This window comes from Lissotriton helveticus, chromosome 6 (assembly GCF_964261635.1).
Source record: "Lissotriton helveticus chromosome 6, aLisHel1.1, whole genome shotgun sequence".
Classification (NCBI taxonomy): domain Eukaryota; kingdom Metazoa; phylum Chordata; class Amphibia; order Caudata; family Salamandridae; genus Lissotriton; species Lissotriton helveticus.
In genome coordinates, this window is record NC_136067.1 from 711,987,365 (window position 1) to 712,131,543 (window position 144,179).

The window sequence follows — 144,179 nt, forward strand, 5'->3', positions numbered from 1 at the left end:
GCTCATAAGACCCATGGCTCCCAGTTGCCCTATTTGCTGGGTCTATTTTTCACGTGAGAAAAACCTGCACTACTTGCCATTCGTTCATGTGAGAAAAGCTTACACTGCTTCTCTCACCACTGATCCTGGTCTGTGTTTGAAAGAATGCTTGCACTAATCCTGTTCATTCTGCAGCTTTGCTTTGCATGTAAGGGAAAACATTTAATGTTGCTGCCTGTGCTGTATACAATATTGAGCATACATGACACTTAGGATCCGATTCCAATCTCAATCAGAAGGGCTCCTGACAGTATCAGTCAGGAGCATATCCGAGTCGCGCATGCGATTTCTAACCAACTCATCCCACCGTACGAGCGAGCTAGTACGGTGTGAATATCGCCTTGCGCTCCGAGCATCTCGTACCCGTAAGCGAAGCCCTTTGGACGACTACAACATGACTGACTCATGCAGCGCAAGGAGTCTGATTTCCGATCGAGCAAGTACGAGGTAAGATTCTGGCAGCCGATTCGCCTCGGTCTCAGCGAGACGAAGCGACTGTCAGAAGCGTATTTCGGGAGGCCATAGCAGGCCCCCATTCACCCAGGGCCCTCCAAATCTGTCATGGGGGTGTCCCCATGGGTCCCCCTGATCCAGTCATGCACAGTGTGGGGGGTACCATGGGGTGCCCCTCACAGGGTGTACACTTTTCCCCACCCACCCCTTTTCTGCTATGGAAGCCTGTGTACGCATCTGTACACGGGCCCCCATTGAGTTCAATGATAGTCCGAGCGAACCGAGGCTGTACGCACATGGCAGCATCGTACTCACTTGTTTGGAGGGCTTTCCTAACGAGATCGGAATCGGGCCCTTAATGTTTGGAGGGCAAGATGCAGGTGTGCACCATTGTATGTTATGTTTACCCTGCTATCTTTGAGAATGATGCCAAATATACCTCTTTATATATTTGGTGGGGTCCAGGCAGGTTTTAGTTAGTGAAGGGTATTTGGCATTAAATTGTTTGAATAATTATTTATTTATTCGTTTTATATAGTGCTAACTAGACCCGAAGGTATCAGAGGGCTTTACATTAAATGAGAAATATAATAACATAGCTTTACATAGAATGCATAAAATGAGAAATAGAGTAGCATAGCTCTGCATATGATGCCAGACACTTAGGGGCAGATGCACAACCTTTATTGGCAGCTGTAAACGAGAAATTGGCCTGTTTACGACCACAAAATAGGTCTGTACAATGTACACACCCTATTTTGCGAGTCGGTAACCTATAACAGACTCGCAAAATAGGGTTTGCAACTCACTATTAGGAAAGGACCTGCCAAGGGCATCCCATCCTAATAGCGAGTCGCACTTCAATGTACGATTGTTTTGCAACCGTAAATGCAGACGCAAAACACTCGCATTTACCAACTATTTCAAAAAAGTGATAAGCCACTCGCAAACGGGAAGGGGTCCACAGGGGACCCCTTCCCTTTTTAGGTTTTGCCTAGCAATGCGTACGAAGTACGCATGCGCTAGCAAAACCTCTTGAGTTCTATGTCGGGTGATGACCCGCCTCTGTCTATCATTGGCTAGCTCCATAAATGGAGGCTAGCCATTGGGAGACAGAGGCTGTCAATCGCGCTTTCTCTTGAAAACGCGATTCGGGGGCGTTTCTGGTGCTTTTTTTAAGCCCCGCCCCTTTGTCCCGGGCCGCGCTGCGATTGGCTGCCGGCCCGGGACACCCCCGTGACGTCATTCCCGGGCCGCGCTGTGATTGGCTGCCGGCCCGGGACACCCCCGTGACGTCAGCCAATCACAGCACGGCCCGGGACCTGACTGCTGTCGTGCTCTGTTAACACCCGAACAATTGGCCGCCCTAAACAGAAGGGAGTTAAAAACCCATACCGTTAAAATACACTTTCCAAACGAAATCTGTAGGGGTGTGTGCTGTGGTGCGCAACGAGGGCAGCCCTGTACGTCACACCCAGAGGCTTAACGCATACCTGAAAACTAGGTGGCATAAAAGACTGGGTACACAAGTCAGACTTTTGCATTGGTGGAATAAGGAGGCGGGACCACGATCAGCTGCGCTTGGGAGGCAGTGACTCAGGGTGCAGGTGACACACTTGTGACGCATTGCTCCTGCGTGGCTGTCAGCGTCTCATACCGTCAAGTAACTTACTACGGGGCGAAAACTATGCGGTTAGTCCTAGATTTCGTTCATCTGGTTCCAGGAACTACAGCAGCCAATGGTGCAAGTTCATCCAGAGGCTTAAAAACCTGGATACGATTAAAAGACAAATGCTCTGCTGGTGGAAAGACCGGTGCACGTGTAGCGTCCGGAGAACCATAGCCAATGAACAACCGGCAAGCATTTTTCCACCCAACCCATAAGTTCCTTACAAGTTCTGATACATAACAGCCAATGAGTGGAAATAACGTCCCTAGCCTATGCTATGAAGCGTCTCTTTAACCAATTCTACGTCATCGGGTTTACTCGCTGTGCATAGAATATGTGTCCGTCTTCGTGATTGGTTTTGAGCACCTGCGAGGGTGCCCTCATCTCTGGCCCTGCTAGCCGTAATTACGGGACAGAATACGTCAGTCACTTAAAGGAGTGAAAACGCACAGCAGATTTCAGTTTCATATAACGCACAAGGAAATTCTGGACAGGTGGGCCACCCTACCTGCAGTGGACATGGTGCCCGGCGAGGAGCAGCAGCTGGTGCCCAGAGAGGTAAGAAGGGGGAGGGGCTGGTACGGAGCAAGCACAACTATGGAGCTGTCTCCAGGCATTTTTTCTGATAGTGAGATTCGGCATAGGTCGAAACCACTTTGTCAGAGTACTGAACAACCAAAACCTCGATCTGTGAGTTCAAGAACAGCAAGACTCAGCTGTGAATGTGATACTTCCAGAACAGGCAAAGCAAGGGTCCCACGCTGACTTTAAGAATAGGGTCAGCAATAGTCAATTCTTTGACTGTCCTGACCGACACAGACAGGTATTGTAATAACTGTTAGGCAGCGTGGGCAGCTGCTCCAGTACAGGGTTTTTTAATTGCATTTCGGGCTTTTTTAGTTCTACTTATCCCCTTATAATAACGATGACTTCAATTCCTTCCTGATTGCAAAGAAAAACCTGGACTGGATGGCCTACTCTGGTTGGGAGGTCGGACGTTCTGTGGCGCGAGTTTATGAAATTGGCACTAGGGCGGTTTAATGGCTCTGTAATGGCCCAGCGAGATGATGTGTGGTTCTTTAACTTGGTATATGGCGCATGAAGAGCCTCGACTTCAAAGTAAGCTACTGATGGGCTGGTTGTACTACAGAGGGAACAAGTGGCGCTGCACTGAGTGCGACCAATTGCTCCCGCCGAAGGTGAGTGCCGGCAGGGAGGATGTTGCTCCATGAGGCCACAGGACGTGGATGATAAAAACCTGGTGCTGGCCATGCCCGGCTGTGCTCTCTCTCCGCTTTATCTGATACGCGCTGGCTTGGCTCGCTTAGTCGCTGAGACTCCGACTCATGTGTTTGCTTCTTCCTCTGCTCTCACAGTTGTACCGTTAAGGAATGCCCCTCTCCTGTGTCTCCCTTCCACCGTCTTCAACCAGCGGACATGGCCGCTCCGGGATGCCTGTTTGAAACTTTCGAGTTCGTATATTCCTCCAGTCATGTACCTTTTGCTACCTCGTGTATTTTGTAACGTCTGCTTTTGTAATTTGTTCACTCGTAATCTTCTCATGTATCATTTCTGTTTCTATTGTGAAGCGCTGGATTTAGCAGTGTCACTGTTGTGTTATAGAACTCGTCTGCAAGTAATTGCTGTCTGCTGAGCTCGTCCAGTAGGGTACAATAGGTCTCACATTTGCGAGAGATTAAGCTATTGGCAATGTAAATGACAATGCCATTTATTTATCTGTTTTCAAAACCAACACATAAATAAAACAAATTCATTTACAATGCCAATAGCTCTAACTTTTGCAAAGGCGAAACCGTTGTATTGTAAATGCTTGTTTGACTGGCAGCGAAAATATTTTTGAAGAGCAGGCAGTGGTCCCACGGACCACTGTTTGCGCTTAAAAAAATTAAACAGAAACGTTTCATTTTTCTTTTTTAAATGCATCCCGTTTCCCTTTAAGGAAAAGGGGCTGCAAAAAAAATTAGAATAATCTGCTTTATTTAAAAAGCTGTCACAGACATGGTGGTCTGCCGACCTCAGCAGGCCACCATCCCTGTGCGTGCTGGCCATTCCCAATGGGGTAGCAAATTACGACCTGCCTCATGAATATTAATGAGGCAGGTAGTTTGCGACCCCATTGGGAATCGCAAACAGTGACTGAGACACTGTTGTACATTCCATTTTGCGAATCGCAAATTGCGAGTCGCAAAACAATGCAAAGGGTCGTACATCTGGCTCTTACGTTCAAGAGGAAGCAAAGATTGAGACAACGGGAATCTGTATGAAAAAAGGTCTGTCTACAGCATGCAGAATAATTAAAACAGCATAAATTAAAGGAGTAAATGACAAATTATACAGCTGAAACAATAAAACAAAACAACTATCACAAATCGTCAAGTCATGGAGAGAGTGAGCTTTTGGAGCCTAGTTCGGTTGGCATGTGTGGTGAGGTATTTGTTGAGGAGAAGGATTTTCAGTTTCCCTTTGAAGTAGGAGAAGGAGGGGTTGCATTAGAGATCTGGAGGGAGTGTGTTTCATATCCTGGGTGCAGTTCCAAAAAAAGAACAAGTCTCTGTGGTTTCCCTTTTCAGTTTGGGAGGTATGAAAAGAAGTGAGTTGGAGCTTCTCAGAGTTTTTGTTCCTGTTTTTGTAAGTTTAAGGTCCAGATAGTTGGGGGTTTGTGTTTAAAGGGCTTTGCGGGTGATGCAGGCAGTCTTGTAAATACATCTTCCTTCAATGGGAATCCAGTTGAGGATCTTGAGGGCTAGTTTGATGTGTTCAACCTGTTTAACACATGTTATGAGCCAGGCTGCCATGTTTAGAACTGACTTTAGGGGGGGCGAGGTGAATTTATAGCGTCCCGCCGAAGATGGTGTTCCCATAGTCCAGCTCAGAGAGAACTAGAGATTATACTACTGTCTTGAAATCATCGGGAGAATGAATGGTTTAATTTTTTTGAGGTGTTTCAGTGTGTAAAGTGCTCCTTTGGCTGAGTTTTTGATGTGTTCCTTCATTAACAATTATTGTCCAGGGTGATGTCTAGGAACTTTACGGAGTTGGACAAGGTGAGGGAGTAATTTAGAGTATACAGGTTCTTGAGCCAGTCTTGAATTATTAGGTGGTTATTTTTAGGGGAGAGCAGTATTAATTCAGTTTTGTTCGGATTCAACTTTAAGTAGTTAAATTAAACCAAGTTTGTATCTTGGTTAGTGTGGCAGTGTGTAGTAAGATGTCATAGATGATTTGATTTTGTAGTAGAGTTGCGTGTCATCAGCACATAGGAGATATTTGACCCTGCTTGCTTCAGGATGATTGTAAGGATTTCCATGAAGAGATTGAAGAGGGAAGGGGAGATAATTGAGCTGCCTTGGGTACAAATAGAGTAACTCGTGTGGGTTTGGAGAGACAGGAGTTGATTTTAATTTGTTGAAATCGGTTGTTGAAGATAAGATGTGAAGCATTTTAGTACAGTGCTATTAAAACTAGAGCGGATTTTAAGTGTCTCAAGTAATGCTGAGTGATTTACGGTGTCGTAAGCCATGGATAGGTCTTGAAGGAGGAGCAAACATTCTTCACCTTCATCTAAGGCTCTGTTGATGTCATCTGAGGTATTGAGCATGGCAGTTTCTGTTCTACAGCCTTGCCTGAAACCTGATTGTAAGATGTCATGGAGTTTGAAATCACCTATATGTTGGTTAAGCGGTTGAAGAACGCATTTCTCCATAGTTTTGGTTAGGAATGGGAGGTTGGAGATAGATCTTAGGTTGTTGAGATAGTTTGAGTCTTCCACTAGTTGGGTGTGATTTATCCTATTTGAAGGGAGTCAGGTAGACAGCCTGAGGTGAGAAATGTGTTGATATTTTTTGTCCAGAACAGGGCAATAATGTGGTTGAGATTTTGTACTATTGTGGATGGGAGGAGATCTGTAGGGTGGGAAGTAGGCTTTAATTTCGCAATTATATTGATGACTTCTTTTTCTCGGTACACTGATATAATATCGACACTCAAAAATATCGATGTAAAAAATATCTACATCCTATACTTATGATGGTAAGTGCAAAAATATTGAAAAAAATATCGAAGTCAAAAATATAGTTGTACAAAATATCGTTTATATATATATATATATATATATATATATATATATTCTCTGGAAAAAACACTGGTTTCAGGCATGTTATAGTTAGAAATTAGCGTATGAAAAACCTTAGAAATTAACTGAAAAAAACATAGGTTTCAGGGGCGTTATAGTTAGTTGGACATTTCACTCGTACAAAACCATAGAAATTCCCCCGTTATAGTAAGTTCAGCTAACTATAACTCGCGCGCCCGCAATGCACTGCTGATGACTTCACATATTATATAACTCATGACATGGTCAGTGACATCACTCATGACATCACTGATGACATCTCAAATGACATCACTGATGACACCATCCTTGTGATAGAGTGGCAGACCTCCTCTCACCCTAATATAACCTTTGATACACACACTCAAAAATACAAAGTAACATCTTCAGAACAATGGACATACCAATACCAGTTACAACACACCTATTCAGTAATTCCAAGATCTACACACACATCCACTCATTCACCAACAGTCCGTATACAGTCACTCATACATGTACTCACTCATCATATGTACTCATACACCTATGCATCCTGTTACACACCGCCACTCATCCATATAGTTACTCACACACATAGTCACACATGCAAAGTATCAAACATCCATTTACTTGCATATACAGTTATACACACACTACCACACTTACTTCTACAGAAACTTACACATACTTTCTCTCTTAAACAATCACTTCTGGAAACAACTACTTATTTGTACATGAACTCTTCCAATCTCTCACTCTCACATATACTCACTTATATACACCAATACTCACATATACTAGTTTAAAACATATGTAGTTACTCAAAAGACACTATTGAGACAGTCTTTCACTCACTAACACACCCATACACACACTCATCCACCTATACAGTCCTGCACACATGCTGGCTTCAACACATACAAACAGTGAGTCACTCATTCATGCATCTATGCACTAAGTAATATCCCCACTGAACCATACACACACTCATATTGATACTCAAAAAAACAACTAATAACTCATATAGACACTCATGTAGCTACTCACCAACCCATACAGCCACTTATACACAAAGAGAGAGACTGATACAGATATTTTCATATTTAAACATTACTCACTAACCTATGTATTCACTAAGATACACTTAATCAGTCAGTTATACAATCAATTTTACAAAACAAACCCCCATTTATTCTTCCATCGACCTTGAGATATACATAAATAAAACATATTTAATTTTCAGAAAACACACACATTCACTGGATGATGTCATCAGTTATGTCATTTGAGATGTGATCAGTGATGTCATGAGTGATGTCACTGACCATGTCATGAGTGATGTAATATGTGACGTCATCAGCAGTGCATTGCGGGACCGCGAGCTATAGTTAGCTGTACTAACTATAATGGGGGAATTTCTATGGTTTTGTGCGAGCAAAATGTCCTAATAACTATAACGCCCCTGAAACCTATGGTTTTTTCAGTGAATTTCTGAGGTATTTTAAATGCTCATTTCTAACTATAACATGCCTGGAACCTATGTTTTTTTCAGTGAATTTCTAAGGTTTTTTAAATGCTAATTTCTAACTATAACGTGCCTGAAACCTATGGTTTTTCTAAGTGAATATATATATATTTATTATACTATGTATACATGTGAAAATGTTTCGGTCTGCCTGTTTGCCTCGGTGACACAGAAAAAATGGGTGGAACTGAAGTCAGCACACCGGCGAGGTCCTCTTATTAGGCTCTGATGACGTCATACGGTGTCGCGAGTGGAGCCGTGCTATTATGACATCCTCTTCGATGTGGGAGAGCTAGTTAAGAATTTCTGTGGAATGCTGGTGCAGGGGATATTCACCGAAGTGTTCAGGCTAGTCCTGTGGGAGCAACTGTTTATGTTGCCACTCCAGAAACCGAAAACAGTGATCCGAGGGCAGAGGCCCTGCAGATGGCACACAAGGTTTAGTGACCAGTCGTGTGCACCGGCGGGGCAGCGACGTGACAAGCACCACAACCCACAAAAAAGGTAATGAGGGCACTGAATAACACAGGATCTTCTCTTTGTATCTGGCAGGAACAACGAAGTTAAAATGCCCTAGTACCAAAATGTAGAATTAGTGCTACAACGGTCTTCAAGAGGACCTGCGATGCCGCTTCTGCCTCCCGTACCTGGAGGCGGCACATGGGTCACGCGGTACGGTCATACTGCGGTGGGACGCACACTCGTTGACCTCTCATGGCCCTGCTCCACACTTCAGGGAGGATGCTTTCTGTGGACGTGTCGCACCGCCCCCATCCAACAACAGAACTCCTTTAGATACAAACAGACTCTTCCACTCTCTCACCGGAAGTGAAACCAGGCCACGCGGACATTTTCACAATACAACAGCCGGGAATGCACTTTTCGGTAAAAAAAACACATTCCTTCCTCCTAATTAATCAAATAAACATCTCACTGAAGAAGAGGGGCCAGCTTCGATCGGTAAACAGACGTTACAACGACTTTTTTACTTTGCGATACCATTACAACGCATGAATTACCATGCATGCATTGTACATCGCGAAGTCATTACTACGCATATTTTTAGAACGCATGGTCATTTACCACGCATGCCTTTACAACAAATTTTGCTGTAAAGGTATGTATGGTAAATGACCATGCGTTCTAAAAAACATGTAGATGATCCACGTCGTTGTAAGGAAACAGAGGCTGTTCCGTTTCCTCACAATGACGTGTACCACCCCTCAGAGACGACTTGAAGCAGGAACCACGAGGAGAGAGGAACCACGAGGAGTGAGAGGTAAGGGGATTGAACATGGGGTGGGGGTTTCTTTTCTAGGGTTTAGGGTAGTGCTGTGGTGTATTGGTAGTGGAGGGGGTCATGCTGGGGGTAGTGTTTAGGGTTTAGGGTAGTGCAGTGGTGTTTGGGTAGTGTAGAGGGTCGTGCAGGGGGTAGTGCTTTAGGGTTTGGGGTAGTGTAGGGGGTCGTGCTGGGGGTAGTGTTTTAGGGTTTAGGGTAGTGCAGTGGTGTATGGGTAGTGTGGGGTCGTGCTGGGGTAGTGTTTTAGGGTTTAGGGTAGTGCAGTGGTGTTTGAGTAGTGTAGGGGGTCATGTTGGTGGTAGTGTTTTAGGGTTTAGGGTAGTGTGGTGGTGTTTGTGTAGTGCAGGGGGTCGTGGTGGGGGTAGTTTTTTATGGTTTAGGGTAGTGCAGTGGTGTTTGGGTAGTGTAGGGTGTCGTGCTGGGGGTAGTGTTTTAGGGTTTAGGGTAGTGCAGTTGTGTTTGTGTAGTGTAGGGGGTTGTGCTGGGGTAGTGTTTTAGGGTTTATAGTAGTGCAGTGGTGTTTGGGTACTGTAGGGAGTCATGCTGGGGGTAGTGTTTTAGGGTTTGGGGTAGTGCAGTAGTGTAGGGGGTTGTGCTGGGGTAGTGTTTTAGGGTTTATGTTAGTGCAGTGGTGTTTGTGTAGTGTAGGGGTTATGCTGGGGGTAGTGTTTTAGGGTTTGGGGTAGTGCAGTAGTGTAGGGGGTCGTGCTGGGGTAGTGTTTTAGGGTTTAGGGTAGTGCAGTGGTGTATGGGTAGTGTAGGGGGTTGTGCTGAGGGTAGTGTTTTAGGGTTTAGGGTAGTGCAGTGGTGTTTGGGTAGTGTAGGGGGTCGTGCTGGGGATAGTGTTTTAGGGTTTGGGGTAGTGCAGTAGTGTACGGGGTCGTGCTGGGGTAGTGCTTTAGGGTTTAGGTTAGTGCAGTGGTGTATGGGTAGTGTAGGGGGTCGTGCTGGGGTAGTGTTTAAGGGTTTAGTGTAGTGCAGTGGTGTTTGAGTAGTGTAGGGGGTCATGCTGGTGGTAGTGTTTTAGGGTTTAGGGTAGTGCAGTGGTGTTTGTGTAGTGTAGGGGGTCGTGCTGGGGGTAGTTTTTTATGGTTTAGGGTAGTGCAGTGGTGTTTGGGTAGTGTAGGGGGTCGTGCTGGGGGTAGATTTAGTGTTTAGGGTAGTGCAGTGGTGTTTGGGTAGTGTAGGGAGTCATGCTGGGGGTAGTGTTGTAGGGTTTAGGGTAGTGCAGTGGCATTTGTGTAGGGTAGGGGGTAGTGTAGGGGTAGTGTTTTAGCGTTTAGGGTAGTGCAGTGGTGTTTGTGTAGTGTAGGGGGTCGTGCTGGGGGTAGATTTAGAGTTTAGGGTAGTGTAGTGGTGTTTGTGTTGTGAGGGGTAGTGCTGGAGGCAGTGTTTTAGGGTTTAGAGTAGTGCAGTGGTATTTGTACAGTGTAGGGGGTTTCGGGTAGTGCAGTGGTGTTTGTGTAGTGCAGGGGGTCATGCTGAGGGTAGTGTTTTAGGGTTTAGGGTAGTGCAGTCATATTTGTGTAGTGTAGGGGGTTGTGTTTTAGGGTATAGGGTAGTGCAGTGGTGTTTGGGTAGAGTAGGGGGTCATGCTGGGGTTAGTGTTTTAGGGTTTAGGGTAATTTAGTGGTGTTTGGGTAGTGTAGGGGGTCGTGCTGGGGGTAGTGTTTTAAGGTTTAGGGTAGTGCAGTGGTGTTTGTGTAGTGTGGGAGGTCATGCTGGGGGTAGATTTAGGGTTTAGTGTAGTGCAGTGGTGTTTGGGTAGTGTAGGGAGTCGTGCTGGGGGTAGTGTTTTAGGGTTTAGGGTAGTCCAGTGGTGTTTGTGTAGTGTGGGGAGCTGTGCTAGGGGTAGTGTTTTAGGGTTTATGATAGTGCAGTGGTGTTTGGGTAGTGTAGGGGGTTGTGCTGGGGGTAGTGTTTTAGGGTTTAGGGTAGTGCAGTGATGTTTGTGTAGTGTTGGGGGTAGTGTTTTAGAGTTTAGGGTAGTGCAGTAGTGTTTGTGTACTGTAGGGGTAGTGCTGGGGTAGTGTTTTGGGTTTACGGTAGTGCAGTGGTGTTTGTGCAGGGGGTCGTGCTGGGGGTAGTGTTTTAGGGTTTAGGGTAGTGCAGTGGTGTTTGTTTAGTGTAGGTGGTGGTGTTTTAGAGTTTAGGGTAGTGCAATGGTGTTTGTGTACTGTAGGGGGTCATGCTGGGTTCTAGTGTTTTAGGGTTTAGGGTAGTGCATTGGTGTTTGTGTAGTGTAGGGGTGTGTGTTTTAGGGTTTAGGGTAGTGCAGTGGTGTTTGTGTACTGTAGGGGGTCGTGCTGGGTGTAGTGCTTTAGGGTTTAGGGTAGTGCAGTGGAGGTTGTGTAGTATAGGAGGTCATGCTGAGGGTAGATTTAGGGTTTAGGGTAGTGCAGTGGTGTGTGGGTAGTGTAGGGAGTCGTGCTGGGGGTAGTATTTTTGGGTTTAGGGTAGTGCAGTTGTGTTTGGGTAGTGAAGGGGGTCGTGCTGGGGTAGTGTTTTAGGGTTTAGGGTAGTGCAGTTGTGTTTAGGTAGTGAAGGGGGTCGTGCTGGGGGTAGTGCTTTAGGGTTTAGGGTAGTGCAGTTGTGTTTAGGTAGTGAAGGGGGTCGTGCTGGGGGTAGTGCTTTAGGGTTGTGCAGTGGTGTTTGTGTAGTGTTTGCGGGTTCGTGCTGGGGAAGTGTTTTAGCGTTTAGGGTTGTACTGTGGTGTTTGTGTAGTGTAGGGGTTGTGCTGGAGGTAGATTTAGGATGTAGGGTAGTGCAGTCGTGTTTGGGTAGTGTAGGGAGTCGTGCTGGTGATAGTGTTTTAGGGTTTAGGGTCGTGCAGTTATGTTTGGGTAGTGTAGGGTGTGATGCTGGGGTAGTGTTTTAGGGTTTAGGGTAGTGCAGTTGTGTTTGGGTAGTCGAGGGGGTAGTGCTTGGGTAGTGCACCCAACCAGCCACAATATCTGTGGACAAAGGGGATCCTGACTCTTTTGAATACTCCGCCAATTGAATAATTTGGGTCAAGGGTCCTACCACGTCCAAGACCTATCAATTCCTTTCTTGGGATCCCTCATATACTTGGAGAAAAAGGTACACAGTTTCTCATCAATTTCAGGCGTGTGTCCCACCTTCCCCTTCAGTGAGGGCCTGGGGCATTCTCCCCTCATCCTATTCCTGACCTCCCTTTCAAGGGGTTGATGGACTTTCCTCACCACATACTCTGCCACTTTGGTGTCAGGGGTCCATTCCGCCGACCTAGGATGGTAAGTTGGGTAGGCTCGAACATGTCCAAGTGGACACCATGCCCAACCGGGGAGTGAGAGGTGTGGGACTCTGGACCCCAGGGATGCCCCGAGTCCTTATCCTCATCGGAGGAGAAATCGTCCTCCGATACACCCTCTCCCTCTAAGGGAAATCCGCCGTCGGGGTCTACAATAGTGGTGACAGCGTTGCAATTTCCTCTGGGCTCCTCCTCCTCCCGGCAGGGTGCATGTTTTAGCGTTCGTGCACTCTTGAGGAAGGTCTCTGTAAGTTTACCAAATCCTTCCAAGTTCCCCCTCGTTATGCTTAACGGCCTTTTTATTCCCCATCTGGGAGCTACTAGGACCCGCCACCACCAGATCTGGGTCACTCAACACCCCAGGGATGCTTTTCGCCAGCTTATCAACCTGATCCCTAAGAGGAGTCAGCGCCCTAGAAATAGCCGGAGAGAGGGCTTGGTCTACTGCTGGAGGGAGAAATTGGGGAGTCATTCCTCCTCCACTTCCTGGTAGGAGGAGTAAAAATGGTCTCCTGGAGAAGACCTGATAGCAGAGGGTGTGAGCACAGAACAAAGAAGTGTGGCTCAATGGTTGGAGCGGCAGACCCTGATGCAGAGGTCTAGCACGGGACAAGGGTTCAATTCCCCGCCTCGGCGGCTCTTGGGCTCAAAAATTCCACGGACCTGATAATTCTCGCCTCAGTGCCTATTCCAATCATGGAGTCCCACTCTGCAACTCTGGGCAATAGCTTGCTTAATCTCCACAACGGCCCCCACAACGCTAAGGATGCCTGGCCTCCACCTTGGGGGTGCCCAGGAGTGGACACCTCACAGGGAAAGCCAGGATGGGTTCCACAGCGGTATTCGTACAAGCGCCTTGAGACCCTTGCGGGTGAGTAGTGCGCTATACAAGTATCAATTTACATTTAAATCATTAAAAGAAGAAAAAACGAGGGTTTGGCTTAAGCGCAGCAAGGCCACGCCACAATCTGAATAAACAAAACAAGTTGCCAATAAGACAATGAATGAAACAATTGCCCTTGCAAAACCAATCTTTCAGTTTGAGTTTAATCAATTTTTTTTTTATTTATATCTGTCAAAAGTCGTTTTTCATTTTTCAAAGTTTTCTCTAAATTCTCAAACAGTATACTCAATTTTTTCTTTTTCTTATTTTGGAGCCCCTTTTAGAATTGCAATTCACACTCATTCTCTAAAAACTAACTTTATAGACAACATATACACCGTGTCAGAATCATACACCTATTGCACTATTTCACACATCCATTCATACATTCTCAAATCATATATACACAGAATGCCCGCCCTGGGAATGCTTCACCACACCCTATTTATGGTGCGGCACTAGAAATTGAATATTTTGTATACAAAACTAAGATGTTTGAAAAAACAACAACAAGGTCATCTAACAATATGACAAAGTTCAGATTTTGACAAACAACTGAAACAATACAGATTGGCCTAAGAAATGAAATGGTCTACGCGTTTCGAATCACCCTCACTGCGGGGATTCTCCTCAGGACCAAAGATTTTTTCTGAAAGACAAAAACAACACAGCTTTCTTACTCCCTATACTCTAGAGCAACCCCCAACTGTCCACTCACTCAATCTATCGGGACAAGGAATCGATGTACCTTATTCAATGAATTGACATCAATCCAAGTCGTGTAATCTTTTAGATAGTTATAGTTAGGACCTAGTTACCATGGGAAAATCGCAACATTCTATTCCGATTAACTTTGGCTCCGGATGACGAACCTTCGCAAAATTGTCAAAACTCGTGGGGCGCTCCCGTCGGCTCCTATCTTGAAAGTTTCAGGGTGATTCGGCAAGCGGGTGCCGAGAAAAAAGGGGGCCCCAAAATTTGTTTTCCCCATGCAATTTCCCATAGGAAACTTTAGACACGGCTACAGCCCGAACTGCTGAACGGAATTACACAAAATTTGGCCAAAAGGTAGCCCTTAGTTCAGATAGAACCCTTTTTGTTAAATGGTATAAATCCATTCAGTAGTTGCTGAGAAAATCAAAATTAAAAAAGTTTTGATATCTATGGCCGCGGAGGATCCGCGCACCCTCCGCGCACCCTTCCGATCACGAGCTGCATGCTAATTGGCTGTCAACACTCCAAACCAGGAAGTGTTGGCAGCCATCTTGTGCCTCGGTAGAACCGAGGCACAAGAAATCAGTCAAACAAGTGCCCAAAATACAGAAAGGGGGCAGGGTAGAAATACACTGACCCCAAGGGCCCCCCAAAAAACCGGAAAAAAACAGAAAAAAAAACAAAGCCCGGGCACCCGCGCTTCGTTGCTATTTAGTCCCGGGGGCAATATTTAAATTGTATTGGGGGCCCAGAGGGGCCCCCCAGCCCCGGGGACCGCAACTCCCCGGGGTGTTTTAAAAAAAATTAAATGCGGGGTGCTTACAGCCCCCCAGCCCTGGGGACTGCCACCCCCTGGGGCTTCAAAAAAACATTTGCGGGGGCTCACAGCCCCCAAGCCCCGGGGACCGCCACCCCCTGAGGCTTGTGTTTAATTAAAAAAAAACCTGTGTGGGGGCTCAAGTCCCCCACACTTCCGGGGACTGCCACCTTCCCGGGGCTCGAAATAATAAAATAGGGGGTCCGTGACGGAACCCCTAGCCCCGGGGACCACCAACTCCCCGGGGCTTTAGGAATGTTGGGAGGGGGGCCCCTCCTGGAGCCCTGTCATGGCCCTGGGGACCGCCACCCCCCAGTGCCAGTTCCTGCAGTGTCCCGGGGTGCCCACCCCCGGGACACTGCTGTTTGCTATGGCAGGGTGGGAGCCTCGCAGCTCCCGTCCTGCCATAGCAAACTGCTTTGGTTTTTGAAAGAGAGAGCAGGAAACCTGCTCTCTCTTCCAAAAACCAAAGACAATTGCTTTTCCACATGGGGAGCTGCATCTTAGCAGTTCCCCATGTGGAAAAGCAATGCCGGCTCCCAAAGGACGTGGGGAGCGAGCAGGACCGTGGGGGATTGGGTACCCCCCAGGGTCCCCAACAGAGAGGGCCAGCCCCGGGGGATGGGGTCCCCGGGGCTAAAAGCGGCCTGGGAGGGGGGCCACACACCCCCCTCCTCAAAATTAAACAAAAACAAAGGCTGGCCCCGGGGGATGGGGTCCCCGGGGCCATAAGTGGCCTGAAGAGGGGTGCAAAGCAGCCCCCCTCCAAAACAATAAAAAAGGCCATGCCCCGGGGGAAGGGGTCCCCGGGGCAGATAATGCCTCGGGAGGGGGGCCATGCGGCCCCCTTCCAAATGTTTCAAAAAAAATAAAAATAGGGGCAGACCCTGGGGGATGAGGTCCCCAGGTCCCAAAAATTAGGAAAATAAGGGAGGCCACACAGCCCCCTTCTTAAAAATAAAAATTTAAAAAAGACTGGCATCTCGACAGAGGCCCCGCCCCCTCCGTGCAGCACTCTGCAAATGCGCCCCCCTTGGTGCATTTGCAGATGGGGAACTAATTCCCCTTGAATACTGGAGCTCCCTGGGGGCCAATAAGCCCACCAGTAACCTCCAGTATGCGCCAGGGAGCTGTGTTGCATGGAGGTGTTATGAGGCCACGTCCCTTTTTACGCCTCTCTGCAAAGGAGGTACCTGGTGGGCTAGTTGCACCCCAGGGACCCTCAGGATTCAAGGGGAGTTAATCCCCCAACTTAAAACGTGCCACGGGGCGCGTTTGCACAGTGGTGAAGGAAGGGGTTGGGGCCTGAGTTGATATGTGTAAAACACACCCTGTGGCGTGGTTTAAGTTAGGAAATTAATTCCTCTTCACTGTCAGTGTTGCTGCCTCAGTGTTCGAATTAAACACGGTCCAAGATTGTCAGAGATTCCCACCACGCGTGACGATTAACCGCGTAGACAGCAAAGCAGCATTACTATCAGGCCACGGCCTCACTAAGTCAACACCAAGACGGTACTAGAGCGCATCCCTGCTCGCTACACCGTGACTAAGAGTTCCCTGCAAAACTATCAGACTACAACTACCTTTTAAGGCTAAGTGGTCAGCACTGAGCTGGGAATCTCCATGTGGGACACCACACACAAATGTTGTTCAATTCTTTTTCATTGTATCAATCTCTTTCCCTTGTTTGAAATATAAAATTACAACTGTGATATACTGAATCATCGGTGTACGTGGTTTCTTCCCCCTCTGACTTTAGTCAAGCCCTTCACATTGCGATTGCGCATACCATTATCAATATAAATTGTATTACTCCATAGGAACCACTGTTTTCTTTTATAATTACTTGCCCTGGTTCCTTAGTGAGTAAAGTTCCCCTGTTCTGTCTCTCGTCGATATTTCTGTGTCATGATATTTAAAACTCGATATTAGTGTAAGTCGATATTTCCAACTTGATATTTTGACTGAAAACCCTTTTTCTGTCATGAGTTTGAAGTCAGACCAATTGGCATAATTTTTCAGACGGGTGAGATCATGGTTGCCATTAGTACTATTTAGGTCCAGTTGGTCATTAGTAAGCATAGCGGAGCAGGTTAGGAGGGATGACGGATTTGTGACTTGGATGAAAGATTGACCAATTTTTACAACTTTATCAGTGAAGAAGCTGGCAATTTCTTTGCAACGTTCCTTGGCAGCTGTTATTTTGTGTGGGGATGTGAGGGTAGTTTGTCTTTTAACATAGTTGAAGAGCTCCCTGGGTCTATTCTTAGCATGTTCAAGTTGGTTGCGATAAAAAGTGGCCTTTTTGCAAAAAATGTGTTTCTTATTTTAAAGCGGTGCAATTCTAAGTAGAGCTAGATGCATTGCCGAGGGATTCTGTCTCTATGTCCTTTCATCATGTCTGAGTTGTCTCCTCTTGTTGTTAAGATCTGTGTTGAACCAAGATTTTGTTTGGATAGATCTCGATTGTTTTAGCTTGAGTGGAGCCACTTGGTCTAGAACCTTCATCATCGCTTATTTAAGTATGCAGTGAGGTCACCAAGACGGTACTGGAGCACATCCCTGCTCGCTACACCGTGACTAAGAGTTCCCTGCAAAACTATCAGACTACAACTACCTTTTAAGGCTAAGTGGTCAGCACTGAGCTGGGAATCTCCACGCGGGACACCACACACTAATGTTGTTCAATTCTTTTTCATTGTATCTATCTCATTCCCTTGTTTGAAATATAAAATTACAACTGTGATATACTGAATCATCGGTGTACGTGGTTTCTTCCCCCTCTGACTTTAGTCAAGCCCTTCACATTGCGATTGCGCATACCATTAGCAATATAAATTGTATTACTCCATAGAACCACTGTTTTCTTTTATAATTACTTGCCCTGGTTTCTTAGTGAGTAGAGTTCCCCTGTTCTGTCTCTCGTCCATATTTCTGTGTCATGATATTTAAAACTCGACATTAGTGTATGTCGATATTTCCAACTTGATATTTTGCCTGAAAACCCTTTTTCTGTCATGAGTTTGAAGTCAGACCAATTGGCATAATTTTTCAGACGGGTGAGATCATGGTTGCCATTAGTACTATTTAGGTCCAGTTGGTCTTTAGTAAGCATAGCGGAGCAGGTTAGGAGGGATGACGGATTTGTGACTTGGATGAAAGTTTGACCAATTTTTACAACTTTATCAGTGAAGAAGCTGGCAATTTCTTTGCAACGTTCCTTGGCAGCTGTTATTTTGTGTGGGGATGTGAGGGTAGTTTGTCTGTTAACATAGTTGAAGAGCTCCCTGGGTCTATTCTTAGCATGTTGGTTGCGATAAAAAGTGGCCTTTTTGCAAAAAATGTGTTTCTTATTTTAAAGCGGTGCATTTCTAAGTAGAGCTAGGTGCATTGCTGAGGGATTCTGTCTCTATGTCCTTTCGTCATGTCTGAGTTGTCTCCTCTTGTTGTTAAGATCTGTGTTGAACCAAGATTTTGTTTGAATTGATCTCGATTGTTTTAGCTTGAGTGGAGCCACTTGGTCTAGAACCTTCATCATCTGTATTTAAGTATGCACTGAGGTCATCATTGGTATGAGTGAGAGGGTGACGCTATAGTTGGGCATGAGTCCTTGATTCCAGTTCATTTATTGAGACTTTTTTGTTGCTTCTTGTCCAGTGCTTAGGCTTATCAGTTGAGGGTGGGTAGGATCTGAGGTGGGTATCGACATTAAACAATATCAGATGGTGGTCAAACCAGTCAAAGGGGGAGATCGATCTAAGTGAGACCAGCTAATTTTTGTTGATAATCACATCTAGAGTGGATTCTTTAATGTGTGTTTGTTCATTGCAGAGTTGTTTAAGGTCGTTTATTTCAAGAAGGTTGGTGACGTTTTGGACTGTGGTGTCTTCTGGGTTATTCCAGTGCATATTGAAGCCGCCCAAGAACACGTCCTCCTTGTCAGTTAGGGAGAACCATTGTAGAAAGTCGGTTAACTCTTCTTCAAAGAGGACGTGATCACCAGGAGGGGGGTAGAAGGTGTGTAGTTTGATAAGAGAGGAGCCTTTGACTGTAATTTCAACTCTGAGGTATTCAAAAGTCAAATATACTGTGATTTTTTATATGGAAAGCTGTATTCCTTCTTTGTGAATGATAGCTAGTTCACACCTGTACTTTTAGGTCTGTCATGTCTAATGATGATCTATCCTGGTGGGGTAAGCAGGTCTAGAATGGGGATAGAGTGGGCATTAAGTCGGATTCAGTGAGGAAATCGATATCTATTTATTCACTGAGTATAGCTTCAGCGATATCTGTAGCTTGTTGAACTGATGATCTACAGTTGAGGAGCATGCATGATGGAGGGCAGGGATTATCATTGCTAGAATATAATGTTTGAATGGTAGTGTATTGAGTAGGTGATCTGGGAGATAATTCTAGAGATTCTATTTGTGCCCGCTATTACTGGGATTGGGGAGGGAGGCTTATAAACCATATTCTGGTTCTTTGTGAGGTAAGAATCGCTAATAGTATCAGCTTCCAGAGTTGATATGCGGCAGAGAGCTTGGTAGGGTTTGTGGGACTGACCACACAAGGGAGTAGAGGGCCGGAGGATCCATTGTAAGACGGTGGGAAAATGTGTGTGGGGAGACGATTTATAACTACCTGGAGTGTGCGAGCGGGGTAGCTTGGCCTGGCTTAAGAGGTCTTGTGTTAGATGCATGATGTTGGTAGCTATAGAGTCAAGTTTATGCTCCATTCAGGTCAGGAGCTGGGTAAGTGAGTCAATTATGCTTCCAGCCTTGAGAGAAGGAGGCAAAGCTGCAGGTCCTAAGTATGAAGAAGGAGAGTATGCTATGCTACGGGGTTGTCAGTGTCATTGAGACTGAGTGTGAAGATGGTTTGATCAAGCAGAGTAGGTTCTGCATTGGTAGAGAGGGGTGCGCCTTTAGAGAGTTCAGTAGCAGACGGTCTGTATTTTGGGCCTGCGCTGTCTAGCTCGGGGTCGGCCTCAAAGAGTTTTTTAACAGTGTGTTGGCTGATCGGGGTGGAAGCAATTGAAGTCATTCTAGTGGGTATTTGTCAGCAGAGTGTGGTAATGGGGGCAGTGCGATTGCCCAGAGTGTTAGAGGAAGTCACAGAGTTGCAAAGCAAGGAAAGGAGCTCGCGACGGTTTCGAGTTGGTGGTGGTCCAGGGTATGAGAGATAGAGTTGTTTGGGGCACATGGCCCTGTTGAATTAATGAGGTGAAAAGTGCCGAGAAGTGCCGATCAAAGATGGTGAAGTGAGGGCCAGTAACTAGTATGAGAATCTTTCCTGCCCTGAAGATATAAATAGCGATTTTCCCTCTAAAGGTTGGGGAGAGGGACATGGAGAGTTTTAATCCATAAGGTATTTTGATTGACTTAGTAACTTGAAGGTGGAGAAGGAAGATGTTTTTTCACTTTGTAGAGTGTTTGGTATAGAAGACGAAGTCGGTTTTCTTATTGCCGTTGGTCAGGTGTCGGCTATTTGTGTGTCTGGGTGCTGTTTCAAGAGTCTGTATCTGAATTCTTTTTTTTTGCATTATTGGAGAAATTTTTTGGATCCTTGATGCTCCATGATTTGTGTCCATATCGCTCAAGTGCAGTGTCGAGGTGTTTGTGTGGGAACATTGTTTAGACTTTAAAGTCAGGTTACAGTTGAATCGCGAGAGTGATGAATTACCGCAAGTTAAAGTCTTAGAAGGCTAGACAGGGCACTGTGGAGGGTGTGACGCTGTATAGTGAGCAATATGTTTGGAAATGGTTAGGATGATTGGAAGGCTAGACAAGGGTGCTGTGGAGGAGTAACGTTATACAGAAAGCAATACGTTTGGCAAATTTGATGCGCAAGGGGGTATCAATTGAGGAAAGAAGCATTGTTTAGTTCTGGAGATATACAATATGCACATCTAAATAAAACTCACGAACATCAAATAAGTCAGGAAAAAAATACACAATGCATTGGATAAATAAGGATAAAAATAACAAGTGAATAAGATGCACAATAGTGAAAAGCGAGACATTGTTCATTGTTAAGGCCATTAGGTAGTGCTCCATGCTTGGTAAGGGTCGCCACGAGCTCCAGGCTAGGTAAGGATCGAAGACCACATGGAGAGTTCTAGGTCCCTTAGAAGGTTCAGTCTCTTAGGCTCTCCACAGTCCCTGGGCCCTGTCATTTAAGTTGCCCTAAAAAACACCACTGGTAGTGCCCTCTTTACGTTGGTATCAGCGCTCTCCTCTCCTTTGTGGGGTTAGGTGAGAGTTTGCTTGTATCTGATGCCGCTGCCTCAATTTTGGCCACCGAGGTCTGCAACAACCCCATCCATCAACTTTCTCTCAAGCAAAATATCAGGGCTGTCACTGGGGCTCACCGTTCCCTTATTGAATCCAGGTCAAATGCTGATATGCATGGCGCTTATTAGCTTGTGGCTCCAGCTGCACCATCCCGTGCCTTCACTGCTGCCACCTACCCTCGTTAATGCTCATCGCCACCAAGTGGAGCTGTGGCATCACAGGGCTCAGCTCACCGGGCCTGCCTCTTTTTCTGGGGCTCACTAAGGCAGTCTTCGTGGGCAGTTGGTGCGCGGAAGGATATACAGGGTCTCCTCATCCTGCCTGAGATCAAAGTCACCCACAGTCATAAAGTTCTAAGGCCGATAAGGACTCTTGAGAGGTGGGAGGAGGAAAGGGTAGATTCTGTCACTTAATTTTTAGGTTATGGGCCACACTATTCCAAGATGTCCGCTGCATTAGATGTGGAAGAGGAGCTTGAGTTACAATAGTACACTGTTAGTTTCTATTGTCAGGTTTATTAGGGTTGATATGTTGAGATGTGGAAGATGAGGCAGAGTCTAAAATGCTGGCCCTCGATCGTATAAATGAGCTGGGACGTTGGGAACAGTCACAGTACTCAGTCACATGACACAGCACCTCCCCTAGACACAAGGGAGCAGCCACACCAGGTGGAGAGTGCACGCCTGGAGCAGCAGATAAATGCTGCTCCCACCCCTGAGACCAAAAGACAATGATCTAGCGAATCCCCCAGAGCACCAAGATGGCCGCCGTCCACTACAGGTCACCCACCATGGGAGACATTCCACTCTGTTCCTGACGCCAACAGGCCAGCGTGGGCAAGACAACGCTTGCAGACTCGAAATGCCCCCAAAGAGCACACACACCTGGCCAATCCGAGAGTGTTCATAAACCCATTTGGCACAGTTAGGCAACTGAGCCACGCCTCAGAGAAGAAAACTGATTAATGGGCTTAAAGCACCCCCTGATCAACCCAGTAGGCCTCAAGATAAATAACTGGTAGGTTTTCTCAGGCACAAAATTAATTTGCAGAAGAGGAGTGTGTATAATATGTTGGTCCTAGGGTTAATGAGCCTTCCCCTGGCCACTATGTGTAACCAGCAGTCCACAACTTCATATCCTAGTAAAGTTTATCAGTTGGTTAGTGCATATCTTGCGGAGATCCTTCTGTTGATGTCTGGTTGTGATAAAATAGCTCTGGGAGTTCTGACATAAACATATGTATGTAATCTGAAAGGTAAACAATTTGAATAGGGGTTTTAACTTGATTTTCTTTCATCTAAGGTAGAAGAAATGCAATAAGGTTGGGCAATAATTAACAACTAAACATAAGTTGCAACAAAAAACAATACATGTTATGTTATGGGCTATATCAATTCTCATACAGTACATTGCATATACATGCAACACATTCAATATAATGTACACCGAATAGATAGGGTGTTTTCCTTACATATCTTCAGCAAAGGAGACAGTCAAATCTTGCTGCCCCTCCTTGTTCAATTACTATCATCTCCTACTACATTTTGTTATGTTTTCATTTGATAGATTTTGTTTTTTTTCAGAGCTTTAGAAAGAGAAGCAATTTTTATTTATTGGACTCTTAGCCAGTGTTCAAAGCGGTACAAGAAATGCTGCTCATGAGTTGGGGAGTCCGTGCTTCGAATTAATCTCACGTGTCTGCTATGGGAAAAATAACTGTCACTAGTGTGCAGGTGGATATTTATTTGGGCCGTAGGTACCCATGAAAAAACAAAATGCTTTAAAAGCCCGATCAGAGGGCAATATTGTGGTATATTGACCACGCAAGGAATTATGAACAACCACGGTTAGACGGTGGCAAGTATTGATGGGACAAATAATTGCTCAGACCTGGATTTCCAAGGAATGTTTCTGTAGGACGAGTTCTCATGTTCAAAGTGATGGTACCCATGAAAAAACAAAATGCTTTAAAAGCCCGATCAGGGGGCAATATTGTGGTATATTGACCACGCAAGGAATTATGAACAACCAACGGTTAGACGGTGGCAAGTATTGATGGGACAAATAATTGCTCAGACCTGGATTTCCAAGGAATGTTTCTGTAGGATGAGTTCTCATGTTCAAAGTGAATGAGTCCTGTGCTCTGGTTGTTCATAATTTTCTTGCATGGCCAATATATCTCATTAATTCCTCAGGGATCTTCCTCCAGCCCCTTATCAACGTTCTGCAACTCTGGCACTATGATTTTCTCATTGCTTGTGCACAACAGAGGCTTTCAAGGTATATGCCTCAGGCATTTATTTCCTTGTCCTGAAGATGATCCCTGCATTCCTTAAGGGATCGAAACGTCGTCGACTCTTCTCACCTTGACATAACTGAATAAATGTATCATTATGTGCTATAATGTGCCAATGTATTCCCTAGTGGCTTAAATGTTTAAATTGGTTGGCCACAACTTTCCGATGCCTTAAATATTTGTTATGAATCTGCTCCCACTTGTATATGCTTTTTTCTGTTCAGCCTTACATTAAAAAACCATGTCCATTTGGACATAAAATAGCCCTAATTTTATTACTATTTATATACACAGTATACTAATATTTTTGTTTGTTAGGGATCATTGTTTCTTTAAACAGCATATTCATGGGGCAGGATCTACTGAAAAATTGATGGTGTGCAGTGATAGGCCATACCACCAGCTTAGTCAAGTATTCATTGACCAATTTACCTGTCATACCCACTGCCATTATCTGTACTACCGAAAGGGGTGCATTCGTCATCAGTGATGCCTTCAGCATTGATCTAGTAGCCCTGATGTCAACTAAGAAGGGAACCGTTTTGTCTAGTATAGTCCCTTCAACATAGGACCTGCTTGGTCTGCCTCTATTGGCGGTGCTATCAGGCGGTCTTCCACTTTCGGCATCCCTAGAATAATTTGTAAAGTGAAGGGTAAGGTGTAGCGATCCGCTGTCTCTCCTTCTGATGCCCACTGTGCGGTGTTGCCTGTAGGTGGGACTGGCGCAGGAGGGGCGTGTGTGGTTGTATACTGGTGCTGAACTGTCCTGGGGTAAGTAGGCAATGGTGATGGAGAAGTTGCAAGGTAAACAAAAAGAGAGGTAGCTCAACAGATCCCAGGGAACTGAGCACTTTTAACTGTAAGCAGAAAGAATGTCCCCTGGACTTAAGTTCACATATACTAAAAAAAACCTTTATCATACACTCAGAAGACTGTCATACCTATACATCATCCAAACCTTACTTGTTAAACATTTAGTTACTCCATATACTGTGGCATAAAAGTAAATCCAAACTGGAAAGTGCTAACATATGTTTATTTATAAAAGCGCCACAAGAATGTACTTGCATCCCTATAAAAATTAAAAATTCTTCAACTGATTTCTCAAAGGATACAAATCTAGTTAAACAGACAATATAAACCCACTCATCTTATACATTGAACAGTACACTGGTTAAACCACAAGACCCCGAGACCCCAACATTACAGTTGTAATATTCTATTTGGCCATAATAGAATATTACAACTGTGATGTTGGGGTCTCGAGGTCTTGTGTTATATAAATGAACATATTTTAGCACTACTTTCCAGTTTGGATTTACTTTTATGCCACAGTATATGGAGTCACTAAATGTTTAACAAGTAAGGTTTGGATGAGGTACAGGTATGACAGTGTTCTGAGTGTATGACAAAGTTTTTTTTTTAGTATATGTGAACTTAAGTCCAGGGGACATTCTTTTTGCTTACAGATGGAGAAGTTGCATCAAAAATATTGTGCTGTCAGGGCCTGCTGCTGTGATGGCCCTCCAACTGTAGACCCGGTATTATTCAGCAGGGGCAGCTTGCTCAACAGTGTCCCGGTTGGTTGCAGTTGAAACATGTAGTCCATGGTGGGGGCTGGGATGCTGCTGTGTCTCCCTGATCTCCCCCTCCCTCTTTCTGGTCCCTTGTCTTTGCCTCGTCCTTGTTGACTGTTATTGTGATAGAATTGTTCTTGCACAACCATCAGCCGTACCTTAGCTTTCCTTGCCTTGGCCTTCTCTGCTGCCTTTAAATGCACCTGGTAATCTGTACAGTATTTAGTAGCAGCAGGCACTTTTTCTATTGGCTCCTGCTGCCAGCAGACAAAGGAAGTCTGCAGAGTGTGTGTAGAACTGGGAACAGTTCCTGTACAAAAGTTGTAACGAAGGCTGGCAGCCCCTCCTCCAGGGGGTTGCACATGCCACAGTTTTGTCGATATATCTGCAGGAGGCGATCAAAGTAGGTAGTCACTGTCTCATCCTGATCATATGTTGTATTCACTATCTTAGACCAGTCTACCTTATCCTCCGGCACTTTAGTCTTCAAGTATTTTACAACAGTTTTCAACTTTTCTTCCACCTAATCACCTGGTTCCCTATCCTCTTTTCGCTCTGGTTGTGATACTGGCCAGCCAGCAGTACGCTTTCTGTCCTCTCATGAATCTTTTGGTACAATGATTGTGAACAGGATAAAAAAATGACTTAACAAAGGAGCCCTCCCACTGCTACCATCCTTTTCGATTCTGCGCACCACATTATGGGGTACCTCATGCAACTTGGAAAAATCCTTGGTAAAGGACATGAGGTCCACCTTAGACCATGGAACGTGTATGTAAGTTGGCGTCCAAGTTTTTATCCCGTCGGTGGGGCCACTCTCAAAGTGGCATAAACATCCTAGACCTGTAAACACTAGGAATGTGGAGGCAGTTGCCAGCTGATGCACTACGTCAACGGTGGTTAGAGATCTAGTCAATTCTCTCCATTGGCGATTGCAAGGTGTCAACAACTTGAGTAGCAGTCCAGGAGGACAGTTTGGCATCCTGGAAACTAAGGGGCAGATTTACAAGCCCCTTGCGCCTCTTTTACGCCATGGTGTGGGGTATTGACAACGTGACGCATCTGTGAGATGCGTCACATTGTAAAGCCCTGCGCCATAAGGAGGCATTCCTGCGCAGGGGGTGGGGGGAAGAGTGGGGGGGGGGTGTTCCGGTGCAGGAACGCCTCCTAAAAGTGGCTGAGTGAAATCTACAAGATTTCACTCAGTAACTTTTAGGCCAATGCTGCGTCAAAACCCTGCGCCTGCTTGAAGCAGGCGTAAGGCTTGAGGCAGCACTGAAAGAATAGGCCCCCCCAGAGCATTGCTGGAGCTGCGTCGCGCTTGCATCTGTGTAGTTTTGGACCATGGTGCGCCGCATTGTAAATGCGGCGCATCATAGGTGACGGAGCTGCGGCGCACAATTACTGGCGCATCCCTGCTAATTTGCAGGGATGAGCCAGTAATTGTAAATCTGCCCCTTAATCTAGACATGTCCCATTCATACAGCGGTGGCAGGGATGCGGAATCACAGTCAGTACTATTCATCCTCATGTGCTGTACGTATGAGGAGTGAAGTCTGGGACTGTTATCGGGCAAGCTAACCTTTGCCAGCATCAGCACTGGTACTAGTTATTATATTCAGCCAGTAGTTGAAGGACCTGTAACCTGCACCTTCACTAGACTGTAGAACAGGGAGCTGCACGTTGATCCGATTTAAAAATGATCTTAGAGGCGGATGAGGTGTGGGGGTGTCTGGCTGCGATACACTGTTCCTCTGGGGCCCAGGATGGCTTCTGCTGGTGCCTCCCTATCTTCAGGCAGCTTTTTGTGGTGGATCTGTCATATGCTTCCTCTAGAGATGTATTGTTGTGTACTATGTATTTTGCATATGTGCATATGTCCCACACCACTCCCTGAAAGCCATTTATGTTCAGGACATGGTCAAGGGACCCATCTTGACATTTCTGCGGCCAGCTAGTGTTAATTAGTTTCAGCAGTGCTGTTCCTTTTTCTTCACACTGTTTTGTCCGTTGTCATGTTCTCTGCTCAGCTTGGTAGCAGTGTAGGCAGCTTCTTCTTTCATAATTAAGAGACATGGGATGCTTAAAATCTTGCCAAGATCTACCCTGGTAAGTTCCTCATTTAGGAGCGGCTATGCCTGTGTGGGGCTTCTAGCCTCTATAGCTGAAGTTAGCACTAGAGGCTCAGCAACTGGGGAGTTTTTCCCAGTTGTGGTACCTTTCACCGCTGATGTATATGAAGGGGGGCTCCATATGTATCCAACAATGTATCTGTGTCTCCCCTCTCTTCCTCTGGCAGCGCGCGTTCCAGAGAAAGGCAAGGATCCACCCCATTTACAGCACTCTGTGTTTTTCTCCACTGCTTCCTAGCACCCTGATCCCTTGCTTGTTCTCTATTGCTCTTTGTCAATGCCAACAACTCCTTATGCAGCTTGGCCATCATGTCACTAGTTGCTCTTAAATCTCATAGGCTCAAATCCCAAATCCACAACAAATCCCACTCTGCTGGGTGACTTTTCTTACCTTTCAGTATCAACGTCTCTCTCCTGTGCGCCAACCTCAACCTATCATACGGTTCATGCAATGGAAATTGCAATTTTTTTTCCTAGCTGTCATTTTATGCCATTTCTCCAAAATAAGCCACTGCCTTAGTACATAAGGCAGTGGCGTATAGCGACCTGGTAGGCGAGACACACTCACTGCTGTCCAAGTCCCCCTCACTCATCTGGTGTCCCATGGTAGGTTCTAATATAGCAACTGTCCCTGGGGTGTGACAACCCGTTCACTCAGGCTAAACATCACAACACAGAAGGATGGCTCTGAAACAAATTTTCAAAGCTCATACCCGTGGATGAGACTGGATGAGATGAGAGTGAGAAAGGGGAACGAACACCTTCAAATACATTCACCATTTGCATTCAGCCCTGCACAATATTTCAGTAAGAAGCAAGATGTGCATTCAGTCACACTGGCATTCCGAGGACAGGTCTTATGCTATTAGTTCATCATGAGGCATGCACAGGTAGGAGGGTGTCATAGAGAAAAGGAGGCGAAAGGTGCAGGGTTTTGCCCCCGGCATCCTCCCCCCCAGAGGGAAGCAGGTGCAGCTAAGTTTAAAGACAAAAACCAGTGGAATCCACTGTTGGCATTGCATGCAGTGACTGCAGAAAGTGATGAGCCCTGCTCTCTCACTCACTCATGCATGTTCAAGTAAGTGGGGGAGTTTCCCCTTTAGCAGCCTAAGTGTGTCCTACTCTCACACCGTAACCCAGGACACTGTTGAAGGTGAAGAAGAAATGGTAGTGATATAAATGCGAAAGGGGCCCACATCCATACCAGAAGTGCAATACAACCAAAGGAAGAACCCAACATAACAATAAAAAGAAAAAGTTCCCAATATTATCCCAAAGTGGCATTATCTCAGCATGATAACAGAGTGATGCAGAACATCGATGTACAAGATACGTAATGCCTAGATCTGAAGTAACAATACAATCATGAACGGTAATGAAAAATATATAAATACTAGGAATACCCAACCCTCTGTACGCAATAAACCACTCAACCATCAGGGCAAATACATGATACCTGTAAGACACTCAATCGTCAAGCGATATACTCAACAGGCCAACCGTACCCTTGGCATGCCACCTGCCTGAATCATTCAGCACACAGAGATGTTTGTCACCCTCCTCTTGTAATCAGGCGAACCCCTGGTTACATGTAGAGACCCCACCTTGGTGTAGACCCCTGTGATCTAGACCCCAGTGACTGGTATGTAGCTGCCAGTCAGGAGGAAGAGGGGACACCACCTGCCCGCACTACATCAGCGGAGCACACTATAACTAGTAAAAATAGAAGAGGGGATAATGGGCAACCCTGGTTCATTCCTTGAGTTAACTGAAAGAACGTAGATAAAAGACCATTGGGCCTAACGTTTGCCACCGGATTAGCATATAGTGCCATTATCATGAAATCAAATTCATCGCCTAGTTGGTAGTGCTGTAAAATCAAATCCACAGCATTTGTAAAGTGGAACACTTTCACCCTTAAGGGTATCTGGGTGGTTTGTCTCCATCAAAGAGCCAGGTCTTGAGTCTCTTTCTGAAGTCTGCCAGCGAGGGGGATCTACGTAGCTGGAGGAGAAAGTCGATTCAGGACATGCAGCAATGTAGGATGCGGGGGGGTGTGAGAGGAGCGAGTGAAGAGGAGCGCAGGTATCTGGAGGGTTGGTGGAAGTTCAGTCGGTGGTTGATGTAGGCAAGTTCTAGGTTATAGAATGCTTTGTAGGTGGGCAGAATGGAGGAAGACCCAGGAAATCTTTTTAAAGGCCTGTTCCGCATCACCCGCTAATGCAATAGCTGGGGAATTAACACATTCGGACTTATCAAGTGCATGGCAGAATAATCTAAGTTGTCCACAGTCAGCCTACCCCTTCAGGAAGCCTGCTTAAGAGGGTGCAATGATGTTTCGTATGACCTTTTCCAACCGTAATGGCAGAATCTTTGCATTTATTTTACAATCTGTGTTGATTAAGGAAATAGACCGTAGTTTCTAAAGTCCAAATGAGAGAGAGAGTGTGTGTGTGTGTGTGTGTTCTGAGCGCATGTGTGTAAAATGTCACCTCTGTATCACCAGATGTATCCACCTGCACTTTTAATGCACTGACTTGTGGTAGCCTTACTGCCAATGTCACCCTGAGTTGAGATTATTTGTGTATGTACTGGAAAGATTGTGGATCCATTAAGTGATATTTTGACTAGGAAAATGACTTTGTTGATGTTATAACTTATCTCTGACGTACAAGACGCGATAAAGACTTGTATATAAAAGTTTTCACCAAAGCTGCAATAGTTGGAAAAATCCACTGCCAACCACAGCATCAAGATGAAGCTCTTCCTCCTGCTGTTTCTGGGAGTCTGGCAGGCAGGTAAACCCATGAAGAGAGAGAGTCCATGGGCTGTTGTACTTCTCAGAATTGTTGGGAGCCTAGCTCTGTCACGACATCCTTAGTCTTCAGGGTTGTTAGCTGTTGCAATCCTGGATTTGCATGCACATGTATAGACCTTTGCAGCTTTTTTAAATGCTCCTTCATCATGTCTACCTTTGGATCATTGCTTGGTGTCCTTGTGTCTTCTGGTTAGGAGTGTGTGACAGGATGAGGTCTGTGCGGGGTATATAGTGCTGTATTGACGAGAGGGGACTTTAAAGATATTTTACAAATTAGCTGGTCTTCGCTTACACAATCTAAACAGCGAAAGCATTACTGACGTGAATGGCTAGGAGGGTGAATAGGCTTTGACACATTTCAAACCAAGCCTTGTGCACAGGTTCCTTCTGTGCCAATCACTATGTGGGTTATATATAGATATTTAAGCTTTATTGTCGTTTTCAAAGCCAATCAGATTTAGCGAAGACATTTAAATCTGGCGGAAGGAGGGTACTATATGCTGGAAGGCACCATTCATTGGGAACCAAGCCTTAGATTTCAAATGGCCCCCAGTACATGTTTTTCATGAAAATGTGTTGTGTGGTTGCCTGCTCAAGTGGGAATAAAGTTGAAAAACAGCATTCTGGAGCCACTGGAGAGGTTGATTTGGACAGCAGTGGCCTTGATACCTGCTGACTGGATCATTTTAAGACATAAAGGATCAACATTTGTGATAAGTGCAATGCGACTGGCCAGGAATGTGACAAGTTTTTTTACACAGGTTTAAAATTAAAATAAATTAGCTTTTCCATGCTGCAATAACGTGGTGTTTTGAAACAAGATCTTCATTCAAGATTAAATGACGGTCACATAACAGGGATTTGTTGCAGCCATCAGGCTACACCCTACAGATTCAGGTCCTTGGGCCCTTGTGCAAGCTTGGAAAATTACCCCTTTTACTGTGGCTCGGGTAGTAAAATATAGGAATGATCCGATTTTAGTTGGTCCTTCAGGGCTCAGGGTCACAGTGGACCTTCTGCATCATTGGTAACTAGGCCCTGGTGTCCTCACTGACATGAACTGCCTTCTATATTTGTTCGAAAAATACTTACTGTTGCGCTCAGATAATGCAGCTCAATTTCACAGTGGTCACGTATTGTTCTTCAATGAGAAGTGTTACTTTCATTCGTCAATATCACAATCTTTAATAGTCTTTTCAGTTGTAAGGTCAGTTTCACATTCCTTGTATTCATTCCCCTCTCTTACTCTTCATGGCCATTGCTGAACCATGGAGCCAGATCTAGAACCCTTTTTTGCAGTTGCAAACTGGAGATCGGCCCGTTTGCAACCGCTAAAAAAGGGTCATGGCATGTACAAATGCTATTTTGTGAGTCCCTGACTCGCAAAATAGCGTTTGTGACTCTCGCTATTGGGAAGGGACGTCCCTTCCTAATAGCGAGTCTCAATGCCATGTACTATTGTTTTGCAACCGCATTTGCGGTCACAAAACACTCACAGTTTACCACCTACTTCAAGTAGGTGGCACACCACTCGCTTACGGGAAGGGGTCCCCATGGGACCCCTTCCCCTTTGTGACTGGCAGTTAAAAATATTCTTTAAGAGCCGGGAGAGGGACCACTGCCTACCCTTCAAAAATGAAACTGAAAGGTTCAATTGTTTATTTTTTAATGCATCATTCCGTTTTTCTTTAAGGAAAACTGGCTGCATTTTAAAAAAAACTGCTTTATTTAAAAAGCAGTCACAGACATGGTGGTGTGCTGATCACTGTGAGTGCTAGCCATTCCCAATCGGGTCGCAAATTGCACTTGCCTCATGGATATTGATGAGGCATGCAATTTGCGACCCCATTGGGAATCACAAATAGTATCTGAGACACTGTTGCACATTCTTTTTAGCTAGTCGCCAATTTGCGAAATTTACGACTCGCTGAAGTGAATGATCATACATCTGGCCCATGTGCTTTAAAATAAATATTTCAACGCTGTATCATGACAAAGGGAGAAATACGTTTAATAGATTGTGAGGTAAAGCATTCCATTGTCATAAAGTTGCTTTGTTTTAGGGATTCATAAAAAATACCTTCCTTCCGCACCAAAATTTACAAAAGTTATTGATTTTTAAGTGAATACCTAACATGTAATTGGTGGATTGGTCACAGGCAGGCTGATTAAGAATGAAGTTTGAAGCCAAAATTCACACTAAAATTTATATCGCTTTTCTCCTCCTTGAAAATATATTTCCAGGTGGAGAAATGTCTTTTCTTATTCGCCCCTCTAATATCCAGTTAAGATGGGTATTTGAGTGTTTACAGACTACGGCCCAGATGCATCAAGCTAAAATCTGCTCGCAAAGGGGCAGATTTTCAGAATCTGCCCCTTTGCAACCGGTATTTCTGCATTTGGGATGCATCATCCCAAATGCAAAAATCGCAATTTAAGAAATCGCAAAATTGCGATTACTTAAATTGCTCTTGCATTTAAGGAATCTCAAATTGAGATTCCTTAAATGCAATGCATTAAAGTTAAAAAAAATAGCGATTTTGCTAATAGGGGGCGCAAATTACCATGAAGTTGAACTTCATGGTAATTTGCAAAAACTTTGAAAAATGCACTAAAGTGCATTTTTCAAAATTCCATTTTACACACAGACATGCCCTTAGGGCATGTGTGTGTGCAAGATGTACCCATATGCAGATTTCAGGGGTGCAACAGAGTGTCCTTTTGACACCCTGGCACCCTTGAAATTGCAATCTCAATTTGCGATTCTCTAATTCTCTAGACCCATATGAATGAATGGGGAGGTATTCTTTAATTGCGACTCGCTATTAAGGAATTTTAAGAAATCGCTATTTTTGAAGCGAGTTCTTCATGCATGGCATTTGGCTATTCCTTATTAGCGAATCCTTATTTTTCGCTAATAAGGAATCGCAAAATGGATGCTTGATGCATCTGGGGGTACATTTGTATACTTACTACAGCCTTTTAGGCACTAAGATTAAATACTCAAATTGAGTGTGAAAAAGCACGAGAAAGACGTGCTACTTATAGAATTTAGACTATGAATCACACTTGCAAATACTCCACAACATTATTTTCCATATGTGGGTGTTCAGCTTTGCAAACTTTGATATATTAGTGGTTTCTCTGTAGTGTGTGGGGCTGGTGCCTCATCTAAAAGTGTCCTGGCTCCCCCTTGTGGCCTAGCACGCGATGACAGCTGAAGCCAGGAAGAACAGACACTGGCTTCGTCGCCTGGGAACAGCGATGTGTTGTGCCTGTTTAAATGTCACGTTTTACTTACTTTTGAATTCCCAAGGAGTGTGTGATTGTTTTCAGGAAGTTGTGTTTCTGTAGTTTTTTTCATGCAATATCCTACTCATGCACAGTGCGTACTGTGAAAAGAGCTGCCTCTCTGAGTTTAGTTTGTTTGTGGCTGTTTAAAACGGGCAACGATTGAAGGCTGTGGTGCTCAGGATGAAGGCAGAGAGAATCTCCCGCAGTGCCCATCACTAGGCCATAAACGAGTTCATAATTAACGCTCATCCAATCCTTAGCCTTTCTGCAGAGTACGTACAGTAAGGTGTGCCATTTATAAATGTGATCCTTTGGAAAAGTGTGTGAAAGAGGTACACAGCTGCGGAAACATTGCCAGAGCGAAAGATAAAGAAAAGACAATGCTTGCAGACGAGTGTTTATTGTGTGTGAGGAGGGGAGGGGAAGGAGATGAAGGAAGTATGTGCAGGAGAGAGTGAAAAGAGGGTGCTGATGAGGAAAGAGAGGTGTGAAATTTGCAGCTGGAGGATTTCAGAAAGGCATTAGGAGAAAAGTGTATACATGTCTAACTCAGACACTGCAGAAGAAAGTGGTGTGAAGAGAACTAGAGTGGTTGAGACACGTCGAAGACCACTACCCTTAAATTCTAATCTGTTGAAAATGTTTACATTTTTTCATGTGTGTGTGTGCGTGTGCGCGTGTGTATGTGTGTATGTATGTATGTATATATTTATATATATGCTGATTCTTCCGTTCTCGTGACTTCATTCCCTCCGGACAAACGGACGCAGACCCAAAATTCGGTGCAATACTTATTTAATTATAATAACGCCCTGCACCACCGCCATGACACGTTTCGGGAAACACAGAGCCCTTGCTCACATATATATATATATATATATATGTATATATAGACATGTACACAATCTTTATGGTTGGCCATTGTAGATGTCCCCACTACATTTATCTCTGTCCGCTTCTGTGCCCCCATAAAAATCACTTCTAGAGACACCACTGGCTTATATGAATTGGGATCTGCCATTTGCTCCCCCTAATGGCACCGTTTTACTGACCTAAGCTGAACTTAGGTACACATATAGGGGCAGATTTACAAGCCCCCTGCACCACTCCTACGTCACTTTTCGTGATGTACTGGTGGCGCAGGGGGCTCCTCCATTTTACAAGGAGAGGAAAAGCCTCCCAGCGTGACTTTTTCTCTCCTCGTAAATATGGCCCCTTCACAGCAGCACTGTGCATGGAAGGGGCGTTCCATGGGTTTTGCTGTGGGTGTTCCCACGCAACACCCATGGAACAAGACACATCTCCAGATTTACAAGAAATCGTAAATCTGGAGATGCGTGTGAGTGCTACGCCACCCTAGAGGTGGCGTAGCGAGGCGCAACGAGGAGAAATGTTTAATTCTCCTCGTTTTTTCCTCTTTCAATGCGTGCTGCATTCTACAGCACGCATTGAAGGAGGAAAAAGCCTCTTGTGATTGTTTTTGTGCAGGAAGGTATCCCTTCCTGCACAAATACAATCTCCCCACGACGCAGGCACCCTTGCACCATAGTGCAAGGGTGCCTGAGCCGGCGCATGGCTGCAGTTCGTGCGCCAGCGCAGGGGAAGCACAGAGATGCAACATATTCTTGTAAATATGCCGTATTTCGGTGCTTCCAAACTAACGCAGCACGGCGCAGCAAAAGGACTTGCTGCACCGTGCTGTATTACTTTGTTGTAAATCTGTCTCTTAGTTTTATAAATCAGGTGCACAAAGAACCACTGTCTCATGTCTTTTCACATTTCTCTTGATTCGTGTTTTGCAGATGCCTACCCAGCAAAGGCCAAAGACATTAGTGACATTATCAATGGCTTCAGCTGTGCCCGGGGCAGCATCCCCTGGCAGGCCTACCTGACATACAAGACAAACAAGGGAGACCACTTCTGCGGGGGATCCCTGATCAATCAGTGGTGGGTCCTATCGGCTGCACATTGCATGGGGCTGTGAGTATCCTCTTTTGTTCAAAGGATTATTTGTTGAAATATACGGTCAGCGAATGCATCCCATAGAAGACATGAGCTCAATTTATCTCCAACATACAAGTCCCTGACACATGTCCTTGTGTCCTCCTGGGGTGCTCTATGTATGTAGCATTTAGGAAAGCTAGTTGTGAGGAAGGTAAAGGAAGCCAGTTCATTGCATTATTCATGTATCACTATGATTATTTAATGATTTAAAGATGAGAAATGTTTACCTCACAGTATCTCGAGTGGCATTTGCAAGTTGTGCAGCAAAAGCCTATCCACGAAAAGCATGAGGGAATCTTATGTCCAACCACTGTAGCCACTGGAAAAATGGAAAAGTTCACTTGCTGTTTCTTAAAATGTATCTTTTGTTACAGACAGTGTTGAACATCTCAGTTGTTTCTATACATTTTGTGGTGATTGTCATGCTAATGTAAAATCTTGATGACAGCCTCAGTGCATAGAGTTCTTAGCATGGAACTGACTTTGGAGCTGATTCGGTAGCAGGCGCGTCAGGAGTTCTGGTCCCATAGCACAAAACTGCAACCCAAGGGAGAAGTGAACAAACAGAAACAAAATACCTTTAGGATAATGATGATCAAGCATGTAAAATATCAGAAATGTAATTTGAGCATTTAAGAACACCTCCCATACCATGACCCCACAAAAAAAGAAATCTCCAGTGATGGCTGAGCATTAGCAAAATGGAAACCTGGGCTCTGTGAAAATTCAGGAGACAGAGCACCTGCCTTCCCAGGATGGTTGCCCACTAAGATCTGCTCTGCAACCACAAGGCTGATCTCCTCTTTGAACCACCAGAAGAAGGGGCAATAGTTGGGTCATCCGGGAGTTCAGAATCATCCAGTCCTCACTATGGCTTCCCGATGGAGCTGATTGTAGGGCATGGCGGGATTTCACCACCAGTAGCTACATTTAATACCAACCAGCAACTCCTGCTCTGGTAGAAACACAGTACGGAGGCCACCGTGTTTATGCAAAGCTTCACCCATTGGAAACCCCAAGTAAACATTTGCTGCTAAGATCTCAAAGACAACAGACTGAGGCACTGAGAAGATGTTGACCCAGGACCTGCTGACCTTCAGAAGACTTCTCAAGCCCTGGCTGTTTAAGAAGTAGCAGCCCCCCCCCCCCCCCCCCCCCCCCTTTTAGTGCCTTGAGAGACCCTCGCGGGTGAGTAGTGCTCTCTATACATGTCTGATTGATTGATTGATTTATACCATTCAATAATAACTGTGATTATTGTTGAAAAAAGAACAAAGCCAGCACATGTATCATTAATATAGGTCCGATTTAATATTAAGATAGAAGCCTCTCAGGTCAGTGCGGGATTGGCCCCCAGGTCCCTGGTGGAGGTCCTCTCGTCATTATTAGAGACTCCTGCAGGCCTGGAGAGGAGGCCTGCACCTTCAGTGCTTCTTCGGGTGCAGCAAATAAACGTCGACACAGTGGCACGTTTGTTTGACTTGCTTCGAACCTGTTTTTGTTTTTCTGAAACAAACTCCCAATGCATGAGTTCTAGAGAAAATAAACAAAAAACAACGATGGCACCGAGAAACTATGAGCTTTTCGCTGCATTTGCAGGCCATTGTTTTCCCTTTTCTGAGCCTGTTGTGCTCTGAATAGCAGATGCAGACAGGAAAAAAAAACAGTGTCAGTAGTGTCGCTCTAAATCAACACTGTGAACTGGCAAGCCAGTGGCAAAGGTCGGCAGGTCAAAGGTTTTGACAGAGACAGCTGTTGTTCCGCCATCAATAAGCCTGCAGTTCCCCCATTTGTGACTGAGGTGGGGAGTGACAAGCTTGGGAGCTCAACAGAGACACCAATTTATGACATCAGTCCAGCTATGCCAAATTCTAAATGAAACCCAATGTCACTTCCTCAGTGCTATGCCAATAGGAAAATTGATCAAAGTCTCAGTCAATAAAGTAACTAGACAAAAACAATTCTAAAAACATCATTATTATAAAAATTCATTCTCATGACTATATACCACATATTAGCGCCTTTCTAGCTGTGTTTTATATATGCTTAATCAAATAGTCAGTTTATTTATATACTGCAGTCACATTAAAAGAAGAAAATTGTAATATTTAATTTGTCACTGCTTACATTATTTACGCTTTTAAATAAACTAATCAAAGTACGGGATATGTGACAGAATTAATTTCATGATGAAGCTTCATGTCTCAGAAGCCAACCAAACCTATGATGAGCGGCATAGAGTTGTTACATCTGTCATGGTTTAAGAAGCTAATACAGAGGTGAAGAGTTCCGAGGAGAGAGGAAGACTTACCCCACTCAAAAAATCATATGGTCTATAGACAATGTTTACTAATATATGATTATAAGCAACACGTAGAGCAGAACACACCCTCACTCACCAAGTGGTGGCAGGCTTTAACATCGAGCTGTATGAATAAGATTTACAGATTTTTTTATATATATATATAATGGAGTTTTATATAGGGCGAACTTGACCCAAAGGTATCGGTATCAGAGCGATTTACACGAGCACCAGTTGCGTCACATGAGGGCACGGGTAGATTAAGTCATTTGCCCAGAATCAGAGGATGTTGAGCGTCCTTGTTGAGGCTGTAACCCAGTTCCCCAGACTTGAGGTCGATGGCCCTAGCCGTTAGGTCTACCCCTCTCCCAGTCCAGCCCGAACTGCCAAGCCATGCCTTCCCTGGACCGGAAACAAGCTTCCGAGGACCGGTTTCTGGCATTCCAGCCGTCTTCAGCCCGGCTTGCTTGAATCCAGTGGCAAAGTGAGCAAGGGACTCACGTCTGAGCATACCCTGCCACACTTATGTCGGCCAAAGCGGTACAAAAGGAGGTGGTGATGGACGGAGCATCAGAACCAATCAAACACTCACACCCAGTCAAAAGATCTGGGTTTGATCCATCACCGTTCTTTAGACCACTCTGCCACCCCGTCCATCACCACCCCCTTTTGTACCACTTTTGGCCGCCATAAGTGTGGCAGGGTATGCTCAGACGTGAGTCCCTTGATCACTTTGCCACTGGATTCAAGCAAGCCGGGCTGAAGACGGCTGGAATGCCAGAAACCGGTCCTCGGAAGCTTTTTTCCGGTCCAGGGAAGGCATGGCTTGGCAGTTCGGGCTGGACTGTTCCCATGAGGCACAGGGTCAGACTGATTTGCATATAGCCATGTCTGAACTGGGGTGGCAGAGTGGGCTAAAGAACGGTGATGGATAAAACCCAGATCTTTTGACTGGGTGTGAGTGTTTGATTGGTTCTGATGCTCCGTCCATCACCACCCCCTTTTGTACCGCTTTTGGCCGCCATAAGTGTGGCAGGGTATGCTCAGACGTGAGTCCCTTGCTTAGTTTGCCACTGGATTCAAGCAAACCGGGCTGAAGACGGCTAGAATGCCAGAAACCGGTCCTCGGAAGCTTGTTTCCGGTCCAGGGAAGGCATGGCTTGGCAGTTCGGGCTGGACTGTTCCCATGAGGCACAGGGTCAGACTAATTTGCATATAGCCATGTCTGAACTGGGGTGGCAGAGTGGGCTAAAGAACGGTGATGGATCAAACCCAGATCTTTTGACTGGGTGTGAGTGTTTGATTGGTTCTGATGCTCCGTCCATCACCACCCCCTTTTGTAAAATCTACTGAGCTTGGGCAGTAAAAATTGGTGGACATAATGTATAGAATAAATGCGGGTTTGGTGGCTGACCTAGCAGGCATATTAAATCCAATAGTGACGAATCATAAACTGAAACAGAAATCCCAAACATGGTTTGACTCCAATTGTAAGAAGGCAAAGTCTGCATTAATCGAGGCAATCAAAGCACACGCCAGCACCCTAACAAAAACTAAGAGGCAGGAGTTTAAGCAAGCCACAACAGAGGCCAGGCAAAGATGGGAAAACTGCAAATGGGATAGTATAAAAACTGCTCTGGGGAATAGGCATATGCCGGAATTTTGGGCAATAGTGAGAACTGGATGTGGACATGGTCAGGTGGCGGATGTGCGTAGTATCGCACCCGAGATGTGGATTGACGCTCTACTCGGCTGAATCTGCTCTACTCGACTGAATCTGCTACTGCCATGGTACCGACTAATCGCTGTGTAGAACACACCGGTCTCCTAAATCCCCCTGCGTATGCTCCGGCACCGCTCAGAAAGGAAACTGAGCTAGGGAGAACGATAACCCTATTAGAGGTGGAGGGTGAGATTAGGAGACTCCCGGTGGGCAAGGCACCGGGCCTTGATAAAATCCCCTTGGATCTTTTTAGGGACCAACCAGTAATATGGATTCCATACTTCTGTATGATGTTTAATGCTATACTACAGGGTTCACCGATACCAAAAACCTGGTTGGGGGCTGAGATTGTGCCAGTGGTTAAAAAAGGCTCTCCATTAATCCCCGCAAATTACCGTCCGATTAGCTTGATTGACTTTAGTCAAAATCTTTTCGCACAGGTTATCCTTGACCGACTCCAGGCATTGATGGGGGTGCATGAGATATTGAGCCCATGTCAAGCCGGGTTCAGGGAAAAAACATCTACCGTAGACCAATTGCTTAGACTGCAACTTCTGTATTGGAAAATGGTTAAAGTAGAGGGTGGCAGCCTTTACTTGATTTTCATTGACCTGAAGACGGCATTCGATCTGGTCCCCCGGGAACTCCTATGGATAGTACAGGAGGATATGGGGATCCCTACGTACCTCCTTGATATTATCAAAAGGATGCATTTTAATAACTTTGCACAAGTCAGGAGTGGCAAAAGTGGCACCTTAATATCCAGGTTCTCGGTAAACCGAAGAGTCAGGCAGGGGTGCGTTCTTGCCCCCACCCTTTTTTGTCTTTTTATCAATGCCCTAATTGCCCATCTTAGGGTAGTCAAAGATATCGACGCCCCGAAATTAGGAGTTGAACAGGTAGTGGCATTGATGTTTGCCGATGACACCCTTTTATTATCAAAATCCCCAATGGGATTTCAGCGTGCCTTACACAGCTTTGCTAGTTTCTGTAAGAACAGGGGGCTTGAAATTAACACACAAAAGACAAAGTACATGGTCTGCAATCCACCTAAGACCACTCGCCCCAACCCCTCCTTAAATGGCACTATTTTGGAGAGGGTTACGATATTTGAGTATTTGGGTGTCACGCCTACAGATAGCATGGACTGGGGCCCCCAGATTGCTAAGGCCAAACTTAGATTGGCACAGATATCTGGGGGAGTCCTAAAATTACATAGGGAGTCGAACTCCAAACCACTTGCCTCCAATCTTGAAATTTACAAAGCTCAAGCCAGAGGAGCCATAACCTATGGGGCTGAGCTGTGGGGCCATTCATCATCAGAATACATTCTCAAGGCAGAAAATTGTTTTGTAAGATCATTACTGGCTTTACCAGCCAGTACTCCCTTGATCCCCTTGAGAATGGACCTAGGAATCAGACCAATAGATGAAGTAATCGGTCTACGCCCATTAACATACTGGCGCAGACTGTGGGTCACCCCAGAATTGCACCATTTCAGAATGGAAGTAAAAGAACTCAGGGGTTTGCCTGGGACAGAAAGACTGCAGTGGTTTGCCTATTAAAAGAACCAGAGCAAGAGGTTGGGCAAATTGGAACATTAAACAGCGCAGGCTTGTCCAGCTATGTGGAAACCTGGGGTTCAAACATTATCAGTAGGCATTCAGGATTTTGAAATATGAGACTTCTCCACCTATTGTATTTTCAGTTTACCGTTTCTTGCTCGCCATGTGGCGCAGGCGCTGGTTATTTATTAATAATATTCCCTGATGAAATTGCTATCCTCAGCCCATTTCTGGTCTGTTACACCTGTAATGCTCATTTTGCACAGTCTATCTTGTTCCTCTTTTTTTAACATTTTAAATACTTTTAACCTTTTGTATAATGTTTTTAACCATTGTCCAGGTTTTTATGATCTCCAGTCGGATGTTTTTGTATATGGATGCAGAAATGTGATAAATGTTGTTTTTTAATGACTTAGGGCCAGATGTAGGTAATTCCGATTTACCTACTCTTAAATACCGAATCATACCGAATCGGTATTAAGAGTAGGTAAATAGGAAGCTGGCAGATGTAGGTAATCTTTATTTTGCAATTACCGAATCGGTAAGATTCGGTATTTACCGATTCGGTAAATACCGAATCAGTATTTTCCATTGATTCCTATGGGCCTTGAAGACCATAGGAATCAATGGGAAATACCGATTCGGTATTTACCGAATCGGTAAATACCGAATCCTGGCAGGGGGAACGGGGTGTCACTTTGACACCCTGTAGCACCCCAATTGCAGGCTTGTGTGTCATGTGGCACACATACATGCCCTAAGGGCATGTCTGTGTGTCACATGGCATAGGTGTACATGCACAGATGTGCATGTACACTGGAATTCGGTATTTTACCACCCTAAGGGCCTGTGGCACTGCAAACTGTGCATAAGTGGGAATCCTGAATATTGGATCCCAGGACCTAGCTCACGTGTAGGTGACTGACCCTATTCGTTCAGTGTGACCATAAAAAGGGTCCCCTCACTCACCGGTACAGTATATTCACCCCACTTTTAGTTTACCTGCCTAGGAGCAAAATAAATTTGTTGAGGCCCACTAAGCACGGTATTTTTAATTCACTTATATTCACTCCACCACTTCATTGCACTACACATAGTCTTTCACGTTTAAGTGCTCCTGCGTAGTTCGTTTAGTCGTAGCACGCCCCTTTTCGTAGAGAACTGGGATGGCCCCAATGATGAAGCATGTCACCGTGGGGCAACCCCGGTGAGTGAGGGGACACTAGAAAGAAATTTTTCTTTCTTTTATGGTCACACTGAACGAATAGGGTTAGTCACCTACACATGAGCTAGGTCCCGGGATCCAATATACAGGATTCCCACATATGCATTAACCTTTTTGGAGGACGACCTAGTCTCTAAACTCCTCCTTCTCCCCCCTTTTTTCATACCTTGCACTGCAAACTGTGCCACCTACATATGGATTTACAGATTCGGTATATTTACCGATTCGGAAAAATACCAAAGTGGTAAATCTACAGAATCGGTAAATATACCGATTCTGTAAATTCCGAGCCACCTACATGTCAAAAGCCAAATACCGGTCGGTAACGGCCGAAATCGGCCGTTACCGACCGGTATTTGGCTACATACATCTGGCCCCTAATGTCTGTATCTTTTATGGTCTATGACCGAAATAAAGATTATTTGAACTTATGTGCTTTCCCTTCATGTCTTGTTGGGAACGGTCATCAGATTCAGATTAGATTTCAATCATTTTTATAAAACAATGTATTGGTCTCAGCAGCAGACAATTACTGTTGTTTCAACGAAGATAGTTGTACACGAGACTGTGAAGCCGAACCCTGGATGTGAGTAATCACTCTGCATTCGTTCTCTCTGGCATTACAAGACGCAGATGCAGACAGGCCAATGTTTCTTAATAATGACAATAAGGATCAGAGGAAAACTCTCAGGTTGAGAACCCTCCCAAAGACTAGGCCCTCTTCATAACTTCATTAATTCAAGAAACTCAAGAAATTCAAGCAATACAGATTTGGAAAATGAAATATCTTCCTTCTAGAACATACCTTTGTCCCAGCCTGGTACCAAATGGAGTTCTCCATCCCTAGGGAATTCAGTTGTATCTTAATGATCTGTAAGTCCTCCCTCCTTATCACGGTAGCACGACTCAGGTCCGGGGAAACAAAAAATCTTAAAGCCATTTATAGTGCTATTATTTTTTCTCAGTGGTCTTGAAAAACACCACATATTGCTTGGGGTCCCTCAGTTCACCAATTTGAAAACTTATCTCCGCATCTGTGCTAAAGTGGCCATTTGTGTAGCCTTTTGTGTTGCTGACGAGGACCCTAATCACATGCACAAGCTATTCCATTGCACCATTTGGCACATCATTTAGTAAAAACACTTTTAGAATAATATCATGAAAACTAGGCATCTCTAAAGTCTACATTTAGGAAACTTTGAACCAGATGTACTTAAGTGTTTTAGGCTCAAACGGGCCGATTATGTGAATCGGGCTGTTTGCGATCGCAAAAAAGACTTTTGAATGTACAAAACCCTACTACCGAATCGCAAAATGGGTTTGTGATTCGGTATTAGGAATGGCATTTTAAGGGCGTCCCTTCCTAATAGTGACTCATAGTGGTATGTGTGAATGTGTTGCAACTGAAATGCGGTCGAAATTGAGGTGGTGCTTGAAGAGCTTAGACCGGCTGGACAGTCCTCGGAACAACAGTTGACCAACCTTACTGAATGCAGGATACGCTGCGGAGCAGGGCAGAGGATGCCAAAGGCTGTAACCAGTGCAACAATGTGAGGAAAATGGGCCTACCAGAGGGAGCGGAGGGTGGTCACATGATTGCATCCCTGGAAACCTGGATGACAACTCAGGTAGTGCCTGCAGAACTCACGCCATTCTTCACCTTTGACAGGGAGCACTGAATGCCTGTCAGATCCGTGGCACGGGGACGTCCGCCGAGGCCGGAAGTGGCTAGCCTGCTGCATTACTGGGACCCTGACATCTTACTCCAGAAAGCCCGGACCAAAGGCCCATTTCGAGTAGAAACTCTGCGACGACCATGTTCCCTGACTTCACTGTGGCAGTACAAGCCAAGAGACCTTCATTCCTGGAAGTCAAGTGGATACTGAGAGAACTCGGAATCTGGTACTCCCTTCTGCTCCCTGCCAAGCTGCAGATCATAGTGAATAACACCACACACATCTTTGATAGATAAATATCGGGCAGAAGGCACTACCCACACCATGCAAGAATGTTGACCACTACCGTGTCGGCGCCTGCGGAGGTGAGGCCAGCACCAGTTTGCACCGAGCCGGATGTGGGGTTCGACGAAGGCCAAAGTAGACAGGGACAGGGCAACAGCCCTGCTGACAGCGACGGACTTCACCCTTGAACACAGCTTGGACTCGGATGCAGAGAACCTTTTAGATAAACACTCGGTGGAACTTATATTGGATGATGCCGTGGTGGATAGACCACCACTGCCACTTGTGACTGCGCAGACTGCAGATGAACTACTTTGATTCCTCATTGGAAAGTTGGTATGGTGTTCAGCTGGAGGGCAGTGTAGTACCTGTTTGACTGTGAGGTGCCTCCTTAAGGTAAACTCCTCAGACACATGCAGGTAGACATGCTATGACTCTCTCGATTGAGACCCAGGGTCTCCCCGCTGCGCCTGCAATGTCATTGTTATTATTTGCTCTTCTTATTGGTTTGAACTCACCCACCACTGAGGAGAAACTGACCTCTTAACACTGCATGCAATGCCTGTGGTGGGAGGGGTTTTGGGGGGCTCTTACAGCGCTCCTCGTTGAGTTGCCAATGAGTGAATGTTACAGTTCAATTAATATGAGAGTGTCAAACTGCGGTGGCTGCTGTCACACACAGATCATGTATGCTACCCCCCACAGGCACCCATACCCCCTAATTAGCGGGTAATGGTTTCACATTGTATGTATCTTTCGTCATACCTATATTTGCCAAGGGGAGTTGGTCTACTGTTTGACAGTTTTATGAGTTTTGGAACTTTCATGGACACTTTTTGGGGGATATACGGGGGTATTGGATAGAAGGGGCCCCAACTGACATAACACTTCATGCACCCGAATTTAACACCCACTCATTTGACCTTAATGACCTGGATAATTAGGGGCATGGAAACAGCAGCCTGTAGGCATAAGGTGTTTACATTCCTTAGACTTAGAGAAGTTTATATAGCCTGATTGCAAGAAAAACATCTCACTGCTGGGGAAGCACAGAGCCTCCGGGGGACGGTGGAGGGGCCAATTGCATGCCGCAGAGGTTTCTGTATTCTCCAGAAGCACCTTGATCTGGATATGTACAGGATTTCCCTTTGTGGCAACTCAGGTCTGCATAGACACAGGGGCAGATATGTGTTTGTGAAAGCAAGACTAGACGGCAGGTCCCTGGCACTTGCTTTTGTATATGCTCTCAACCAGGATCAGCCACTGTTCTTAAACCGACTGTCTACACTGGTAGACTCTCTACCTGGGAGGGACATGATTGTAGGAGGGGACTTCAATTGTGTGGAGGACATTGATCTTGACTGTTCCACACTGGTGCCCCTGGGGGACCTGCCCCCAGACTCGCGAAGGGGTTTTTGGACTGGTCGCACAGGTGGGGGCTTGTAGATGTTTGGAGGACACATGTCAGGATAGAACAGGACTACTCCTATTACTCTAGTTTATATGCAGTCCACATCCGCCTAGGCAAAGTCCTGTGCTGGGCATTCCTTTGTCAATTTGTCCACTACACTGAGCACCTGGGTCGTACTATCTTGTGTCATAATCTGCTACTTCTGGGCTCCAACTGAGCACAGCTAGATCGGCGATCCCAATGTGGCGCCTCTGTCCCAGCACCCTGGAGGGTGACACTTATCGAGAAGGCCTCGAGAAGCCATCTCAAACTATTTTGCACACAACCAAGGCACAGCCTCTGGCTTCCAGGTGGAATTGTAGGCATTCCAGGTGGTCATTCATGGCCACTGTATGGGTGCAACAGTGGGCTTCCAGAGGGAAGTTGACCGGAAACTGGGATCTCTAGATAGGGCCATTCCTGATCTGGGCAATTAGGTTGATATTGACCCTGATGCGAGGACTAAGCTGGAGGAAGTCAAGGAATGCTGCAATGTCATTTTAGAGAAATAACGCTGCGATAACTATAGGGAAGACATCGCCAGGGCACACGAAGCAGAGGGTAAGATGGACAGATTGCTGGCCTGGTTAATGTGTCCTAAGATAAGTGGAGCCCCAATCACATGCATGACCCGACCAGTACATACCCAGGTGGAGATTAAAGACACCTTCCCGGAATATTAAACCGGACTCTATGGAAAGGAACTCGTAGTTCTAGGAGAACATGTGGAAGCCTTTTTGGCTCCCCTGGCACTACCAATATGAACACTGATCGCTGCAGCGGAACTGGGAGGTTCTCATTACGCCTCAGGAGATCACAGGGGCCATCTGGGACATGGCAAGAGGAAGACACCAGGTCCTGATGGACTGCAAGTAGAATTCTACACCACGTTCTCTGGATCACTTGCCCCCATGCTTAGCTGACATGTACAATAAAGCACTCAAGCAGAGGGAATTACCAGCCACCTCCAGGGATGCGGTAGCTGTCCCACTCCCAAAGATAAATACAGCTGGGGCACGGCATATCTCCCGTTGTCATTTTTAAACATCAATCAATCAATTAAGAATTTGTTTAGCGTGGCTACTCACCCGTGAGGGTCAGAAGGCACTAAAGGGGGGAGCTGCTGAACCATCTGGGTCTAGAGGTTCAGTCGAAGAGCCAGGTCTTGAGGTCCTTTCTGAATTGGGTCAACGATGTGGATTGCCTGACGCAGAGGGGCAGGGTGTTCCAGGTCTTGGTGGCAAGGTAGGAAATAGACATTTCTCCAGTTCTGGTCTTGTGGATCCATGGGACAGAGGTCAGGGCAAGTTAGGCAGAGCGGAGTTGTCTGACGGGTGTGTGGAATGCGAGGCAGTGGTGCAGATATTGTGGTCCTGTGTCATGGAGAGCTTTGTAGGCATGTATGATGAGCTTGAAGGTGATTCTCTTGTTGATTGGGAGCCAGTGGAGTTGTCAGAGGTGTTGTGTTATGTGACTGCGGCTTGGGATGTCGAGGCTGTGGCATTTTGGATGTTCTGTAGTTTCCTGAGCTGTTTCTGGGTGATGCCGGCATAAAGTGCATTGCCGTAGTCAAGTCTGCTGGTGATGAGTACATGGGTGACAATCTTTTTGGATTCTGTGAGAATCCATCTGAATGTCTTGCGGAGAAGGTGGAGTTTGTGGAAGCAGGATGAGGATACTGCATTGATTTGGCGGTTCATTGTGAGCGAGGAGTCCAGTATGATGCTGAGGGTGCGTGTGGGGTCCATAGGGGTCGGAGGGGTTCCTAGTGTAGCGGGCCACCAGGAGTCATCCCAGGCTGTGGGTTGGGTCCCAGGATGAGTACTTCAGTCTTGTCTGAGTTGAGCTTAAGGCAAGCATATTTCATCCAGGCAGCAACGTCCTTCATTCCGCTGTGAAAGTTGATTCTGGTGGCTGTGGGTTTCTTGGTGACGGAGAGGATCAGCTGGGTGTTGTTGGCGTAGGAGACAATATTGAATCTGTGGCTTCTGATGATGGCGGTGAGGAGGGCCAGGTAGACATTGAAGAGGGTGGGACTCAGGGAGGAGCCCTGGGGCACTCCACAGCTGATCTCTGTAGTTTCTCAGAGGTACGGGGGTAGTCTGACTCACTTTCTCCATGGACTTCAAGATCTTAAGTAAGATACTGGCTATGCGTTTCCACCTGCACATGCATAAACCGGTACACCCTGACCAGTGTGGGCTTATCATACGATGCAATACCTCCCTCAACTTATGCTGCTTGTAATCTGTGCTGTTTGCCCCCTGGCAAGTATGTGAAGCTGGGCAGGGTTTCATAGCTGTGGACGCAGAGAAGGCATTCTCCACTGTAAGTTAGGCCTACCTAGATGCAATCATTACCTGGATGCAGCTGGGGGACCTATGGGTGACATGGATACCCTAGTTAGATCCCAACCCCAATGCCTGAGTCAAGATGGTTACAATGGTGTCAGACTAGTATAAGGTCTTCTGAGATACCAGGCAGGGGTTTCTCTTATCCCCACTTCTGATCGCCCTTGCTGTTGAGCCCCTAGCTGAACTGTGCAGAATGCTAGGAAGGGGTTGTGTTTTATCCAAGTAGGCGACAGTGAACATCTGATCTCGCTACACACAGATGACCTACTATTATACATGACCAACATTGTTAACAGTGCCCCGGCATTGTTGTAACATTTGAGTACGTTTGGGGACCTATCAGGGCTAGGGGTGAACCTGACAAAGACCTATGCCTTCCTATTTACTTCCAAAGTAAATGGACCAAGGACTTTATTGCCAGAGATTGGTTGGGCTCTCGCGACTTTCCGATACCCGGGTATCCAAGTCTACCATTCCCTAGAGGACCTGCAGGAAGGCAACCTTGTGGTGGTAGTGCATGTTCTGAAGAGAAGTGTAGCTTTTTTAGTGCTCTCTCTGGCTCCCCACCATGGCACGGATAACGTTGACCAAAATGATCATGTTACTGAGGCTACTCTACTTCTTTACTAATCTTCCGATCTGGTTGTCAGCCCAGTGGTTTAAGCATCTGGACTCACTACTGAGATAACTCATTTGGGTTGACGAGAGACACAGGGTGTCCCTAGACATACTCAGGTGACAAATCTTGGAAAAGAGCCTGAGTGAACTGGACCTATATTATCCGACTGCCCAGCTTCAGTGGATTACGCTCTGGCTTGACGGCATGAATTTGTCTGAACTGAGATGTCTGGAGTTGGTCTCCAACCAGAGAGCACTCCTGGCCCACCAGCTGCAGCAGGTACTTGGCGGGGAGGAACAAGGGTACTTTTGACAACTGCACTACTGTGCTGACAGCGCTGTGTATGGAGGACGAAGAGGTGCCACCGTATGCTCCATAGCTCCTGCTCGCGGGCCTCCCACAGGGAGAACCCCAGCCTACTTCAGGGCAGCGCAACAAAAAACATGGATGAAGGCGAGATTAGTGACAGTAGGGAACTGCTATGAGGCCTCCACCCTGATGCCCCTGGGAACACTGGTAGATTCATGTGATTTCCCAGCTGGGCAATCCCTCACTTATGAGCCACTGATCCAGTCTTTTATGGCCCTTTGGGATCCTACATCAATTGCTATCCCTAGGTGTAAGTAGACATCTAGTCAAACAGCTATATGGCACCCTAAATGGGATGGTGCGGACGAATTTGAGCATCATCCAACTTAGATAGGAGGATCGTCTGGGCAGGATATTTATAGACAGGGGCTGGGCAAAAATACTGACCTACCCACAAAAGGTGTCCCAGAACACCCAGCTTAAGGTGACCCAGTCCGATTATCTACATCAAACATATCTCAACCAGAAGAAGATGACTGCTATATATGGTGGGGAACCCAAACTCTGCCCCTGGTGTGCCGTAGTGAAGGCCAACTTCTGCCACATGACCTGTCCTGTGCGTATATGCAGGAATTTTGGATTGAAAAGTTGCGTAGGTCGAATGCCACACTAAACCTCACCATACCCTGAACCCTGGAAGTGTGTTTACTGGGCCTGTTCCCCCATCTAGCACCCAAGAAAGTAGGTAGCGATTTCAATGACATGGCCCTTATATTGGTCAAAAGGAAGATATCCATGCCATGGAGGAAGCAAGTAGCCCAGTGTTGACAAGATGGGAAACTACTGTTAGAGAGTGGGGCAGGGAGGAAAATCAGGTGCTTCGCAGAGAAAAAGTCAGAGGCATACGAAGGCAGCCAATAGTTCTGCTATGGATGGGGGTGATAGACACGTATGACAAGCCTGGTGTAATGATTTCCCCCATGCAGAGGGCCCAGGATCTGGAGAGGAGACGGGGGAATGTGATTTAGAATGTACATGGGGAACTGACTGGACATTTTCGGAACAAGTGCTTGCCTGTAGTCCAGAGAGGATTGGTTTTATGATGTGAAATGGGTGCCATTTGGGCCACAGCTGCAACAGACTAGTTTGGGTGACTTTTTCTTACTGGAAGGGGGTTCACCGACCTCACCTCCCTCTGCACACTCCTCACTGAGACATTAGAAGCTACCTCTCCTGGAACCCACTGTTTAACCTGTTCAGAAGTTCAATGTTTCTGTATCTTTCTTTTTTACCTGCACATTCAGTCATTATTCCTTGTAACCCTACAAGTCTACAATATCTCGAACCTGTTTAGCTGAAAGGGAAACCTACTTATTAAGATGTACGATGGTGTTCAAGTTCAAGTTAAAATTTGTATAGCGCACTACTCACCCAGAGGGTCTCAAGGCGCTTGAGGGAGGGGGGGTTCGTTACTTATCAAATATCCAAGTTTTGAGTTGTTTTCTGAAGGAGAGATGGTTCTGTGTAAGGCGGAGGTGGGTGGGGAGAGAATTCCAGGTTTTGGCCGCTAAGTAGGAGAAAGATCTTCCTCCCATGGTGGATCTTCGGATGCGTGGAATCGCGGCGAGGGCTTGATTGGACGATCGTAGTTTGCGGGTGGGGGTGTAAAAGGTCAGGCGTGTGTTGAGGTATTTGGGTCCTAGGTCATAGAGGGCTTTGTGTGCGTGGGTGAGGAGACGGAACGTTATTCTCTTGTTGACGGGGAGCCAGTGAAGGTCTTTCAGGTGACTGGATATGTGATTGTGGCGGGGGATGTCTAGGATGAGTCGGGCGGAGGCGTTCTGAATGCGTTGGAGTTTTTTCTGTAATTTGGCTGTGGTTCCGGCGTAGAGGGTGTTTCCGTAGTCCAGTCGGCTTGTGACAAGTGCTTGGGTGACCGTCTTTCTTGTTTCGGTGGGGATCCATCGGAAGATCTTTTTGAGCATACGTAAGATGTTAAAGCATGATGATGAGATGGCGTTGACTTGTCTGGTCATCGAGAGGGAGGAGTCCAGGATGAATCCCAGGTTGCGAGCATGGTCCGTTGGTATGGGTGCGCTGCTCAGGGCCTGTGGCCACCATGAGTCGTCCCAGGCAGAGGGGGATGATCCTAGGATGAGGACTTCTGTCTTGTCTGAATTCAGTTTTAAACGGCTGTTCTTCATCCACTCGGCTACGTCTTTCATCCCTTCGTGTAAGTTGGTTTTGGCGGTGTTTGGGTCTTTGGTGAGGGAGAGGATCAGCTGGGTGTCGTCTGCGTAGGAAATGATGTTGAGGGTGTGTTGGCGCGCGATGGATGCGAGGGGGCTCATGTAGACGTTGAAGAGGGTGGGGCTGAGCGATGATCCTTGTGGTACGCCGCAGATGACTTCGGTGGCCTCTGATCTGAAAGGGGGGAGGTGGACCCTCTGGGTTCTTCCGGCGAGGAACGAGATGATCCAGTCCAATGCTTTTCCTTGTATCCCGACGTTGCTGAGGCGTTGTACAAGGGTGCTATGACAGACCGTGTCGAACGCTGCGGAGAGGTCCAGTAGGATGAGGGCAGCTGTTTCCCCGTTGTCAAGTAGTGTTCGAATGTCGTCTGTGGCTGTGACGAGGGCGGTCTCGGTGCTGTGTTTGGCTCGGAAGCCGGACTGTGAAAGGTCGAGGGATCCGTTAGACTCGAGGAAGGCGGCGAGCTGACTGTTGACGGTCTTCTCAATGACTTTGGCAGGGAATGGGAGGAGCGAAATGGGGCGATAGTTCTTAAGTTCGGTGGGGTCTGCTGTGGGTTTCTTCAGGAGGGCACTGAGTTCGGCATGTTTCCAGCTTTCCGGGAAGGTAGCGGTGTTGAGGGAGCAGTTGATGATATCCCGGAGATGGGGTGCGATGATGGAGTCGGCTTTGTTGAAGATGTGGTGGGGGCATGGGTCGGTTGGCGATCCGGAGTGGATGGAGTTCATCAAGCGGATGGTGTCATCAGTGCTGATTGGGTTCCAGGCGCAAAGGTTGGTGGTGGGGGGCTTCAGTTCGGTGGTAGGGGGGGTGGACTGGTCGCCGAAGCTGTTATGTATGTCAGCGATTTTGCTGTGGAAGAACGAGGCGAGAGAGTCGCAGAGGACTTGAGAGGGAGTGATGTTGTTGGTGCCGGCGCTGGGATTGGTAAGCTCTTTGACGATGCTGAAGAGTTCCTTGCTGTTGTGGGCGTTGTTGTCGAGTCGATCTTTAAATGCTGATTTCTTGGTGGATCGGATCAGCTGGTGGTGTTTGCAGGTGGCGTTCTTGAGGGCGGTCATATTGTCTGTGATTGGGTTTTTTCGCCAGGCTTTCTCGAGGGTGCGACAGTTCTTTTTGGAGTTCTTAAGGTCGTCATTGAACCAGGGGGCTTTTTTGCCACCTGGCTTGTTTTGATGGTTTTTCAAGGGTGCTAATTCGTCAGCGCTGTGGGTGATCCATTGTGTGAGGTTGATGGCTGCTTGATGTGGGTCCGATGATTTGGCGGGAGGGTTTTGGTATAGCGATGTGGTGAGCTGGTCGGTGGTAATTTTGTTCCAGTTTCTGCGGGGGACTTGTTGTGGGTGGTGGTGGGTCGTGATCTTTCTGTAGTTGAAGTGGACGCAGCTGTGGTCCGTCCAATGGAGTCCTGTGGTGTGATTGAAGGAGATGTGCTTGCTGGAGGAGAAGATTGGGTCGAGCGTGTGTCCGGCGTAGTGGGTGGGGGTGTTTACCAGTTGTTTGAGTCCGAGATTGCCGAGGTTGTCCAGAAGGGTGGTGGTGTTGCTGTCATTGTTCTTTTCCAGGTGGAAGTTGAGGTCTCCTAGGAGAATGTAGTCCTCGGAAGGGAGGGCGTGTGGGCTGATGAAGTCAGTGATGTCTTCGCTGAATTGTGTGCGGGGTCCTGGTGGTCCGTAGATGAGGCGCCTCTGAGTGTGGTCTTAGGGTCAGTGTGAATCTGGAAGTGAAGGTGTTCGGCGGCTGTGAGGTTGTCGTCGGAACTGGTCGTGATGCGGATGGTGTTCTTATGGACGATGGCGATGCCTCCTCCTGTTTGGTTGATGCGGTCCTTTCGGATGATCTTGTAACCGTCCGGGATGGCTATGGCGATGTCGGGCGCTGATGAGGCGTTCATCCAGGTTTCTGTAAGAAAGGCGACATCCGGCGTTGTGGTGTCTAGTAGGTTCCATAGTTCAATGGCGTGTTTGTGGACCGAGCGGGTAATGAGCAGGATGCACTTCAGGTGGTTAGTGTCGGAGCTCTGTTTGGCATTTGTGGATTTAGTGTGGGTCTTGATGCAGTCGAACTTGCAGGAGTGGCAGGTGAAGGGACCATGGGTGCGTCCTGGGGCGGCTTGGTGGCAGTCAGGGAGACGGCCGGTGTTGAGTGCAGAGAGGGTTGCGGCGTCGTACGATATGCGGGTGGAGTGGATTTTGCGGGGTGTAGCTTGTAAACTTGTACTATAAATCCTGGGAGGCCACTCCCCAAAGAAACATGATGGGAAAAGTTACAGTACTATACTGACCATATTTGTACAAGTGCAAGTTTAAAAAACTGTAAAAAATATATATTAAAAAAATTAAATGGTATGATGCTACCACCATGCTCGTGCTGTTTAACAACTGGTGCAGGCAGTAGCCTTCCACCACTATGAGGGTAACGCTTTGGTTGCCCCTTTTGGTCCAACAAGACAGCTTTCCAGGAGACAGACCTATTTGCATGAGACAGGCCATTGCATGATCTGTGATTGCCGAAACAACAAAAAGTAATATTAGGTATCCAGGTATCAGTACAGTTGGGCACTCAGGGCAGGAGTGCATATTCATTTCCATGCAGATGAGCTTTGTGTCCCAACAACTAAAATTCCCTCTACCCCATGGACTGTCTGGGACCTACCATAGGGGGGTGGACTTATATGCATTAAAAGGGAGGTTAAGGCCTAGTAAAAGGTTTATTTTGCGAGGTCGAATTGGCAATTTTAAAACTGCATACAGGCTGCTTGAGAGGCCCGGGACATGCTTTAAAAGGCTACTTAAGTGGGAGCACAATACCTGCTGCAGATCGACTCGGGGTGACAAATGCAAAAAGAACAATTGATGGACAGAATGCATAACAATGTCATACATTCACCATGCCATTCCAGTTTGAACCCAGCCATATGTAAATCAGTCTTGACCCTGCGCCCAATGGGCACAGTCCAGCCTGAATTGCCAGGCTAGATCCTCCCTGTACTGGAAACAATCATCCTAGCGCCGGTTTCGGGGTATCACCCCTCATCAGCCAGGATAGCTTGACTCCAGTGGCATGGAGAGCACGGGACCCACTTCTGGACATACCTGTCCCACTCAGAGTGACAAATCAAAAAATATCAATTGTCCACTAGTAGCATACAATTTGCAGACCCTGTGTACATATAAAGCCACTTTACTAGGGGCTGAAAATAAATGTGTCAGTGGGGTGTAAGCCAATTCTAACTGGTGAGCACAAGCACTTAAGCACTGGTTACATGGTAAAGTGCAAAGAGTCCGAAAGCCAACAAAAATTTATTTCAGCAAACTGGAGGGAAGAAGCCAACATTTTTTGGGGGGGAAGAGCACACCAAAGGCTGTCAGGTCTAATAGTAATAAAGTGTCATATGGCTTGTACTTTCTCAGGTAAAACTGTGCATTTATTGGACAACATAAACGTTGGATTGGTGCAAAATTGATTCAGAGCACCTCTCAGGATATGTTGGCCTATTGTCCTGCTAGCTCACAGTGCATCATCTGTACCCGTAGCCTTACAGAAGAACAGATGGATGTGCAATCTCCGAACATGACAACCATAACTCCCCAAGAAATCATGGTAACAGAACTAGAACCCTTTCGGTCAGCCACTTATGCGTACCCAAAGAGATACACAACAAATATACAGTAAAGCATTTCCATATTTATTGAAGCATTGTGCTTCTTGAGAGAAATACTTGTGCTGCACTAATCAATAAAAGGAAACAGAATAACTTGTTTAGCATTACGAGAATGGTGAAAAAGGTAAACAGTTCAACCATTTTGGTGATTATAGAGAATATATGTTTGCATATAAGTACTGTAATATATAGTACTTCTACATAGCACATTCTACCCTATCATGTCTAGGGTGAAGTAGATCTGCCAAATCCCGATAGGGTGGTCTAACTGTCTTGGTGTTCAGTTGGGCAGCATGCCTCACATGATGTAACAGGAAACAGCTCAGCTGAAATCCCAGCATGGACCAACCACTCAGTACTAGAGAAATGCTCCTCTGTCTAAACAAAGGTTTGATGTCATATATATAATAACATCCTTCCTGTTACCATCCAGAAACCCCAACCAGGCCTATGTTGTTTATTCTATTGTGATAGCTCTGTCGCCGAGAGGTCAAAACAAATAAAATCTTGCATGCTGAACTTAGCCCTTGTACAGACTGTTCAAGGAGTTCTGAAAGAGTGCCTATGAAGTGATATTGTAAGTAAAACTGAGTTTGGAGAATGTTATCCTGTATGCACATGCAAATAAATATGTGTCAAATGTCATCATGTGTAGGGAGAGAAGGCAACTTAAGAACCTGGGTGTGTCAAAATTGCATGCCCTAGTGTACCCATGTGACAAAAGTACTTTTCTTTTATAAAGTAAAGCACTGTGTTGGAAAATCATTGTGCATACAAACGATTGTTGAGTTCTGTGCTTGAGCACCTCCCCACTACCTCCCTGAAAAGCCTTTGATTGTGCGCCATTGCTGCCATTGAAAGTCAAGTGCTGTAGGAGAAGTAATTTGCCAAGTTTGCAGAGCCATATTAGGATGCACCTGGGAAATCAAAGGCAAATGAATCTAATCTCCCCCAATTAAGGCCCAGTAGCCAGTGCTTGCCCCATGTGCCCCAGGATGGTGTCTGACATTCTTGCTTTGATTGCGTTTATTGACTAGCCTATGCCGGGTAGCTAACACATGTATGCAGGCAGACAGACATAGATATTGTTACTGCAGCAAGGAAGCAGAACATGGCACAGGAAGACTGAGGTAGAGAGAAATGACTCCCGTAAGGCAAGGAAATAAAAACATAAAACCTCATGTATCATTCCCATTTGCAAGCCAGTTACGTGCAGTTTCTACACTGACTTGCACTGCGACCTATGTATTAATAAAGTGGTACAAAAGGGGGTGGTGATGGACGGTTCAGGGAAGGCATGGCTTGGCAGTTTGGGCTGGACTGTTCCCATGAGGCACAGGGTCAGACTGATTTGCATATGGCCATGTCTGAACTGGGGTGGCAGAATGGGCTAAAGAACGGTGATGGATTAAACCCAGATCTGTTGACTGGGTGTGAGTGTTTGATTGGTTCAGATGCTCCGTCCATCACCACCCTCCTTTTGTACCACTATGTATTAATAAGTCACATTGCAAATTGCACATTAACAGGGGGTCACAAAACGATTTGACAAGTCATTACGAATTTGACAGGTCACCATTTATGACCCTCTGTGATTGGCTGTAAATGCAGGGATGGAGGACTACAAGGGGCACCAGACCTGTGTCCCTGCATTTTCACTGCTAAATGGGAAGCAATTTTTAAAGTAGCCCATGTCCTTTAAAGGGACCAGAGCTGCTTAAAATAAAGATTCCCATTTGGCAAGACATTGGGCAGCTTAGACAGTGGTCTGCTTTTACGATTCCCAAAGGGGTAGATGACCCACAGAGATAGCTATTTGTTTGGGAATCAGATAACTTCCCTTTGAGAGTTTGGTATATGACTCTCAGGTAGAACAACTAATAGCACATGCTCCACTGTCCACACATATATGGGTGGATTGGTGAGCCTCCACTGTACTGAAATCCATAAGTATTAAGCACAGAACCTGTCCCTCTCCCTTGGACTCTAACTGGAATTAAAGCCATAACTATAGAGCATAAAACCCATTAAGCACGTAGACCACTAACCAGAATTGCTATCAGATTTAAAGGGCCATGAAAATGCACAGTTACCTTGAGAGTGACCCCAGGAGACAGGCACCATGTAAACCAAACTCTATTTTTTTGCATAGCTCTTCCTACCTCAATGCAAAGATTATAAGAGAGTCAACCCCCACAGGATGTCCTGTAAACACATGCAGAATCTCACTGACCAAAGTGACCACAACCACTGGGAGGTAGACAAGAAACTGGACCTGGACGAGGAAGAGCAGAGTACAGTGTAATAAAGATTCACAGTAAATAATCTGGTGATTACCACTTTGTCCTGCTTACTCATCACAACCACTATCTATGAAGATGAAGCAAGCAGAAGACCATAAATCCAAAGGTCATAGAAGAAACCTGCAAAAAGTTCAAAATAGAGAGAGAAATGTGCTCGTAGTCAAAAAGCCTCAGACACACTCATTTTAAAACATAAAATATAGTACTTCATATGATATAGAGAAAACCTTGCAGTGTATTTCCAACTTCCTGCCACAAACTTAGCCTCAAAAATATATCTTAAATGCAAGGAAAGTCAGCAAGATAGACAGCAACTTCTCAGAGCTGAAATTAAGGACTGTTCTTTTAAGAATCCAGCAACCTTCCCCATCCCCTCAGGCACTGTGCTAGCATTTGCTGGAAAACACCAGGGGCCGTATTACACTAAGTGCCCTAGGGGCGCATCAAGAGTTTGCGCCCGGCTTGGGTGCCCCTGGGCACATTGGAATTACAGAAGGGGCCACAGGCGCTTGTGCGGCCCCTTTTGTAATACTGAAAGCGCTGGTGTACATACCGCTCCAGCGCTTTCTCCAGAGGGTATTCCCTCATTTGCATGTGGGCGTGCCACATGCAAATGAAGGATTCCCTTCACCTCGGCAGCCACTCCGTATTATTATAGATGCAGGAGTAGAGACAAAGAAGCACTCAGGAGGCACACTGACAGCGCACCACCTAAAAGGTGGTGCACAGTCAGTGCACCCTCTTGATAGCAACACTCTGGAGGTGGGAAAGTGGGTTCTATGGACCCCCAGACATCCCCTTGTAGGTGGGTGTAGTCACTCACTGCACTCTCCTTCAAGGAGATCTCTAATCCCCCTTAATAGTGCTGGCGGGTTGCCTCCTGCACAGTGTAAAATGGAGCGGCAGCTTCAAAGCCGCTCCATATTTCACTTGAATGCACTGCCCCCTGGGCAGCATGAGTTCACGGCTGCCCTGGGGGCAGTGCATTCTATGCAACAGGGTGTCCTTTCTCTGTTTGCATCTGCACATCTGTTTTAAGGTGTGCCAAAGCGCAAGCAGGGAAAGTGGACCCTATACATAATAGGGCCCCAGTTCCTTTGGCATTAATCATTCAGAAGTAATCACTCACTTATTCTAGACCGGGAGGTGGGAGGGTGTTTATGACTTCAATGAATAGATCTACACTACAACCTAGGATCTTCATTGATATTCATAACATTTTAAACAGAAAGGCAAGCTCATCCCCAACCCTGTACCTTGAATATACCAAATCAGACAACACGAAACCTCTCAAGAATGACAATGATCCTTGAGTAATTGATAGCCACATGACTCTTTTGTGGTCGCAAAGTCTTCAAATCCTACAATAGGTGCACCTGTTGCTTCAAAATAGGTGTTTACTATTTATGAATCCTATTTCAGTAGTCAGTAAAGTTTTACCTCCTAAAAGGAGATTGCAATTGGATATCTATTTGGTATTAGAAAGAGGCATGCTGTGAGCGCCCCTTCCTAATACCGAATTTTTCAAGAGTTTGCAACCCCAATTTAGGTAGTAAAACATTGAAATGTTACTGACCTCTAAATTGGGATGGTAACCCCGTCTCAAAGCAAAAGGGGTGAACTTTGGACCCATTCCACTTTGTGAATTATAAAATGAATGTTTTACGGGGAGCACGTATGGTCCAGTGGACCACTAACTGCTCTCTTTGAAACTTTGAAAAGACAGTCTGCCTTAAAAAAAAAGACCATATTAAAATGCAATCATAGACATGGTGGCTAGCTGACCCTTGTAGGCCACATCCCCTATCATTTTGGTCAATCATAGGAAGTCACAATTTGTGATGTCACTCATGAAAATTAATGAGTTAGGCCGGTTTGCAATCCACTCCGATCTCAAACATTATGAACAGTCCTATTAGTAGACAGGTCTGTACAGAAAATTGCACACTGGACACTAAATTCTGGTTGCAAATATGACTAGTTTTTGCGACCACAGTAATTGTATATTTGACTTTAGATTCTTCATGGTCTTTAGACCCACCCCCATATCTGACCTGGCATCATAGTAATGTCAAGTGAAAGTTTGAACAGCCTTCCATATTTCAGCCTTACAAATATCCACCAAAAGGTTGTTTATTATCCAAGCAGGTATAGTTGCTTTTCACCCCATTGAGTGAGCTTTAAGTTTTTCTGGAACTTGTTTATTAGACAACTGATAACACAAACATATATATGAAACACCCACCCAAACATTGTGTAGAGCCTGAAATACCTCCCTACTGAACCATAATTATCAAACAATCTAAACAATTTTCCCACGCCATTGGTTCTGTTACCTCAGAGTGATGGGGTGCATGCAGTGGGCACATGTTGTGACTCCCTGTGTGCAGTCACCCCCTTTCCTACACAGCATGGAATTCACAGTCCATCCCAAGCAGGAACCGGCTTCGACATTCCCATTGCAGTTCCTTTTTAATAGGCAGCACCATAAGAACGCCAAAGTACAACCCGCTAGACCACAAGATTACTCGCAATGTGGGGGTGTCCTACAGCGGAGTGCTGGCATGTCGGCCTGCTCCAGGGTCGCCAAACTCGTAATCAGGCCCTCATTCTGAATCTCACTCTCCCTGCAAACTGATGTATTAGCATTAATAGAATGTAGCTTTCATGAAAGATGCTGCAAAGAGGCCTTAGGTATCAGCTCAAAAGGATGAGCTTCGATTTTTTATGAAACCTGCATATGTATTGGGTCAAATGGACGAGTCATCAAGTTTGACAAACCTCATTAACTCCTAGTATGAGAGGGCTTCTGACAAAACACAATCGGTATAGAAAACATTGTTCTGTGTTAACTGACCATTGGGATATGGCTAATCAGGCGAACGGTCTGCAAAACGTTAGGTCGATAGGACAATAAATGGTCCTGCTGCTTCAGAAACATCAGAGGAACCAGCAGGAGACATGTGTCACAGCATAACCTGCATTGGCTGTAAATATCAAACCAAGTTAACTTCAGGTTTTACAAGTGAGTAATGATCTTTACATCTGTAAACCGATATATCACACTCCCATCAGCAAATGAAACAGAAAGTAAATCTCTAGACAACCAACTTTTCAGCTTGTCTTTCAGCTGTAGCGAGCTGGATGAATGGTAATTGTCTGCGTCTTAATGGAGACAAGACCGAAGTGTTACTCGTTGGGAAGGTTCACTCAGTGTGGTCATCAGACTGGTGGCCTGCAGAACTTGGCCAGACCCCTGTTCCCACGAACTCAGCCAGAAATTTAGGAATGTTACTGGATACCAATCTTTCGTATGTGAAACATATCGAAAAGGTAACGGGCAAATGTTATGCTGTTCTTAAAATCCTGCGTAAAGTTCTGGACCTAGTACCGATAAGCTCTAGGAAATCTCTTGTACATGCCTTAGTCACCCCTCATCTGGACTACGGCAATGCCCTTTTTATAGGGCTGAGCCAAAAAGGCTTGAGACAACTCCAAAGAGTCCAGAATATGGCTGCCCGCCTAGTCCTCAACCTCCCCCGTAGAGCATCAGGGAAAGATGCTTTATCTAAACTGCACTGGCTCCCTATAAAGGAGCGTATACTCTTTAAGGCCATGTGCATCTCCCATCGAATTGCACAAGGGAAAGGTCCTCCTTATCTGAACAAGCTTCTTAACATCTACCGCCCGAAACGTCATTTAAGATCACTGGGCAGCATGCTGTTTTCAGTCCCTCGCATTTTCAAAGCTAAAATGGGCGGCCGCTCATTTTGCTATCTAGCAGCCTCCTACTGGAATAGACTACCTCTTGAATTGCGGATGGAACCTTCCGAGAGGAGATTCCGCATGAAACTTAAGACGCATCTTTTCCCTACTGATTAATGATCTCTGTTGTTTTAAGATTTCACTGCTCTGGCTGGTTTTGAGGGTTTTGTGAGGTGGTTCTATAGCGCGGGGACACACTGTTAGTGTAACCAGGCGCTTAATAAATGGTTTTATTATTATTATTATTATTATAATACAACTGCAGAATTAACCTTTTCTTCACACACGTTTAATTTCTTACTTGTTTGATCATTTCTTCAAACATCTTGTGATGCTCAATGAAACAAATATCATATGATTCAAGTAATGTGACACTGCCAGTGCTATGTCTGTTGACCTGAAGGTATAAGAGATCAAAGGTGTAATCCCTGGATTATTCTAAAATACCTTGTATTAGAGGATTACCTTCTACGTTGGTGGTGGATGTGCCCTCAGATGTGAGGAAAAGCCAAGTACTCTGACTGCACTGCACTAGTACCAGTGTTTTAGTAAAAGGGATTCAAGTATGCCACACAACAGCAGTGCAGCTGGATATTGTCACACTGCAGGGGGGAGAAAGTCCACACAATTATGGTACTCATCAGATCACGAAGAGCAAAAACAGACGGTAAAACTCAGCATAAAATTCAGACAGGATCATCATGGAAAACAATAGCAAAAGCCCAGACAAGACCCGTTGGCAGAACTGAAAGCCCATCATGATGGGTTCTAGGGTTCTGATAGAAAGGGAAGCACTCCATGTGTGCCAGATACCTTTAAATAATAGGTGAAAGCAATACTTATATGTTTGTTTGCCCCTTAATGTTCCAATCTTATTGTTCCAGCATCACCCACGCTGTAGCAAATGCTTACAGAGGGAACACTGATAGGGTTAACAAAACACTGTTCTGTTTGGCCTCAAATTTCCCCTTGAAGTACATACCATAGGCGAGGTCAGGGGAGCCGAACACTTTATGTCCATTTAATGTTGGACATATCCAAGATGGTTTCTGCCTTACTTCCTTCATGAAGGACAGGCAGATCACACCCAGACCGCAAGCAACCAGGCATAATTACAGATGCGTGGCCTACACACTTTACGACTGTTTAAGCGTTGCTTGTCATTAAATCTAAGAATCTATCTGGTAGACTGCCACTTGTTCTAATTAGGTCTCGCAAGCGAAATCAGGTATAAATCCTTGGAACAGCTTTCTGCCTGTGTAAGAACGACTCTTACTAATGCTACAGAATAATAAAAAAAAGTAGGGAAAATGTGTTAGAGCACTACTTTTCTCCCTTGTATAGTGGCCAATTAAAAATGTCAGAAAGGGGTGCTATGCATAGGTATCATGCAAACCCTCCCTCCTTTCAGCCCGCTGCGTACCCTCAGATGACATATGCTATGTCACTCATTACTTCTCAGTTTTTTTTTTCGATGTTGCTGTCTTTGACCTTGTTCTTTAAATGTGTACCTCATTTTCCTGCTGTCAGTGTAGCTCTCTCCCTTAGAACTCCTCTATGCTTCAATGTTTTAACTTTTACTGCCCTGATTACTTCTTTCCACTCTACAATTCTTTCTCTCTCCATCTATTGATCTACTCTTTTTCTCTTTCTCTGTCTCTGACACATTACTTCTCTCTCTCTATCTTTCCTCCTCTCTTAATTTGTGTGTATTTCGCTCTCTTTTCTAAAATCAATGTTTTTTTTCTGTGGTAGAGCCGGTACTATGGTAGTCCACCTCGGTGAAGATGTCCTATCTCAGTATGAAGGCTCAGAACAAGCTATTTACGCTTCTAAGCAAATCAGGCATCCGAGTTACAACCCCCAAGCTTTTGATAACGACATCATGCTGATCAAGCTTGCTCAGCCGGCTCAGTACACCAAGTACGTCCATCCGATTCCGCTACCGACCAGCTGTGTGGCCGCCGGCACCTGGTGCACTGTGTCTGGATGGGGAAATATGGTCACCAATGGAGGTAAGAAAGTGCAACTTCTGTCTGTTCGTGCTCATACAAATAAAAGTGTGATGTATGTTTTGCACTTGTGCATCTGTAATGGTTATGCAACATTATATGTGTCTGGGCACATTGCTGCCCAGCTGTATGACTATGCTCCTGAGTATCAAATGTGTTTAAGTACAACAATTGCTTGTTCTTCAAACAGCTCTTTGTGCCACACATCTGCACATTGTTAGTGCTACAAATAGCAGACTTTACTATTACCCTGTGTAATGGGACCCACTTCAAAAACAGGAGAAGGATCCAAGGGTGAGCTGGCCCTGCTAGTGTTTAAACATTTGACCTGAGGTTAATGATAATGCCAGAGCAGTAGTTTTGAGGCTCTAGCGAACTATAAAATGTTTTACACATTGAAAAATTGAAGGAAAAAACAACAAAGAATCTGCCATTTCCAAGCAAACTGTTCTTTCTAGTTGCGTCGGGTTATGTGCAGCCGCCTTCGAGCAGTGAGAGAGCAAATGCATCGAGCTAGAAAAGAGCTTTGTCTTCATAATTTTCCTGTTTATTCTTGAAATAAAATCATGGCTCCTTTGTTAAACTCACCTGGATAAGCCAGCATGAATGTCAGCTAGGCGTATTGATACCTAAAGGCTGCAGCCATGTTCATATCACAAGCTGGCACTGCTGTAACTGGTGCAGCCCTGCACCTTGCAAAATCTAATTCCCACATAGTACACATATTCTATTGATTTGAATCTACAACCCATTTGTTAAAAGCACTATATACTAATTTGCATGCAAGATATACTGTGTGGATGTATAACCTGCCGCTTTGCATATGTACCATACTGACATGTATGCATAATGTATATACAGGTAGACGTGCATAATTGTATACTTCCCATGCATAACAAATTGGTTTGGGAGCACTACATATATTGTTTATAAATATGATAGTATTTTCTAAGTATCACCTACTGATAGAATGCACAATGTAAAGATACATATGTTTTGTATTCCAATTTCATATTGTTTATTTTGTTTGCTGATCACTCTTGCCAATCAACGTTGAACACCTTTTCGAAGGGTTTTTACAGTTCAGAGTGTGAATGATGCAATGGTTTGCTTGCACTCCACTATGGTTTGACTCAGCACATTTGAGGGGATGGACATAACAACAGAGATCACAAGCTCTCTAGGAGACAGTGAGTGAATCACTTTTCTCATGTCCTTGGCAAAGACACATCCTGTGAAGCTGTGAAGCACTTGCTCGTATGTGAATGGCTTGTATATTTTACTTACATTAAGTAGTGCACCATGTAAACTGGTTTGGGTTACCATTTTGATGTGTGCTTTAGCAGATTGCAAAATATGGAGCTTATTAACTTTATTTTAAAGAGTGTGGTTCATACTCCCAATATTGTCAGCTTTATTGCATTTGCAGGGATAGGATGTGGAGATACAGTGCCTAGAAAGTAACTTCAGCTAGCTCACACATTAAAAACAAATTGCACTCCTTACAACTGCACCTTCTCCATTGTGCCAACACTCTTAATTTTATATAGGGTTTCAGGATATTTTTGCACCGTATCATGACCCTCTGCACTGCATTACATTGATGCAGAAGGGGTCTGTGCATTTCTTTTCAACATCTTTTATGCGCATGCTGCCTCAACAAATCTCTAAATTAGCGCCTGGGCTGCAGACAGAGCTGCTGCTTTTATTTTTTTTATTTCAAAGTGTTTTATTAGAAGTTAATTTTAAATACAGTACAGTACTGATACATGAGGGTAATACCGGTAAGTTACAGACGCCGTTGTGGTTACAGTGGGCGTATCAACAAGCGTGGCTGCGCGGGAGACATTCTGATCAGCAGTCGGCGGTTGGCGTGTCTTGGTTTGTCTACCCGCTGTATTACCCTCGTGAAATGGGAAGAGGAAGCGTGAAGGTAGAGGAGTGAAAGAAGAGTAGAGACGTGGGGGGGGGGTAGTGCAGGTCTGGTGGCTGTTTATATGTCTAGCCTCCAGCGGCCGAGGCCTGGTGTAGTGGGTTGTCTATGGGGGCTTGTAAGTCCCTAGGTGCTCATCTAGGGAGGCCCACATCTCGCCTCTTTCTGTGTGATTGGTTGAGCTATTTGCTGTGATGTTGTCCGCCCCTCTGAGAAAGGTGACCCAATTGACCCAGCTTTTGAATGTCGCTTTCCCTGTGTCCTTCCAGTTCGCTAGTATTGTCTTGACAGCTGCTGTAAGTAGGAGGTCGATCAGGTCACTGTCTACCTTGAAATCTATGTCCGGGGCCATGAACGCGGTGGCTATGCTCACGAAGTCTGGCTGTATGCTGTGACCCACTATCCTATTGATGAGGTCTATCACTTTGTTCCAGAATGTCGTAACTTTGGTGCAGTGAAAGATAAGGTGTGCAAGGTCGCCTTTTACTTTGTGGCAATTCCAACATATATCATTCTCTCTGATTCTGACCTCCGCTAGGCGGGCCGGCGTCCAGAACGCTTTGTGGAGTAGCCAGTATTTTGTTTGTGCCAGTTGGGGGGATATGTTGTTCTTAGAGGCTGAGAGCCATAGGCGGAGCTTTTCTTTCTCGCTGAAGTTTCTATTTTGTAGTGTTTCCCAAACACTTAGCGTTTTGGTGTTTAGTTTCGATGTTACTGGGCTCAGAAGTTTGTATATGTGTGCGGTCTGATGGCCGCTCTTGTTCAGATTCACCATATATTGTAAAATGGAGGGGACCTCTTTGCCAAGGTCAGCTCTGGTGAGGGCTGCCCTGATTTTGAGAAACCCATAGAACTCGATGTCTGGTAATTTGTGTACGTGTTTTAAGGTGTGAAATGTTAGAGGTATGTCGCTCTTTTCTAATTGTATTGGGGTGGAGATCCCCCTCTCATACCAGGTCTTGTTGTCTAGTGTCCTATCTTTGTATGTTGTTTTAGAGTTAAACCAGATGGATTACCATCTCTTATTTTTGATGCTTTGTGGCATTTTTTTGTCGACCTCGAGTAGGGCGGCCTTAGTGTTTTTGAGGATAGCGTTGCTGGCCTCTGGGTGTCGGTTTGCCGTGAGCATGGCTATGGGCTCTAGTCCATCTAAGGTGTCTCTCTCCAGTGCCAGCCACACCGGAGTGTAGTCCTGGTCTGGAATGAGCCAGAAAATCCCCTGTTTGGCTAAGCATGCTGTTTGGAATGTTTTGAAGTTTGTAATGTTCAGCCCCCCTAAGCTCTTGTGCAGTCTCAGCTTTTGCAGGCTTATCCTGGGCCCCTTGTCCTTCCAGATGAATTTGTTAATCATGTTGTCTAGCTGTTTGTGGAATTCATCTGTTAGTGTCAGAGGTAGCATGCCTAGCATGTAGTTAACCATGGGTGTTACCATCATTTTGTTTGTTTCCACCCTGCCCCACCAGCTAATGTATCTTGTGGACCAAGAGTTCAGTTTCTCCTTCAGTTTCTTCAGGATAGCTCCTTCGTTATGGACTAGCGTAGATTTGAGGTCGCCGCCAAAGTAGAGGCCGAGGTATTTCAGGAATTTCTTTTGCCAAGCTAGCCCTGAATTACCCAGGACTGCACTAGATGTGTGTACATTCATGGGTTTGCATTCCGACTTGTCTTTGTTTAGCCTGTATCCCGAGACTAGTGCATATTCCTCTATGGTGCTCATTAAAGCTGTTATAGAGGAGGACGGGTTCTTCGTTATGATCAGTATATCGTAGGCGTACGCTGCTAGTTTCACTGTGTTGTCTTTAATACGAACGCCTTTTATTTCGGGGTTGTTCCTGATCATGGCGAGCAGAGGCTCCATTGCCAGTAGGAATAGGGCTGGGGAGAGAGGGCAGCCCTGTCTTGTCCCTCTCTCTAGGGTTAGTGGTTCTGAAACCCCACCGTTCACCACCACCCGGGCTCTTGGTTCTTTGTATAGTGCCATTACCATACTTCTATATTTCTCCCCCACCTCGAACTTCATCATACATAGGTCCTAAAATGGCCATGAGACCCTGTCAAACGCCTTTTCGGCGTCGAGGGCGATCATGACCGCCGGGTCTGTGCTGTTGGATGTGTGGTTGATAAGGTGGCAAAGGAGTCTGGTATTATCTTGGGCCCTCCTGTTTTTAAGAAATCCTACTTGTGAGTTGTGTATTAGGTAGGGAAGCTGGGTATTAAGTCTAGTCGCCAGGACTTTGGCGTAGATCTTGCAGTCCACATTGATTAGGGAGTGTGTGAATACCTCGACCATGGTGGGCTTTAGTAGATGTAGGAAGCGTTTGTAGAAGGCTGCCGTGTATCCGTCTGGCCCTGGCGCCTTGTTCTCCTTCAAAGTTGCTATCGCATTTTCTACTTCCGCCCCTGTTATGTCGTCTTCAAGTGACGTTCTCTGGTGTTCTGTTAGCTTGGTTAGGGCAAGTTTGTCCAGTAGGCTTGCTCCCCCATCCGCCATGAGGTCCTTATCTGCCATGTATAACCTCTCATAAAAGTCTTTGAAGACCTTCAGGATTTCTTTGTTTGCCGTGTGTGTCGGTTTTTTTGTGTCGGTTATTGCGGCTATTGAGTGCTGTCTCTGTTTGCCTTTTAGGTATGATGCTAGCGCTCTCCCTGCCTTGTTGGCTGTACATAGATTGATAGCTTTGTATCTGTTTATCCATGTACCTGCTCTCTCGCTTAGTATTTTATTGAGTTCGTACTTCCTCTTTGTCAGTTCGGTCAGTGTGTTTCTGTCTTCTAGATTCGCGCAGTGGCCCCTCTCAAGGTCCCTGATCTGGTTCTCTAGCTCTGTTATCTTTTTGTTCCTTTCTCTGTTCATCCTCACCTTGATGCTTAGGAGTTTGCCCCTTATTGTGGCCTTCAGGGTGTCCCACAGGATGCCCTTGTCTATCTCGGTGCTGTCGTTGAAGGTAAGATACTCTTTGATGGCCTCCTCAATTTCAGCTATATTAGCGGGCTATTTCAGGATGTCGCTATTTAGTCTCCATCTGCGGCTAGGGTGCTCGTTATGCCTTCTGCTAAGGGAGAGGCTGATGTGTGCGTGGTACGATATGATTATCGGGGCTATTTCTGTTTGGTCTATGAGGTGTGTGTGCGAGGCCGACATTAAGATGTAGTCTATCCTGCTGTAGTAGAATGTATATTCTCTTGCGTCCGGGTGTTGCAGTCTCCATGGGTCTCTAAGGTGGAGCTTGGAGCAGAGGTTCCTCAGAGTGTTCTGCTCTTGGGACCTATAGCTGGGCCTGGTTGGGTGTCTGTCAATGGCATGATCCAATACCTGATTCATTTCCCCTGCCAGTAGGACTAGGTCTTCCTGTGGGAGCTTGCCAAGTCTGGATTCCACCCCATCTCAAAACGCCTTGTCTTCTGAGTTGGGCCCGTATATGTTGGCTATGTATATCGTATCATCCCCTCTTTTGAGGCTGGTAACTAGCAACCTCCCATCCTCATCAGCGTAGTTCTCGTGTATGGTGAGTTTGGCTCTCTTATTTATCAAGGTGATGACCCCTCTTTTTTTGTGTATGGCTGGTGAGCATGCGTATTCACCTATCCAATTCGCCTTGAGTCGTTGTGCATCCTCGGCTGAGAGTTTCTTCTCTTGGAGGACGCACACGTCGCTCTTAAGTTTCGCTAGGTAGTCCAGCGTCTTTCTTGTTAAATGTAAATGTAAATGTAAATGTTTTTGTACTTGTATAGCGCACAGCTACCCGCAGTGGGTTTCCCGGCGCTTGTACGAATACCGCAAGGGAACCCTTCCTGGCTTTCCCTGTGAAGTGTCCACTCCTGGGCACCCCCATGGTGCAGACCAGGCATCCCTCGCGTTGTGGGGGCCGTTGTGGAGACTAAGCAAGCTATTGCCAGAGTTGCAGCGTGGGACCCATGATCAGAACAGGCACTGAGGCGAGAATATCCGGTCAGGGGAATTAATGAGCCCGAGAACCGCCGAGGCGGGAATCGAACCCTGGTCCCTGGCCAGAGCTCTGCATCGAGGTCTGCCTGCTCTAACCATTGAGCCACACTTATCCACTTCTTCGTTTGACCGGGTGGTTAAGCCCTTTGACACTGAGAGATATCACCTTGATATCAGAGAGTAGCTGACTGTGTACTGGGGGTGTCATCCCCAGTCGTACTTTTCGCACAACAATGTGGTGGAACCGCTCAAGTGTCTTCGCTCAACACCCACCCGCGGCGCCTCACCTGTTATTACCTCTCTGAGGCCCTGGCCTGGAAGCTCTGACTGGCGTGTGGGTTCAGTAGCACTGTCCCCGGGATAGAAAAAGTGTGTGGATAGGGAAGGGGAAATTAGAAAGACATGGAGATAGAGAGTCACACAAGACTGTACCTGGAGAGATCCCCCCCGCCCCGCCCACCCCCCTCCTCCGTGTTTTTTGCAGTAGGCGTACGACAGCAAGGCGCCCCTCCCCCCGAGTAATGTCCTGAGCTTAGTCCCATAGTGTCTCTTTTGGGGGATTGCTCCTCCCATCTTTTTATATGTGCACTTGAGGCAAAACTTAAAAGGATATAGGAGATTTCCCCGTTGGCTCTCGGCTTGGTCCTGGTCTTTTTAATCGGCCTGGGAAAATCGCTGAGGTAGACTTGTTCCTGGCCCTGCACCCCTCTCGTTCTGTCCTGTGCCTGAGAGGGTTACCGGCCCCCGAGGTAGATCGGCTGGTTGGTCAGCTTAAAGTTCTGGTGGGCTCCCATCCGTGGGGCATCGAGCCTTTGTTTATGCCACCGCGCTGGCTTCTGTGTTATCTGGCGGGGCTCTTCTTTTCCCTGTGCCCGGACTTTGTGCCTCCATGTCTTCAGGTAGTGGCTCTTGTAGGTACCTTCTTAGGTCGTTGGGTTCCTCAAAGACCAGTGTCCCCCTTTTATCGGTGATTCTCATTCTTGCTGGTCCTGCAAAGCTGAAAGTTATGTTGTCCCTTCGGAGTTTGTCCTTTAGGGCCAGGAACCCTTTTCTAGTTTCCACTGTTTGCCTTGAGAAGTCCTGCGTGATTATTATTTTGTTGCCGTTCCATCTCAAGTTCTGGCTGGTTCTTTTTTTTACTCTTCAAACAATTGTTCTGAATGCAGTTAAATGGGGAAATAGAATGTATCCCTTTCTTAGCCTGAACATATATTAATTACACATTTTAATTCTCTGATATTGGCATTGCAAAAATAAGTAACTGTGTCTGAATTATATATAAATAGGATGTGTCTGTATTGTGATCATTTTATACACAGAAATATACCAGTATGAGACAATATGCCCTAAACATCAAAAGACTTGTGATATGAGTATCCTAACAACTACTGACCTAAAAAATATGAGTACCTCTTGAAAGTTAAGAACATTGCTCTTTTTATAACCATTTTGGATGCATGAAGTATCTGAAACGATTTTCTAGTCAATTTCCATCCACCCGGATTTAATATTGATGAAAGAAACAGTAGGCCAATCCAACATTCTCTGTACAAATTGTATAAATGCGGTGTTTTGCAATTTGCAACAGCATGCTAAAAATTGGTAAGCCAAAATAACTTAAAATGTCCAATATTGCCTTTAAAAACAGTTGTTTAGTCGTCAACAGAAGGCTGCAAAAAAAGTGTAGCGCAAGCAAAACATTCACCCATTTTTGGAAATCTCATTCAAACCAATATGTTGGTGGTTGATGAACCAGTGAGATTGGCAATCAAATAGCATTTATCATGACATGATGACAGCAGTGTTCCATGAAGCAAAGAAATTAATGCAAACTTATTGAAATCTCTAAAACAACAAGCCTGGTATTTCAGGTTTACAAGTTTTTGTAAGTGACCACATTTCCCAGTTACTTAACTGCAGCAATCTCATTTACAGTCACTACTTTTAGGGTGACACTGAAAAATGCTTGGAATAACCCGTGAGAGCGAAAGCATGAGAGGGGAAAGACAAGGCACAAAGTCAGCCAGGAGACCAATATCACTGTCACCAGCAGTGACCAAAAAAGGTGCAGCTGTTTTCAGCTCCCGTCATCAGACATGTAAACAAACACAATGACTGACTTGTCAGTTTGTCTGTTTCATTTCCAGGCTTGTGCTGCTAACAGTGTAAGATGTGCATGTTTGGAGCAAAGGGAGGTGGCTTTTACGTGATTCCAACCATGGACTGCAACTGTGTTAGGCCACTCTTAAGGCCACATGTATCAACCTACTTTGCATTCGCAAACGGTGGGAATCATTAAATGTGACCGTTTGCAAATGCAAAATATCCTTTCAGGGTGTATGGAAGGCTTTAGCAGGGCATTTTAGGTAATTGCAGTTTTTTGTGATTACCTAAAATTGTGATTACAAATAGAGAATTGCAACTTGCAATTCTCTAAGCACATGTACCAAGCATCTTCTAAATGGAAACTGTGCATTTGTGGAATGCTATTACCAACAACTATAAGGCGATTTTTGAAAATGCACAATAAATGCATTTTTCAAAGAGCCATGTAGCACACACATGGGCATGTGTGCACTTAACATACGCACTTTTTTTGGGGGGTGCTTTGGGGAGGGGGGGGGGGCTTAGGCCCTGGGCACCCTTGGTTTTGCATTACCTAATTAGCGATTACCAGTTATTGCAAATTAGATAATGAAAAACCATTTGCACCTGGCCCATAGGAACAAATGGAGTACTATTACCTAATAGCGAATACCTAATTGTGATTGTGTCTCTGTGGGAATCTCTAGTAGGTAATCACTATTTTCTTACATACCATTTTGTACTCCTTAAATAGTGATTACCTAAAATTCGCAATTTAGAGAATGCAAAATGGATTTTTGATACCTGTGGCCCTTCATTTCAGCTCACCTTACAGATGCGCAATACATTAGGCATGCTGTGCATGCCTGGTGCAGTGCTGGCTTGTTGAAACAGGAACCAGCTTGGAGGGCAACAGGTTTGCAGCAGTGTCACCCCAACCCTTTTCAAAAGCCAGGACAGAGCGGGCATCAAAAGGACTGTTCCGAGGCCTATCCAGGCTTTGAAGAGGGCTGTCAGACTCCGTAGGCTCCTCGCGCTGTGATAAACAGAGGTGCGAGTAGAAGCGCTGTGGAGAAGTCCAGGGATTGGGTATCTCAGAAGGCAAGTTTTAATTGTACAGATGGTGGTGTAAATGGGGTGTGCATGAACTGTGTGTTGGAAAACCCACATGCATCTTATTTGTGAAGTATTACGACTTCTGACAAGAGCTTGCTAGGGTGCTGTGGGTAATTATGAAAATGGGAAATTATAGCTATTGTTTTTTAGCAACAGGTTTTCTGAGTGTAAGTACCTTGCAGAATGGATGGAGTTTAGATTTTCTTGTAAATAAAATGTTTGGGCAAATTGGTCTGTTTGAATCACATTTTGCATATTGTGGTGGCAATTGAGGTATTATGTACATATAGATATGCATACTTAAATAAATATTCACCTAGAAGAGATAAGGGATAAAGCTAATGCATAGGACTGCATAGGTCCCGTACACTCCTGCCAAATGATTTGGATGTGAAGACCAAGGTAATCAGCTTAACCCTGTCCAGCATAGATACCACTGAGCCTCTGAGCCAAGTTATCATGATGAAGTATTTAAATCAGAGGCAAACTATATTATCCTTCCCCCATTGGCCTTTTGTGACTTCTCCAGACTAGTGAGTGTGTTTCTGTGTGCTACTAGAAGGAATTTTTAATGTTGGCAATACGTCAACTGCGCAGTTTGGCTGTGGCACGGAATTGTAGGAGCAAAGAAAGTGCTCATACCTCTCTCCCCGTCCGTATGCAGTCTTTGTGAATTTTTCTCACAGTTGTGAATCTTCTACTTACTCTGTTTTAGATAGTATGGTTGAAGTTTGTCACCAGCGATTGAGCAGTGAGGGCTGGTAATGAGCTTGTTTCACGGGAAGTCAATGTTTACTTCTCTACGTCACACTCCTTGCCGATACAACCTTCCCTCACAACCTTTTGAGTTGGATTTTGCAACTAAAGTGGTCACATCCGTTTGGGTGCACAGTCACCCCGACCACACCTGAATCTAGGTATCATTACAGGGTTTACTGGGTGTCGTCATTCAAGACGCCGCTACTTCACTCCACACAATTTTGCACGGTCCTGAAGAAACGCCACTGGATCCACTAGGGACCATGAGAGGCGTGAAACATGTCAACCTGATACCATCAGTTGTTATCACCACTAGCACCAAAATGCACAGAAGGAAAATATTCCATATTCTGACTACCCTGTCAAGAGTATTCCTCTTGACTCCAGTTTTTGACCATATCAGACGGACCCCAGAATAAAGGGGCAGATTTATGAAGGCCTTGCGCCGCCGGTGCGTCACTTTTTCCCATGTTAAAAGTGACGCACCGGCGGCCCAAGGCCTTCATAAATCTGCCCCAAAGTTTCTCCAGGGTACTAGTGTGATATTTTTAACTCACTAGTATCACTCCCCACACACCTGCACTTACCACTGCGGCGTTCCTCGAAAAGATCTCTGACAAAGAGCCTTCTCGTGGGGCCCGTGGGGGACTGCAACACCACCCCCATGAGGAGCAATGCCTGATGATGAAGCATGACATCCGCTTGGGTGTGGGAGGGCACCTACTTAACAAGGAGGAATTCCCCCTGATAGATTATCTAACATACACTCCTTGACAGAGTTCCTGTCACTTGTCCTTCTAGTGACCGGACTGGTCAGCTCTTTCCAAGGAACAGATACCCTCTAGTGATTGTAATGGAGTTTGTCACCGCCTGTAAAGGTCCTCAACATTTTGCAGTGAATTCTGACTGTTCTATGTTTAGGATTGTGACTCCAAATTGTATGTTTGTATGAGTGATTTGTTTTTCTGACTATTTTAAGAGTAGCCATATAGAAATTGCGTTTTCAACCTGCAACTTCTAAATAATTGTTGGGACAATGTGATCCCAAATGCACCCTTAAGCCTTACATTTTTATTAAATTTTTCTCTTGAGGGTGAAGGCTCTGAACTTCCTTGCAAGCTTGCATGCTCAGCAGCGGGAGCCTCGCCCCACTGCTTTTCAGCAGTGCAAGAAAGTAAAAATAAAATGATGATAACACAAAGTTATTATCATTTTATTTTTCTGTAGTAGTTCAGTTGTAGATGCGTGGCGGGTGGGGCTCGGCAGTCAAGGGCAGGGGGAGGAGGAGTGGTGGGCACTCTCTAAGTTTGCATGATGGTTTGGCCAGCCATTGTGGGCCGGCCAAACAGTCATGCGCACTTAGCAAGTTCTCCTCCAGGCGGTATTGCACAGCGTGGGTAGAGAACATGCACACGCTCCCAGTCCCTGCCTGAGTCCCGAACCAATCACTTTGCTGCTGACAGCAGCGTTGTGATTGGCTTAGGGGAGCATGGGTACTTTCACTTGTGGGACTAGTCAGGAAGAGAAGCGACAATAAAGGAAAGACGGTGGCCATGAAGAGGTGAGTTTAAATAATATTTTTCATCCTCCTTCCCTGCCCCGTCACCCCAATCTGTGCCAGCTGCCACTGATGCTCAGTTCATTTGGGGCAAGTGTTTACTCTCCACTAGTTTAAAATGTCAACACCTGCCACCGCTTTAACGACACAGTGCTGTTGCTTTATCAGGGAGTCTTAATTGAGGGGCCCTCCCTTAAGCCAGACCATCGTTGTAAAATACTAAGCACAACAAAAAAGGCGACGTATCAAGCATGTGCAGTGGAAGTTAAAATGCTCCCCCACCTCCGAATGAAGAAACACCAGGGACACTGCCTGACTACAAGCATTTTCTGTTATATTGTATAAACAAACTAGGAGGAGTTAGAAAATAGTGAGTTTGAGCCCAAGAGTGCATAGTGGCCAGCACCCACAGAGGAATGTTACTATACAAGTTCTGGTAATTATAGTTCCCTTATAGTAGGCTCAATCTCTTTTGTCAGAGTTATATTCTTCTGCTCACAAAATGATGCCAGAGCCTCCGAATAGCACTGAAAACGTATTCAACTGTATTGCACTTTTCCATTGTCTGCTGCAGAATTTCTCAATGGTAAGATGACATAAAATTGATGCTTCAAGAAATATATAATATTAGCTTTCTATATAAATAGGTCACTGTATAACATTCAGAAATGCTTGGTAAAAAATGTAGCTTCCAGAAGTTACAATGCCGCCACAAAATTTCACCCCAATCCCATGATCACAGAGTAAAAAGGGATCCACAAAATTCTGAATATGTTTAGTGCTCAGGCCAGGTAGAGAGACAGGAACAGCTCTGGTGAGCGTTCTTAGTGGTCTTTGAATTTAGGTGGACTACGAGTGAGTCTTGTTGGGTCTGGAAGATGTAGTCATTGATTGCACTGCTCTTGTTTGGATGGATCCATTCCTTTGGCAATTATACAATGCTTATCAATAATTTTGTTGGCATTCCACTAGGTTCTGAACTTTTGCTGATTTGGGATCCACAGAGTCCCAAAGGTTAGCATTTATAAATTAATATATAAATTTCTTTATTCGGTATTTCACAAGGAAAACCATAAAAGGATACAATTTGCATATTAACACAAAAATACAGATTATGTAATAAGTTCCATAGAAATTCATACAAGAGCAACGTACGGTAGGAAAAAAAAGAAAATGTTAAAATAATAAATTTCATCAGTGTTAAGTTACGCAATGCTGTTTTACAAGTTTTTCCTGTGGTTCAAAATACATTTTAAAAAATTGAGAACTATATAACAAACATCTTCAGAGTCTAACATTTGCAATCGGAGGAATGCTGGCCGACATCGTCTAAGGCCCCAGCGCCTCAATGTAGGGAGTAGCCATATTTTTCTGTGTGGGTGATAGAATTTACAGAACATGATCACATGTATATTAGTCTGGGTAGAGTTCCCGTCACAGGGACATAGGGGCAGAGTTCGGTCCCAACCACTGTTCAGAGGAAAAGCAACCAGTCTGAAGAAGGTATCCAGTCTGAATCTAATCATCAGCATTCTTTCATATGTTGTAATCTGCAAGGTTAGATACGGTTGGATACCGTAAGTTGTCTGCACCAAATTCGCATGAATAACTGAGGGTTTTGATGACTCAGATGCCAATCTCAGTGTCTCTAGATGATAAAGAGCTTGTTGCTTTAGGGCTTTCTTCGGCAGTTCAGCTATAGTCTCTGGCTGGAGATAGTAGTTCTCAAGGCCAAGGTCTTTAAAAAAGTTTCTAATATAGCAGAGCCACTTAACTTTTGAGGACTGGTCAAGAGACATTGTGTCAGCCACAATTGACTGGGTTAGCGCATTTTTAACAGATGTCCAGATGCGCCGCCACAGCATCAGGGGTTGAATCTTGAGTAGATCCTCTAAGTAGGGAATTCCTAGTTCCATATGAGAGTCATAAGTTGACGTGCCTCTCGGGGTAGCTAAAAGAAATCTTAAGAAGGTGTTTTCTGCTACCTGGAGGGCTCTGATATCCGTATGTCCCCACACTCCCGCTCCGTACAGGGCTATGGCCTGGCACTTAGCGTTGTAAATTTTCAGTAACTCTACTGGTGCCCTCCTCCCCAACCTCTGAGAAAAGGTCATTAGGGCCGCTATCGATCTTTTAAACAAGTGGCATCTTGTCTGTACTGCTGGTTTCCATGTCAATTTAACGTCTATCATGATCCCAAGGTATGGGTACTGGGCAGTGATCTCAAGTTTTTGGTTATCGAGATATATCTCTTTTACTCCTTTTTTCCCAGTCCCTGAGATCATGACACAGGTTTTTTTGACATTCACTTTTAGGTCTAAGCCGTCCATAAAGGTTGTGTATCTATTCAGGGAGCTCTGGAGTTCGCGCGGGGTTCGCGCGAGGATGACGGCATCATCCGCATAGAGCAGAGCGGGAATCAGGCGCTGTTTTACCCGTGGGAGGTCCTGGGCACCCCTCAACATACCCGCCTCCAAACCATTGGTATGGAGTGAGAAAAAGAAGGGGGCCAGGACACATCCTTGCCTGACTCCACGCTCTACTCCAAAAGGTGCCGTCAACTCGCCGTTCCTACCGAAGCGAACTCTTGCGATCTCTAGGTTTGTTGTGTAAGGCAGATTTTAATTTGGATAGGGCTCTAGTACAACTGTGATTAGATTAAACCACCCTTTCTTGTTGCAATGTTTAGGTATTGGTTTAGCCGTAAGCAATCCCTTCGTTATCTCTAAAATTTGTTTAAAATTGTTTAAGACTTCTTTATGATTTGCCGAGAGATCCAGACATTTAATTATATTAGGATAGGCCCGCTCCACCAGGTTTTTTGTGATTTCATTTGAGTTAACTTTTTCCCATTTTATTGAGTAGCTGTTCTTTTTTCCTAGATCCAACTTATTTTGGGCTAGGGTATTTCCTATTTCAGTGTTTTGGGGCTTATTCTCGATTAAATGGAGGTCCATCCTCAGAGCAGAATGATCGCTCAATGGGTTAGCAATAACCTGAAAGGCTTTCCCTATATCTAGCAATCCCGGGGAGAGGAAAATATAGTCAACGGTCGTTTGATGACCTCTACCCACATAGGTCGGAAAAAAAGAATTTTTATCCAGACTTGGACAGTTAGCAATTACAAGATCCAAGTCGGAGAGCAAGTTGTTCATTACATTCCCCAACTTGGTGTGGACAAAGTGGGCTAATGGAGCCTCAAATTTGTCCACAATCCCGCAACATTGTGAGTTCGCCAAGGGACAAGGATGGAGATTGAAGTCCCCTCCCCATAAAAGATGAATTGCCCCTGGTCGTTCCTTCCACTGATAAAAGTGTCTTAGTCTCTCCTGAATATTGCAGGCAAGGGTTGAAAACTGGTCTTCCTTCAAGTTATTATAGGAATTTACTAGAAGGATAGACTCTTTGTTTGCAAAGGACAAAGAGAGAATTTGACAGTTAGGATCAGTATGGATAATGGACACTTTTAGATGGTTGAGTGTGTTTGCAATGTACGTTGTTAACCCACCTTTGGGCCTGCCTATTGCGCTACGCACAGCTAGGGAAAAATAGGTTTTGTAGCCCAGGAGATGTAGCTCTGTTGTGGACCAAGTCTCCTGAAGACAGATTATTTTTCCTTGTTCAAGAAAATTCCAGGCCGTCCCATCCTCGATCTTAGGGCGTAAACCCGCCACATTCCAAAAAAAGAGAGGTATAATCGTTATATCGGCTTTTGGTATTGCTGATTCTAGGGTCGTCAGGGGAATTTTTGTTTTGGGAGGCCGGTGTGGTGAATTAAGGTTGATATGTTCAGCGTCCATTGATGGTCAATCGACCATTTCAAGTGCACTGAATCTATTAGTCAATGGAATATTATACCAGGGATCCCAGCAGGGCTGTTATCTATGTACCCTTCTCTGGGGGTGTGGACCCCATTCTTCCCAATTTCCTCCCTGATATCGTGGTCGCACCAAGTGCCACAAATTATCGTACTCACGGTGGCGGGGGCCCCCATATTGTCTAGTGTCGTAGAATGCTACCTGACGAGGGGGAGGTGCAACCCAGGGGGGACCAAGATCCTCGAAAAAGTTGTTGGGTTGTCTTACGGGGTAAAAGAAAGAGAGTGGTTTAATACCAATGCCTTCATTTACATTTGTTTGATCCCAGGAGCAGATATAATCTGCTACCCGGGGATCTTCAAAGGTGATCACAATACAGTCCCCTGGGATAGTTTTTCTGCCTTTGCCCACCCATGGTTTCCTACGTACTGAGGAAAATCTTCCATGCCAATTTGGCGGCATGGGGCGGTTCGTCTGTAACCAATGTTGTGCCTTGTTTTTCAAGGACCAACTCAGTTCCGCGTTGTGGGCCGCTAACTTGGGAACGCCAGTCATAACCGCGACATAGGGTGAAGCATCTGGTGGCAGATCAACAGGGATTCTAGCCTCTCCGGGACCTCTAGGAACGTATCTTTTGGCTGTTTGGGCCGAAGGATTAGGTGCCGGGGTTTTAGATGTTATTTTATTTTTTGCCACTGGCTGTGATAAGGATGTTATTAGTGGCAAGGCGTTTCCCTGTGTTGATGTGGTGGCTGCGTTGTTAATAAGATTTGGCGTGCTCGTAGTGGAGGTTGATGTAGGGGTTGCACTAGTAATAGATACTGTGGGTGTTACGGCCTGCAATGTGTTCTTTTGAAGCGTGACAGGTTTCGGGATAACACTTGCAGGTTTCGAGGGAGGTTGCTTAGTATAATTAATTTTCCCTCTTTTTTGGGCCCCAACCGGTTGGTTTTGGTGTGAGAGATTAACAAGCTTGGACATCTGACTCTCTAACTTTGCTAACTTTTGTTCTACTGGCTGTAGGAATAACTTGAAAAGGTCAGCGATCTTATTTAAGAGGAGTGAGTTATCGCTGCTTGTTAATCCCTTATCAGTAGATAAAAGAATTGGTGAGTCCGTAATCACGAAGGTAGGGAATTCCTGGTCAGTATGGTGAATTAGAGCAGGGACAATTTGTTGTTCTGGTCTTGGGGAAGGAAGCTGTAAAATACTTGGGGAATGTTCCGGCATGGTAAGGGTAGGGGTATGGGGTTTCTGATCGTTCTTTCTTTTACTAATTGCACCCTCCCTCCTTCCCCTTGCTTGTATTCTCTCCAGGGATGACGTTTGTGGGAGGGTTTGAGGTAATAACTCGGGAGTTTTTTCTAAGTCAGAGCTCAATTGTGAGACTGCGAGCTCAGACACTGACAAATCCACGTTATTGGGCAGGCTCCGTCTCCACTCACCATGCACCCTCAATCCTTCTTTGTTATTACCGGGAGGAGGTGTTCTGGCATCTGCCAGATTGCCTATGGAGGATCTTTTAGCAAATGCTAGGTCTAAAGAAACCCTTTCCTCTATCAATGAAATACTTTGGTCAATAAAAGTATTAGCCTTAGTGATAAAGTCGCCCATAGGACCTAGCAATTTCCCCACATTCCCCGGGGCCATGGTTTTCTTTCCTCTAGTCACCACCATTTTAAACGAAAACTAAAACTAAAATGGGACGGACAGGGAATGGGAATTAAAATAAATTAAAAATGGATTGGCCCAGTCCAGTCTCTCCGGTCCTCGAACGGCCTCAAACGGCCCGCCCTTTGCCCGGGCTTAGCCCCGGGCTCCGACCCGCGCGCGTCCCGCGGCCGCGTTATTGATTAAAGTTAAATAGAGGGGAGGAGAGTGGGCGGGAAGAGTCACAGGTGCGCTGGTGGCCGAAGCGCTACTCCTGCTGGGACTCGCAGTCCCGCCCACACAAACCGGACAGACTTCGGTCTCTCCCCGGTGGTCCAAATGCTTTGAGGCAAAGATTGGCAAATGTCAGCTTTCTCCGTTTTCAGCAGCAGCGATCAGGGTTATGAAGAGCAAGGCTGCGAGCGGATCCCGCGGAGCGGGGGCCGCGAGCCGTCTTGAAGCAGTAGGGGGAGGAGAGTGGGCGGGAAGAGTCACAGGTGCGCTGGTGGCCGAAGCGCTACTCCTGCTGGGACTCGCAGTCCCGCCCACACAAACCGGACAGACTTCGGTCTCTCCCCGGTGGTCCAAATGCTTTGAGGCAGAGATTGGCAAATGTCAGCTTTCTTTGTTTTCAGCAGCAGCGATCAGGGTTATGAAGAGCAAGGCTGCGAGCGGCACCCCTTATAAATTAAGTAGATGATGCAGAAGTTATTTTTAGCTGAAATCTTTGCCTACCCATTTCTCTTGTCCCCTCTTGTGCATTTATCTGACTTCCTTAGACAAATGGGACATTATTTTTGGAAGTTAATTTCAATAAAGGTACAGACGCTTCTGGACGGCAATGCAGCCAATGATATCTAGCATCTTCAGCCTTCTGCAATAGGTGTTCTCCAAAACACCGGCAAGTGTTGTGAAGAACTAGAGGGTTCTCAGCATTCTTCATTAAGTGACACCCCTTTAAGACTGGACACGAAGAGATTAATCTGCCAAGTGGTATACCCTGAACACCCAATAAGAGTTCAACAAGAGGAGACTGATGAATAGTCACAGTGGTTGATCAATTCCAACACCTGTGGCTGACCATCAGACATTTATTTTTATTGAAATAAGGCTGATTGAGGTAATTTGTGTGCAATAATTTGGAATGAGGTGTGCTGATGGCCAGGGCTGGGTACGCCATTGAAGACAGAGATATATGTATACGAGATTTTTTGCAACACCAACCTAATACATTATGGTGAATAATGTTAAACATGAATTGCCATATTTTAAATACAGAAATGTTACACTATGATAGAACCTTTGTTTGCCTTCAAAAGAGGCTATCATTTGAGGGATTCACTTATACACACAAGATTTTGGAAGGCACATAGATAAACCCTGTCTAAACATAAGACTTATCTAATTTAATTCGCTATTTTGTGTCAATTGTAACGTACACAGATTAGCCAGAACCACCAAAACAATTAGTTGGTGCATGAGGACTCTTTAGGAGCCACATTAGCACTGAAACTGCATTAGGCATCCTACTCCTCATGAAATACTCATGTAATTTATTATGCAGGGATGACAACAAGAATGGTAAAATATGGCCAGGAGGACATGGCAGTAACTTTAACTTGAGCAACTATAATAATGACACTCTCTTTCTTGAAGACAGGTCACAGTGAGTATAAATTGATATGGATAGTATTTGACTTGTGCAGCCTATAATATACTATTTGAAAAATAACGGAAACTGATTTATAAAATACAGACCAAAATATGAGGTCTTACTGATGTGATCACCTCGAACAGTTTAAGCTGAACGGAATCTATTTATCCCTCCAATTTACTAGTAACCCTGTCACTTGTAAGAGCCCCAATACTCTGGTGCTACTAAATATAAAATCCCTGACCATCTAGCCATAGATGATACTGTTTCCAACACAAATCCTCCTATTATTCTTTGCTAAGTTCAATTACTTACAAATAAGACATTCCATCAATGAGATACCATATATCATACCATGCTATATCAATTTAAACTAATAATCTAAGGTATACACACATGTAAAAAATATCCTAATAAATTCAGCTGCCTGATACAGTTCAATCTCCAGCAATCACATTCACAGTTGAGAAACAGCAACAAGATCACTCACCAGGTGAAAGTCATTGTTAATACACACCATTTCTTATTTATATCATACACAAGATAGTGTTAAAGACGTATCTCAACATAACATTTATTTACAATCACAAACCAGACAACTATTACTGGTTTGATATTTCTTTATTTAACCAAGTCGCCTTCTTAGGCACCATTACACATACATACTCATAAGGATAGGTTGTTGTTAAACACATAATATGAACAGGAATTTGGTCCTGAGGAAGGGCATTGACGCTGCATTGGGATCTCAGATTGACTGAAACATGTCAAGCAAAACATGAATTCAGGCGATAATAATTACCCCTTTTTGTTTAAAACCTTACCATAGGGAGACCTCAATAAAAGAGATTAGTAAAATAATAGGTCAATTTAAATTAGTACATATGTCTCTGCAGCCCTTTGAGTAATAACCTACATGGATTTCAATATCAGTAGAACTTCTCTTCTCAAGGACTGAGAATCCACCAAGTCTACTGCAGAAAGCTCCTGAGCCCACCTTGGATACATTTAACTATCCAGGGTGAGGAGTGGATGCTATGAAGAGGCATGCCATCTAGTTTGGTGAGGGTCCGGTGTCCTTAAAAAGATGAACCTCGATTTAACTGCTGGAATACCTTCAGTAAATATAATTAACCGGTGCCTGCTATACTCTTTGAGTTTAATCAGTAATAGACAAAAGCTGTACTATAGACTGTCTTATAGACGCTCCATGATAAATTATTCTCCTTGGTTTCTTTGTATGCGTAGGTGACATCCTTTTGTATAGACAGTAGAAAGGTCCGGGGATCAAGAGCTGCTACGGACTGTGGCCCGTGAATGTACCAAAGCCTGCATACACGGAGGAGTAAAATAGGCTCAGACATGAGTGTACAATAGTTTTGGTTTCACAAACTTCCATTATCTGGCCATCAATATTGACCAAAAGTCCAGCTAATGAAAGTTGGGAAGGTGGGTGATCTCCTTCATCTTATGTGAAAGAAGTGCTTTTTCGAAGGACCTTATTCTTTTATTTCAAACATCAAAACATCATGAACTAGTAAACAAATATGAAGATGAAGGCAGCAAAATAGAACTGCTTTATAATCTGTGTGTATTATCATGTCCTCTTGTTGATTAATATGTGATGGCTTCTTACTTAAGGCTTCAAATTAACACATGGCGCCATTCCCCTCTACCTCTTTCAGAACCCTCTGCCACCTTCATTGACACGTCTGTCGCCAACCCACACTGTGCCTGATCACTGCTCTGGTTCTTTTAACTTTTCACACCCCTCCACTGCAGTGCCCTCCTAAGCAACCTCAGGGTAATCCCTTGCCTTTCCACTTTCAGGATTTCTTTGAATTCCCCTCACCCCGCCCTCTCTGTGACCAAATGTGATCTATTTTGGACAGTGATGTACAACAGTGTACCCATTGTGAATATATGGTGTGTGCTATTATATGTGCCGCATATTCACTATCTTCTTCTTTTTTCCATACCCATAAGTGACTTAAAGATAAGATAAGGATGACTTAGCAAGTTTAGCTCTCAGTGCTGTCATCTTGTCTGACCCACTGGTCATGACCTTGAATCTATGGAGAGCCAACTCAGCCTTTCATGCTTCAGAGGTTAATTGAGTAGCAACAAACTGTGTAAAGTACCACCTGTTATTTCCAGTGTGTAGAAACATTAAAGACTGTGGTATGGAGTGGTATGTAAACAACAAGTCATTATTCAGCATGAATCATTCTTAGCACTTTCCTACATTACTGCATCACTGCATGAATCGTTTTGTGTTTTTGGTATTGCTGTATTTCTTGTTTCAAGGAGAAATGCTGCTGCTTTGAAAACATAAATACATTTTGTTTTCTTCTCCTTCCAGTGGTTAATGCAAATGCTCTTCAGTGCCTGAATCAACCGATTATCTCCAGTGCAGAGTGTCAGCATGCCTATAAATATGACTACACAAACAATATGATGTGCTCTGGATTTATGCAGGGAGGACAGAGCACCTGCCAGGTAAGATTGACAGCTGCACCCGCTCATAAGTGCCACATCAGTCTCTCATGCTACACACTACAGCCAGGACTGGCCTGGCCATGAAGGGAGTTGCTCACTTTGAGGGTATAAAACAGGTGTCTCCAACCTTCGATCTGAGCTACAGCTTCAGAGTTGTTTGCAGCGTTGAGTTTATTTTTAAATAGGCACAGAATCACATTTTCCTTTTGAAGGTAGGGGAAGGCTGTGGTAATTTTACATTATTCTCATCAGTCTGCAGATAGCAGGACCTGATAATGAGCAGTGCTCCCTTAGATTTATGTACCAAGCTGGGTCACAGAGGTGAAGAACTGAAGCTCTAAGCTATTTAACTCTTAAACAAAAGTCCTTGCCAAATCAATATTGGAGCTGAGAAACAAATTGTGTTTTTGAATGCTTTTAAATTTGAGAAAATTTTCTTCCATTTCAAAGTGTTACATTTACAAACAGCAGGCCTCTTGCACTCAGTGGCCAGTAGACACTGTTCCATATTTATATCTGAAAAATACAGATTTTTTTTCTAAATGGGAGAAATAAAGGTGAAAATAAATCAGCCTTTCAACCATTAAGTCTTAATGTCTTTCTCCACTTTCAATTAAGCCATTTAAGTGTTAATGTTTTATGAACAATGGATCTTCATGTTAAATTCCTCTGTTTTAAACAAATGGCTTTATTTTTCTGTTATAAATATGGTAACATGTCTACAGGCCACTGGGAGCAAGATGACTGGTGTTTGTAAATGTGACTCTTAGAAATGGGAGAACATTTAAATGCTGAGTTTTATTAAATCCTTGTAAACATACAGTTAACTGTTCAGTTTAATTTTCTCCCATTTCAAAGTGTTCCCTTCACACACAGCAGGCATCTTGCTCATAGTGGCTTGTAGACACTGTGCCATATTTATAGCTGAAAAATACATCCATTACTTTAAGTAGCAGACATTTTAAGTGCATGAAAATGTTCCATATTATGAAAATGTTTACAGAAAATGTTTCTGCTCCTTAAAGTTCTCCCATTTAAAAAATGGTTGTATGCTTGTGTTATACATGTAACACTGCCACATATAGTGAAAAGTGTGTCCTCTGCCACAAGTACCTACAACTCAGACTCTCAATCACTGATACACATATATCCCATTCATAGCCACACATGTTCAAACATCCCCATAGACCACTCTCTCACTGACACACATAGAAACCTTGTCATGGTGCCCCTAGTCCAAGGATTTTGCTCAAACCTTAGTATATGGCCGATGGACATTAAGCTTAAAGCTTGAAGTCAATGAAGCTGGGTGTGGAGGTGTTTGGCAACACTGCACAAGTTGTTTACACTTCAGTAGCTCAGGATGATTTTCACTGATCAGAAGTACCTCTCACTACAGAAAATGTTGGAAATCTGTGTTATAAAGTCATGCTGCAATGCCTGTGCTGCAGATCTGCAGACATTCAGAAGGACAGAAAAGAAAGAATTGTGCATATGAGTAGGCTAGAAGCACACACTGGGTCTCTCACACATGTGCACTATGAGTTGTTAAGCATTGATATACTACCACTCTGTAAGAGATTTCAAGGCTGGAATTGACATTCACTCTGCATCAGAGCACTGCAGAGCACTGCTCTCAAACCAATCACAGACCACGTGTCACACCAGGTTGTAACTGACAGTGCAGTGACTCTGATACAGCCAATCACCATTTGGTTGAAACCAGACTGTATAACAGGATGTGTGCTGTCAATTACAGTTAGTGTAAATCCTGAGATTGAAATGCAATGGGGACCGGGATCGGAAATAGAGCAGAAGAGAGTCAGTAGGCCATGGAGAACTCAGCCAAAAGCAGGGAAACTGGGAGACATAGAAATGAGAAAATCTTTGCTGCTTTTTGGAGGCCCAATATTCTGCAATTCTATTGTAACAATTACTACCTTTAGAATATGTAATCTATTAAATTCCTTGCAAGAAAATACGGTAAAACAATCTTCTTTCCTGTGTGGTAAATAAATAAATAATACCTCTATTTTTGACTGGACATAACAATAACAGATAGCTCAATAAATAAGAGTCAAGATTCGAGGTAGTAGGAGTTTGCAGGTTTTAATACAGCATAAAGGACAGGAACAGGACAACCTGCACGGGCAAGATCTGGGATGGCTAGCCAACAGGGGGGCCCCGACAGCTGTCGGGCAGGATCTGGAATGAGCGCGCTAGCTTTTAATAACAATACACAAGTATATATACTAAAACAATTGCATTACAGTACATACAGTAGGTGTGACAGTGGGTGGGGCCTGTAACAGTCGCGAGAGATAAGGGTGAAAGTAGGTGTAACAAGAGGCGTGTACATAGACATGTGATGTAAACGTAACAGAATATGTCATAAATGGGGTGGAAACATGGAGGGGGCTACCTAAGGAGCCGGGACCTCTAACCTACTGGTGCACGCAAACTAACAATGACGTGTTACTAGGGAGAAGCTGGGGGCTATGACTTCTGCGCTAGGAGCAGGGACTGAAGTCTGGAGAGTCAGAGCGACATGTACCTAAACACTATCTAGTATCTGATGTTTAGAGAACATGTTGATAGAATCCAAAAGTTATCAGGGTAAAGGCTAACAGACTCTAAGACTGGTGCATGAATTATTCTACATGTAGTACGTGTTGAGGAATATTAAATGACCATAAATACAGTATTTCTCTTACATGGAGACGTAAAGGCTAGACGATGACTGAAACTATTGATGCGATTCAGTAGCTTAGGAATGCAGAGAAGGAGAGCTGGACTGATAACTAGAATCATAACATACTCTTGGCAGACTGACAGGCAGAGCCAGGCCGAGCCGGGCACTGTGAGGCAGGAAGTAAGTGAAGGGTCAGGGATACAGGTGGGGGCTGTATCGCTCCTCAGCGAGGGTTCAGGAGACAGGAGCTGAATCTGAGTCCGGGCCCTTTTGAGGCCTAGAAACAGGGACTTTACAATGAAATAACGTGCACACTGAGAAACGTGGCAACGTAGCTTTACATAGGCCTGATGCTCGTTGTATTCACGAAAACTAGGAACTGGCATACTAGAGATGGACACAGCTGTAATTGCGTCTTTAATCGATCATGAGGAATACATATGCATATTAATCGTGCACATATAACATAACATGGGGAACACGTAGGGACACAGAACATGGCAAAATTTACTTTTCCACATTCCCTCCTTGTCACTACGTTTCCATCAGGAAACATCAATATTCATGATACCATCTATCATTTCATACAGTATCATTTGCTCGTCTCGAATTTTCTTGGAACGGGATCTAGGACGGGACTTGGGACTAGGAATACAAGAGGTAGCACAAATGCCGCAAATCGCAGGGCCACATTGTATACAGAGGCAGCAACTGAATATGATCGCTACTGCAATACCTAGGAATGACAATACTTTCCATCCCCAGGCAGAAATTATACTCCAGAACCAACCGGACCATGTCCAGGTGCCTGGATTTTGGTGTAACTGATGGGCAATTTTATGAAGTCTGGTTATAGCTGAATAAACAGACGGCGCGTTATTAGGAATGAAAATGCAGCAACTAGATCCGATGACTCTACATGCTCCTCCTCTATCGGCCAGTATGACGTCAAGAACGAGACGATTTTGGAGCACGACAAATCTCATAGCAGATTGCTCTTCGGTTAAGTTACCTAAGGCAGAAGCAGTCTCATTCACTACTGCCTCAAGGGTTCTGGTTAATCTATGGATTAACTTACTATTCTGGATAGGTCCTATAAAGAAAAAGAATCCTCTATTGAAATCTGTATACTGTTCTAGAGCAGTTTCAGTTTGATCGACAACTGGGGACTCGATCTCCCTTCTATGTCTAATGTGTACTAGATGTGTGTTTCTGTGATAATCAGATGGGGCTAGGAAAACTGGTGGCAGTAGGAAGGCAATGTAACAGGTTCCCTCCCAATCGAGGGGCAGACGAACATATGCGGTCTGACCACAAACAAAATAAGAATGACGTGAAGCTTTGAAAATAGATTTCCCACTGTCACTATACTCGACAATAGTAGTACAATCACTATGTCCTACATGTACGGAACCATTATTTCTGACACATAATTCGCCTTTGACTGGTAATACTAAAATAGCAGGTAAGTCTGGAGTAGGATCAGACTGAACATTCAGGACCATAAAATTCGAAGAATAATTACCTAAATTATAAACTTCATTTTCTAGATCTAACCCTGTTCTGTGGGGAAGACCTTGCTTGTCTGGAAAACATGTACTGTTCAGAAGGGACATATCAGTTGAGGATGACGTTAACGTGGACCATGCTCCACATGAACCATTATGTGAGAACGGATAAGGAAAGAGTGGCAGAACTCCCTTCGGTGTCTGGAAAGGGGGGAGTCGACCACACACCCAACAATTAGTGGCATTGCTGGTCTGGTGTGAATAATGTAACATACGGATAAATGAATTGTTGCGCATAGCAAGACGATAAGATAGTTCATGAGGAGGCAGATCACTAAACGTGTGCTCTACTGTAGCATTAGAAGACTTATTTACATGAGAAATTGGAAAACATAAATGAAATGCATAACTCGTGCAGGTAACCATCAGGCTTAAAAATAATATGAAACTTAGAAAAACGATACATCGGATAGAGTTTTGACTAACTCTCTCACTATGGGGGTCTATTTCATACATGTCAGATACCTGTCTAACCGTTTCACCTAGGGGAGGACTTAGACAATTAAACTGGCTGACTTATTTTACTAGACCGGAGCTTCTTTTTATACTCCTGCTGCGGAGTTTTCTCTAACAGGGAGGGCTTGATATCAATGTCATTTGCGGGACAGTCCTTAAGAATAGTATCTTGGCAGTCTTTAAAATCTTGACAATCCTTGGAAATGTTCTTGGAAACAGTTTGTAGTCGGGGTCCGTGAAATTTCTTAACATGAGACAAATGGACCCACCCCTTCCTGCCTTCCAACTTGACGGCAGTACGGGTGGTTAAGAGGACCAACTTCGGCTCCTTCCAGCGAGGCTCCAGCGGACTTGAACGATCAAAATTGCGGACGAGGACCAGGGTGCCGGGAAGGATCTCGTGTGGCTTGACTTCAGTATTGTCGGGAAATGCAGCGGCAACCTGTGAACGACAAGAGTGTAGGGCAGACATCAAGGAAGCTAGGTAATCTGTCAGCATATTACTGGAAACATCGGTAATACTTCGGGGTCTAGGTGTACCCCACATATTTGGGGGGCGGCCGAATACGACCTCATAAGGGGACAGACCTGATCTGGAATGTGCGACCATGCGCATATAAAACAAAGCGACTGGCAGAGCAACTAACCAGTCTACACCTTTTTCTTGACAGATTTTGGCAATGCGGATTTTCAAGGTTTGATTATGTCTCTCTACGAGACCGGCTGCTTCTGGATGGCGTACACAATGGAACTTCCACTGGTACCCTAACAAAAGGGAAACGTGCTTCATTAGTTCAGATGAGAATGGCTGGCCGTTATCAGAATACACGACCCTAGGGAGTCCATAACGGGGGAAGAATTCACGAACCAACTGCTTGGCAGTGGTCGCGGCTGTGTAATCTGGGACTGGATATGCTTCTGTCCACCTGGACAAAGCGCATACAACTACAAGGACATACTTGAATCTGAATATAATCCATCTGGAGGACTTCAAAAGGGTGGTCAGGGGGTTGGAATCCACCTTGTTCCACCGGGACACTTTTACCTGGATTGAATTGACAACATATCATACAAGTACGGAATTTCTGCTTGGCTGCAGCTCGTAAATGCTTGTTAAACCAAATGTTCTGGATACTGTCTATCATGGCTTTTTCTCCTAAATGTGCAGGACTATGTGCGGTATTAATAATGACTTGAACCATTGAGTCGGGGAGAAACCATGTGGCTCTACCCTTTGTCACCCATCCCTGATCTGTCTGGACCCCTCCTTGTTCGGACCATTTCTTGATTTCTTCGGGAGTAGCATGTAACTGGATATCTATGACATCATGAGTAGGGTCCTTAACTGTCATACAAGTAGTCTGTTCTAGAGTGGATGTCGGTGTCTTGTTAACTGGTATGTCTGGTGTCTGTGCTGTAAGCTTGGCTGTTCGATCTGCTAGATCATTACCTTGGGAAATAATGTCTGTAACTTTCGTATGTGCTTTGCACTTCATGATAGCAATAGATGTCGGTAAATGTATTGCATCTAACAGAGCTTGAATAAGGAGACCATGCTGAATCTTGGTTCCATGAGAAGTCATGAAACCTCTCTCCTGCCAGAGCACTCCAAAGTCGTGTACAACTCCGAATGCGTAGCGTGAATCTGTGTAAATATTAACTGTCAGGTTCTTGGCGTGTATGCAGGCTTGAGTCAGAGCAACTAGCTCTGCTGCTTGAGCAGACAGGGTGTCAATACGATGTGTTTCAATAACTTCAGTGTCAGTAGTCACTGCATACGCGGCTACTAGTTCTCCTGTACTCGTTCTCATACATGAACCATCCACATAAAGTGTCAGGTCAGGATCTGGTAATGGAATATCTGTCAGATCTTGTCTTGGTTTAGTCATAGTGTTAACAACTTCCACACAATCATGTGTGACAGGATTTGAAGTAACTGACGGTAACAGTGTAGCAGGATTTAGAACGTTGCAGCGTCTGATTTCTATGTGTGGCTGGAACAGTGTCAGTTCATAACCTGTCAAACGTGCAATTGTCAAGTGCTGAGTCTGTGTTCGGTTTAAAAGAACTTCCACGGAGTGTGGAACTTGTACTGTCAGGGAGTGTCCCAATACTATGGAATCACTTTGTCTGATAGCTAGTGCTGTGGCTGCGACTGACTTGAGGCACGCAGGCAGAGCCTGGGCTACTGGATCTAGTGTACTCGAAAAATAAGCACAGGGCTTGTATTGTCCGGCTTGATCTTGTGTGAGAACAGATAATGCTGTACCATCACGTTCTGTGACAAAAAGTATAAAAGGCTTACTGTAGTTCGGTGTAGCTAGAACGGGAGCTTGACATAAAGCTTTCTTTAACTCATTGAAACTAAGTGTATGTTCAGATGTCCAAGGGAGAACAGTCGATACGGCTGCCTCCTGTGTCGTTAACTGTATCAGTGGTTTAGCTAGAAATGCATACTGAGGAATCCATTGTCTGCAATAAGAAGTAAGGCCGATAAAAGCACGTACCTCCTTCTGTGTCTTGGGCTGAGGAAGACTCGCTATTAACTGGATGCGATCGGGTGTCAACTGCCTACCCCACTTGGACAGTAAGTGGCCTAAGTAGATCACTTGCTGGACACAGAATTGAAGCTTGGAAGGGGACACCTTGTGCCCCATCTCGGCTAGGAAATACAGGACTGTAAGCGATGCTCGCTCGCAAGCATGTTCAGAACGGGCTGTGATCAGTAGATCATCGACATACTGGAGCAGGGCAGTGTCAGTTGGCATGTGAATATTGTCTAGTTGTCTCTTAAGTGCTTGACTGTAAATGCTAGGACTTTCTGTGAAACCTTGAGGAGCTCGTGTGAATTTATAGCTCCTTCCATTTAAACAAAAACCGAAAAGGTATTGGCTGTCTGGATGAATGGGGACACTGAAAAATGCATTCTTGAGGTCAATTACTGTAAAAAATATTGCCTCAGAATCAATGGCTGTCAATAGGGATGAGATATCAGGAACAACTGGATACTGGGGAATGATACATTTATTGAGTTCTCGAAGATCAATCACTAATCGATATACTGGGGGTGCATTTGGATCAGTACGTTTCATGACTGGAATGATAGGAGAATTACATACATTGGAGTCAGTTTCTACAACTACTCCTTGAGCCGTGAGCTCGTCAATAATTTTGGATAAGGCTGCTACAGCCTCAGGTGGCAATCTGTACTGTCTGATTCGTGGCAAGACTATACCTTGCTTGAGAGTCACACGATGGGGTGTGATTTGCATGAAGCCAACATCAGTTGGACCTTGCGCCCATAGATGCTGCGGAACATTAGACAATCTCGGATCAAAATCTCGTAAAACATAGTGACCCTTGAAGTCACGTAAAAACAAACGTATTCCCTCTGGGGAACAGCAAATTACTGCACCTAATTCTTTCAGTGTCTTAATGCCTAACAAATTTTCTGGACATGACTTCGTAAGCAATAGATCAGTAGTTCGGGACAATGGACCTACTTCTAGAGTAACTGGTTTGGAAATCTCGTTAACAATTGGCTTTCCTGAAAATCCAAGGGAAACATTTCTAGAGCCTGAGAGCGGAGCCCCTGGAACCTCGTTGTGACTAATGGTAGTCCTACTTGCCCCTGTATCAATCAGAAACTTTCTGTCTTTCCCTAATACTTGACTATGAACATAGGGACCTTCTTGATCTACAGGAATCTCGATGAGAGGCAAGCCTACCTCCCTCTCTAGGCTGTTTCATGATACTCTGGATACTCTGTCTGTGCATACTGGTACATCTGCTGTGTAACATGCTGTGTTGCAGCGATAGGCAGCGGTGCTGGAACTGTCTGTTGTGCATTCTGTGGCTGAGAAGTCTGTGAAACTTGTTCTTGTCTAGGCGGACGTGGTCTTTCTTTAGTTTTACCAGTGGCTATGTTGTGTTTCAGAACTGCACACTCGTTTATAAAATGACCTGGCTGTTTACAATAATTGCATGTCCCTTTAACGGGAGCTGCAGGATGACTGGCTTGATTCGGACCCCTCTTCTGACTGTCTTGAGGAACAGATTGTGCAACTAGTACTTTCATTTTCGTGTCTTTCATACGTCTTCTCTCGTGTTCTTGCTCTTCTCTGATTCTATTCTGGTGATACTGGAGCATCTGGAGCATTTGGGACGGGGTACTAGCTTGCCAAGTACTTTCGACTTTCAAAACTCGATTTTTAACTTGTGGACTTGAATTCTCGACTAATTTAGTAACAAAAAGATGAGGGTATGACTCGCTACTCGTCTTCAAACCACTGTTTATTATAAAGCATTTCTCAAATCTGGAATAAAAATCACTAGTATCTTCGTCTTGTTTCTGTTTACAGGCTGAGATTGCATCCCAGTCTTCCTTTTTAGTGGCTAATAATCTAGGCAAAACTTGTATTAATAGTTCTGGTAATTCTTTACATTTATCTCCAAGACCGGTACCTGGTACTCGTATCTTATCTTCAGCTTCTAGAGCTGTCCAATCGATCTTTTTCTCTCCCACCTCCCAATCCTTTTCCTTGAGTTTTTCGTATATGCCTGCAGGCAACAGGACTTTTAGCATTTTAATAATATCTGGATACGTGTATTCTCCCATACGGAGCATGTCTTTTAATTCTCGGTGGAACCCTGCTGGATCTTTGTCGTGACAGGGAATTAATTTCTTCATCTCTAAGAGTTCCATCTTGGTAACTGGGGTGTAAACAAATACTCGTTGCATTTCACCATCTGGTGTCCTAACTGGGTGTACTTCTCGTAACGGATGCTGTCTATCTATGTAAAACGGTTTACTTTCTGGAGGTGAGCCATGAACAAAATGCGGGTTCAAAAACGTTCTATATTTGTGGCGCTGTTCTAGAATGACACTAATTAAATCAGTACCTAAACCTTTCCATCTATACTGGAGTAACTCGTTCAGGACATCATGTAACGGACCTGGATCAGAATGTTGACCCTCATACAGTGTAATGAGGTGCTGGATCATATACATACCCACCAGTCGCTGCTCGGCTGGGGGCAGTTTCAGAAACATTTGTGCCACTATTTCGTCTGGAAAAGTGGTAGAATCAGTAATCCATCGGACTGCTGATCGGGCTAGTTCTTGTTCATGCATGGTACTTAATTCACTATAACCGATTCGTGATTTCAGAATTTGATCGGTAGCTTGAAATACTTGTTCTAGGGAACCTTGTTCTGGTGCTGGAAGATGAAAGACTTTCTTGTGTTCTAGGCGTAAATGTCGGTCTGGAAGTCTAGATTTACCTACATACGCTATTCTGGCGGTATTCTCGTCGTCTACCTCTTCAGTAGAAGAGTCATTTTCTTTCTCGCTTACTTGTGCTTCTTTGCGTTGTTCATGTAACCTTATTATTTCTTTACGTATTTTCTTGTACATACTCTCTATACTATTGAGTGTCTTGTGCTTACCCTCGGCTATATTATCACTCCACTTTGTCAGAATTCTCATTTCGGTCGGATCTTTAGTCGGGGAATCTTGTTCCCGTATTAAACAATTGATCAGAAACTTTAATAACATGAACTGGATCTCAGCTTTCCTGAGAGACATGACTTCACCAATACTTTCTGGATCGTCTCCTGTACGAATGAAACGATACATTCTGTCTAGATCTTCTTTCACATTCGGTAGGGTGACCAAATACTCGGACACCTGCCTTATACGTACGGAATATATAACCATACTATCCTCGCCTGGGACTGGATCATAACAGCATTCAGTAAGAAGTCGCCTGATTTCTGCAATGGACTTATATTTAGGCGTACGCTGTAACGCACGTTCATGTAACTCGACTGCTCCTAAACGTCTACTTGGCGGCGGGGTACCAGGAGGACCTCCTCCCGCGGCCCCTAAACTGGAATCGTCGACTGATACTCTTCGAGCTGGCAGAGTGACTGAAGTAGCGGGAATTTGTACTACGGGCTGGACCGGGGGTACCGTAACAGGTGTTGTAACAGGTGCCCCGGTGACTGGAGGAACAGGATTTACATTATTTACAGGAGCTGGCGGAACAGGATTTGCATATTCTGGGACTGTGTCGTCCAAATAGGACGAGAGAAAAATATCAGCTGCGGTCGGTTTGTGACGTAGCTTGGTCGGAACTAAGGGTGGCGGAAAATTACATGGTGCTTCCGGGGTTGCTTTTGGCAAGCCCTCGGCAAGAAGAGGATACATACCCTTAATGAGGGCATTCCTCTGTCTGTCTGACTGTTCGGTTTTAACTCGTTCACCTATTTCGATTAATTCCCTTTCTTGGGCTCTTTCTAAGGATTCTCTACTTAATTCTGACTTTCTGATTTCTTTTTCGGTTCTTTTATGAGATTCTTTGCGCCATAACTTGATGGCATCTTTCTGTGACTGTCTGGCTTTCTTTTTCCATAATACTTCTTCTACTCGCATGATGCACTCGGCATCCCATGTACCCGATACGGGCCATCTATACTTTTCTTCTAACTGTTTGGTGTACTCCACCCATAAATCTAGATATAATATGGCACTTATGCCATGCTTTTGATACATAAAATGACCTGGACTGTCCCTAGGCGGGACAGGAACTGCTTCTTCTAACAGACCTTTTCTAGTTTTTAACTGACGTAACTTGGAAAACAATGGCATGACTGGGCTGGAGTCTAGACACAATACAATACACAATGAACACGATGATTACTAAACAACACATTCATACCACGACATTGAAATACATGAATGACATTTAAATTAACAGTTTTGACAAAATACTACCTGGAATACTGAAAACAGAATACATGAATTTCTCGAGAACAGAACGGACTAGAACAGAAACTAGATGCACTGCTAAAACAGTACGAAACTTACCGGTCTCATAAAGAGACACGTCAGGACCCGCATCCACCTAAGTGGACACTTCGTGTTGGATCTGTGTACCCCAAACCCACGGACCAGAGACAATGCAATTGACCCTGTCTAGATACTACCCCAGCAATGGTACTCACCGGGCAGCAAGAACGGAAGGCCTCGGACTGGACTGGACTGCTTCGACGCCGGACGGACGAACTTCGGACTTCTGTTACGGGTGGGCCTCCGGATACCTCGGACCTTGGACTCTCGGCTTGGGCTCTGGTCGGGACTCGCCGCGTTCCTCCACCGCCTCGTCTGGATGCTGGACCGCAACCTCCGTCTCCTCCGTGGGCCTGAGGGATACTTGAAGCAGAAATATCTGCACGTGCACGGTATGGTTCCGTCACGGCTGCAGAGGATCAGGGGGCTTGCGTGGCTTCACCGGCGCGTGGGGAAAGGGCAAGTCCCTATTCGGGCGCCATTATGTGGTAAATAAATAAATAATACCTCTATTTTTGACTGGACATAACAATAACAGATAGCTCAATAAATAAGAGTCAAGATTCGAGGTAGTAGGAGTTTGCAGGTTTTAATACAGCATAAAGGACAGGAACAGGACAACCTGCACGGGCAAGATCTGGGATGGCTAGCCAACAGGGGGGCCCCGACAGCTGTCGGGCAGGATCTGGAATGAGCGCGCTAGCTTTTAATAACAATACACAAGTATATATACTAAAACAATTGCATTACAGTACATACAGTAGGTGTGACAGTGGGTGGGGCCTGTAACAGTCGCGAGAGATAAGGGTGATAGTAGGTGTAACAAGAGGCGTGTACATAGACATGTGATGTAAACGTAACAGAATATGTCATAAATGGGGTGGAAACATGGAGGGGGCTACCTAAGGAGCCGGGACCTCTAACCTACTGGTGCACGCAAACTAACAATGACGTGTTACTAGGGAGAAGCTGGGGGCTATGACTTCTGCGCTAGGAGCAGGGACTGAAGTCTGGAGAGTCAGAGCGACATGTACCTAAACACTATCTAGTATCTGATGTTTAGAGAACATGTTGATAGAATCCAAAAGTTATCAGGGTAAAGGCTAACAGACTCTAAGACTGGTGCATGAATTATTCTACATGTAGTACGTGTTGAGGAATATTAAATGACCATAAATACAGTATTTCTCTTACATGGAGACGTAAAGGCTAGACGATGACTGAAACTATTGATGCGATTCAGTAGCTTAGGAATGCAGAGAAGGAGAGCTGGACTGATAACTAGAATCATAACATACTCTTGGCAGACTGACAGGCAGAGCCAGGCCGAGCCGGGCACTGTGAGGCAGGAAGTAAGTGAAGGGTCAGGGATACAGGTGGGGGCTGTATCGCTCCTCAGCGAGGGTTCAGGAGACAGGAGCTGAATCTGAGTCCGGGCCCTTTTGAGGCCTAGAAACAGGGACTTTACAATGAAATAACGTGCACACTGAGAAACGTGGCAACGTAGCTTTACATAGGCCTGATGCTCGTTGTATTCACGAAAACTAGGAACTGGCATACTAGAGATGGACACAGCTGTAATTGCGTCTTTAATCGATCATGAGGAATACATATGCATATTAATCGTGCACATATAACATAACATGGGGAACACGTAGGGACACAGAACATGGCAAAATTTACTTTTCCACACCTGGATGCAGGTAACTTGAAGCCTTACCCTGCTGACTTTCCCAGCTCAAAGCATAACAAGTACAAGACAACCCTTCTGATTGGAAACAAAAGACTGGCCGTTGCGGGCACTGGGCAATCCCCCGGTGCGCCGCATGGGTGGAGGCGGGTTTGGGGCCCCTGGGGGACTTTTTGTATGTTACAGGGCCGTAATTGCAGCATAGCTGCAAAATCGGCTCTGTAACAAAATCGGCCAAAAACGGGCCCTGGCAACCAGCTCAGCCGCACCCCTGCCCCCCCCCCCCCTTTGGGAAGGGGTAGGGGGGCCGGCCGAGCACTTTGCCAGGGCCGGTTTTGGTTCCCAGTCCAGCCTTGCAAAAGCAATTTGCTTTTCATTAGGTTTAAAGATTTGCACATATTACACAATGAACAATACCTACTACTCTCAATGCATTTGAAGTTTCTACCTGTTACATCAAAGTGAATTATTTAAATAAAAGTCCATAGTCATTGTGCACTGACCTGTCAGAGGTAGAAGAGACAGAGTTATATGAATGGGAGTAGCACTATTTTTCCTAACGAGAACATCTGTGAAGATGTAAACAACTGCACAGAGTAACCACACCAAGGATCACTTGAGAACTAGCTGAACTGTAAGAGGAATATCCACTTGAGCAAGAGCTGCACTTTTTTAACAGTGCTATATTTAATTTTTAAGTCTGGCTTGACAAAGCAGCTATCTGTACTACTTACTGCTAACAATTCTGTAGAATGTTGCCTAAAGTGAATTTTGGCTCCATAGAGAGGAGTATTTCTTTCTCACCTGATACTATAGGTTGTTCAATGTATTTTCTTTATCCAATAAAATGCTTGCATTGTTATCCATGAGGGAATATTTAGATCCAAAATGCATCCTGGAACATTACACATTAAATTATTTACCTCAGAGCTTCAATGTATACAGAAAGCAGTAGTTTTTCTTTTTTTTTCAGTGCAGCAGGGCATTTTAAGTCGAGCCTAGAGCAGCGTATGCACTGCTTGCTCGACTTTAGTAAAGGGCTTTTTAGAGTGCTACCCGCCAGCCATCAGCCTGCGGTTACGTGCACAAGCACTGGCGCCTTGCTCCGCCTCTCAATCTTTGCTGCGCGCGCACATCCTTGCGATCGCTTTCACCGCAATTACTTTCGCTTTCATGGCCGCGCGGCCGTGATTAATGTCTCCAGCATAATTGGGAACTCGTCCTTAGAATAGCAGGCGGCTGCAGAGTTGATGCATCAGTATGCTGATTGATTTCTTCCCAGGTTCCCTTCACTTTGCCGCTCTTTAGAGGCCATGCATTGTTAATATTCCTGTTCGCTCTAAGTGCTTGCATTATGCTTGTAATATGCAGTTTGCCTTCTGCTTGAACTCCAAAGTAATTTGAACACATTGAATGAATGGCCAGGGTCAAATCATCTAAATTACTCCGAATTTGGAAGGATGCCTGGCGATACTCTGCTTTACCTAAATATTTATTTTGATCTGCAGTTGCAGTTTAAATTATTTTCGTCTGTTGGTGGTATAACATTTTTATTAACAACATTACAAAACGCGGCGGCCACACATCTATTTGTAGTAGTAACTCTAAAATGTAAGGTTTAAGGTAAAAAAAGGTGTTCTAGTCTTGGTCATTGATATAGAAATGCTGATATTTTGCTTGGAACCGTGCTTTTTTAGTAATGCTTGATTATAAAATAGACTTATTTGGAGTTTTGCGGAAGGGTAGTCTGAAAAATTGGTGGATTGCTACCCACCATACTTGAGGTTCTGCTGTCTTTGACTGTGATGCACTTGTAATATGGCGGACTATAATTTCGACATGTGTTTGATGGCATACCCTGTCCATCAAACCCAAAGAAGGCCTTGAGTTGTTTTTGGGGTCTGTAAAACTACGTGAGAACTGCAGTAGGCAAATTCTGCCCTGCTAGCATTTGAAGCTGCGACATGCCGATCACGCACAGATTTCAGCAGGCTGTGGATGAAAACACTGAGCTGTGTAACAGGCCACATCATGTGATTTATTGAATCTGCCAGTCCCCTGGAAATATCTCTTAAGATGTTGGCACATTTTCCTTTCTCTGCTCTGGGTCATTCATTATATGCATCGGGCCAAATTGGTACCTTTCTTTGCCTGGTGCTTTTAAATTGGCAGGCAGTTTCAGGAAGCTTCGTTTTAACTTCCCAACAGATGGTTGTAAGTTGCTGCTGTATCAAATAAATATTAGATTCTATTGCCATTTTTAAAACAAATCCAAAACCGTGCTTTTCACCTTCTGAGAGTAGACCTTGACTAGCATATTTGGTGTTTCTGGTCGTCCAGTTTGTAAGGGTATGTATGGCCTTTTAAGTCCACTTAACGTTCCAACCAATACTAGTCTAATGGACCATTGGTAGGGGTTGTTGGTTCTAATAAAGAAACAGTCTAGTGGCTAAGTTCTGGACAGTGGAAGCAAGAGAACAGGGTTTGAATATGTACTTCTCAATCTTGACCACACTGAGTAGTGTTGTTAAATTAATGCACCTTTCTGTGCTTCACATTCATTCTTTGCTAACATTGGTGGCACCGACAAACTGGTTAAATGATAGCTAATTAAAAACTTGATAACAAAATACAATTGTCCCTAAAGGAATTAATTCTACCGCCTTGTTATTCTAGAATTACGTCACAAACGTGATCATTAATGAAACAAGCAGGAAAGGAATATATGAACTTAAGCAAAATACTCCAGTGTATCAAAACATTGTATTTATTTTTGTTTATATCAAAGTTTTTTTCTTTCAATTTCTTTTCATGTTTTTTGGCAACTACCACAAAGCTGATAATTTAAATTCTTATTAACAGCAGTGCAAAAACACCTTTTGCTCGAATAATGGATAATTGAAACACCATTACAGATGAAAATCAACCATATTATTCCATCTACTACATCATCTCACAAATGAAAAATTACGCAAAACGGTGCTAGATGTCGACGTTTCGGTCCCTCGTTGGTCTTGTCGATCCGTAGGACCATCATCAGGACGATGAAGTTACACAAATATACATTTATTCTAAAAAACATACAATTCTACTTTATTCCTGCACAGGAAGGTATCGTTTGTTCACGCATAAAGAAAACAAATAAAACAAATCCTCAGTGAATCAAAGTGCTACCAAAACCGCAAATAGTGCCATATCAAAGGCATGCCACCATCCGTCATTGTACTCAAGACCACACTCTGACAAAACTACACTAACAACGACTCTTAAAAACAGCTTGACACTTACATGTAAGTGTGAGAATTACTAGAGGGGTGTCCTTCTTATCGAGCAATATCAATCTGCCCAAGTTCTGGAAAGAGCATATTTAAAAGTTAAGTTAATAGTCTTATGTCCTCTGTATGCTGTTAACAGAGGTCCTATATAGGACAAGAAAATACTCACATAGTCTTAATCTATTGTCACTTCCCATCTGAAAAAATAAGGTGAAAAAACTCCTTAGTCTAACTGCTTATCTACATACAAACCATTAACAAAGTTAGAGCCCATGCAACACCACCACACGTGTCTAATTACTTACTTCGCAGTTCAAAACCGCCTCTCAACACCTGCAATATAAGCAGAGTCTTAGTCTAAAAGCAGTAATTATTAGACTCACAGAGTCCAACAGCGATTCTAAAGCTACCACACATAGCGTAACTAACTTACTTATTTGGAAACTGCCAGATCCGTGCCACTGAATCCGTGATCCTCAACTCCCCGAGTTCGAGTGCAGAACCATTCGTCTCGTTTAGATTAAAGAGTGGGACCTCCTTGTAGAAGATGACGTAAAAAGGCTGCAAATAGTCGCGGCCATCTTGTAGTGGACTAGATATTTGAAATGAGAGTAGCGCTCCTTATATAGTTACTTGCTATGTCTCACTATGATCAACTAGATAGCTTTAGAATAAATTCTGGTATCCATGATCTATTTTACACAGCGGATAGACGCATGCGAAAAAGTTACGAGTTAATGGAACGATTAATAAAAAACGGATCAAAAACAATAGTGAAATTGAACTCAATTGTCCATCGCGACCAAGATTCTTGATAACACTACTTACTACAAAAGACTCCAACCGTAGACACAACAGTCAATGGAAAGTCGGATTCGGTGGCCATGTTGAAGTATCATAATGTAGTCATATGCTCACCGTCTAGATTGATCCTATTGTTATGAAGGTAAAAACTAAACCAGAATCACAAAGGTCAAGCAGATCGCCAGGTTAAAGTTGAATATCAGTACACCTGTTAGATTGATTCAATGGTACCTGCTTTACAAAGTCGCTAAAGTATGCCATTCAACGAATGAGTTTAAACCATTTTCAACTGTATTGCAGGTCCATATTAATTTGTTTTCTTTTTGAGTCAACAAACGATCCACATTAGTGTTCCTCCTATTGTTTTTCACAACATCCAAAACAAACCATTGCATTTGTGTAGGCATATGAGACATCTGTTGGTAATGTTCTACCAGAGGCGCATTCAACACATTACAACGAATACGCGACTGGTCCTGTACAATACGTTTTTTCACTTCCTGGGTTGTTTTTCCAATGTATGATAAGGAACATGGACATTGTATGCAATATATTACGTTTTTGTTAGGCAATTGGAATGATGGCGAAACACAAATTCTGTTCCATTGAGATTACAACCCTTAATAGTGACAGTGGTGGCGCAAGCAGTACAATTGCCACAAGGGAAATGTCCTACCACTGGGGGAAGACCCCAGATATTTTGTATTGTCATGGGTACTGGTTCATTGTAAGCCCTTACCAGGTAGTCACAAAGGTTTCTTGCCCTTTTGAAGGCGAACCGGGGTAGACTTAAATGTGGTTCGACCTTTTTAATAAGGTACCAGTTGTTTCTTATTATCTTGGTGATAGCGTTGGACTCTGTACCAAAGGTAGTTAAACATGTTATGGGTTGTGTAACCTCAATCACATCATGTATGTTCTCCTCTTTGTGCACCAATGCCTGCCTGTCATAGTACCATGCCCTTTTCATAGCTTTCTTTACCAGCCGATATGGATACGACCTCATAACCAATTTTGTAGACAACAGCTTAGGCACCCTGAAATAGTCTTCCCTTTTGGTGCTATTGCGTCTTATCCTTAAAAATTGACCGAAAGGGAGATTATCCCGTAAATTCCGCGGATGATGGCTATTATACTTTAGCAGAGTATTTCTGGCCATTGGTTTTGTGTATAGACTCATGGACAGATGCCCCTCATCATTTTTTATTGTTAGATCTAAAAAACTGGTGTAATCTGTGTTGCTTTCTAGTGTGAATTGTAGATGTTGGTTCTGCGCATTAAGCCAAAGATGGAAATTGTTAAGTTCAACTTGTGAGCCCTTCCATACAATACACACGTCATCTATGTATCTTAAATATTGGTTAAGGTTGGAGATATAAGGGCTGTTGTTATAGATCACCTTTTCTTCGAATGCAGCCACAAAAAGATTGGCTATGTCGGGTGCAAAATTTGCGCCCATTGCCACCACCTTCACTTGACCATAGAAGTCGGTGGTAAACAAAAAATAGTTTTCTTCAAGGGCTATACGTGCACAATCTAAAATTAAATTGGTTGGGACTTGGTGTTGACGAATCCGATGGTCCAGGACCTCTTCTATAACCATTAAAGCTTGATCTTGTGGAATATTTGAATACAGGCTTTCAATGTCCATTGTTGCCAAAATATTCACATTCGGATTATATTCCTTCCCTTCCAATTTACAGATAACATCTCTGCTGTCTTGTGTATACGATCTAGTCTTAGGGACAAACGGTTTAAAAAAGTAATCCACATATTCAGCTAGTGGTTGTAACACTGACTGACATCCTGCCACTATGGGCCTTCCTGGGGGTTTTTGGCTGCACTTATGAATTTTCGGCAGTGTGTAAAAAGCCGGTATACTGTAGTCCTTTTTATTCATATAATCAAATTCTTTTTTGCTTAGGCATAACCCTTCCAAGCCTATTGTTGTTAGTCTTAAAATTGACTTTTGAATTCTGGCGGTGGGATCAGCCAAAAGTTTTTTGTAGTGTGTAGGATTACCTAGTGTCTCAGTGCTTCTTGGTCATAGTCAGTCTTATTTTGTACAATTATCCCCTCCCCCTTTATCCGCGGGTTTGATGATTAAGTCATTGCGGTTGGAAAGGGATTTCAATGTGCTTTGCTCTTCTTTCGAGAAATTGAACTTTATGTATTTTCTCTCTTGAAACATTTGTTCTATTTCCGTGAGGACCACATTTTCAAACGTAATGATTTCTTTGGGCATTAAACTGGTAGCTGGAAAAAAGGTTGATGGACATCTAAGCCCAGTAATGTTAGTATTCAGGATATTCAATGGTGCCTTAGAAAAGAAATGTTTTAAACGTACAGTTCTGAAGAATTTATACATTTCCACCATTGTGGTGAAAGCATAATTTCGATTGGTGGGGACAAAAGATAGCCCATGACTAAGTACCTCAATTTCTTTTCTGCTCAATTCATATGCAGATAAATTGAAGATTGGAACCACCTCCATATTCAAATTACCAGTATTAGTCAAAATGATCTCAGGCAAGGTGTCTACCACTCGTAATAATTGTTGCGAGTCTGTCGGAATCCCGGGGTATACTGGTTGCGATACCAGCCTCTCCTGGGGTTCCGAGCCCACCCTCTCGGAGGTTGTTGGCCCCTTGATAAAAAAGGGGAAGAAGAAGATGAGGCACTAGAAGGGTTGTGTCCTCGTATTGGTCTATAATTTGGATTTCCACCTCAGTGACGTAATTCTAGAATAACAAGGCGGTAGAAATAATTCCTTTAGGGACAATTGTATTTTGTTATTGATCATACCCAGTCCCTGGGGGATAATTGGGTGGCTCTATGGTATTTAGATAATTAAAAACTTGGGCATTAATATTCCAGATGTTTGGATGATTTTAGATTACGTGATAATTAGACTCGTTCATATATTAAACATTTCCAGCAAGGCTGGAGGCTTAAACGGACAGAAGGTTTAGGACTGCGCCTCTTATGACACTCTGCATGTGGTATAAGTGATTCTATCCCAGCCCTAGCAGACCTTAAAGACACTAAGTGACCTATCTGGAAATTACCAAATGCTCTGGCGCACTGCTGGTCTCTGACCTTACATCTGTGGTGTTGATTGTTGTGTGTTCTGACAGCTATGCTGATTTCTGTTGCCTCCCTGATGGACTGTCCTTCATTTATGTTAGCGGCGAGGTCTGCTGTCTGTGTTTTCAGTGATTGGATGATGCAAGGAAGCAGGATGCAGCAGGCGTGTAGGCGACTGCAGCTCCTACATAGCAAGACTCCTGGAACTATAAATCTGCTTTATTGGTGAAGGTCAGAACAGCATCTGTTGTTGTAAAATGGGGACCAACGGGTGTGGAAAGATGAGTTGAAGTGCAGAGTAACATGTTTGGGGAACTGTAAAGAACCACTTAAGATCACCTCTCCCCGTCCATCGTGTTGTGTGTCATTTTACTTACTTGTTAAACAAGCATTGACATAGCCAATAGGTCTCGCTTTTGGGACCTTATAAGTATTTAGTTATGGAGCACAATATCCTTGGTACAACAACATCAACTGTTGCATGACTAAACACTTATAAGGTACAAGGTTTAGCCATGCAACAGCTGATGTTGTTGCACCAAGGATATTGTGCTGCATAACTAAATACTAAGAAGGTCCCAAAAGCGAGACCTATTGGATATGCCAATGCTTGTTGAATGTTTTAGTTAGGCTCCAAAATTCAAGCTATTTCTTCTAGGTTATTAGGTATGTCCCTCTTCTGGGCACGTGGCTAATAGTCTGGATGAAATCCGACCTAGCCATTAAAACATAGGTCAATAAAGTAAGTGTTGGCATTTACCACCTAAAACAAAAAGAAAAATGTGGTAATAGGTTTCACCCTCAAAGTAAACATGATGTTGGCAAACATTCTGCCTGAATTGATTTTAATAAGAGCCTTTACATGGGTATTTAAAAAAAATATATATATTTTTTAACAGATCGAGAATAAAGATACATAAATAGCATAGATCATTAAGAATATTGTCATTATAAAAAGATACAGCAACTTAGAGGTACAATAGAGCCCCCAAATGGATTTTTCAGATTCCTAAGCGCTTTACCTGTGCGTTCAGCACCGCTATATCAGTAAGCCTATATACGGCCTTATAAAGTGCAAAGCTTTCTAATCATTCCTACAGTGTGAAGTGGATCCTAGTACTTCAAGTTGTATTCCTAGATTAAGCATACATCTTTATAATGTGCAAAGAACTAGATAAAAAAATACAAAGTGCTCCTGTGCATTACAGGCCAGTGGGCCCAAAAAAATACGTTTACAAACATGTCCTCGGGATTCCTAATGGAACAGCGTCATCTCGATCTGAGGATTATACGACCCATAATGGGGCAAAGCTGCACTGGACCATACTAGACCACAGAGTCTTGATTAAAAATTGAATCCAATTACTGCCAAGAGGCATGGAATCGCTTTAGACCCCCATCCCTTTTGACATATGCTTTCTCGAACTGCTTTGTTCTGATCATTTCGCTAAACCATTCATGATAACTTGGAACCCTAGAAGTTCGCCACCTTTGCAACATCAGAGAGAGAGCGACAGGGAAAACGGTTGCCAGAAACCTCTGCCTTGATTAAGATACATTTCGAGATTTCCTGTTATGTAAAAAAAAGATAAGTACCAAAGCTGGATTGACCTCAATTATTTCCCCGTGAACTAAATTTAACACAGATGCTAGCTTAGACCAGATGGCCCTTAATCCAGAACAAGATATGTAGCCAGCCCTTTTCACCCTGATGCTTACAGCGGAAACAACAATTTTCGAGAGCCGGGTGCATTTTATTTACTGTCTCCAGGGTATAATAGGCCATCAAGCGAGAGATAAAAGACATCCTTTTTAAGTTTGCCGCTCTCAATGATTTATGACCTAGACGCGATATAGTCTCCCAATATCTCACTGAGAAATCACAATGAGGTATTGACCGTATTTTATCCAGCATGTTGTTAATTGATACTGTGTGGATAAACCCTATCCCCTATTCCGGTCAACCTTGACCTGAAAAAGACTTGAAATATAGTATTACTGTTCTGCAATTATCGGAATTATAATCTTTAAGAAACAATAAGATCTAGTGATAACTAAGGAAAAGGTGTGAGACAGATTCACTACACCGGCCTGAGATTTTGAGCCAAGTCATCCATCTACCTTGAAGGAAGAAATGGCCCACCTCTCTGAGCCCGGCTTGTTCCCAAAGAGAGACTATGGCCGATGGTATTTTCAGGCCTATATAGCATAACTCCCTGAGCTTTAGGAACAGACAGCTTGAGGAAATTTTGTAACAATGATATAGACTCATAAGCCTAGCACTGATATCTGCTCGGAACTTATATCTGGTTCCGTCTCCTTCCAAAGCTCTGGCACAAAGATGTAGAAGTGGCGCTTAATAAAAACCTTGAAAATAGGGAACAGCCAACACTCCCTGAAGGATATTCAGCTGGAGGGCAGCATATATAACCCTTATTATTCCAAATAAAACCCCTTAAAAGCACATCTAAATCTGTAAAATAACTATTCTTAACTTTAATGGGAATGTTTGAAAAATGAAATAATAAAAGCGGGAGAACAGACAACTTAATTAGGGCTACTCTACCTATGAGAATCAAGGGGAGGAGAGTAAATTTTTCAAGTAGCCTCTTTGTCTTATAAAACATTGGGAGATACTTACACTGAAATATGTTCGAATAATCCTGAGAGACATATACCCCTAAATACCGAATAGGTGTCTGATGTCTTACTTGAGTGTGCAGAAATGCTGGAAGAACCTCATGAGGAGAGCTAAAAAGCAGGACTTCTGTTTTTGTTGGGTTGATCCTATAGCCCCCAATATTATTAAACTGATCAAATTCATTGAGTGCCTTCTAAATAGTTCCCCTTTCTGGTTTCAAGTACAAGATAATATAATCTGCAAAGAGTTTCACCTTGCCTCTATAGCCTGATAAACTTGAATGCTAACTGGCTAAGGCTCTATAAAATATGAAAATAAAATAGGTGAAAGAATACACCCCTGTCAAGTCCCCCTCTTTATTGCAAACATACCAGCTAGATGAGAATTTACATGACTTTGAGTGTTGGCTCCATGATAGACTTTTGATAACATGCTGACAAAGTTTAAAGGGAACCCAAACCTCTGCAGGCCTAAACGCAACGCCTCCAAGTTAACCAGATTGAATGCCTTCTCTGCGTCAACCATGATAACCACTGTCTTCATCTATTTAAGCGAGAAAAAGCTGATTGCCTGGAGCAACAAACTCGTATTGACAGCCATCAGTCGCCCAATGACAAAGCCTGTTTGGTCCCTATGAATTACACCCTGGGCCAGTGGACTGATACGAATGGCCCAAACCTTCATGAAAAGCTTGTAGTTGGTGTCAAGGAGATTAATTGATCTATAAGAGTTGACATCTGTAGGGTTTTTACCTTCTTTCAAGAAGCTGACTATTGTTAATTCCCTAAACTGAGATGATAATTCGTCCCCATCCTTTATGATATTAAATAGCCTGGACAGAAAGGGGAGTCATTCGCCGGCAAAAGTTTGGTAAAATTTGTCTGGAAAGCCATTGTTGCTCGCAGCTTTGCCGCAGGGCATTAAGGCTAAGACATCATTTAATTCCTTAGCTGTAATAGTTGTTTTCTTTAACAGTTTTTATTTTGCTTTTCAACATCAGCCAAAACATCAGTAGGTAGGCATTGTGCATAATACGTTCAATGCTAATAAAGTCTATAATTACATTCCGTGATACAGTGATTACGCTCGGGAGATCCATCCTCTATTTCCGCCTCCCCTTCCCCCTCCCCAAATTGGCCATGTCCCTCCCCACCAACATATTCCCAATGGGTGTGACAATCTGTCTATTACATGCTAATCTTGACTAGTGCGTTGTGTATTATCCAGCCTGGACCCTTCTGTCTCTAAAATGTAGTATCTCAGCCTTGGTTGCCATATTTTGGTAAACTTTTTGGGAATCCTCTAGCAGCATATGTTGTTCTTTCGGCCCCCATGTACAGATCCATGCTGACGTGCCATTCCGTGAAAGTGGGCAGGCCCTCAACTCCCCAGTGATGAGCAATATCCCTCTTCGGGCCTACCAATCCTAAGTTACTTAGTAGGGGTTTGTATCTAGGGAGGTCGATATCTGTTGAAATGCCCAGTAGTAAAATTTTTGGATCCATTGGAATCTGCACCCCCAGGATATCATTGAGTTCCTTCAATATTTGCGTCCAGTAGCATTGTATCTACTGACACTCCCATAGGGTGTGTATATAAGTGCCTTGGACGGGTTTGCATCGCAGGCAATTAGGTGTTTCTGACCTAACCATAGTGTGCAACCGTGCTCTATCATAAGACACTCTGTGTAGGATTTTAAATTGGACCAACCTTAGTCAGAGCTTAATCGCCACCACTCTGAGATGCATCAATGCTCCTACCCAGTCAATGTCTTCTAACTCACTTGTGGTTTCCTTCCATTAGACCTTCTTAGCTGTAATAGTTGGCATGAGTTGACGAGCCTGGGTGTCTTCTATAGTCACGTCTATAACTGGGTATTATAGAAAACGGCTACAAAAACTTCAGAGGCTACAAAATACAGCTGTGAGACTGCTTAGTGGTTCAAGAACAAGAAAGCACATGGCACCAGAAAGAAGAGCCAAACATTGGCTATCATTTAAAAGACAGTCCAATTTAAGACCCTATGAATGACTGACTACTCATCATATGGGGCCTGACGTTTTTATTTCCCACTTTGTATGAAATAAACCTCAAAAGAGTGTACAATCTGCCAAATATTTACTTCTTGGGGTGCCAAAAGTTAGGAAATCAAAATGGGAGGTCTGTTCATTCTCGGCCCTTTCTTATTAGCATGGGAACTGGCTCTGCCCTCAGAGATCTCAAAAAAGAACTTCCCTTTATCCAAGCTCTGAAGGCACATCTGAATTGACATCAAACTGCAGCAGAACTTTCTGGTTAAAAAAAATCTGATTTAACCTTTTCTTCAATATTAAAGCCCCGTTAACAGACATATTTCAAAATGTGTGCTTGTTTGTTAGGATAGTGAATTTATTCTTGTGAAATGGTTAATGCTTGTCGAAGGATTGAGGGTAACTGTCAAGATGATTCAGTAAATTTTTCTATCTGCACAAAAATGCTCCTAGAGATTGCCCAGCAGTGAAGGGTTTGCCTCTAAGAAATCATAAGTTGCTGCATATTGGAATTTAGATTACAAGAACTCCTGGACCCTCCATGCTGAGTGCAGTGAACAAACACGAAAGAGAAAAACAAACGCTGGTTACTCACAAAGAGCAGTATGAGATGAGAGATAAGGCAAAGGCTAATGAGAGCTGAGACCTCCACCAGTGACTGGCATCTACCTTCACTTTATGACCATTAAAAGAACTAAAATAAAATTACCTGTTAAATAATAGCCAGAATTGTTGTGTTGTTGTATTTATAGTATATGTGAATACTTTATTTTTGGTGTGGTTGCGTATGTTTGTGACGTGTGTGCACGTATGTATGTATGACTGTGGCGTATGTATTATATGTGTGTGATAAAGATGCTTCACAACGTGTAGTGTGCTTGTAGAGTATGTGTGTAGATTTATGTGTCTGTGGCATGCATTATGGGCGTGCCTATTGTTTCTATGTATGCGGGCGGTTGAACGCTTGCATTGCCTTTGCTTCCACGGAAGCTCTTTTTTCGTGGACCTCGCGCCGGGTTCGCTATGCTCTTTTCAGCGCTGTCTCTGAATTCTGAAGCTAAGCTTTCTTTTAGTGCATAGAACAACTAGGTGCACTAAATGGACAAACCTGACACAAACAGCAGATGTAGTAAATCTTGGGAGGTGGACAGTGACATGACAAGGGGAGTATTTTAGGGTAATACAAATTTGGGCCTGTAAAGAAACAGAAGTTTGGGTAAAATCAAACATATTGCAAAAAGAGTAATTTAACATGCTGTAGCAGCACGATCAATACTGATTGGTTGTTGTTTTCATTGTTGTTCACAGTGACCCCTGATGAAGGGCATTTTTTAGCCCGAAATACATTGGGTTTTATTTAATAAACACTGCCTTTTGATGAACTTCGCATCAGTCATGTTCTTATAAGAGGTCCAGATGGGCACAGTCAGAACAGTAGAAACTTGGAAATAAGGCGCATGATGTCGAGTGGGGACACTTACCTAAGAGTAAACCAAAGAAGAGGAGTACAAGAATGAAGGAAATTAGTCTAAAGCAGTTTAAATGGAACAATTTCTTTAGCCAATGTGGCACACTTCGCAGTGCATTTGGTTTAGGGTGCAGACACGCCCCATTTATCAGTGAAATCAATCTGCCTAGCCATGGTGGCATGTTAAACCAGCTAGCATTTTTCAAAGACAAACCCCCAAAGTTTAGAGTGATTTTTGAAGAATGAAAACTGTCGCTGACAGGCTGCAAGTTAGCGAGTGAAGAGTGGCAGCTTGGTTTTAAAAAATATGTTTTCCTCCCTGCACCTTCTTGCTGTATGAAACACAATATGGACATGCCATCAGACATCCTGACCTAAAAAGAGGCAGGCCTGAAAAACACCCATGTCTGCTTTAGAATGCCAGCAGCTGCCCAGCAAGGAGAGTTTTCTGCTGTCAAATGTGCAGAGGTCCAAATACCTCTATATGAGGTGGTGAACCAGGAGGTTGGTGAAGGGATGTCCACCCACTTTTGTTCAGTGTCCTATTACCACACATCCCTAAAGGATCCCAAGTCCAGATGTAAATGTATGTACATGAGTGCCCATGCCTGGTTAGATTGTGGAGAAGTGTGGCTCAGGGGTTAGAGGCAGCAGACCCGGAAGCTGAGATCGGTCCTGGACCAGGGTTCAATTCCCTGCCTCGGCGGGTCTTGGGCTAAAAATTCCACGGACTCGATAATTCTCGCCCCGGTGCCTCCTCGACTCACGGGTTCACACTCTGCGACTCTGGGCAATAGCTTGCTTAATCTCCACAACGGCCCCTCGCGGCGGGATGCCTGACTTTCACCTTGTGGATACCCTGCTATCTCACAGGGGAATACCAGGAAGGGTTCCCTAAGCAAGCGCCGGGAAACCCACTGCGGGTAGCTGTGCGCTATATAAGCTCAATTACATTACATTACATTAGATTGACCATCAGAATGAGACTGATAAGATGAAAGAAAGCATTTATTATGATGTTTTGTATGGGACAAGTGGCACCATGTCCACCTTGATGGTTAAAGCAGTAAATGGCATAAATGAGAAGCAAGCTTGATTCTTGCAGACATCTGCAACATAAAGAGCTCTGCTGCACAAGCCAGAACCGTGTTGTGTTTTTTTCATTTCTAGTCATAGGATACAGTATCTTGTAATACCAATGCCATTTTTCTCCTATAGATGTTCACACATATGCACCAAAACTGACAAATATATGATGGGCACCAACCATTTATATTGTAGTAGGGTGAACTTGTAGGGCTACAAACTAACTGAATTAACCTAAAGAAGTTTACTGTGTGATCTGGGTTACTAGGTGTGTGTGCAACAGCTGCTAAGTATGAACATTTCAGAAATAATAATACAAATATTATATCTAACTGTTGGCCCACACTGCCTTCAAAACCAGCTGCAGCATTTTCAGAGTTTCCACCCCCCACTGCTGACTTACAATTTCACCACACTGGGTCGCTTGAGACACATCAAAGAGTGCATCAGTCTGTGAAGAAAGAAGTGCAAGATAGATAATAAAAACCCAGTGCAACAGGCCTTCTCCAATTATTCACCCAGACTCCAGAATGACATCCCTGCTGCAATTGAGGAAAGAGGTGAAGACACATCTCTTTAATGAACTCTATATTATAATGAAATAACTCCGCTTTTACTCTCAGAATATGTGTTCTCCTTCAACTATTCATTGACTATCTTTGCCTTTGGTCTTGTACAAAACTTCGCTCCATTTTAGCTAGGTTTCTGCTAATAAAACACCACATACATGAATACTTACATACTTACATACATATAAGACAGAATGTTGTGTTTGTGCTGTAGGTGTAAACTTGAGGGAATTTGAGATTATCAATCCAGAATTTCTGGGCAACCTCAAAAATGTGATTTATGATGGATAGATAGTCACTGACTCAGCTCCTTGCTGCTGTTGCGCATACATGCTTCTTGTGCCTAACCTGGAAAACTAATGGATCACACTTTGTCTGGTCTACCATTTGATCTGTCCTGTTTGGGTGAGCCTGCCAGAAGACTAAGCTCCCACCAGCTTTGCTCTACAGGCTACTGAAACAGAGAGGCCTTATGACCACTTCAATGTGGCGATCCTCGAAGGACTCCTGACCAAGGACAAAATACATAGTTGTGCAGAATACATGATATGTAGATATTGCTTATGTCTAGTATGAACCAATGGTAATGAGCTCTATGTGGCCTGATTGGTGTTTATGTCTAATAGCTAACAAATTACCTGAGAAGATGTTCTGCATAAAGCACTTTTTCTGCGAAAAGCATTCCATTTGTCCAATATTTAAATTGTTTTACAAATCTAACAGTCTACCAATCAGCTGTGTTTATGTGCTTAAAACATTTTTATAACAAATGATATCTGTCTATAGATACTTGAATCATGTGTGTTAGACCCAGCGAATTTGAGCTGGCTAAGATACATCGAAGCCAGTCAGAACCCACCATTCCAAATAGGATGAGTATGATACATTTCTCCGATAACTTATGCTCACCCTCTGGTAGCTTGGCACTGAGCTGTCAGGATTATCCTTCAGGCTCCAGCATGAAAAGTTGGCACAACACCGCCCTCACAACACACTGACTTTGTCACAAAAAGACTCAATACCGTATGCATAAAAATACTTGTCTTTATATTACACACACGCACTGAAATCAAAACGAGATACACATTGTATATATACTTTACAGTTATACACAATTGTCAAACATCTCTATTGAAATCACAATGACACACACATTGTATATACACTTTACAGTTTTATGCAATGGTCAGTCTTTCCGATTGCAATGATACACGTTGCCCCTCCTAGTGCCCTGTTGACTAGACAGTCTGAACCATCTAACACAGAAAGAAACTGTAACTTAGTTTCATCCATCCGGATTAAACCTCCAGGCACCCAACAGCACCTGCACGAGGGTGGGATCACTATTCCCCCTGTAGACAAAAGGTTGTGACCCAGGAATCTGGAGCTCTCCCTGTCTGGAGAAATGTTTTCCCCTCCAGCAAAGGTGTGACCTGCCATGGACCCCGGCAGTCAGCTGCAGGTACTCACAAGGCACACAAAGCCCCCTCGAATATCATCATGATGTTTTCAATACAAAGTACCCTGTGGCATGTGTCCAGGAAGAGGGAGCCAATGACCTTGGTCAGAGGCTGCAATGTCAGGCATGGTTGTCCTCCCAATCTAGAGGCCAAAAACAGTCTCAGCTCCTGGCTCAGGTTCCCCCAACACACCTCAGACACCACACGCTCTAGAGCACAAGTGTGCATAGGTCCCCTTGGTTTCAACCATGGATCCCTTGGCCTCGGCAAGCTTCCCCTGCACTCCTCAAACTCCTCATGTCCCGGCACCTCCGATGGCTGCTGATCATTGTGCACACACTCCTCTTGCACAATGAGATGGTGGTGTATGTCAGAATAGTCCTTTGCCCAACCACAATCACTTCCACTTGTCTCCGCCACACCCAGTGGGGTCCTTATGATCTTGCGGAGAGAGTGATATCCTTTGTGTTCCTGGGAACTTGTGGACAGGAGGCCAGCGCACTTGCCTTCTGAGAAGTACTTCGAGACCCAGGCCACAACAGTTACCATTCACTGCAGGTCAGCAACGTCCAGGCAAAATCCACCAAGTAATAGTCCCCGTCATGGAGCACGACAAGCTCCAAGCCACCTCAAGTCTGTAGATAGTCCAGTTGCAGTCCCTCCTGCCTTAATGATTCCTCGTGTCAATGTCCCAGTATCGGACAAGTGTAATATGTTCCAAATCCGAAAGTATCCCTACTTTCGGAAGCCAAAGCACCAGTAGTTATACCCACCATGTCCTTTGAAGATACAATCAGTTCAGAAGGCCACCTTTGAAATGCACAGGCCCTCTCTAAATTATATCCTGTCTGCCATCCTACCCCAAGAGGTTTTATCACAATCTTTAGTGGGGCAAGACCCTTCCCCTGGTCCCCATTCCACCTCCATGTAACCATTCCATAAAGGCCGTCAGGCTCAAAATTCTGCAGTTTTCCATGAACCCCTAGTTTATGGCCCTCTATCAGGAATGCACAGATGTGGCTATCCCCCTAACACCGAGTTGTGATTTAGGACACAGGTTTCCGGCACACAGAGCCACACACATCCGAATGACCACTTTCCCAAAATGACATTTCCATCACCGTAATGTTGAACCCCTTCCCACTCCCGGAGAAAATTTACCATTACGGATTCATCGATACCAAACATCATACTGTTGTTATTCTGCCCATAGGAAATGATGCTAGGCAGCCCTTCCCTAATTCCCCTCATGCTACTCCATTGTGAGAAGCAAGACCCATAATACTGAACACCCCACCCGGTGTCATTCACGGCTCTGCCAAGTAACACATACACACACCTGCCCAACCTCTTCCTAACACCACACCCTGTCACCAGGGAGAACTCTAATATAGCAGGAAACATGCAGAACCTTGGCACGCAGCTTTGTGAGTGCCAAGTTGAGTAACAGTAACCAGTGCACACAGGCCCCACCAAGGCAAACCTGTGGCACAATCGATGAGCTACCTCTGTGGATGGCACAACCAGTACCGGAGGCCCACAGAGACACATTTGAGATACAAGCCCTTGGTACAGGTCTTACCCCACAACAAGGGTTTCACAGCTAACTCGAATCAGCCCATCATATATACACTGTTCCGCACTATGTACATAATGAGCACAACGCTTTGACACTGCAAGGCAGTGTTAAACATGATTCAAAATGAAAGTTATGCTGTTCCTCAGTGATAAAGTATAAGAGTCAGGGAGACTGTGACCAACTCAACCCCAAGGGGGGGTTTTAGAGTTGGGGATCCATGTTTGGATTGTAATGCCTAACACTATAACCCATACTCAATGGATCGTGATAAGCTAGCCTGTCAGAAAGGAAGTAGCAGGTCTTACCAATTGGATGTACCTGTTTGGAAACAGGTACATCCAATTGGTAAAACCTGCTACTTCCTTTCTGACAGGCTAGCTTCTCATGATCCATTTCAGTATGGGTTATGGTGTTATACTTTAGAATCAAGAGGCCAAACCTAACATTAGCCTCTTTCTCCCTCCTTTTTATGATTACTGGGTTGTAATGCCCTCACACATGAGTACGGGTTCAGGTCATTGATTCACCTGAAAAAATTGCAGGTAGAATACACTTAGAGCGGGAAACATGTTGACCTTCACTTACCAATGAGGACGCTCTAACCCAAGACATTAAGCTTTGGAGAGCGCCTTGTTGCTTGTTTTTACTTAGGGTAGGAGACCCCCACAATAAAGTTTGGCTTTCTTGGTACTCCCAACCCTATTTTAAATCACCTCCCTAAAATTCTTCATCTACACAGTTCTGTCCCCTCACCCCCACTTCACCATACGGTTATTGGAAAAAGATCTCCGATAAAGTGCCCCTACTACAGGGAGCCCTTTGGGTATTGCACCGCTGACCCAACAAGGAGCAGCCCAGATGATGAAGCATGACACCTGAAAGAGTGTGTGAGGGTATTACAATCCACTACATAGATACCCAACTCTAAACCCCCCATGGGTTGAGTTGGTCACGGTCTCCCTGGCTCTTATACTTTATCACTGAGGAACAGCATAACTTTCATTTTGAATTTTGAATCTGGGGCATTTATGCTGGACCTCCCACTCTCGTCAGAGAGGAAAAAGCCCCCTTGTCCCTTTATTGTAGATAGTGTTAAACACGCTCAAGTTCTCAGGCTAGCATCCAGAGCAATGGAAAACTGGGAAGGAGAAAAGCAAAAAGTCCCTAGAAAGGGTCATTTCAAACAATCTGCATCAGTAATATAACACCAATAAACAACTAACTTCCCCTAGACCAGTAAATGCTTGCAACTAATCGGTAAATAAACTATAATAATGTTGAATAATATATGACTAATGGACAGTACAACAGAAGAAATGCAAAATATATACTCTAATGCAAAATCTTTCTGTTTCTTTTGCAGGGAGACTCTGGAGGACCCCTTGTGTGTAATGGGCAGCTTCAAGGAATTGTCTCTTGGGCTTATAAGTGCGCCTTGAAGGGCTACCCAACGGTTTACACCAAAGTTTGCAACTATAATGCCTGGATCAATTACATCATGTCCAATAACTAAAGCATTAAAGCCTATAGGTAGTATTGATAAATAGATTCCTGAAACAAAACAAATAATTAGGATGTATACACTTAAATAAGCATACATTATGTCCTCTATGTTATTACACAGGCAGTATGCAAATTAAATCTTGTATGCAAATTAAATGAACATTTTGTACTGTCTCATTAAATATATGTTGGAGGATGCTGGCACTGTGTCAGAGGCTGGAGGACACACAAGCAGATTGTTTTGTACATTGTGCCAATTCTCATTCCACCTTTTCTATTTCCATCATTTGGTACTATCAAACTCTACGATTTCTATTCTGTGCATATTTTCAGACTCTTCTATCTCCCTCATAGAAAGTGTAATATTTTGAAGACCTACATAGAAACATTTGCATTAAGACTGCCTACTGTCGAAGCTGACATGTTTTTGATGTTTATAATACTGGTTACCTATAATCAATATAATAAACACGATTATGCATTTATTGCCATGAATGTTTATTCTTGTTGATGCTTTAGTGTCTGCAAGTTTTACATTTCTTTTTGTAATATAAGATAAACTCAGCAATCAGATACTATAAAAACTCCATAGCCAAAGAGGGACTTCACACTAAGACTATCACCCCAAAAGTCACACCTGTTTGCAGCATCAACCAGCCTCAGTCCGAGGCAACATCAGAGACAGCGAGAAGTGAATTTAGCCTCTTTTATAGCCCTGACCAAGCTGCAATAGAGAATAGCTGACTCACTATTTCATAACGAACACAGGTATACTCTGGCCTTCACCTCAGAAACCCCAGCACAAGCTTACTATTGACTGCTTTAGCTAAAATTTGCTTAGTTCTTATAAATAGCCTGAGAATGTTAGGATGCTAAGAATTCACTAACCTTGACAGATATATCCCTGCTGTTTTCGCTGACCATGTTTGCATTCTGTGAAATTACCAATCATATTTTATGCAGTACATTAAGATTTTAAAATAAGTTTTAAAATACATATCCTCTTTCTTAGTACTATTTGAGTGTGTTATTCGTTTACAGAAGCGGGTTTGGATTCCTCGCACCAGGCGGTTAGAAATCAAGCCAGTGAGAATTTTGTTTTTGGGGGGAGGGAGGCGGGGGGTGCGGGGCAGGTTAAGGAATTGCCTCAAGATGGAACACATGATAATCCCAAAGAGAATTTTCTGCTAAATGTATCCTGGTTCGATGTGATTGCTTTGAGGTATTGGGACCTAAATCAATTTGAATTACCTTCCAAAGTCAAATCCTCTAAAACGCCTGCGATTGATTTGCTATAGAAGATACATATTGAACACAAAGTAGTATATATGGAATACACAACACAATGCTTTTGATTGAACAGGGAGATGCTTTGAATATGTGTAGCTTGTTGGAACAACAGCGGAATGACTAGAAGTCATCAATCAACTAAACCTCTAAGTTAACTATAACCATTAAAGGTACTGTCAACAACCCAACATGGTGCTTCAGTCTCTTTAGAAGCTCTTTGCTAGAACTCTACAACAGGTACTCCATCAGGATTCCACAGGAAAGTCCCTTATAGAAGGTGTTCCTTAATTTTGTAACATGTAGAACTCTGGCAGAACATGCACCATGAACATGAAAAACAAATACCACATTAAAGCAAAGTACAAAGTATGGTTCTGCATATCCTCCACAGCCTAAATATACACTAATACATTTGTCAGTGCTTTTTAGAATAATAGGGGTGATTGATGGATCAGGGCTATGTGTGATTCGTGAAAGGCAAGTCTCCCTATACAAACTGGCAATAATACATTTAACCCAGAGAAACCCACATAGGAAAGTCCACACTGGAAAATCCACTTGATTCAAAACTCAAAGTGCAAACCATAAACGTTTATTTGAAATGTAAGAATCTGAACTTGGCAAAGAGATGGGGGGTGGCCGCAGTTCCATCACACTAGAAGAATGGGAAAATTACTTGAACTGGTGTTGGCAAGCAGAGTTCACGATCTATAAGAGAAGGGGATGCCCCAAAAAGGGGGAGAACATCTGGGGGGCCAATCAGACTTACCAAGGTTTATAAGATAAATACTGTGATGCAAAAAATTGTGAAGTGCTCCATAATTTTTAAGATTCTTGCTTGTTCCCAGGGACAGAATTTGTAACTTAAATAATATGCAGAAGTGGAAAAATATAATGTTACCACAATATACGTAATCCTTGTATGCACAAACTATTAAACACGTACCAATAAAAAAGAGTTTAAAAAAAAACAATGTAAGAATCTTTACCAAAGGTAAAAATACATCTGGTTAGTTAATGAATCCAAAATATGCAAATACAAATACAATGATTGGCAGTGGAAGTGACGCTGATCACGAGCGTCACCACATGTAATGCTGCACTCCTGAGGCGAAAAGCCGGGAGTTTGTTATTTTAAATTGTGTGTTCTTGGTTGCATCTGCTTTTTAAACCCACTTACCTCCTCACTCACTGCGCTCTGAAAAACTTCATTTTCGCCGCTTTTAGCAGGCTTGGAACGCTGTTACAGTGCCCCGATCAGCCCACAGGCCACACCCCCTTCGGAGGCCACGCCCACCGCCCTCTCATCCCCCTTCTATAAAGATGTGCCTCCTTCGGAAGCGCAGCGGACGAGCGCAGCGGGCGCGACGTTTGCGCGCCGAAGGCGCGCCTAAGGAAAGCCCGTCTGCGCCCGTCCGCGACCGACCGAGGCTAGAGGCTGGTCACTCTGCTTCTCTCATTAAATATTCTCGCTTACAGTTGGCCGATCTCCAAGGCAAGTGGCCATTAGCTGGCATTACTTTAGCCCGAATCACCAGGCTTGGCCTTCTTACTCCTCATGCCCTTTCCCATACTCGTCCCTCACCCTTGCCTCGGACTGGTCGCCCTTTGGTCCCGCCTCCCACGGGCTCGTCCCCTACAGTACTATCTGCAATGTATCTTAATACCGGATCGGCTGTTAAACATCAGCTCGACCTCTTTACATTACTGGAGTCCCATAAACCCGATCTGTTATTTCTTACTGAGACTTGGTTCTCGGACAGCTCTCTTCCCTCACTACTGGCAATTCTCCCCCTTCTTATTATGCTCTCCGAGCGGATCGCTCCTCTGGAAAGCCAGGTGGAGGGGTTGCCCTGATTGCCCGCAAAGAACTCACGTTCCAACCCTTAGCCTTTTCCTCCTTGGGTTCTTCAGATTGTTTAGTCGCCCGCTCACTTTCCCTGACCCCCCCGCTCACGTGTGTTCTTATTTACCGACCCCCGTCTCCCCCGCATTCGTTTCTTCCTAGCTTTCAAGATCTGATGGCCACCTTGACAGTCAACCACTCCTCTATCGTTGTCCTTGGGGATTTCAATTTTTGGCCATCTGACCCCGCGGAGTGTGTCTCCTCCAAGGAGTTCTCTGATTCACTTCGTTCTTTCAACCTCACTTCGGCAGTTCACGCCCCTACTCACACGTTAGGATATATCCTCGACCAAATTTGGTACCGAGATTGCCCGGTCAACTCATTATCCATTTCTCCCTGTGCTTGGTCCGACCACTTTCTGATTACTTTTTCTTTATCCCTCTATTCTCCCTCTAAGCCCCCCCCGCTAAAAACATCTGGGCGCGATCATGGAACCGCGTAGACGCAGCGGCCCTGTCCGTCACACTATCCTTGTCCAGCCCCGATCTCTCAGGGTTGCCATCCTTTGAACAAGCGAAATCTATCAATGGCTGGCTGCGGGCGGGCTGTGACTCAGTCGCCCCTCTTAAGCGCATTTCATCTAAGCACCTCAAAGACGCTAACCGCTGGTTTTCTGAGGATTTGAAGACTCAAAAACTCAATCTCCGCCAAGCGGAACGCCTCTGGCGGCGGGACTACTGCCCTACCTTAAAAAACCGATATATCACTTCCTTAGCCCAATACAAGAAATCTATTTTGGAAACTAAGAAGGCTTATTTTTCATCTAAAATTCAGCTTGCAGAGAATCGGTCCAGAGAAATATTTTCCATCGTTCAGGATCTTGCCTATTCTGATAGAGCTTCACTCAAACCGTCTCCTTCGCAATTACTCTGCGATTCTCTCAACTCCTTCTTTCTCGACAAAATCAGCACGATCAAAGCTAAGATCCCCCCTCCGTCCCCCTCCTTCACCAACCCCTCCTGTCCTCCAGTCGCTGCACGTCTTGACTTGATTCCCCTCCTTACGACTGAGTCTCTTTTCTCCATTCTTCCGCTGGTCAAGTCCGGCTCCCCTCTGGATCCCTGTCCCACTTATATCCTGAAACAGATATATTCCTCCTGCCCCTCACCGCCCCTTACATTTCTCAACAGTTCGTTATCTCAGGGCATTGTCACTCCATCACTCAAATCGGTGGTGGTTGTTCCGATTTAAAAAAAACTGGTGCAGACTCTTCTGACCCAGCCAACTACCGTCCGATCTCCCTCCTGCCTTTCTTGGCAAAGGTACTAGAACGCCATGTTGTTAGTACTCTGAGTACATTTGTGGAAAGGAACAGTGTCTTGGCTCCTAGGCAGGCTGGATTCCGCCCGGCACACTCCGCTGAGTCAGTGATAATATCTGTCTTGGACAACCTCCGGGAGGGCATGGATACCAGTCAGCCCCAGGCCCTGGTCCTTCTCGATCTCTCCGCCGCGTTCGACACGGTTGACCATGCCATCTTACTCTCACGTGTCGAGGCGTCGGGAATCGGAGGGACGGCCCTGCTGTGGCTATCCTCCTTCTTGAGCGGCCGCACTCAAGCAGTTCGCCTGGGTGAGTTTTCAGCTGACTTCCGCCCAGTCCAGTGTGGGGTCCCCCAAGGTTCCTCTTTGTCCCCTCTGCTATTCAACCTCTACATTGCCCCCCTCATTTTTGCTTTACAGCAGCTGGAGGTCTCTGTCTACAATTACGCAGATGATCTCCAGCTCATCTTTTCTCTCTCTTCCTCCCCCGGCTCAATCTCTAATTTTCAGTCTATCATGACTTTTATCCAGGACTGGATGAACCTCAACCACCTGAAACTCAATCCCGATAAAACGGAATTGGTGTTGACGGGTGGTTGTTCCAGTCCTTGGTCTTCTTCTTTCTGGCCCCCTTCTTTAGGTTCCCCACCTACTCCCGTTCCCACTGTTAAGACCCTTGGGTTCAAACTCAATAATCAACTCTCCCTCTGTTAAGACCCTTGGGTTCAAACTCAATAATCAACTCTCCCTCCATTCTCAAGTTAGCGCGGTCGTCTCCTCTGCCTTTCTCTCCCTCCGGACAATCCGCAAAGTCTCACTTTTTTTTTCTCCATCCGCCCTGAAATTAATACTTCTGGCCATGGTAACGTCCCGCCTGGACTATGGTAATGCCCTCTATCATGGCATGCCAGCGTACCTCGTGAGGCGCCTCCAATTGGTCCAAAACCAGGCGGCCCATCTGGTATTCAATCTTCCCAAGTCACAACATGTCACCCCCCTTCTCAAATCTTTACACTGGCTCCCTGTCCAGCAACGTGCCCTATTCAAGCTTGGCTGCATCATTTTCAAAGCCCGGTCCGGCCTTGCTCCATCTTTCATCAGCACGGCTATCCACGACTATACCCCGTCTAGAGAATTGCACTCTGCTACTCATCTACTTCTTACTGTTCCTCGTTTCAAACGGAAAAAATGGGGAGGCTCCAAATTTTCTACCACGGCCCCGGCCTTTTGGAACTCTCTCCCTTTTCATTTAAGATCCTGTTCTCAGTACCCTCTGTTTCGCAAAAATCTCAAAACTTTTCTTTTTTCCCGAGCTTTCCCTTCTTAACCTCCCTTCGTCCCTCAGTTTCTCTGCCCCTCGAGTAGTAATATCACATAGCGCCAAGAAACCGCCTGGTGTATGCGCGCTCTAGAAATATTTTTAAACTCAAACTCAAGCTGAGCCCTGATCTAGTCATTAGCCAGAACCATTTATGCTCCAGCACAAGAAAATAAGAATAAGAAAGAAAGAGGAATAAAAGAGCAACATTCATAAGGACCTATCAATATAATGCAGGAGTGAAGAAATAGCAAAAATAGTCTGCAGAATGATAGACTAGCATTGAGTCTTCTTTCTAAAAGTACTGGGAAGGAACCTGGCTCACATCCATACCAAGGGTTTTTATACACTTTTAGGAAAATAAATTGTACAGTCTCTGTGGCACGAGAAGAATGTTACATTCCATAACTAAGTAGTAAAATAGAGAATAAATAACACGTCAAAGATTACCTTTACTCTAATTCAAATGAATAAACCTACACTAATTTAAACACAGACTACAATGTATATAAAATAATGGCAGCATCAGTCAGAGATAGTCTTCAATTGTATACATTCAAATTTCACCCTGGAGGAAGGAACATCATGAAAATAAGAGAAAAACAAAACTGTTGCAGTGCAAAGAGCACTGTCAAGCTAGCTGCATTTCGTACAGTTAATATAATAGTGAAGGTTGGGGGCGTTGCTTGGACGGCAATGTGGCAGCTTGCCTGAATCCGGAGCTCCGCATCTCCCTGAGAGAAACCAAACAATAGAACCCGAACAAGAACCATAATCATCGCAATAATTGCCTACACACATGTCGGAAGGTACCAGGGAGAAGTCGAGTGGAAAACGGGCAGCGATCAAAGAGGCAGAGCTGAAGAAAGAGACCCGATAACTTTCCAGACACAGAGACGCGGCAAGACAAAGATGGCGATCCTCAGATGAACCTGGAGAGCTCATAGGTATCCATGGTGCCGGAAAGCTACAACAAGAAACGAGAAGTCAGAAGAGGGAACTACAGCCGCACGAAGATAGCCCAACGTACAGCAACCAGGCAAACTACCACACCGGGAACAGGTCCCGAACCCGTCAACGGAACCGAAACCGACACCACCGAGGGGGCCGACATCTTTGATTAGGCGGTGCCCCAACGTAAACAAGTATTCACAAAGGAAGCTTCATGTCTTCATTGATATTTATTTCGGCAATTTGCCATAAAAGAAAGCATAACATTTATACAGCAAAGTCAGACATCAGTGTTACATCAACAACGGAATAGGACATAAGTACAAAGAGAGAATGCGTCACCTATTCTATATAACAATCCAGTAGGCCACTACTGGTTGTTTAAACGGTCTAAAAATAATACAGATTAGCAAATAAAAACAATTTTAACAATAAAACTAGAATCTTACATATAGTAACCTAACACAGGAATTTTAGCACAAAATAGCACAAACAGAGGCTCAGGTATGAGGTACCCTTGGAATTAGGAGCAATCTCTTGTGCCATGCTGCTTCTAAAAACTTGGCCATTGCGAAAACAGTCACTTTTGATAGGTCAGTTTTAAGAATTCTGAAGGCCTCAGAGCATTTGCGAAACCCTAGATTTTTACATAAAGGAATTACCTAAAACCTTCTGGCCGCAATGTAGGCAGGGCAAAAGAAGACTAGATGCAGTTCATCTTCAAGCCTACAATTGCAACCAGGACAGTTTTCCAGGGACTGCTGCTTCCATTTACTGGTAAATGCTCTTAGCGGAAGAGTGCTGTACCGCCATTGGAGATATAACTTCCTGGCCAGATTTGGAAAGATGTTGTCGAAAACTGACTCGAACTTATAGAAGTCTTTCACCCTGAGAAAAATGTTAGCCAAAGAGTCTGGACGTGTACCCTGTGTATGGGATGCCAGGTTACGTGCATAAAAGGTTGCCACCAGATGTTTACGGGACAAACCCTGGCATGCCACTTCAGGATCACTCCACAGGGACGGAAGGCCCAGCCGGGCAGATTCAGTTTTAATGTATTAAAACCACGGAATGTTCTCTATTGCAAGAAGAGCAAGAATTTCCTGTATTTCCTGCCTATAATTGGCTAACTCAGGAGTGGACCATAGTCTTCTCCAAAAAGTTAAAGGCTTCACACCCACCACTTCGTCCAAAGGTTTCAGACCCAGGTGCAGCCTAAGAGGCAGAAGTGGTGTACTTGCCGGTAACTTTAGGAGTTGTCTAAGAAACTTGTTTTCTACAGTGACCAACTCTTTTTTACAGGCATAACTCCAAACGTTCACTACCATAGAGGATCGCTCCTCTGGCCTGGAGTCTATAAATCTCCAGCGAGGGGGCTAGCGGCCTAACAGATGATCTATTAGAATTTACTAGCCTAATTATTCCCCCTGTTAATTGAGCCAATCTGAGCTGGGACTTAGCCTGGTGATCACCCCATTCCAGTTTATCATTCATGGTCACGCCCAGGTACTCACACGTAAAGACTCTTTCTAATCTATTCAGGCCAATAGATGGGTTGGGTCTTGTTTTTTTGGGGGATTAAAGATCATGTACTTAGTCTTCAGGGCATTTATTTCGAGACCATGCTCTCCACAGAATGCCTCAAACCCCTGCAGGATACGCTGAATCCCCATAGGGGATTTCGACAGCAGCAGGGTGTCGTCCGCAAACATATTTGCGGGCACCCTGCTGCCGCCGAGCCTAGGTGCATCTGTGTTGGTGACATTGTTTAAAAAGTCGATTACCCCGTTGACAAAGAGGCAAAACAGGGTCGGTGCAAGAACACAGCCCTGCCTTACCCCTCTGCCAACGGGAAGTCTTTTAGAGAGGCAACCCATCCTCCCGCACCTAACCTGTGCATAATTGTGTGTATGTAGGCGGACAATGATGTCTAAAAGAGCGGTGGGGATGCCGAGTTTGGCAAGTACCGTCCAAAGTTTGCTCCGCGGAACCAAGTCGAACGCTGCACGGAGGTCGACAAAGACGGTAAACAATGTACCCCCCTCCACCCGCACCGTCTTCCAGAAGAGAAGGGCCAGCCGAAAGATTTGATCCGTGGTTGACACCTTACTCCTGAACCCCGCCTGGAACGTGCTTAAAATTGAGTGGTCCGTCATCCATTCCTGCAGGCGGTCAAGAAACAGCCTCGTGAAAACTTTTTGTGAAACATCAATGAGGCTGATTGGCCTATAGTTGGCTGGGAGCAGAGGACAACCCTTTTTAAAGATAGGTACAATCTCTGCTCCCAACCAAGTACTGGGGACCGCCATTCCCCTAAGGATTGCATTAAAGACTACCAGCAGGTAGGGGGCCTAGACCCTAGGTTGGTGCTTAAATAGATCACCCGGGATTTTATCTAATCGGGGGCTTTTCCTGATGGCAGTTTAGATATTGCGTTAGAGACCTCCCCTAATGAAAATTGCAATGGCTCAGCGCCTTCCATAGTTAAAATTTGCGCAGTTGAGCCACCGGGGGGAGAAAGATGTTCAAAAGATAACCCAGCTTGGGGCTTGTTCAGGCCCGGGCCAACCTCTTCGTAAAGACTGCGGAAGTGATCTTCCCACACCGAAGCCGCTATGTTGGCCTCCACAGCTTGAGTCGGCTCGGCAGATCCTGTTCTCACTATCTGCCAAAATTTACGAGCATCTCTAGCCTGAAGGGAGGCCAGCATATTTTCCCAGTTGGAATAGTCCCAATCCACCTTTGCATGGTGGATGGCTTGCTTCAGCTCCGCCCTCCTCAACTTAGTTAACTCTATGTCCCTGGGGTGCTTCAGTGCAGCGAGCAGGTTGGCCTTTGCTTTCCTACAAGCTGAATTGAACCACAAGGGTCTTTGCCCCCAACGGGGCCCTTTCCTCACAACTGGGTTTAGGAGTTCCACAAGGGTATCCACCAAATCCGTATGAAGGGTACCGAGCTTGGGGAAAAGTTCTTCTTGAGAGGATTGGTTAATGAGGGCCCCATCGCGTTCAAATGTGGGGAGGATCCGTGCATAAAGTTCGGTGATATGGGCCGGATTGTCCAAGAGCTTAGTCCATTGAACTCTGCGCCTATCGTTAGTTAAAATTAAATTAAGGTCTGGAGATGCCTCTGCCGGCTGGTCATCCGTAAAACCACTGGGCGAAACCAGCGAGAGAATCAGCGCATTGTGGTGGCTGTCACTTCTTTGGACTACCTCGAAGTCAGAGACCTTGTTCCAGTCCGAAGTCTGAACAAGGATGTAATCCAAATGAGACTCCTGCCCGGGTTTATTAAAAGTAGGTTTTGAAGGGATGTCACTCCTAGATCGGCCATTACAAGCCCTCAGAGAGTTACTGAGAGTAAGTGCCAGAATTTGTGTTGCTAGGGGAGTCCATGGCTTAGCTGGGGGACCAACTAATTGCGGAATTCCCCACTGGTCATCCTCCTCCAGAAGTGCTCCCTCCATAGTCAGGGTTAGCGGCTCATACTGGCAATTAAAATCTCCCCCCAGCAGGATCCTAGGACCCTTTGGTAATGTGGGCAAAAATAAGGAGAGCTCATCAAAGGTGGGTGATGGCCTTGTTACACCCACCGGTCTGGAATATACGTTAATCAGCGCGAGTTGTGTACGGTTCGACCATTCCAACAACACGCACTGAACATCCAGTGAGTTGGTTTTAAGGGCCCTAGCCATGCATCCCAGATGGGATGCCACCCAAATGCAAAGGCCCCCCGAGGGCCGTCCTCTCCCCTCCCATTTGGCTGGGATTAAGAAGGTTGCATATCCTGACCGCCATTTGTCCTCCCGTACCCATGTCTCCTGAAACATGCATACATCCTTAGTGTCAATAAAAGACCCCCATTCTGGGGAGTCTAATTTACCCTGGAGTCCGGCTAAATTCCAGGAGAGAATAGACAAACAGGATATACGCTTGCCGGAAGACATCGCAGGGGAATCAGGTAACGCAACCACGGTGGTGACTGACAACTCGGGAAGGGGTTCGATAAATTGGACTTCTCCACCGATCACACCCTCGCCCATTTCATTTATTTGGCCACCCATGCCCTGGTCAGACTGTGATCTTCAATTGCAGTCGTCCAGACCAGAGAAGACATCGAACCTGTTTACTGACTCCCAGGGTGTGAAAGGTCTCAGGTGTTCCATTCTCCTATTAGGGTTTCTGTTAGGCCTAGGAGGTACCGTATTCCACCCGAAGGGGTCAGCAACATGATGAGGGTGTGGGGCTTGTGACGGATACCCAGTATTGTAAGACATTAGGGGGACGATCTGGTTAGGTACCTGGCCACCAATATAGGTGGGGGGAAACACTAGGGATCTGGGGTAAAAATAAGTCAGGGGACGCGGGACAATGGAGTTACTGTCTCCACCCTGGGGCCAATTTAATATATAATTGACTGCTCGAGGGTCTCTAAAATTTACGACAACTAGATCTCCATCGTTGTCCTTGACCCTACTGCCCAGCCAAGAGAGTCGTCAAACGTGGACAATATCACCATTGATGTTATGTGTGAGTGGTCTAAATTGGGCGAGCCAGTGCATAATTTTATTTTTAAGCTGGAAAAACCCCTGCCTCTTATTCACTGGCAAACTAGGGACCCCCGTCAGAACAACCACATACGGGGCAGCTTCAGGAGGTTTTTTTTACGAGAGGGTGACCTGGTATGTCTGGTGGAAACCCTTGTGGTCTGCTGTGGATACCCAGCAGATGGTTTTCCAGGTCCCATCATGGCTGCACTAACTGGTTTGGAAGCTGAGTTGTTATTCTGCTTGGGGGGTGGAACCTTCTGTTGCTTGGGGTTTGTTAATTTAATGGATTGGAAAGTGCCTTTAGGAGCGCCGAGAATGCCCGAAGTCACCACGGCTGGTGGTACAGGAACCCCACTCACCAGTACCTTAGATGATCCCTGGTGATTACTAACTACAGCCTCAATGTCCTCAAGCTTTTTCTCCACCCTCCTCAACCTCTCTATAATGGGTAAGATGAAAGACCTTATTATGTTATCCAATGAGGCGGCAGTAGAAACATCCATTAGGGAGGGGTCATCAGGAATATCAATTGGAGCATTAGTGTTCACAAATTGTAAAACTGGTACCAAAGGTGGCAAAGGTGCCGGGTTTGGCGTATTAACTTGAGCGGCCACTGGGACCAAAGCAGTTCTGCTGATAGGCTTGGAAGGTTTGCCAAAATCGGTATGACTAATCTTTGGCTTTTGCGGGTCCCCCCCCTTCCGTCTTCTTTTTGCAGGTGGTGGGCCATGAATCTTTGCCTGCACTGGTTTTTTCGATTTATTTTGAACAGGTTTATCCTGGACCGAGGTCCGGGTAATCGAGTCAACATCGAACAGTATCGGACTAGAAGGAGGAATGTCGCTTGCGGGCTGGTCTATGTGGACTAAAGGTGTTGGGGTGCAGTCTCGTAACAAAAGTGGGAAGCTTTCCAGAGATAGAAGATCTTCATTGCTGGAGGTACATCCAACAGTAAGGGAAAGGGCGTTGAGCGGGGAATCTGAGTTAACCTTATTCTTCATACTTTCGACAGAGCGACGGCGCTCAGCCCTACGCTCTGCCAGAGTCTTCTCCCTGTCTGGATCGATGTGAGCCTTTGTGAAATAATTGTCGAGGGGGCCGTTAAAACTACACCCAGCCTTCTCAGGAAACGGTTGGACCGGACTTTGGGCCATTGTGGATAAGTGGACCAAATAACAGTAAGAATCAAATGGATGGAAGGGAGTAGGCCCTGCCGGGCCTCACTCAGTCTCTGAGGGCCTCAGAGGGCCCGCCCTTTGCCCGGGCTTAGCCCCACGCTTTGCCCCGCACGCGTCCTGCATACGCGTCAGACGTTGTCAATATATAGCGGGAGAGGGGCGGGAAGAGGACCAGCTGCGGCGAGTCTTCAGGCGCAGCGCCCGCTGGTCCTCGCAGTCCCGCAGGGGTGGGAAGTCTCTGCTGGGCTCCTCCAGGTGTCAGTGTGTCCTCACTGATGGTTGCCTCGAGCGGCTCCCGCGAAGCGGGGGCCGCGAGCAGTGGGCGAAAAGCAGCAACAGAATCACGTCGTCCCTCGTTCAAAAAAGCAGTACAAATGAGCACCCGACCCACGCTGCAATAAATCCAGGCGGGAGGGGGGCGGAAAGAGGACCAGCTGCGGCGAGTCTTCAGGCGCAGCGCCCGCTGGTCCTCGCAGTCCCGCAGGGGTGGGAAGTCTCTGCTGGGCTCCTCCAGGTGTCAGGGAGTCGTCACTGATGGTTGCCTCGAGCGGCCCCCGCGAAGTTGGAGCCGCGAGCAGTGGGCGAAAAGCAGCAACAGAATCACGTCGTCCCTCGTTCAAAAAAGCAGTAAAGGAAGCACACAATTCACCGGAGTAAGTGCCCTGTGGATCTCTTGGTCACATCGTCGAAGGTACGGGGCAAGTGGGGCAGAGACCTAGTACATCGCCGCACAGCAATAAAGCAAGCAACCGTACCGGGAATACGTCCCGAACCCTACTGAGGAAACAAAACCGATACCCATGTGGGGGCCGCCATCGTGGATTAGGCGGTGCCCCAACGTAAACAAATAATTGGATAGGAGACACGCCACTCACCCGATCTGGTGCCGGGGGTTCCGACAAGCACAGCGCGGAAGGTACGGTGCAAGTGTGAGCAGTGTCCAAGCGCTCCTCAGAGGGACAACTCAGACCCTACAAGTAACCTAATCACATGGATGCCAAGATGGCAAACAATCGCTGACTTGAGAGAGATTGTTGTACCGAGAAGCCAAGCAACGAAACAGCGGACAAGTTGAGTCTGCAAGGCGCAATCACGAGGTTAGTGGACCACTAGACCGGTAGCCCAATGCCTACCTACCTGTAACAAGTCAACCGGGGTAGATCTCTTCCACGACCCGCGCAGACAGACGAAAACAAAACTAAACACTGGGAGACGCCTTCTTAAGTATAGGGTAAAACGATACAGTGCGGGTAAACAAAAGTTCGAAAACGACAAGAAGCCCGCTCATATCGGCGAACTGAACGCAAGAAGCAGTTACACCAGGAGACCAAAACCAGTAAGCCGGTGAGGTCCAGTGAATGGGTGTGAGCGCGAGAGGACACCAACGTACGCCCAATAAAAACATGTGCAAAAAGGAACAGAGTCACCCCCGGGCAGTTCCACAACCCACACGGCCACAAACACAAGTCCGCACCTCCGTGAGGAGAGAGATACAGCCGCCTCGTAGAGGGGGTGCATACAGACCCAACAAAAGAGTACATCGGGTGAGCACCCCGGGAGGAACTGACTCTCCTCCATCGGCTACATCAGTTACGGTCATCTATGACCAGGAGCAACAACACAGCAAGGGCAGAAAACAACGCAAAGCCGCACGCAAGGGTATTGCTAAGGTGATAAAAACAGACAACCAGCCGGCACAGCAACCACACTAATATGCCCACCGGTTAGGGGAGCATTTGCACCTCTGTCTACCCAAAAGAACAATGAATAATAACTACCAGTACCAGTAAATAGACAAAGCCCCACAGGTACTCTGCCTATGGTAAACAACCAAGGAGCAGATTGGGCATCAATACAGGGATGTACGAAGGAAAAATTCCACATCCACAGTTACCGGTCAAACAACACCTGTGACCCAAAAAGAAAAAGAACGGCAACCGAAGCTCAAGCAGGTCGTCCAACAGGGCAAAAAGGGGACAAAAGGTTCCAACTATTACAAACAAAAAGAGGTCTCCAAACGATGGCAGGCCAACAATCGAAGAAGAACAGGGGGGACTCCCCCTTGGACTCTCCCTTAAAACAAAGAACAGATTTGAACGCCACACTCAAGATGATACTGAAGAAGCTAGCCGAAGTGCACGACCTTGCCAAGTCTAACAAACAAACCAAGGACGCAATGCAGCTGGAGCTTGCAGCGGCCAGGGCCGACAACCACGTGGCGAACAACAGGATCACAGCGGTAGAGCAGAGAGTCAGCGACATAGAAGATGCGGACCAAAACACAAACAAAATGTTAGCTTCCCTGTCTAAATCTACAGCAACAGTCCTAAAACTGACAGCGGAACTGGATGACCACTACAGGAAAGGCCACATAAGGATCCTCAGGGTGCCAGAGGGGGAAGAAGAGAAAGCCGGTTCCTGCCTGGCCCTCATCGAGGAACTGATCCCCAAAATCACAAATGTTAAACTGGATCGTCCCTTTGAACTAGACAAGGCCTACAGGGTCCCAGCATTCAAATCACCAAATAGACCGGGACCACACCAGATTATATGGAAACCCCTACGATCGCAACACACAGAAGCCATTTTCGGAATAGCACGAAGAAACCAGAACATACAATGGAACGGCCACAAAATAATTCTTACCCAAGATTACTCCAAAAGCATAGTAGACATTAGAAAGGGATTCCTGGCCCAACGCGACAAGCTGAAGAAAGAAAATATCCTGTTCTCTTTTGTGGGACCCGCCAATTTCAAAATAACCAACAAGGGGAGAGCTCTAATCTTTGAAGATCCTAACGAACTGAGCAGATACCTACAGACCCCACTAGAGCATGACATGGAAACTTCACAAACAGGCTCAAGCAAAAGGAGGGCCTCGCCAGAGCCAGGAGTTGGTGAACTCGAGGGCGGCAAAGAACAAGGAAACTGAAGACCTTAACCGAGGCACTCAACACATCTACCTCAGGACAAGTACATTCCTCAGAACTATACCGATACAACGAAGCTACCTCATACCTGCTGCTACATATCCTTCACTTATAGAACCGACTCTTAACGTTCAAGGTCATAGGAAGTATGTGGGGGTTTTCGATGAAAACTAGAAATGTATAAGTAATGATCACTATTTAGGGTCACCTAGTTAACCTAATGCTACCAGCCGTGGCGGATTGGAGAGGTAACCTAAAGGGACACTCTCAGGGAGGCGGATCAGAGGATGTTGCAGCCCCACACTCAGCATGCAAGTTGAGGGGAGGGGAGGGCGGAAGGGGAGGAGGTGAGGAGGGGGGGAGGAGGGGGAGGGTTACGGTTCGTATGTCTTGTACGTCTATTTTGTACAGTCCATCTCGTATGTCCAGTCTGTCTTTCACAAATTACCTATGTCTCTCGACTACTCTGTACACACTAATACTCTTTCCCAACTCCACAGCCTGCTACTCAGCTTCCTGCACAAATCCAAGTATACGGGGGTGAAGAACCAGGGAACGTTATATCACTCTAGGGAGAGATCTCGCGCACCCCATACTGTGGGGCGGGGGAAACTAATGGCGCACACAGAATACCCCATGACACACAACAACCACCCCACTTTGGCATCTAACCTCAAGATAGTCTCCCTAAACGTTGAGGGCCTCAACCACCCAGTCAGGAGGAAGAAGATCCTAGACTATTTAGCCAAAACTAAAGGTGATATCATACTGTTACAATAGACAAAACTAGCTCTAGAAGACGCGTCCAAACTCAGGGCAAAATGGATAGGGCAGGTAGCATGCTCACCTGCGTCAGGGGGAAAAAAAGGAGTCATCACAATCATAAACAAGAAGTCAAGAATAACAATAGAGGACCAACAGCACGACACGGAAGGTAGGATACTAGTAACCCAGTTGAAAAGAGATAACGAAACAATCCAAGTAATGAACCTATACGCCCCAAACATAGATGACACCAGTTTCTGGGAGGGCGTCGCCAGGAGACAAGAATAGGGACCCAATCGATATGACAGTAGTGGCAGGAGACTTCAGTCTGGTACTAGACCATACCCTGGACATACAGTCACAGGCGTACAGCCTCCCCCCCTCTCACAACAGCTTAAGGAACATTTGCAACAGGTTCAACCTCAGAGACCCCTGGAAGCTACAACACCCAGACACCAGAGACTATACTTTTATTCTAACCCACACAACTCCTATAGTAGGATTGACTATATATTAATATCAGGCTCCCATACCCACCTAATAGACTACACAGAGATAGCGGCTAGGACAATCTCTGACCACTCTTGCATCAGCCTGCAATTGACGGGTAGTCACAACGAACACACCACACGCAGATGGAGGTTTAATAACACCGTCCTCATCAACCAAGAGGACAAGGCTAAGATTGAGCAAGCCATCAATGTATACATACAACACAATGACACACCAGACATGGACCCAGCAACGGTTTGGGACGCACTAAAGCCACAGTCAGAGACACTCTAATCGATATCATAGCTAAGCGAAACAAGATTGTGAGAGCACACCTAGACCGACTAGAGGTAGACATCAAAGTGTTAGAGGGAACCCACAGCATGGACACTAGTAACACAGCCGCACTAACTGATCTGACAAAAAAGAAATACGAGTATAACAGAATCCTGAGTGAAAGGGCGGGCCTAGGGATCAACAAATACAAACAGATCAACTTATGTGAGGCCAACAAGGTAGGGAAGTCCCTTGCGACATACCTGAAATACAGACAGAGACAACACACCCTACCCTCCATCACGGACGCAAATAACACCACACACACCAAGCACAAGGACATCCTGCGCACGTTTTCTGAGTTCTACCAAAATCTCTACAGAAAGGACGACACTTTAGACCCGGAGTGGATCACAGAGTACTTAAACCGACTAAACCTGCCCAAGATAACTAAAGACAAGGATACCACATTAGGGAGGGAGATAAGTGCTCTCGAAATTGAGGGGGCTATCAAGTCACTCAAAGATAACAAGGCTCCGGGTCCGGACGGCAATACAGCCTCTTTCTACAAAACCTTCAGACCTCAACTAATGACCACCATGAAAAAGGTTTTTAACCATTGCAAGGGGGTGGGCAGAGTATCAAACACTATGAAGGAAGCTACTATTATAGTTATCCCCAAAGAAGGCAAAGACCCGCAACGCCCCCAGAACTACAGACCCATCTCCCTGATCAATTTAGATTGCAAAATATACGCCAAAATCATAGCCACAAGACTCAACGCGTTACTACCAAAGCTAATAGGGTTCCCACAGGTAGGCTTCATGAAGACACGCATGTCACATGACAACACAAGACGCCTATGCCATGTCCTCTTACACTCTTCAAAATGCAACAAACCTGCTGCGGCAATCACCCTTGACGCTGAGAAGGCCTTCGACAGAGTGTCCTGGCACTTCCTTGAACAGTGCTTAAAATCTTACAACCTGGGAAATGACTTCATACGGAAAGTTATGGCACTTTACGTAGAACAAAGGGCACAAATAGCAATTAACGGGGGACAAGACAGGGCTGCCCCCTGTCCCCCACATTATTCTTGATGGCTCTTGAGCCTCTAATCAGAGACATATTAAGTAATAGTGACATTACAGGAGTCAAGATAAATGGGGTTACTGCCAAATTAGCCGAGTATGCGGACGACATACTCATTGTCACAGAGGACCCCATAACATCCATACCAGCCCTCATGGAAGCCATCGGTATATACTCTGCCCACTCTGGGTATAGACTCAACAGAGACAAATCAGACTGCATGCCACTCAACATCCATACCACCAGAGAGGTGGTTGGCAACGCAGGCCTCGCGTGGCAACCAGGGTTCATCAAATACCTAGGAATCCAATTCGGGAAAAACCTCACACTTGAACAAAATGAGAAGCTGACCCTAGGAAAAATAAAAGTGCTCCTGGAGGCATGGTCCCCCAAGTTTGTATCCTGGTGGGGGAGAGTAGACACAATTAAGATGATCACTCTGGTGATCAACTATCTCACGGGAATGATCCCACTTACACTAACAGACGACTTCCACCGCAAAATCGATAAGTTGCTAAACAAGTTCCTCTGGCAAGATAAAAAACCCAAAATAAGCCTAAAAAAACTGAGATTAAATAAGAACCTAGGAGGCCTAAACCTGACTGATTACAGAACATTCCACGTCGCATCCATAGCAAGACAAGGAATGTACTGGGTCACAACCAACCCAAACTACACACCGATGTGGCTCAAATTAGTGAAAGCCACACTTAACAACTATGACCCACTAACACTACTAACCATAAACAAACAAACACATAACATGAGCCAGATACTCAAAAACACCAGACTCCCATTACTTAGAGTGGATGGATTACTAAAACACAGCATCAAAAACTCCAAGTGGGAAGCGCCCGACATAGAACTCTACAACTTCCTCAAAATCAGAACTGCCATAACCAATTCAAACCTAACTAATCACACACCATCAATCTTCCAATACTTACAAAACCTGAACATAGTGGGCCACCAGATCTCCCATATCTACAAACTTCTCCGTCCCAACACCTCCATGCTGAACAACAAAACAACCAAATTCTGGGAGGCAGACCGGGACTCCCCCTGATGGAGCAGCAAAGACACACCCTCTGGTCGGCCCCTCTAAGAATATGGTATCCCCGATCCTGGCCCAGACTAAATTCTGGCTGGTACACAAACTATACTGGACACCGGCCCATCTAGCGGCCATGGGCCTTAGAGAAAACAACCGGTGCTGGAACTGCGACTTAGAACACGGTGACCTGGTACCCCTCATCTTCCATTGCACAAAAGTTAAGAAATATTGGAACAAAGTCTTCGCCTTCATAAATAATACCTTAAGATGCACTCTTAAGAAAGAGTTCTCCTCCCTCACTACAGCATTCATACAGCCAACCTAGACTCGCAACAAGATAGAGACCTGCTAGACCTCTTATTAACAGCAGCAACCAAAATAGTCCTCACCAACTGGAAGGACACCTTCAAGAGTGGCTGAACTGGGTGACTTTCTTGAGGGGGGCAGACTTAACTACCCTTCGCACCACACCATGGAGAAACCCTAACAGGGGGTTGTGGACCTCCCTGGATAGATTCCTAAACCCGTGTGATCCACCATGAAGGGCAAGCAACAATCAATGTCACAACACGGCCCGGTTAGTCAGAGCAGGACACCCCCTCTACACTTCTCCCCACCTACCCTCTTTCTTTCTCCCCCTCTCACCCTATCACTACTTCCCGCAGAGTAGTCCAGGGGACAGGTGCCAACCTTACCTCAGGACCTAAGCCAGCCAACCAAACCTAACAGGCACCCCCCCCAACGCATATGGCCGCAGTGTACATGTTCTATGTTTTATGTTAATTGTTTTACAAGTGCGTAAACGGGGAACACAAGCCTATGTAACCCACACTACCAATACCATAACCTAAAGTGATTGCCTTCCTGTATGGACAACGCATTATATAAATGTTTAATGTCTTATATGTCTGAGAAAATCCAATAAAAAATAAATATAACATTTTTAAAAAAAATATATATAATAGTGAAGGTCATATATGAAGCTCTAAGTGCACTGGCAGGGGAAGAGAAAAACATGTCACTTTTAATCTAATTGCAATGGTGTTAAACAATGAATTTGAAAACACATGTAAATCCACTGTGGCTACCATAAGCATTTCACCGTGTCAAATACTTTGAAAAAAACCTTATTATTGTCAGTTTGAAGCATGGAGAATATTAATGTTAAATGTAAACACATTTAGAGAGTAAACACTTCACTGTTGATTGTAACAATACTCTTTAACTGGCGCTGGGGCCTCATTTATGAGAAATGACGCATCGCTGCGTGAAAGCAGCGATGCGTCACTTCTCAGTGCGCACTCCTTGCGACATACCTGATGCGTCATATTTAATGTATGCCGCATCATGTCGCAAGGAGTTACAGATACGTCAGTATTTCTGATGTATCTGTAAGCGCAAAAGTGACGCATTGCTGGAGTGTGTCACAAAAGTGATGCAACTCCAGCAATGCGTCCTTGCATATGGGGCTAGCCCCATGTGAAAGGGCTTGCGTCAGTCTTACGCCTGCTGTGAGGCAGGCGCAAGATTTTGACGCAACAGCGTCCTAAAAGTGACGCAGTGAAATCTCATAGATTTCACTGCGTCACTATTACGAGGCTTTTTGCGGGGGAACGCCCCCTCTGCATATATTATACCTGACGCAGGTATAATGTAGCGCAGGGGTTTACAAAGTGACGCATCTGCTTAGATGCCTCACTTTGTAAATAGTGCGCAACAGGAGGCATGTTTTACGCCACCGATGCGTCACAAAAAGTGACGCATCGGAAGCGCAAAACTGACGCAAGGCCTCATAAATGAGGCCCCTGGTCTTCTGCTTGTTGCTGTTTTCTCTGTGCTTCTACCGGCCCTTTTCTCTACAGCTATGCATCTGAAACTCTTTGCTAACAACACTTTGAAATATTGGGCTTTTGTGTATTTTCTGCTATAAGATTTGTTCTTCAAATCCCAGTCAAAACATTTTGCCAAACATGAAATCTGCCAATTACCAGCCATGATTGTTGCCTCACTCTCCATGACATTTTAGGCCCGATTTTTTCCCTGAACGGCCCTCCAGATTTATAAATGCCCACCAGGCTGGCTGGCATTTATACAGCTCTAGCTGTCAATGGATTCTGCTGTTTGGGGGAAGTCTTAAATCAACATGATGGAGAATTGCACCAAACCGTTTTATTTTTATTTTAGAAAAGAAGATGCAGAAATGGGATTTTCTTCTGGAAAGTGAAAAAGATAATGCCCCCTTCACAATGGGATTTATTTCCCATGGCAGTGCGGGGCATTATTTCTTTTTACTATCCCTCACAATCAGGGCTTGCCTGGCAGTGATGGACAGTAAAAAAATGAATGTATGACGCTTCTTATCATGCCATTACTACGCATGTTTTTACTGCGATGTTTTTACATCGCAAGTACCATTACTCCGCATTATTTTAATTCGCATACCATTACTACGCAAAAGCATTTAGAATATAGGAATCTGCCTTTACTTCGCGCTTAATTACTTCGCATACCACTACTACGCAAATATGTACCATTCTAAATATCTTTTTTATTAAAGTTATCTAAACCATGAGACAGGATTTAAGGGAAATGGGGGTTTTGGGTGGGGGAGTAATTTTAAAACTAATCACCAAAACACTTATCATTTAAAAAAAAAAATACATTTAATAAATAACTTAACACAACGCAAAATACTAAAAGCAAATACTATGCCCTACACATCGCTAACTTCTCAACACTACTCTTATCCCTTCAACAGTACATAGCATGACACTACCCTGTGCCACATTCCTGCCCCTACACACAAACACTTCCCTACGCGTCCCCCTTACACTACCCTAAAGCCTAAAACACTACCGGACACTACACAATCACTACAACACTACCCTAAAGCCTAAAAAACTACCCTACACTACACATACATTACAACATCACACTAAACCCTAAAACACTACCCTACAGTACACATACACTACTACACTACCCTAAACCCTAAAACACTACCCTACACGACAAATACACTACAACATTACCCTAAAACCTAAAACACTACCCTGCACAGCTCACCGTTATAGATCAGAGCTAGCGTTGTATTGTAATGTTTCTCAACCTCATGGGGGCTTTTAACACTGTTGAACATAGAATATTACTCAACTGGCATGCAATATACTATGGTGGTATGGCCTTCATTTGATACCTCCAAGCATGTCTCTTGCTAAGTAACAGAAGGGCCAGGAATATCTCTAACCCTCTTCCATTTCGACATGATACCTCTCACAAAGGCTTTTGACTATATCTGTATGGCTTACTATTGTAGAGTGCAAAGAAGACCCCGAGCACCAGTAGTGCAGAGCTCATAGTTAGGCTTTATCCTATACAAGATGCTTCATCTATTATCCATTTCAATTGCCAGTACAAATTAATTGTCCCCACAGCATATCTCCATCCAGATCACAGAAACATTCCATAATAGAACACAACGTGAGGGAGAACAGACTAGACTGCTGACCATAGTTATCACATATCCCTTTTCCCAAAGGCAAGACAAAAACCTGCAAAAATACAAGGATGACAAAAGTATAAATTCAGAATGGACATCTTAGAAATGGGGGTCTCGAGTTGGCAGAGGTATGCATCTTGTCCAAGTAGGGACCTTTCCTCCTACTCAGGGTAAAGGAGTTACGTATAAAATAACCTCTGCTCACCCCCTTGGTAGCTTAGCATGAGCAGTCAGGCACATCCTAGAAACAATATATAAAGCATGTGCACATAACACACAGTAATAAAGTGAAAACACTACAAAAGGACACCACACCAGTTTTAGAAAAGTAGACAATATTTATCTGTGTTAAACAAAAACAAAATGATAAAAATCCAACATACAGCAATCAAAATACAGATTATGTAAAAATAGACTTTAAATACAGTTCCTTGAAGTCAATAGCTCTATCTGGGGCTATCATGGTGTCCTGAGCAAACAAATCCAACAGTTACGGCTGACCACAGGGTCACGGGCCATCTACGGGGTCGGGAAGACCCAAAAACAGTACCTTTTGAAATGCAGGGTGTTGTGGCCCTTATGAGGAGCACAGAAATCAGCAGGCATAGGTGCAGGAGTCGTCGGGTCCTTGAAGTCACATGCGCTGTAACTCGAACTCTGTGCGGTTGAAGTCAGGAGTGCCAGCGTTGGCAGGTGTTAAAGCTGCAGTGTGAAGTGGAGCTATGTGGTGTGCGGTTCCCACAGGTCGCAGTGCAGGCAGCAGCTTGGTGACGGCATCCAGTGGCATCGGTGAGACCAGGGCTGCGACACGAAGTGGGGCAGTGCTCTTTGCGGTGTTGGCAGGTCATGGTGCAGGCAGCATCATTGTTGCTGAAGCACTGTAATCGGTGTTCGATCAAAGTTGATGGCATTGGTGGACCAAGGCTAAAGTGTGGGACAGGGCGGTGCTTCCTATACCTTATAAGTTGTGCCCTCAGGCCACAGTTCAGGCAGCAGTGTCAAGGTTGGCATCGAGCGTCAGCGTCGGGGAGGTGAGGCGGCGGTGTGGAGTGAAGCGAGGTAGTGCAAAGTGCGGTGCCCTCAGGTCACGGTGCAAGCAGCATGGTTATACGTCACCCTGGAAGGGCAGGACACAGCTCATCCCCCCTTGTGACTGTCTAGTTTGAATGCACATCCCCAGCTGTGAGCCCTTCAATTCCAGATGGTGAATACACAAACAGGCAGTGGCACACAGGATGGTTAAGCAAGAAAATGCCCACTTTCTAAACGCCTTCCATGAAAAAAGGGGTTGTTGTTTGATGGCCACGTGAGGTTTAATTTTGATTATATTTGTTTACGTTTTCTAAAAGTGACATTTTCAAACACATAATTTAAAAATCACCTCTGCTAAAAGGTGTATTACAGTGAGTACAGGCAGCCTACATTCCATTTCTCTATCTTGTCCCATTGGAAAGTTACACTTGTGAGATGTTATAAGGCAGCTCCAATGATCATCTATGGGAAAGACAGCCTTTCAATTGTGGAAAACTAAATGCAATGTATTTCACTATCAGGACATGTAACACACACCAGTGCATGTCCTATCTTTCACACTCACTGTACCTTGCCCATAGGGGTACCTTGGGCCTACCTTAGGGGTGTTTTACATGTCAGGAAAGAGAAGGTCAGGGCCTGGAAAGTGGGTATCAGATCATAGTTACAGGTTACATCGTTACAAAGGTTACACAGTTATTGAATACAGTGGCTAACTTCAATTCTGCCCTCATAGGAAGGGCTGGCCCCCCAGCGATCCCCCAGTCTTCGCAAAATCTAGCTCCTACCTCTCCACCACCATCCTCTTACCCTATAGAGGCTCCGAATACCTTAACTCCCAATAACAATTCCCCCTCATTGCCCGTTGTGAACGAGCTGCAACCGCACAGTCATCACCCTAGTCTACCTCTCCCCATCACTGTTAGCTAGCGCAAACTCCCCTAGCTCCACTGCTCACAGCAGTGCCCCGTTTCTCCCCAGGAGCTCTTCCCACATCCCAACCCGCTATTCTGACCTGCTTCCTCATGCCTCCAGGGGCCTCTATCCTTCTGACCCTTCCTCCCCTATCCTATCCTTCCCTCTTTGCACGCAGCTCCATTTCCCAAACCCCCTTCCCTCGGGACACATTCATTCTCCATCTGCCCTACTTTCCCCTGCCTTCACCAGCTCTCTACCACTGCAGGGTCCCTTGAACCGACCCTTCCAATCCCATTCTCACACTTCATTGGAAGTGCGACTTGACGAGATAGCACTCTGTCTACAACAACTTAAGGCAGAGGTCCGTAGCTTATTACTTGTCACTGAGGAATTGTCAGCTAACTCCAAACTCCATTAGGAACAATCACCATCACCGCTCATTCCTAGCTAGGGGATGTACCTGGCTCCCATCCCACATCACACATAGTTGGTCCTCCGCTCCGCACCCTAACAACCCTTCTACCCCCCTCAAGATGTAGAACCTCCTTGTCTGAAAGAGATATTCATTGCCTACTACTCTCATATAATCCGGCACATCCCTGCACCATACCAAACTTACAACATATTGAATCCATCCCCACTGACCCCCTCCGAGAACCTAGGCCAAACAACAGAACTTTAAATGAGAACAACCTAACAAGAGTCACCACCACTCTACCTGCACCAACGGACACCAACATAAGACTCAAATGTGTGCTCCTAAATTGCAGTTTGGCTGTTAAACATGCGGTGGACATTGCCGACCTCATCCTTGCCCAGGATCTTGACCTTGTAATGTTGACGGAAACCTGTCTAAATGACTCAGCTTCTCCCACCCTGGACTTTTTAATGCCTCCCAATTATAATATCATTAGGTTGAACAGAACTAGTGGTCAAGGTGAAGGCATCGCATGTTTACACCGCAGCAATCTAATAGTGAAAGTACTTCGTGCTGACCTCCTGCCGTCTTGTGAATAACTATGCATTGAAGTGACTGGTGGTAACAATCATGCATGTAAACTACACACATTCTACCACCCCCCTCGCAACAACCTTCCCTTCACAGAACAGATCATGGACATTATCTCGGCCAACGCTGATTTACATGGTAGTCAAATCTTCCTGGGAGATTTCAACCTCCACTGAAATGATGTAAATGATATTGTGGTCACTAGCCTTAATTCCTTCCTACTTGACCTCAACCTAATCCAAATTTGTGACAACCTGACTCATATCAAAGGAACTACCTTAGATCTTGTCATTGGTAAACCCAACTCCATACTCCTGGATTCGATCTTCCCATGTGATGGGACAGAACACTACTGTATCACCTTTGTCATCTTGGGTTTGGTAAGAGCAAGTAGATCCCAGCCTAAGAACCTAAGACAGTTGAAAAGATGTCTATGGAACATCAACTCGCAAGATCTGACTGCTCTCTGCGATAACATCCTGCACATGTCGGATGTCCACAACCTCACGGCCCACTATAACCACTCAATGCTTAATGTAAAAGACTTGGTTGCTCCACTACAGCTTAAAAGAATGTCCTCTAAACTCTCCAAACCATGGTTCAATGAGAGTCTTAATTCTGATAGAAGAACTTTAGGACTTGCAGAAAGGTTGTGGCAATCCTATCCCTCCCTTGAATATCTCCATCATTCGAGATCCCTGAGAAGCTTATAAAATAAACACATCAGATGCTCGAATGCCACCTTTTTCAGATCTCAATTAGACCAAGAAAAAATGGTCCAAAGAAATTGTTCAAACTCATCAAGTCCCAAGCTAACATTCGTCACCGGGTCAAAGGTCTTTGCCGAACTGTGAATTTGCTGACTTCTTCATGGATAAGACTATTAAGATTGAGACTGAATTACGCTCTGCCCTTGATCAATTGTCGATCAGTCCACTGAACAGTCTCCATCCCCCAGGTTTGGATTTTACTGGCCCTGTGCAGCCCTATCGCCCCAAAAACAATGCATCTTGGAGCCTGTTCCAAACCTTGGATGAAGGCACTATTCGCAAAATGTTGTCTACTTTGAAACCTTCCAATTACTACAACGACCCTTTGCTATTAAACCTTTTCCCGGAAGTTAGATCCTCCTTACTAACACTTTGGACTAAGATCCTCAATGCATTACTTCGGCAAGGTGCTATTCCTGATTGCCTAAAATTGGGTCCAGTGCCCCCGATTCTAAAGAAACCATTCGCGGATCCCACCGACCTTCATAACTTTCGCCCAATCTCTAACATCCCCACCTTGGCAAATCTCCTGGAGGAATGTGTGCTTGCCCAGCTCTGTTACCACATTGAACATTTCAACTCCTAGACCAATGCCAATCTGGTTTCTGCCTGGGCCATAGTACAGAGTCTGTACTAGCGCACATTGTCGATGATGCGCTAAGAATGTTGGACCATAGCGAGTCATGCCTATTGATCCTTCTTGACCTCTCGTCAGCATTCGATGCTGTCAAACACGATAACCTAATTGACCTCCAGAAACACAGGATGGGGCTGTCTGGGCCTGTACCTAACTTGTTCTCTTCGTTGCTTCAGGATAGATCCCAAAGCTTCAAGGTGAACCAATCCCTTTCCCATCCTGCAACGGTCACGCTGGGGTCTCCCCAAGGTTCAGCACTGTCTCCCACGCTCTTTAACCTGTTCATGGAGCCTCTGACAGAAATTCTGAAATCATCCAGCGTTCACTATCACATGTATGAGAATGATACCCAACAATACCTGAAGATTGCCTCCCCCGAGGACATTCAATCCCTCAATTCAATCCTGCTGGAAACACAAAGCTGGCTGACAAGTAACCACCTGAAACTAAATGCTCTAAAAACGGAATTCCTCCTAATCTCACCCCACAAACATTCAGCGGTCATGGAACAATAGTTGAATTAGCTTTCTGCTCTAAACTGCAGACCTCTCCTTGTGGATTCGGCATCCTCTCTGGGTATCATATTAGACAAAAGTCTGAACATGCAGAGGCACATCCGCTCCCTTACCAAAGGAGCAAACTACCAACTCAGTATGCTAAGGAAACTAAAACCCTGTTTCCCTGCTCATTACCTAAAGGTTGCTGTGCAAGCATTAGTGATCTCAAAGCTGGACTATGGTAGCGCAACGCTTTGCAGCTTGCCCAGAG

The 144,179-nt window shown here is 44.9% G+C and overlaps 1 protein-coding gene across 1 annotated transcript; it reads left to right on the top strand.

The window, feature by feature from the left end:
• The first annotated feature begins 29,765 nt into the window (after positions 1-29,765).
• On the top strand, positions 29,766-116,968 carry LOC144762905 (trypsin I-P38-like). The gene is made up of 5 exons (XM_078648202.1): positions 29,766-29,881; positions 34,998-35,175; positions 62,448-62,707; positions 83,586-83,722; positions 116,344-116,968. Exons 1-5 carry the CDS (start codon positions 29,839-29,841, stop codon positions 116,491-116,493), a joined length of 768 nt encoding a protein of 255 aa, XP_078504328.1. The 5' UTR covers positions 29,766-29,838; the 3' UTR covers positions 116,494-116,968.
• The last annotated feature ends 27,211 nt before the right edge of the window (positions 116,969-144,179 follow it).

Coding starts and splice junctions, on each gene's coding strand:
- LOC144762905 (XM_078648202.1), top strand. CDS start 29,839: ATGAAGCTCTTCCTCCTGCTGTTTCTGGGAGTCTGGCAGGCAG. Junction 35,176..62,447: donor GCTGCACATTGCATGGGGCT/GTGAGTATCCTC, acceptor TTTCTGTGGTAG/AGCCGGTACTATGGTAGTCC. Junction 83,723..116,343: donor GAGGACAGAGCACCTGCCAG/GTAAGATTGACA, acceptor TTTCTTTTGCAG/GGAGACTCTGGAGGACCCCT.